At 40.8% G+C, this 117,264-nt stretch overlaps 8 protein-coding genes and 1 long non-coding RNA gene across 15 annotated transcripts; 4 read left to right on the forward strand and 5 right to left on the reverse strand.

Annotated features, from left to right (window-relative positions):
- Positions 1-9,825: 9,825 nt before the first annotated feature.
- Positions 9,826-13,046, forward strand: LOC146646978 (cannabinoid receptor type 1B-like). Its single transcript, XM_085391554.1, has 2 exons — positions 9,826-10,069; positions 10,598-13,046. Exon 2 carries the CDS (start codon positions 10,666-10,668, stop codon positions 12,094-12,096), a length of 1,431 nt encoding a protein of 476 aa, XP_085247680.1. The 5' UTR covers positions 9,826-10,069; positions 10,598-10,665; the 3' UTR covers positions 12,097-13,046.
- A 2,299-nt stretch (positions 13,047-15,345) lies between these two features.
- Positions 15,346-17,800, forward strand: LOC146646979 (akirin-2-like). Its single transcript, XM_085391320.1, has 6 exons — positions 15,346-15,534; positions 15,869-16,042; positions 16,456-16,599; positions 16,689-16,838; positions 16,962-17,033; positions 17,181-17,800. Exons 2-6 carry the CDS (start codon positions 15,871-15,873, stop codon positions 17,189-17,191), a joined length of 549 nt encoding a protein of 182 aa, XP_085247446.1. The 5' UTR covers positions 15,346-15,534; positions 15,869-15,870; the 3' UTR covers positions 17,192-17,800.
- Positions 17,801-18,587: 787 nt separating this feature from the next.
- Positions 18,588-26,580, reverse strand: orc3 (origin recognition complex, subunit 3). The gene is made up of 20 exons (XM_085391319.1): positions 26,180-26,580; positions 26,019-26,073; positions 25,829-25,926; positions 25,307-25,445; positions 25,050-25,154; positions 24,797-24,960; positions 24,562-24,701; positions 24,274-24,433; positions 23,702-23,815; positions 23,459-23,592; positions 23,207-23,270; positions 22,996-23,112; positions 21,172-21,251; positions 20,690-20,823; positions 20,095-20,186; positions 19,889-19,986; positions 19,663-19,804; positions 19,412-19,528; positions 19,091-19,170; positions 18,588-18,787 (listed from the first exon to the last, which is right to left on the reverse strand). Exons 1-20 carry the CDS (start codon positions 26,201-26,203, stop codon positions 18,682-18,684), a joined length of 2,163 nt encoding a protein of 720 aa, XP_085247445.1. The 5' UTR covers positions 26,204-26,580; the 3' UTR covers positions 18,588-18,681.
- A 327-nt stretch (positions 26,581-26,907) lies between these two features.
- Positions 26,908-41,287, reverse strand: znf292a (zinc finger protein 292a). The gene is made up of 8 exons (XM_085391306.1): positions 41,045-41,287; positions 39,161-39,315; positions 35,904-35,982; positions 35,443-35,578; positions 35,080-35,282; positions 34,627-34,763; positions 34,192-34,333; positions 26,908-34,086 (listed from the first exon to the last, which is right to left on the reverse strand). Exons 1-8 carry the CDS (start codon positions 41,192-41,194, stop codon positions 27,934-27,936), a joined length of 7,155 nt encoding a protein of 2,384 aa, XP_085247432.1. The 5' UTR covers positions 41,195-41,287; the 3' UTR covers positions 26,908-27,933.
- Positions 41,288-43,600: 2,313 nt separating this feature from the next.
- On the reverse strand, positions 43,601-44,917 carry cga (glycoprotein hormones, alpha polypeptide). Of its 2 annotated transcripts, none has more exons than XM_085390911.1 (4): positions 44,864-44,917; positions 44,525-44,636; positions 44,106-44,290; positions 43,601-43,688 (listed from the first exon to the last, which is right to left on the reverse strand). In XM_085390911.1, exons 1-4 carry the CDS (start codon positions 44,915-44,917, stop codon positions 43,614-43,616), a joined length of 426 nt encoding a protein of 141 aa, XP_085247037.1. In that variant the 3' UTR covers positions 43,601-43,613. The 2 variants fall into 2 exon arrangements, with proteins under 2 accessions (XP_085247037.1, XP_085247038.1); XM_085390912.1 differs by lacking the exon at positions 44,864-44,917 and adding an exon at positions 44,726-44,746.
- Positions 44,918-57,544: 12,627 nt separating this feature from the next.
- On the reverse strand, positions 57,545-58,009 carry LOC146646983 (uncharacterized). The gene is made up of 2 exons (XR_014908821.1): positions 57,795-58,009; positions 57,545-57,601 (listed from the first exon to the last, which is right to left on the reverse strand). It is a non-coding gene; the product is annotated as an uncharacterized LOC146646983 (long non-coding RNA).
- A 2,361-nt stretch (positions 58,010-60,370) lies between these two features.
- Positions 60,371-68,931, forward strand: LOC146646984 (heterogeneous nuclear ribonucleoprotein Q-like). 2 transcript variants are annotated; one of them, XM_085392249.1, is made up of 12 exons: positions 60,371-60,527; positions 62,311-62,467; positions 63,421-63,539; positions 63,806-63,913; positions 64,074-64,187; positions 64,469-64,645; positions 64,897-65,032; positions 65,416-65,621; positions 65,761-65,910; positions 66,013-66,134; positions 66,276-66,598; positions 67,060-68,931. In XM_085392249.1, the coding sequence occupies exons 2-12, from the start codon at positions 62,323-62,325 to the stop codon at positions 67,086-67,088; spliced, it is 1,629 nt and encodes a 542-aa protein (XP_085248375.1). In that variant the 5' UTR covers positions 60,371-60,527; positions 62,311-62,322; the 3' UTR covers positions 67,089-68,931. The 2 variants fall into 2 exon arrangements, with proteins under 2 accessions (XP_085248375.1, XP_085248376.1); XM_085392250.1 differs by lacking the exon at positions 62,311-62,467 and having other exon boundaries at positions 60,386-60,527.
- A 1,080-nt stretch (positions 68,932-70,011) lies between these two features.
- Positions 70,012-89,518, forward strand: LOC146646985 (sorting nexin-14-like). 4 transcript variants are annotated; one of them, XM_085392246.1, is made up of 31 exons: positions 70,012-70,571; positions 70,759-70,929; positions 71,035-71,155; positions 71,351-71,424; positions 71,798-71,876; positions 71,975-72,018; positions 72,104-72,191; positions 72,274-72,358; positions 72,437-72,593; positions 72,733-72,808; positions 73,027-73,071; positions 73,924-74,004; positions 74,230-74,344; positions 74,535-74,690; positions 74,810-74,934; positions 75,545-75,603; positions 76,030-76,056; positions 76,823-76,969; positions 77,657-77,789; positions 78,732-78,918; positions 79,052-79,135; positions 79,415-79,515; positions 81,134-81,245; positions 81,459-81,499; positions 81,651-81,770; positions 83,804-83,927; positions 85,560-85,724; positions 86,454-86,549; positions 86,678-86,769; positions 87,095-87,151; positions 88,286-89,518. In XM_085392246.1, the coding sequence occupies exons 2-31, from the start codon at positions 70,793-70,795 to the stop codon at positions 88,322-88,324; spliced, it is 2,967 nt and encodes a 988-aa protein (XP_085248372.1). In that variant the 5' UTR covers positions 70,012-70,571; positions 70,759-70,792; the 3' UTR covers positions 88,325-89,518. The 4 variants fall into 4 exon arrangements, with proteins under 4 accessions (XP_085248372.1, XP_085248371.1, XP_085248373.1 ...); XM_085392245.1 differs by having other exon boundaries at positions 70,013-70,571; positions 88,283-89,511; XM_085392247.1 differs by lacking the exon at positions 76,030-76,056 and having other exon boundaries at positions 70,014-70,571; positions 88,283-89,510.
- A 30-nt stretch (positions 89,519-89,548) lies between these two features.
- LOC146646986 (snake venom 5'-nucleotidase-like) lies at positions 89,549-107,980 on the reverse strand. Of its 2 annotated transcripts, none has more exons than XM_085392251.1 (9): positions 107,397-107,980; positions 106,994-107,213; positions 106,524-106,712; positions 106,146-106,343; positions 104,372-104,526; positions 94,875-94,983; positions 94,624-94,773; positions 93,798-93,940; positions 89,549-90,124 (listed from the first exon to the last, which is right to left on the reverse strand). In XM_085392251.1, exons 1-9 carry the CDS (start codon positions 107,772-107,774, stop codon positions 90,080-90,082), a joined length of 1,587 nt encoding a protein of 528 aa, XP_085248377.1. In that variant the 5' UTR covers positions 107,775-107,980; the 3' UTR covers positions 89,549-90,079. The 2 variants fall into 2 exon arrangements, with proteins under 2 accessions (XP_085248377.1, XP_085248378.1); XM_085392252.1 differs by having other exon boundaries at positions 93,740-93,940; positions 107,397-107,961.
- Between the last annotated feature and the right edge of the window lie 9,284 nt (positions 107,981-117,264).

Below are 117,264 nucleotides of genomic sequence, written 5' to 3' on the forward strand. Positions count from 1 at the left end.
CTGCGCCGCCCCGGGAGCTCACTGCGTCACGCCTCCTCTGCAGCTGGCCAAGGACCACACCCACGCCACACAAATTAAAAAAAATAAAAGAGACAAGAAAAAGAAAAATGTGAAGCTTTCAAATTCTGCCTTTCATCCAGCCCATACTCCCGCATATTTATCTTTTTTCAACACTGTGCCTGATTGGGTTGTATCTGTGTGCGTGCGTGTGTGGTTTCAGCACATACACATTTATTTATTACAAAGAAATATATCATTCTTGTTTGATCACGGCTGTGATCGTGTGGCTGACTGCACAGTCCTATCTCAGTCCAACCCCACGCACCAGAAAGCAGATGTATACCTCAGTGGCAGTATCCTTAAAAAAACAATAAAAAATTATTTCCATTGGCTCCAGCTGAAAATGAAGCCTATTTTACAGATTAAAGGATCATGCCTTTGATATTTTACGCAAATAAAAGAAGCAGATGGCTCAGAAGATGAAATGGAAAACAAATCGTTGCTAATATGTTTAAAGCACATGTACGATTTCACATAAATTCCATTTTCTAATGGCTGTGGTCAAGAACTGGCTTTGATAATGTAATATCAGGCTGTCTGCCTCAAGCTCCCAGAGCTCATACATCAAAGAAATAATTTCGACACCTTCTCTGATGCCAGAGACCTTCACACGCTGACTCTCTTACGCATTAACACATTAACAAACACTCTCACTCTTGGCAAAGCAAACTGAGATTTTCGTGGTGTAGTCAGGGGTAATGGTGACACCTCGTACTCAGCGTATCTGAAATGAAAATGATCAGGGAACGGAGCAGATAATATGTTGATTTCATTGTGGAAACAGGTGCCGCTGCGTGACACATCATCAATCAATCAGAACTTAACAATGATCTCCCAGCACTGCTGGTCATGACCTTTGACCTCAGCCACGAACCTGTATTTTTAGAATGATTTATGAGGGTCGAACCTGCGTTTAGCCAAAAATGGGTTAAACCAATGAGCCAAAACTGATATGATGTTTCTCCAATGAGACACATTGCTCAAATGACGAAAGGGCAAGCAAATGGGCGACGCTTTACATGTTTTTTATTATATTTATGCGACAAATTCAGTTAAAACCAGCATGAAAACAATAAATCCAACTAACTAGTGTCTGTTCATCCACAGTCTGATCCATATTCTGCTCCCTCATTGATTTATTCCTTTGTCATAATGAACATGGCTCTGTTATTTCATATTCAGTCCCAGATACACCAGTCAGCTTCCTTAAATCTCCAGCCCGGCTAATTGGACTGTTTACTCCAGCATCTGTCACCAGAAGCTACAGGGCTTATTTTTAGAAAATTATTTATCCTTCTTCAAACCTACATTGACAGATTTATCGGCGTGCTGAGTCCAAAGAAATAAGATACAAATAAAAAACACTGGCATATCATCGTTATATGTGTGCAAGCTTTACATGGTGAACGTGTGGTGTAAGCAGTGCGTATTTATGTCTAATATTAAGATTGTTGGCAAAAAATAAAAGCTTGGGGATGAGTTTGCACATCCAAGCCAACAAATGCAATAATCACAGCATGTGGGCAATTAATTTGCTTTTTTTTCCAGCTCTCAGTGCATAACACTCACAGAAACAAAGAATTTGCAGTATTTGAACATTTTTTTGTGAATTATTAAAGCAACAAGTCGCTGTGACCTTGGGTAAAGACCTTTTGAAGAACCCATAGTGTCTCATGAAATGACAAGCATGAATATGCCACTTTTATGTATCTTTCAGAATCTCCTGGAGATGGTTTAAAGCCACACGAGCTCCAAAGATGAGCCGCTGACTGAAATACTACAACATATTACACACGAGTGATACAATGAAAAGTGTGAGCTTGTCAAAATTCACAGAAAAATGTAAAGCCAGGCATGTAAGGTAATTTCATTAGTAATGCTGCAAATCAGTGTTGGGTGGAGATATGAACATTACTTTATATAGCACAAACTGTGTCCAGGACAGGACAGGAATTATTGCACTACACTGCTAACATCTCCTCTTTGCAAGCATCTGCACAGACCTTGTGCTAATACACACAGCTTTAACAATAGCGATGCTAAAGCTGTGTGTATCCCAACCCCTGCACAGCAGCCACAGCCTGACCTTCAGCATGTAACAAAGGCAGCGATGGGCAGCCAGGCTTGCAGCACTGCGGCTTGCATTTCTACCTGTACATGTGACTTCTTTGAATTCTCCTTTGGTTGAGTTTTCATACTTAAATACCAAAAGAAAGATGTATTTGTGTCTTCATCAGGTTAGGGACATGTTTCAGTGTGTGAGAGTGTATCCTAAGGTTTACATAGCTAACTGGTAAGCATGTGACAGTGCATTACAAAAGGAATACAACAAATCACTTGAAAACAAATCCCAAAATCTGGATCTGATTAAAGTCCCCAAGTAATAATGGAGCAAAACTTGGTTATCTGCAGTTTTTTTTTTTAAATGAATCGCTCTGGTTGCATCACTGCAGAGATACAAACGTTCATACCAAAGAATCGCCCTTGCACAGACAGCACAAACACACACACACACACACACACAATACAACATTGCTGCAGGCCAGGTGACCTTGAGTGGTTGTGGTGAAGCAGAGTCTCCATGGTGATGCACCTGAAAATCTCACAAAGGTACAGTGCAGCTTTTAAAATCTTTTCTGTCAGATAATTGTCTTTGACTAAACACAAAACAAATTTCCTGTGGTCCTCGGCTGGTATTACTCCTGAATTTAATAAGAAATGAATAGCTGCGGCAATGAATGAGGAAAAACAGGTATAAACGGAGAGCAAACCGAGCTGAATATTCATTATCAGAACTATAAACATGAAAAAGCCAAAAGGTGCTAAAATAGGAAAACTCATCAGTGATCATTTCCTTTCCTTCATGTACTGCTACTGACTCTATAATACACTGCTGTCGCAGTGTGATAACTCACAGATGATTCAAAGTTTGGTCCACATACGTGTAAGCCTGAAGTCAATTAGGCCACAAGCTGTGAAGTGTTATAAAAGTAGTCGGGGGTGGATGGGTGGGGGGGCTCGGGTGATGTGAAGGAATCATCTGTGTTTGGCTGGTGGCTGTCTGCCAGCACGGTTGTTTATTCTCTGTAGCGGTCGATCTATTTTACAGCCCAGATGGCTGTGATTGCTTTAGGAGAGAGACATATAAGCTACCTGACAAGGATTACAATGAAATCTGTCTTTATGCGCCATCGTTTTTCATAACGTGCTCCTCCACTTACATTTTGCTCATGCATTATTTGGTCAATATAATCTGTCAGATTTAATACATTTCCTTTTAGTGTTATAATAAATAAAACAGTTATAATAAACAGCAACCCAGCCGGGGATGACTGCATTTTCAAGTCCACACAGTCATCATTTATAAAGTGCTTAACAAACCTGAACATCACAGCTAACAGGTGGGTTTTCTCATTTCAGTGCAGCTAGCCAAACAATGAAGAACCACTTACTGCTTAAGAGACACAGAGTGGAAGTGGACAGCATATCCTTGGTTTCTCATTATTGCAGGCAGGGGCTGTACAAAAGTGACCCCCTTAGACTTGTGTATAGTTTTAGTCCCCCTGTTTTCCAGTGAGTTATCAGTGTTGCTAGTCTGTTAGCCTTATCAGCCAACCAACCAACCTGGTGACATCACATTCTGTACTGGCACAAGATGGCGCTGAACATGTTCTAACTTTAGCTTTAAGAGCTTATTTCTTATATTTAGCGTCACAGAGAGTGTTAAATCTATGTCTGTTTCTAAGAGCAGGGTAGTGAGGTAGTGTTTCATGTCCACTTTAAGTCTGGTATCAGCGGATCAGCAGCCGCAGACATACGTTTTCATGACATTGAGGCTACAGCTGTTGCGTTCTTACTATCAAGTCCTCCTGAACCTGAGAAATCATCAGGAGCATCTTACCTAGGATAAGGAGAAGAAGTAGTGGTCCAACGTAGTCTTTTTAAATGAAAGTAAGTTTTGCATTTTATTTGAAAATCAGGGTCCTGGACTCTGGAGGAAGGGCGGAGAGGCAGTAAATCCAAGGTGTTTGAAATCCAGTCTGAATTTTCCTCAGTCTGTGATGATTTGGGGTGCCATGTCATCTGCGGGTGTTGGTGGCAGTTGAGCCACTGTGTTTTTATCAAGTCCAAAGTCAACACAGTCGTCTAGAGGAGATTTTAGAGCACTTCATTCTTCCATCTGCTGACAAGCTCATATTGCCAGAATTGCTATCAAATGGTTTGCTGACCATGTTATTATTGTGCTTGACTGGTCAGCCCACTCTCCTGGTCTAATCTATGGAGTAAGAAACACTCCACTGAAGAATACAGACAAACTGTGACTAAGGTCACAATAAAAAAAACTCTGAGCTTCAATAACATCACAGCAGTGCCACAAACTCTCCTGTGGCTTGCTATACTGCCTATAGGACTGTGCTCGAGTGAAATATATTTATTGTCTCACAAATGATTGTACGTAAGAATCTCAAATTGCTTTCCAGACTCAGGTTCAAGGATACAAATGGAAACAAAGTAATAGAAAGTCAGTGTGAAGCTGAGGCTTGAATTCTCCTTTCGTTGAACATTTTGTTTTGATTTCACATGAAAATTACTTTTCACCAACTGTCAGTACTAATGCTTCATGTACAACTGATGTCACATGACTTTTTACTGCTTACTGCAAATGCATTTGTATTGATGGTGTGGTTTAGACTTGAAGGTTTCCATTTTTCCATACATATTCAAGCAGATGCACGAGCATGTTTTAATCCACATTTTAACCCTTTGTGCTGTAAACCAGCCTTGATGTCAAGACTGCAGTGTGGAATTTCAAAAAAGTTAAATAATCTCTTATATGGACTTGTTCCAGAAGTCCTGCCTCTCCCACAGCGCTGTCCAGGAACCAAATAAAAACAGATCCTGAACCAAATTTAAACTGCTTGTTCTTTAATGTCAGCTTATTCACTTGTGCTGTTGTCTTGTCTTTTGTGATGACGCTAAAAGCCATTACACAAAGTCTGTGTGTGATGAAAGAGCTCTTCCGGGATGTGAGAGCACTCTGAAATTGCTCGCTGGATGCGTTTGCCAGTAATGGGTGAATAAACGAGATGGAGTGAGCAGAATGAGAATAGATAAGTAGTGCGGTGGGTTAGAAATGTTTTCATGGAACAGCTGGAATCGAGCTCGCAGTGCGATTCCTTTAAGGACAACATATATTCCCTGAAGTGCTGCACTTAGTGCTAATTTATTGTTTATGTCTATACGCCTTATCATAATATTGCATTTTTCCAGCATTGGCAATACACGAAGTGCTTAAATCAGCTATACAGAATTCAGGTAGTTAACGTGGTATAAATTTAAAATAACATAAACATGTTATTTTATTTAGCAGCTTAAGGAACCATAAATTAGATCTAAAAATAAAGTGAAAATTGGACTCCATCCCACAAGCATGATGATTTCTAAAGCTGCTCTTTATCTGCTCAGTGACAAAAACGCAACTGCTTCCTAAACTTAACTTGTATTTGTGACTTGTGTTCGAAGCCCCCACACATCCACAAAATGAGCTTTAAATATCTTTTTTTTTCTCCCTGCACAAAATGACTCAAAAATCTGGATCAGAAATGGGGACTGGTGACGAGTTAAAAATAAAAATCCAATTTCACAACTCCTCTTCTTCTTGACAGAAAAGGGTCGTGTGATTGTAGGTAAACTGACTGCTGGTGTCATGGCAGTCAGGCCCATTTGTGTGGGGGTGTTTTTCGTCTTTGGGTGAAGCTCTGCAGCTGGGCCCATGGAAAATAAATGATTATCTGGCTTCGAATCACCCAGTTGCACTATGAGGATGCTCCAGATTAGGTTCTGTTATAGAGTTCAAAAGATTGTTGGGTGAGCGAGTCTCGCTCCAAAAACCTCTTTTGTTGCAGAAGAAGGACAATCTTGTATCGCTGTTGTTTTTCAAATCCATGAAGGATAACACCAAGAGCTTGACTGGGCTGTGAGTTGGAGCTTCGCACTGCTGACTGTGTAATTCATCTGTGCCTGTAGCATTCATTTGCATAGTGTTTGCGCAAGTGAGCATTCACTGAACCACCTGCTAAGTCTTCTGATTACCACTCTGCTCTGCAGAGATTAGAAAAAAAAAGGTCTTTACATGACTAAATGGTGCATGAAGGAGATTCTACCCACTGACCATACGCTGCTTGCCTCTCCACTGCACCAAAAAAACCCTCCCATCTCTGCAGTGGTATGTGATGCAGTGTTAACAGTGACTGACTTAAACTTCTTCAGATAAATGAAAGAAAATAATATCTCTAATTTTATGTATTTATTCTTTATTAAACACATGCATCACACGTCCTCTTATTTTTGTGTCCTGGTCTCTATCCAAGAAGAGGAAACTGACTCACAGAAGGCATAAACTCACAACTTTTGGAGACTTTCTGTTGTGCTGTGTTGTTCCCTGCGAGAGTGAGCTCGCAGACTTTGATCCTGCCTGTTTATTTCTCTGATATTACTTTCAGAGTGTGGAGCTGGCTGTTCAATCACAAGTCTTTGGGAAACTGATCAACAAGCACCTTTGATTTGCCTAATGAAGTCAGGTTGCTACGTGTAATTGCTTGATGAAGTGAATAATGAGGATGCGCCTGACGCTGAGCTGGAAAAACAAGTAAAGAACTCCTCGAGTCGATTTAGTAAACATTAAATTTGGGATTTTTTTTTTTACTTCTTCTGCCAGTTGAACTAATTTGATGTAAATTCAATTTATTTTGCAGCGCTGCGTCGACTATGGCATGAAGTGTCTCCAGCTGGGGAGGAACAGAGTATAGAAGTGGCAGATTAGGAAACAGTTAAGAACCGTTAGTGCTGAGCGGGTCTCTATTTATGCATCTTTTCCTGCTCCCCCGCCCTTCCTCCCTGCTTTCTCGTGCCTCCTCGCACGCTCCCATCGAAACAAACACATCAGAGACAGACAGCCTGCTTTGGAGACTCGTCTGCTAACATGCTGTGTGTGTAATCACTATATTTTCAGTCTCCAAATCCGTCTTGCTCTCTCTGATTTCACAAAAATGGGAACGAGTCTCTTGATGTGCAATAAATGAAACAAATCTTACTTCGCATGTTATTCTGCGTCTGTTTTGAGAGACTTTTGCTCGGCGTGGACTGAAAACAATGACTCCAAAATGTAGGCAACTGCTCAGATGACAATTGGCTGTAACTGGAGAAGGATCAATATTGGCTGAGGGGGGGGGTGCATTATGATGCTTTAACGCGGACTCCTTATAAAATCAATCGCTCTAAATCACTTTGCAATGTTCATCCACGAAGCCAGATGGATGTGACAATGGCAGCAGCCTTCCAGTGCAGAGGATTTAGAAAAAAATGAGCTTCTACAAGTTGATGATAGAGTCATAAAGAGGCCTTTTGTCTTCACAGACAAGTCTGTCTTTAAAATCCCGCCCTCGGTGACTGAAATAACCATGATAATTATTATGATTGATGTGTGTCGCAAGTGTCTGCCCACTGCTTTGGGAGTGGATTGACGCCACGTTAAAACTTTGTTCCAAACATGAACGAACAAGCAGTCTGAATGGAAGTCACAACTACAGATGAATTCCACAAACGCCATTTATTACTCGTTGATGTTTCGCTTACACTGTCTGTCTTGGATATACTGTCCCGCCGCGAGTGATCAGCGGCTGCTAGAATCTGAATCAATCTCAGCTTAGCAAGCGTTGAGCAATTACTTGGATGACTCCTCAGCCTCTTTTGTTCTGCCAAATCTGGAGGCACTGGCATCGCGCGCAGTGTCTTTTATTGTTCTCCCATAATGTTGAATCGCCAAATGTCATGTATTTTCCACAACAAGATACATGTAATTTGGGAGATGGCTCTACTGGGAGTGCATAGTGGAAATAATTGCGCAGCTGTGCAGGACAGGAAAAGGACTCCTAATGGTGTGAATGTGACTCCCGTCTACAGTAAATAAATAGATGAATAGTGTTCAGAATAGATTTAGTAGCTTGAACACTGCACTAAAAATACACATCATGGTCCATTTTTTTTAAATTAGCTTGAGATGATTGTAATCACAAGCCACCACAAAGAAAAAAATGTTCACATGAAAGTGAACGTCAGCATAAAAACTTCAGCTAAAACACAACAATGAGAGGGTCGTGAAACTACATTTCACACATATCAGCAACAAGTACATAAAGAAAAGCATTAAAGTTTAAAAAGAACCACAAATACTTCTACTGCAGGCCATAAATCCCATAAATGCCCTCACTTACACACCATTAAAATCACATGCAACACTGTAATTGATTTCCAATTGTAAGATGAGAAGAAGTGTTGTCTTCACAGCTTTCCTTTTCATAAGAAAAGGAGAGGGGAAATGCTCATGCTCATGGAGAAGAGAACTTCCTAGAATGTCCTCCGGACTTCTCTCTTGATGTATTTGACACATTTGCTTGGCTAAGAGACGTCAGAAAGCAACATATTGCGTCATGATCTAAAGAAACAGCCGAGAGATCCTCTGAAAAGGGTTGCAAAAAATTTATTTTATGAGCTTTTGGGACACATACTGGGAAAGCAGCGGTGAACCTTCCCAGGAGCAGTCTATCAAAAATACTCCAAAAGCGCATGAATGGCTCATCCAGGGGGTCACAAAAGAACCCAGAACAACATCTAAAGAACTGCAGTCCTCACTTGTCTCATGATTAAAGAGGCATCCATGAGGAAAAATCACTGCTGACCTAAAAGAACACAGAGGCCCATCTCACATTTTAGATTCTGGTTCAGGTTACTTTATTAATCCCCCAAAATGGCAAACTGTTTGCTGCTTAACCACACATGCTACTCACAAACTGACACAACCTACAGCTTTTAAACAAGAATCACAATCAGTGTTGCATGTCAAGGCACAGAATAACAAGAAATAAGTTCAAGGAAGAAAACAAAGTGAATACAGCCAAAGTAATGATGGTATGAAGTATCTGTTTGTTCTACACTGGGGTACAAGGTAACAGCTTGTGATGGCTTCGGGCTGCTTTGCTGCGTCGGGACCTGGACGACTTGCTGTATCGACTGAGCAATGAATTCTGCTCTCTACCAGAAAATCCTGAAGGAGAATATCCACCCATCATGTCCTGCCCCGAAACTCAAGAACACTTGGGGTTATGCAGCAGGACAATGATCCAAAACAAACCAACAAGTCTATCAATGAATGGAAAAGAAAAAGAGTCTGCCCTCCTCAAGTCTGGACTTTGATTTTGCCATTCATGCTCAAAATCCCTCCAATGTGACTGATTTAAAACAATCCTTAAAAGAACAGTGGGCAAAAATTTCTCCAGAGATGAGAAAAAGTTTTTTAGGTTCGGCGAACCCTTTTCTCTTAATAAATGACATCATCATTTAAGAACTGCGTCTTTTTGTTTGTAATATTTTATCTAATACTAAAATTTGATCTGAAACATGAAAAAGTGACAATAAAAGAGCTAAAACTGCGCATTTTTTTTAGTTGTTTTTGGTGTGTAGTTGAAATTCCTTGCTATGTGATGAAATAACTCAACAGTAACACAGCTGGGTTCCATCGCTGTGTAAATAACCAAGGTATTGGATGATGCTGGTCGTGGATGATGCGCTTCCCACTGCGCTCCAACACCTCAGATCACGTGACTAGCAGGCGCACAAAGCGCAGCCTTTATAACCGCCTGCTCCGGCAAACCCACACACCCCACCGGCTGCCTGCTTGGCTTTACTGTATGTTTGACACTAGCAGTATCCGAGGAGTCAGCTCGTGATTATTAAACCACCAAAGCAAGAACAACAACCAACAGATTTTTATTCTCGCTTCCAGTTTTTGGGTTAGGGTTAGGGTTAGGAGTGAAGTTGGTCAGGAGTGAAGGCAGAAACAGCAGACCGGTTTACTCCCAGTGTAACTGAATTGTTTTTATTTCTATTTTTTATTTATTTATTTTTGTCGCGTAATGGATCCGTGCTGGGTATTTGTAGCGAGAAAATCAAGGTAAGCGTTTTTCGCAGTTTTGTTTTTCTTTATTTGTTCTTGTGAGTGCTGCTGGTAGCTTCCATACTACTATCGCGCTCTCGCCTTTTGAAAAACTGTTAATAATTAATACCATCATTACCGACATTACAATGTAAATGATCCATCGGACAGATACAGTCGCTCTTCATCGTGTCCCTCCCTTGATGTCTAATTAGTCCAGTGATTGCTGCAAAATATCGTAATGCTTAATGACCTTCTTTAATTAATAAGAAATCCCTCTATGTCCTACATTCTTAATGCAGTGATTTCCCCCGAGGCTGCACAGGTTTGTCATCAACTGTTCAGTTTCCCACTATTGTCTGGGATGCATCTGTTGTGGAGTCAGCTGGTCGATACACAGAATAACTCCTAGTAACAAATTCATCTTCCACTATGTTAATCTTTAAATAAGAGCTGGCACTATCTCCTGTATTGAATATGTTTTAATGTGATGTAACAAGAGGTACTTTCTTGTGTTCTAATAAATAATTGCATTTTTCTTCATAGATGTGCTCTTCTACACTCCTAATACCTCACATACCTCTCCACTGAGCATCTCTACAGCCTCAAAAACCATGAAGCTGGCTTTGCACAGGATAGCAGGCACCACGGTGAGCACCTTAACAACAGGTGTCCAGTATTTCGGCTCCAATGATGCCATCTACGACGACCCCTCAGCAGACTTGAGGCTGATCAAGAATGGATTCCACTATGAGAAAACTCACTCTGCTCCCATCAGCAGCTCCTTTCCCGGGATTGTCTCTGGAAGCAAGGAGGTCATTTTCAGCGCCCTCTCTCCCATTTTTCCCACCAATGTCTCAGACTTGCTGCTGGGTAATGCTACCGCTGTGGAGAGTGGAGGAGCGCCACAGTGCGCTGAGAACTTAGCAGACAATATGGAGTGTTTTATGATCCTCACTCCCGGCCAGCAGCTCGCTGTTGCCATCTTGGCACTCACTCTGGGTACATTTACTGTGCTGGAGAACCTCGTGGTGCTGTGCGTGATCCTGCACTCCCAGACCCTTCGATCCCGCCCTTCATACCACTTCATTGGCAGCTTGGCTGTGGCTGATCTAATAGGAAGCATCATCTTTGTTTACAGCTTCTTGGACTTCCATGTCTTCCACCGAAAGGACAGCCCTAATATTTTCCTCTTCAAGCTGGCTGGGGTTATTGCCTCCTTCACTGCCTCTGTGGGCAGCTTGTTTCTCACTGCAATAGACCGCTACGTCTCCATCCACAGGCCTATGGCGTACAAGCGAATCATCACAAAGACTAAAGCTGTCATTGCATTCAGCATGATGTGGACCATCTCCATCATCATCTCACTGCTGCCGCTGCTGGGCTGGAACTGCAAGCGTCTCGGGTCAGTCTGCTCTGACATTTTCCCTCTAATTGACCAAAAGTACCTGATGTTTTGGATTGGGATGACGAGCATTTTGCTCTTATTCATCATCTACGCCTATATGTTCATCCTCTGGAAGTCTCATCACCACGCAGTCCGCATGCTAAGCCGCACCTCTCAGAGAAGCGTGATTGTCTACACCGCAGAGGGGGCTAAAGTGCAGACGGTAAGGCCTGACCAAGCCCGTATGGACCTCCGTCTGGCTAAAACCCTGGTCTTGATCCTGGTGGCCCTCATCATCTGCTGGGGTCCACTCCTAGCCATCATGGTTTACGACCTCTTTGGGAAGGTGAACGACTTCATCAAGACCATTTTTGCCTTTTGCAGCATGCTCTGCCTGCTCAACTCCACCGTGAACCCTGTGATCTACGCCATGAGGAGCAAGGACCTGCGCAGGGCCTTCCTCAACATTTGCCATATGTGCCGGGGAGCAACGCAGACTCTGGACAGCAGCGCTGAGAGTGACTGGAACATCAAGAGCGTGAGAGCCACAGCAGGCAGGGCGGGGATAGATGGAGGAAACTGTGCAAAGACTCGAATTAAAGTAGCCCAGGTTACAGTTTCTGGAGGGACTGACACTTCTGCTGCAGAGCCGGTCTAATAAAAGACGGTCCAATCTGCTCAAGACAACTGTGAAGTCAGGATAGTGTAGAATAGCCCCCATCCTCCTAGTGCACTCTTCTGTGACTGTGAAATGTGCCAAAATGACTGACAAACAGAACTGAAAGCAAGTTTTTGTTGTTGTTTTTTAATCTGTAATGTTATAAAACTGGATCCCTGTAGAGTGGAGTGTGATTAGTCTAATGAGGGCTGTACTTATTTCATTATGTTCTCATTTTTGCGAAAAATGAGTTGTCTGACTGACAATGGCAATTTTATGAAGAATAATTCAATAAATATTATAGGTGTAAGAAAAAAGGGCATTTCTCTCCATTGTTACAAAGCAAATGCTATGCTTTGTTATCTTTGCTGTTGTCTGATTTTTTTTTTACAGATTTAGCAGTAAAGACAAACTGCATTTGAAGATTTTCACATTACATTATACGGCAACATTGTGGCAGTCATGCAAGGTGAAAATGTGTCCATCCTCATACAAAATAGCAGTTTGGAATAACAGAACATTGCTGTAAGTAAAAGCATTTCATTAATAATTTTCAAGTGACTATTGATGATTTTGTAAGTCCATGATATTGTGAAGTTTGTCAGTACCTTATTTATTTATTTTGAAAAGCAAAGTGTTGAACTATGAATGGCCTTTTGATCAGATCAAAACTATAGCCTGTGGTGTTTTGGGAGTGTTGCTTAGCTGCTTTTTTTCACACCGGCTTACAAAAAAAAGAGCATCTTTTGTACAAATCTACACTGTCATATTCCTGTGAAGCATACTTTGTGCCACTGTGTCTCATTCCTGTGTGTAAATGGAAGAATGTGCTCGAAAATGTGAAATTTGTCTATTTTTATCATAACTTTGTCAACATGCCTGGTATCTTTTTCAATAAAATGGTGAAAATCAGCTTATCGGTACCTAAACTTACTGCGCACACACGCACAATACGGTTTTTTTTCTTTCCTTTTCAAAGTCAAAAATGTATGTCACTATCTGGGGTATTGGAGTGTCACATGTTCTACAAGTAAAGGTGAGTTTTGAGTGTGATTGGCCTTAAAGTAAGATATTTTACTTTTTCAGAAACAAGACAAAAGCTATTAATGTAAATATTTCAGAGTCATGAAAGTGTCATCTTTCCTTTCTTTAACCTTTCGCCTTGTGACCCCTTGGTACTTTTTAGGAGTTAGTAGAAGAATAAACTCCTATGTGTCTTTATGTGTAACACTGCCCTCATGTGGTGATAATTATCTTCACATTTGAACTATATTTGATGCTTTTTGACTGTTCTTCCTTTTAACATTCGTATTTATTTATCACTAGTTGAAATGTCCATTGATGTCAGTAACTTAAATTACTACTTTTTCAACTTTTGCTGTTTGACACCTAGTCAAATAAAAAATACTGATAGAAAAATGTCAGTTCAACTTAGACTTTTTCTAATTCCAAGTCGCCACATTCGTGATGCAATGCTGACAAGTTCCAGTTGTAAATAATGATATTTACAGCTCAGTTCATCAGAATTTGCTGACATCAACAGTTAAATTCTCACTAGTGGCAATCCCATATTACAGATGCAATTTGTAAATTTTAAAAAGTTGAGAAACAGCAACCAACAAATTCTTAAGTGCTGACGTTGCATAGTTTGTCCACCAGATGGTACTCTGCAACTTCCCTGTTGGGAACAAGTGTTTGGAACCTCACAAACACATGGTTGGTAATTCTGATTTTGTGTGTGTTTGAAAGAGTAAAAAAATAAGCTATGGAATATCAGATTTTTAGATCATCGGATAATGGTATCTGTCGCAATTACATATGGCAATAAAAAACAAATGCACATTAGTCAGACATTGTCAATCATTTAAGCAACACATATACACGTAATCACGTAATCTAAAAATTAGCTAATTAGGCAAACATGTCCCAAAATGATTTGCTGAGAAGTGTGAAATGCATTAGTTGATAGCTGAATTGGGAAATGACATTTCCACTACTGATAATCCCAAGTCAACATGCTGAAATCCAATTATAGATATCTGTATCAGCATTTTAAGAATGGAATTACTAATATCTGTTGCCTTTAGAGGCATGCTTAGAGCTGTACACATCAGCTGAGTGAAGCCATCTCTACACGCTGAAGAAGAAAGCTTTATGCGGAGCGCCACAAGGGCCAAAATGAATTGAAAAAAATTCAATAATAAGATCATTAAATAATCGTTTAGATGTGATTTTAATTGAAATTTCAAATAAATAATTGATTAAATAATTTAATGAAATGAACTTGTGTAATTAATTATTTATATGTTTGATTATTAATTCTTTCTCATTTTAATTTATTAATGACAAATGTAATTAATTATTTAATTATGTATTTCTTTAATTCATTTAGGCACTCATGTCCCCCTGTAATATCCTTCATGTTTTTATCCCATTTTTTTAAAAAGGGCCTTTTATTGCTTTGTAATAATACCTGCTGTATTTTATTCCTTTTTTAAGCTAAAAAAAATGTTCCATCCATTCTCTTCTGCTTGCGGGGGGCTGAAGCCTGTCCCACCTACCTCCGGGCAAGAGACAGGGTGCATGCTGAACAGATCACCAGTCTGTCGCAGGGCTAACACAGAGAGAATCAGACAGACACAGAGAGACTCATTCGTATTCACATTCACACTGATGGCCAATTTAGAATCACCAGCTAACCTAACCCCACTAACAGCAAGTCTTCGGACTGTGGGAGAAAGCCGGTGAGAACGCACGCAGACACGAGGAGAACATGAAAAACTCCACACGGAAATTAGTAATATGATGTTAGAAGGAATGTCCATCATCCTCGGGCAAAGTACAGAGGCTCTGTATGTAATGGTTTGACATTTTGCCTTCAGCGTTGTCACTAAAACAGCTGCAGGTTTCATAATAGGCTATAATAGCTGAGCCTCTGCATTGTTTTCATCAGTTACTCCAATATTTACTCCAATATTAAAACAAACGAGTGTATTAAGAGTAGAAATACAGGATGCGGAGAGAAAAGAATCACAACAAACTGTCAAATGTGAAGTTTATTCCTCAAAGCTAAAATTAAACCAATTATCAATTAAATTAAACGGGGTTTATGACCCATACTTTTTGACTTTTGATGCGCTGTCATGTTTTGTCATTGGTTTACGCGTCATGGTTCACTACATAATCCAGAATTCAACGCGTTTTGAGATTGTTGGGGTTTTTTTTTTTTTTTAGACGTGACGTCACTAACCAGAGAAGCCGACAGCGACAACATCGCATCAAAAACAGGCAGCTAAGTTGTGCTAGCTAGCCCCCCTATCTAACAGCAGACAGTTGGCCTGCAGCTGGCTGATCGTCACTTCAACTTTTGAGAAACAACTTTAACAACACGAGCTGGTGAGCGCGGTGCTGCAGGCCAACTTCCCCCCTCCCCAGAAGGTAACATAAAAACAGCTTTATACAAACGTTAACCAGGACACACGCTCACGCCAGCGGCAGCCACAGCTAACGTTAGCTTTGTTTTTTTTTTTTTATTATTGGCTAGCAGGAGTAGCTAACGCTAGTTCGCTAGCAGACATTTAAAGCCGGAGCTGCGCAGTATGCTCGTAGTTTTATCCATCGACAAAGGAAACGGATTTGAACCTAACAATTAGCTAGTTGTGTAAAAAATTAGGCTCGGTTAGCAGCTGTCCAAAATAGTTGATGTCATCTCCTCGTTATTGCCTTGTTTCGGTGTTTTTACGTGCAATCTCTCCCTTTTAACAAACTGAAGTCATGGCGTGTGGAGCCACTTTGAAGAGGACCATGGATTTCGATCCGCTCATGAGTCCTACATCCCCCAAAAGACGAAGATGCATCCCCGTGTCCCCGTCATCCTCATCCCCTAGGAAATATCTCAGCATGGAGCCTTCGCCATTCGGGGAGTCTTCATCAAGACTTAGTGCAGGTAATGCTGGCTAAGTTGGCCTGCTTGTTTACTATCTGGAGGGGGGCAACAACAACATGTTGAGTCACTCTGTGTCAAATAATGGATTGGATTTATATAGCGCTTTTCAAGGCACCCAAAGCGCTTTACAATGCTACTATTCATTCACTCTCACATTCACACACTGGTGGAGGCAAGCTACGGTTGTAGCCACAGCTGCCCTGGGGCAGACTGACAGAAGCGAGGCTGCCATATCGCGCCATCGGCCCCTCTGGCCAACACCAGTAGGCAAGTAGGGTAAAGTGTCTTGCCCAAGGACACAACGACCAGGACAGAGAGCCCGCTTCCCAACCCCCTGAGCCACGGTCGCCCCAAAGGTGAAAACATGACAGCTGTTACTAATGGACGCCCTGCTTGTCTGTTTACCCCACTAGAACAAATCCTCAACAGCATCAAACAGGAGTACAAACGCATTCAAAAGAGAAAGCATCTAGATGGAGGCTACCAACAGTCAGAGTGCTGCTATTCGCCAGAATCCCCATCCCAGTCGTCTACTATGAATGCTTCCAGCATGGCAGGTGGGCAAAGGCGCAAGGTTAAGCTCAAATAATCATAAAGCCCATTCTACAGTGCGGTTTTAAGGTTTGATTGTTATTTATTTATACAGGAACATCCTCTGGAGGCGTCTCTCCATCTAGAAAAGAACAGCCATTATTCACCCTCAGACAAGTTGGAATGATCTGCGAACGCCTGCTGAAAGAAAGGGAAGAGAAGGTTCGGGAGGAATACGAGGAGACCATGACTTCGAAGTTGGCCGGTTGGTACCCAATGCTAATGTGTTTAAAAAAACTGAACCAGCAAATGTTAGCCACATATTTTCCCCAACTAGCAAACAATAGTTGTGAAGTAAAATGTTTTAACTGGTTGACTTTGATTTCAGAACAATATGACACCTTTGTGAAGTTCACACATGATCAGTTAATGCGACGATTTGGGGAGCAACCTGCAAGCTGTGAGTTCCTTTTTATTTTTAATCCCACCTTATTTCCACATTCGATGTAAAGGACAAAGCCTCGGCTTTCACTTCGAACTCTACGATTTTAAATTTAAACTGGCACTTCTGGTTACTTTATTTATATTTCACCTCCCTTCTCTCCAGATGTTTCCTGAGTGTGGCACAGAATTTTTGCAAGACGGCCTTCCCACGCTGCAAGCTATCACGTGATATCTCGAGGAAGAGAAGCGAAAAAAAACTCATCATTGTAAGAGATTAAGTTTAGCTAGTTTAAAGGAAACTTTTCTTACTGTGCCATATATCCGTCTTTGGGCAAAGGTTTATATGAAGCTGTTGTCAGTTGTTACCACTCTGTTGTAAGCAACTAGGTGCTTCCTCATGTAAATGGACCCTATTTCTACCAGTGGCCTACGTTCCTCCAGCTGTACGTGCATCTACAGTTATCTCACTTTTGTATTGATTCCCAGCATTCCAGGCTTTGTCACTTGTTTCTGTTTTGTTACATGTAAATACAATAAAGCAGGCATTGAGTTTTACACAAGGTTGGCAGGTCGGTCTGAAAGAATGTGGAAGAAACGCAAGTTTAAACAGAAAGAGTATGTTTGCTGTTTGTTCACTGCTTTTTAAACTGAGCATAAAGTGGGCTAATTTGCTCCCACCCCCTCCCACCACCAGTGTTTTATTTATTGAGTTTTGTTCTGCTGGTATCACTTTGAAACCAATGTACTTATTAAAAACAATAAACATCTTTTAAGAGTTGAAAACTGGTTTGATGCGTCAAACTATATCAGGAATAGCTTAATAAATACAAGTAAACTTATGTGATCGAGTGCTGTGATAAACAGCATTGGGACTGCTGTCAATTTAGTGCTTAAATTACTCTCAAACTGTAAGTGAAAGATGGAATATGGAAGTGCCTTAAACCTGCAATCTTTCTCACGTCCAGTAAGGGGTGACTGCTTTGATTACAGTAGTAAGTTGGATTATATAGAACTGCATAGGAATAGCATCCCTCAGCTCACTCTATCTGTAAAACTATAATGCTGCTTTCAAGACTTTATTTAGTACATCATTTTCATTTGAATGAAAATGGTCCAGATCAGAGTTAAACATGAAGATAAAGGATGATTTTCAGGGCTAGCCTGCCTTCTCCACCGTGAGTTTTTTTTTTTTACCGCTGCTCGTTAGCAGGTGTTTGCAGACAAACAAAACCTCCACAGGCAACCGTAACTGTTTGAAAAGAAAAAAAAAATCACTTGGAGGTTTTTGGTACAACTTTACAAGACATTTCTCTCAGCGAGAGTCAGCAGCCTCTATGAACCACTGCCAACTAAATGGACAATGCATATTTTTCCCTAGCAACAAGCTGTTGTATCATGCCTGACATCATGGTCAAATTTCAAGTAATGTGTGAGAAACCTCAGTATATTATAATGTCTTAATTAGTTTGAGTTGTGCTTCAGTGTAACAGCATATTGGCCCAGGTGTACCAGTCATTGCAGAAAAGACCTACAGCACCTGACATCGGTCTATTATTTAAAGAAGCAGGTGTAATTTGCACGTCTTTTATTAGAGTGAAAAATACAAATCTGAAATTAATTTCTACAGATGTTAAAAAAAAAAATGTTTCTCATCACAATTGTGGTTAGCAGCCTCCCCAGGTGAGTCGAGCCACATGGTCGGTCTTCTGCTTGGTAGACTTGATGAAGCCCAGAAATTCGAGCTCTGATACAGCGCGGATGAAACGAGCGCTAAAGGACGAGTTAAGGAACAAAAAGTCTTTACTCAAGTTAAAAGTAAATGGCATATTTCAGCAGTCGTGTTTGTGTTCTTCAGCTCTTAACTTTCATTATAACTCCCCAAGTATTTGGGTTGCTTACAAAACTAGAATTACCTCAACTGTCTTATCCAATCATGACACTCAAACAAAGACATAACTGAGGAGTAGCTGCTTTACTGTTGTCTCATTACTCATTTTCACTCACTGAGCAAAACACAAACAGCAGCAGCACAAAATGATCTGTGAGAAATACTTTTTTTTCCTGGAAGGATACTGTTTGACTTCATCCACTTTCCCAAAATGTTCAGAATCCGGATCGTTACCCTCAGCAGCCAAAACCACGGTGGAGTACGCCTGAAAATAAATGTTTTCATTCATGTCACCGTCCGAGTCATTCTGGGCCAATAATTAATCCTCAGACTGATAATGTGACACGTGGGCCCCTCGGGATCAATAAAGCCTCTCTTACACTGAGAAAAACAAAAGCTTCCAGCTAAAGAAAGTTTATGAAGCAAAGTGGGAAGCTGTGGAAGTTTAACCTTGGTCCATTACAGGTAATGAGTTCACTATTAAATGTCTTAGTTTATAAACTCACTTCCAGCCAGTCGTAGAGGTTGATCAGCCTTCCGCACTCCAAGTGGAGCTTGTAAGCGATACAGATGTCGGGAGCAGCGTTGGACACCGTCCCATCCTCGCTCTTCAGGCTGTCGTTCTAAAAGAAAGTCGAAGTTGTCACGTGTTTTTAGAACGTCGCTGCACATTAGTGGTTGTACACCAAAAGAAGAACTTTCTTCACTTTCACTTCCTCCTGCTTATAAGGGAGGTAACAAGCTGAAGCAGGTGTACCTGAAGATAGTGGTAAGGATTGCTGAGCGCAGCCTGAATGGAGGTACGAGGTGTGGCATTGAGGTGGCGTCTCACTGTGGCAGATGAACTGTAGTAGCAGACCTCATAAAGAGGCTGTGACTCTGGGGGGGACAGATGGCTCCTGGGTGGAATAAAATCATTAGCTGCAGAGTGTTTGCAGTGATGCGAGTTGTATTTGGGGGAACCAGAGTCTCATTTGTCTTACTTTACTAAATTGTCGATAAACTCGAGCGCTTCGTTCCTGAGGTTTTCAAATGGACTCAGTCGCTTGGCTCTCCGAGACTCGTTCATCTCCAGCAGCGTCTGTGAAAACGATAGAGTTTAAGCAACAGCAAAACAGCAGTTTTAAAGAGGCGGAGAACCCCTCTGGAGAAACAAAAGACAAAAACTACAATTTAAGTGGTCAGTTACCTTCTGCAGCTGGAACAGATCTGTTTTCTTCCGAAGATTTTTTATTGGAGAGGCGATAGAGGCTTCCACAGTTGTAGTCATTTCAGTAGCAGCTGAAATACAAGATAAAAACTTGTACATTTGGAAAGAAGGGACTGGACTCATTTTCTTGCTCCTTTTATGGGGTCACCACAGTGGATCATGAGCCTAGCATCCTCCTCTGTCACACCAGCCCTCTGCTTGTCCGCCTTCACTGCATTCACGAACCTCCTTTTCTCAATACTTTTCCATCAACACTCAATTCCATCTGTAGTGCTCTTTCTTGGCATCCAGCCACACTGCTGCTCTGCTGATCATCACCTCTAACCCTAGCCTAGTTTCAAAAACTCTTTCCTCTAGCTTCACGGAATGACTCATCAAGTTTATCCCTCTGCTCATCACCCTTGTTATTGAAAGTTGCTACCAGTACATTTCTCCTCCATTCCTGAGGCTTCCTCTCAATCGCCGAGATTATGTTAAACAGTCTGGTTTAAAACTCCACCGCCTTCTCTGTTATACCATCTGCTAGCGATCTCTTCTTGAATCGAGATCACACAAAATCATATCTTCAACTTACTGTCCAGCTGCTTGAATCTGGCAAGTAGTTCCTCCAGCTGGACGAGAGCATTCTTCATCTTCTTTGACTTGCTGAGCTGCAGTATCTCCACACACTTCTGTAGCAAAGAAACCAACTCGCCTTTTGCCAGCATCCTAAAAGGAAAACACGTTAGCATCTCAAGTGGTTATTTTAGGGTCAAAGAGAAAAAAAACAAAACAAAAAAAAAGACATCCAACAAAGGCACAGCATTCGTTTGTTGTCTATGAATAGTAATTTGGCCACCAGGAGGCACAATAACCTTCTGATCAACCATGAATATGCTGCCATCTGGTGGTGAAATATTCCAATCTCATCTGCTCAAGTAGTTTTTTTAATTATTTACTGTCGATTAGTACAAATAATCCATCTTAAAATACTATGTGTGCCTAAAATTTAAGTCAGTTTTTAGCAGACTGTTCATGTTACCAACTTTTTACTATGTGCCAGCAAATCACGCTTACTTTACAAGCTTCATGGCTGACTGGTAGTCCTCATTCTCCCATACATTGTTCGCCAGACATATTAAATGGAGCTCCCTGATCTGTAATGCAAATTAATCCACTGTTATGTCATGGCAGATTAAACAGCAGTACTTTGGTAATAAAGAAGATATAGCTTAGACCTACAGGAGGTCAGAAATACAGTGGGGCAAAAAAGTATTTAGTCAGCCACCGATTGTGCAAGTTCCCCCACTTAAAATGATGACAGAGGTCAGTAATTTGCACCAGAGGTACACTTCAACTGTGAGAGACAGAATGTGAAAAAAAAAAATCCATGAATCCACATGGTAGGATTTGTAAAGAATTTATTCGTAAATTAGGGTGGAAAATAAGTATTTGGTCACCTCAAACATGGAAAATCTCTGGCTCTCACAGACCTGTAACGTCTTCTGTAAGAAGCTTTTCTGTCCCCCACTCGTTACCTGTATGAATGGCACCTGTTTGAACTCATCATCTGTATAAAAGACACCTGTCCACAGCCTCAAACAGTCAGACTCCAAACTCCGCCATGGCCAAGACCAAAGATCTTTCGAAGGACACCAGGAAAAGTATTGTAGACCTGCACCAGACTGGGAAGAGTGAATCTACAATAGGCAAGCAGCTTGGTGTGAAAAAATCAACTGTGGGAGCAATCATCAGAAAATGGAAGACATACAAGACCACTGATAATCTCCCTTGATCTGGGGCTCCACGCAAGATCTCATCCCGTGGGGTCAAAATGATCATGAGAACAGTGAGCAAAGATCCCAGAACCACACGGGGGGACCTGGTGAATGACCTGCAGAGAGCTGGGACCAAAGTAACAAAGGTCACCATCAGTAACACACTACAACGGCAGGGAATCAAATCCCGCAGTGCCAGACGTGTTCCGCTGCTGAAGCCAGTGCATGTCCAGGCCCGTCTGAAGTTTGCCAGAGAGCACATGGATGATACAGCAGAGGATTGGGAGAATGTCATGTGGTCAGATGAAACCAAAGTAGAACTTTTTGGTATAAACTCAACTCGTCGTGTTTGGAGGAAGAAGAATACTGAGTTGCATCCCAAGAACACCATACCTACTGTGAAGCATGGGGGTGGAAACATCATGCTATGGGGCTGTTTTTCTGCCAAGGGGACAGGACGACTGATCCGTGTTAAGGACAGAATAAATGGGGCCATGTATCGTGAGATTTTGAGCCAAAACCTCCTTCCATCAGTGAGAACTTTGAAGATGAAACGAGGCTGGGTCTTCCAATATGACAATGATCCAAAACACACCGCCCGGGCAACAAAGGAGTGGCTCCGTAAGAAGCATTTGAAGGTCCTGGAGTGGCCTAGCCAGTCTCCAGACCTCAACCCCATAGAAAATCTGTGGCGGGAGTTGAAAGTCCGTGTTGCTCGGCGACAGCCCCAAAACATCACTGCTCTCGAGAAGATCTGCATGGAGGAATGGGCCAAAATACCAGCTACTGTGTGTGCAAACCTGGTAAAGACCTATAGTAAACGTTTGACCTCTGTTATTGCCAACAAAGGTTATGTTACAAAGTATTGAGTTGTATTTTTGTTATTGACCAAATACTTATTTTCCACCCTGATTTACGAATAAATTCTTTACAAATCCTACCATGTGGATTCATGGATTTTTTTTTCACATTCTGTCTCTCACAGTTGAAGTGTACCTCTGGTGCAAATTACTGACCTCAGTCATCATTTTAAGTGGGGGAACTTGCACAATCGGTGGCTGACTAAATACTTTTTTGCCCCACTGTAGTGGGATGCTTAGGCATTAAAACTGTGAACTCTTGCCTGTTTTCCGAGAGGATATCGAGGTAACGATGAGGTCAGAGTGTGGAGACACCTCAGGATGGGATAATAGTTCTTGTGGTATTTGTGGAGATCCTTTATCAGTTGTTGACACACCTCCTAAAAACCGACCAAGCAGGTCTTGTTCAAAAACCTCAGACATTACAGGATCTGAAAACGTGCGCGTTCAGCATTTCAGATGATGAGAACGTACCTTTAAGTGAGAGTCATCGGTCATCAGATTGACCTGTTCCTGTGCTTCCTGCTTCTCTACATATCTAGCGAAACACACACATTAAAACAATTCAAAGTCTTGCTTTCACATTTGAAAAAAGGTAAACACAAATACACAAATTAATAACATGCCAAGTCACCTACCATCACTTTTTGCAGCTAAATAAGTGCTGCATTTGCATTTTTGACTCACACGGGTGGGATGATTGGAGAAAGAAACAAGTTTGAGTACCTTTTGAACGACGGCAGCTGTCTTATCCTGTCCAAGTTGGGTTTGCTGAGCTGTGTGACGTTGAACAGAGCCTTCTTTTTCTTGCAACACAGAACACTGAGAGGCTGAGAGTGAAAGTGCTCGAGCAGAGCCAGCTGCACAAAGACCAAACAGAAACTTTAAACTCACATATTTCTGTATTTGAATTACACAGAAAAGAGGAGGATGACAGACTTGAGGAGACTGTTAGAGGATGCTCCATACCTGCAGTCCCTTAATGAAGTTTCTCACTGAGAAATCATGGTAGAGGAAGACGCCGATGAGGACCTGCATCACTTTCCCGTTGAGTTTAAAAGCAATGTGTGATGTCAGGATCAACTGAAATAATAAAAGAAAGAACATTTAACTACTTTTATTTAATTTCTTTACATCCTCCAGGCCACTGATCATCTGCAGTTAGGGTTAGTGTGACAGCTATGGCTCGCTCAAAAACAAATGCATCCTTTTTGAGGCACTGAAATGGAAAACAGAAACTAATGTTATAAATGTAGGACAATTTATAATAAATGTACCATCTAATTCCTGGAAAACATGCCTCTAACCAGAGCCTGCTCGTCTGCAACCTGGTGGTGTCAGGAGGTTTAAAATGTAACTTACACTCAGGAAATCGCTTTCAAAAAGAAGATGTTAGATATGTTTAAGCATGCAACAGTCTTCAGATTGGAAAGCTAAATGTACACATGGACTCATAGATATCAGGAAGGTTTTCCCATCTGGAGGCTTGCACAGATCAGTGTTTTTATGTTTTTTTTATTCTTTGGTCAGGTTGAACTTACCTTGTCAATGACTGTAGCCAGGTGTTGCGTGCATGACAGCGACTGGAAGAGCTCGATACAGAGCAGGGAGGACACAGAGTGGGGAAGCATGTGCTGGATGGTACTGGGTGATGTAGCGATCCCAAAGATGAATGTCAGTGGAAGGCGGTCAATGTACTGACTGTGGAGCAGAGTTTGTTTAGCAGAGACTTGCCCAGCTTGCAAATCCAAAATGCATTAGCAATTATTTGTGTATTATGTGCAGCCGTAAAAATAAGAAAGCGATTCAACTCAAGAGTCTTCATTTACCTGCAGATGAGGATGAAGTCCTGAAGGACTCTTGGGTTAAAAGCCTCCAAATCTTTGAAAATGATTACAACAGGAGGCTGCTGCTGCTCATCTCTGACTTGGGAGCTACGTTTTTTCCCTGGAGTACCAGTGGCAGATTTCTGAAAAACACAAAAACAAAATAAAAACATATATGATACATATCACTTACAATCCAAGTCTCTGTATGCACGCCAACAGTGGTTTGTGCACCCACCTTTGTTCTTGCAGCGTACCAATCACAAAGTATCCCGAGAGAGCAGTGCACGCTCCTGTGGACCCGAGGGCTCGTCTCCACATTCTCCTCCTCATCTTCATCATCCACAACCACAACTGTATCCATCAACCGCTCGAGCACCTTCTTCATCAAATGCTTCAGTGCTAAAATCATAAACGAAACACATACCATTTAAAGCAAAGCCTATGAGGGGAACACAAAAGGATTTCTGACTGATGTCTTAACCCCTTACCTCCACACTCTTTGGCCTGCACAGAGGCCACGTGAGGGCTGACAGACTGCTTTAGCATGTCAGACAGACTCTGAAAGGTCATGTCGTGATCTGGGATGTTCACACCTAGAGTGGACATCAAAGGAAGTTGAGATTAGGTAGAGATGACAGTATGTAATGTAAATTGATTATTTCTACTAGATTATACATAGCTGTGAGAGCCACATATGTTTTTTTTAACTCAAACATCAGATATTACTGCCTTATAACCAACATACCGAGCATTAGAGCTGCTGTGGGGATTTCACTGGCCCTCATCTGTGATGCCCAGTCGCTGTTTTGACGTGTGGAGGAGCATTTCCTCGTAAAGTCCAGCAAACTGTCCAAGATTTTCCTGTTGAGTTCATCTTGTAAAACCTAAGAAGCAAAAAGTACATATGTATGTAAAATGTATTTGTATTATTGTATTGTATTATGTAGAAGAAGAAAAAAGGGGTCTGCTCAGTAAAAATCAAACTAACATGGCTAAATTAACGACTTAAAAAAAAAAATCACATTAATACAGTACTCCTGAAGCATCTCCTGTTTTTGTCACTATATATTCAAATTTAAAACACAATAAAAGCATGCTTGCATATACAACAACAAAGCCATGTATGGTATATTTTTAATGTATGCATGTATATGCTTGCATACATTACAAATTAGAGGCAATTAACTGTTTTCTCAGTTCAATCAACTATGAGCACATATTTTCTACAGTCTACTGTCTGGTCTTCCTGCTGAACATCTGTCCTCACCTCTGTGTCTGTTTTGATTTTGTCCCACAGTTCCTGACATAACCTGAATCGTGTTTCACTGCTCTCAGCATCCTCGCAGCCCTGAACGAAGTAACTCTCTGTGGCGAAAAATGACATCAGCAACTTAATACCACTAAATCCACCGACAGCTCGGGAAGACAAATGTTGTATAAACACTCGCGTATCTCACCCAGACTGAGCGTCTTCTTCTTTTTCTTAGCGCTGGGCTTGAAAACAAAGCAGCCCTAAAAACGTTGACAAATAGTCTCATTTCACATTGTATGACGACTGCCAGTAAATTAATAAGTTTTAATCAAATATGCATGAAGCGCAACATATATAAGACTTTACCTTTGACACGGATGAAGTAGCCATCTTTCGCTACACGGGTCCGCAGTGAACAGCCCGGCCTGTACCCTGAGCTGGAGGTTCTATGTGCATTTAAAATGACGGATGCCTGTAGCCTTGCTGGGTATCTACTTCCCGCCAAAGTTACGTATACGGAAAAGGTTGTGTTCAGCTGATAAACAGCTTCAAGCGTGAGTGCGTTCATACTTTTGTCAAGTTGTTTTAAGTTATCCAACCACAACCCATTTTTCTAAACTAACATAAAATACACCAGATAAATAATTTAAAAGAAGGAACGAAAGTTTTTTTTCCCGTTAGATCACTGCTGTGAACGCTTTCTAACATTGCTGATCTTGAACGTTCCCCAACAGCATCTCCGGTGTCCCGTTAGTCCTTCAGGTCCATTTTGCGTTACAGCTGGCAACTCTTAAAATAATGACGCAATAACCATCATAAAGCTCTATAAAAGCCATTAAAGTCTCAAATCAGTGCATATATACACCTACTTCTTCATATATATATATATATATATATATATATATATATATATATATATATATATATATATATATATATATATATATATATATATATATATATATATATATAGTTTTTCTTTAGCCGAGTTAATTCCCATTGTGTATTGTGTGGAGGAAATATGTTGCAATAAATTAAAGTTTTACATAACCTTAAGATAAAATATGTAAAAACAAGCCAAAAATGTATGCACAAAAAAAAGTGAACAGTATGTTTAATTGTAGAAATAAGCTCAATATATATTTTTGTTGATGTTAAAAGTACTTTTCCATGAACTATGGAGGCTTATTTCTGCAATTAAAAAAGGAGAAAAAAAGCAGGCTAAGTTAATTTTCATCGTATCGTTTCAAAATTTGGAGTTTCTGAGCAAGTTGGAATTTTGAAGTCCGAATGGGGGAAACACTGAGAGAAAGAAACAAGCTTCCATAATATGTTTAATATGTAAATGTGTTTTAATGCACTGATTTATTTATACTATTGGTATTTTTCATGTCAGTATGCCCAATTTAAGGTGTTTTAAACTGACATTAGATTGCTGGCATTCCCTTCATGGAAAAAGTTTTAAAAACTGTACATTTTCCAGGCTCCTTTGGGAAGCTTTCCGTCCACAAATATGAAAAGTTTCCACATCTATTCAGTTGCTAACAACAACCTTGTCCCACCATATTCCAAGTTTCCATAGCTCATTTAAAACCAAATCATGTGCATCATTTCACAGCTGGGATTGCGCGTAAACGAAGCTACTGTAAACTATATAAGTTAGAACAATAGAAAGTGTGCAGTCAGTACGTTATAAAAAGAACCAGTAACATTTTATTGAACACTTTGTGGAAGACATGTAAATATTACAGATAGGTCTACTAGTGTTGTAAAAGGATGAAATAAATACAAACAGAACTTGAAATCCCATAGGGATATATAAAAACAGTTTTCTTTAAAAGTCTCCATTTAGCAAAAGAAAAAAAAAACATCTTCAGTACTAAGCATAAATACAAACATGTTTCTAAAATCTATGCCCTATAGATTACCTGGTTATTATAACTAACATACATACTTAAAATCATCCGAGACGTTATTTCATTAGGTACAAAATAGGCCTTTTTTTCATTAAGTGTGACCATGACTGTTAACAGTTGGAAATTTGATGCATTAACAAACCATTCTGCAGCATAACTTCTCAAATCCTGAGTAAGACTGAGCTGAAAACAAAAAATATCGGGTTATGATCCGCTATAAATCCATTTTTTTATTATGACTATGGGCCGCATGTCTTGTAGCTGCTTTAGCAAAAGATCAGCGCCATCTGATAATGTTTTATCCATGACTATCTTAACATTACTCACTGATTGGAGATTGAGGGGGTTTCTGAAGTCTACAAGACTCTCACAACCTTTCAATTCATCAGCTGCTTTACTTTTGGTTGCAGATTTCTGTTTGTTAGTGTGTTGTCTTTTGGAAGGCAGTTCAGCACTAGATTTATCATTTAATTTGCGTTTGGAAGAGTTGGTCGACTCTGAGGTTTCCAAGAACTTAAGAAAGGAGTCCTCAAGTCCTAACGGCTTGAAAGACGCTGACATAACCCCATCATCACGTTGTTCTTGGGCTGCAGGGGTACCAGGATTTGAGTTCTCTCTTGAACTGTTAACAGTTGTGCGGTTCCTAAGGGTTTGTATCCTCTCCGGACAAGCTGGTGTGGGATGTGCAGGTTTTCTGGGACGGCCTCTTTTAATTCCTCCTTCTGTCCCAGTGGAAGCTTGAGATTCTGCACTATCGTCGTTGGACAGCTTGCTGTCCTCTTGGACTATTTTGTCTACCGATTCATCTATTTTCTGGTCACTGGGCTTTTCAACTTCTTCTGGCTCCATGTCCTCAGAAGATGAAGCTGACGTGCCCTCTGCTTTGTTTGCATCTTTGCATCTGGCGCGTGAGTATTTTTTGCAGAAAATGAACTGGCTCCTCTGATCTTCAATGTATCTCTCTGTGAGGCCATGTGTGGTGTAATGCTTAAATATATTTCTTTCAGCAGACTCCACTGCATCGCAACCTATGATCATGCATGGGTACTGCAGCGAGGACTTCTTGGTGCACATGGCAGATGCTTCTTCATGAGATTTTAGTGTAGGCTTTCCAAAACTAGTCCAGTGTTCAATGGACTTTCCATCTTTCTTTTTAGTGTTTTTCTTTTTCACTCTGAATTTACTTTCTACGTTCTCTTTCCCATTGCTAACCCCTGGGAAGAGCCCTACCGATTTAGTCCTTCTTCCATCACTTATTTTGGGGTCATAAACATAGTCGTGCTTTTTGATGAGGTGACGGAGCAGGTTTGACTTTGTAGTGTACACTCGGTCACATCCATCGTACTCGCACCGGAAAGTTGGATCAACCGAGCCGCTCTCAGAAATGGCAATTTCCTTGTGGTAATTCTTAATGTGCTCAATGTACTTTTCCACAGAGCTGAAGGGGAGAGCACACTCTGGCCGGTCACAGTTAAAAGTTCCTATGCTCATACTGGCCATCATGGCGGTGGCTTTGTCACGGGTGAACTTGTGTAGTAAGAGGTAATGTTGCACCAGCCGTGTGATTCCCATGAACACCCTTGAGCAATTTTTCACTTGACACCTGACTTCATTATCTTTTTCTATGGTCTGATCGCTCTCCTGTCCGGTGTTAACACTAGTCTTTTCAGCTTCAGTTTCACCTTCAGTTTTGTTAGGGGGCAGGGATGCCTGATGCATGGCCTTGTAATGGAGTATCAAATTGTGCTGGATGGTGAATGCTGCAGTGCATCCCTCATGAACACAGCGATAAGGTCTGTACGGACTGTAGGCATTGTCTGCGTCAAACATTTTGAGGCTTAACCTCTTCTGAAGTTTCTCCTTTTTCTCCTCCTTTGTTGGTGTGCTTTTGGAGCTGCTGGGTTTTTCTGGAGACGATGAAGGAGATGAAGGCGGAGACTTTAGCTGTTTCACTTTGCTCGGGCTCACGGCTAATTTTCCTTGTGGCATTTTTGCTTTGCCAACGGGACTGAGCTTCTCTTTCAAACTGGATTTCAGTGTCATTTCTGGACTGTTGTTAATAACAGCCACTTTAGGTTCCTCTGGAGCTTTTTCAGGAGCAGGTTGTGCCACTTCCTCAAATGGCCTGTCAGTCAAGTAGTTTTGAGGTGATGGTAGTCGTGTAACAGTCAATACCTCAGAGGTCACGCTTTGCTTTGACACGTCTTCTGGAGTGACCTGAGGAACGTCTAGATTGTTGTCAGCGTCTTGTTGAGGTGCAATTGCAACATCAAGTGGTTCCTGTTTTATAGCAGGAGTTACAGGTGCAGACTTTGCTATCTGGCCGCTACTGAAATCGGTGTTTGGACGTTTAATAACTGCATCAGCTTTGTTAAGTCTAAATGCACGTCTATTTCTAGCACTAATTCTAAGCTTCTGCATTTCTGCCTTTGACAAGCGATGGACTTTTTCATAGTGAATTCTCAACCCTGTCGTTCTTGTAAATGTTTTTGGACAGATCTGACAAGGATATGGTGACAGTTTGGATGGCGTTCTTTTTAGTTCATCTATCATCTCATTAGTATAATCGTGCATTTTACTCAAGTGTTTGAATAATGCTTCCTTTGTCATGAACGAGTACTCACAATCCTCCTGGTCACATTTGAAAGGTTTAGGTATCTTTTCAGTGGGCTTGTCGTCACTTTTACTCAGTGTTTTGTTCTTTTCAATAACAGGGGCTGGATCACAATGACTAACACTTTGCTCTGTGGACATTGCACTCCACATCTTCTGTTGAGCAGCCTCGATCAAATCCAACCTTTGAAAGGCATGTGACATTTCCATCAGGTGATCCTCCTGATAAGGTACATCAAGAGCTGGATTAGCCAAATCTACTGCCTTCTCTTGCTGGATTTCAGTGGAAACTGAGAAGGAGTTTGGATAGTCCATGATATTTGTATTCTGGGGCTCCTGTTTCAACACCACGGACGAGGTCAAAGTGGTCAAGCTACAAGATTCCTGTGAGAAGTCACCATTTGGCATGTTATATATTGCTCCATTAGTGTCAGGGACATGAGGATCATTGAGGAAATCAAGAAATGATGTTGGGAGATCAGCTGTCAGGTCGATTTCATCTAAAGGTCTGCACTGTGAGCGTTTAGACAGGTGACCACCAAGAGATTTGGTGCTTGTAAACTCTCTAAAACATCTCCTGCAGATGACCTTGCCATCCTTGATGATTGCGGGCCATTTGGTACGCTTGCTCAGCCTGCTGCGTTTTCCTTTCTGCACATCTGGGTCACTTGCCTTTTCATCTGAGGGGTTTGTCTCACAGTCGGCATTGGCACAGTCCTCATCGTAAGGGAAATCAGTGTGAATCACGTTGTGTGGGCTGAGCATGCCATCCACAGAGTTGTCTATCTGATCATAACCGTGAGGTGCCATACTCTCCGGTTCAGTTATTTCACTTGTAGATTTTATTGGCGCTGGAGCCTCTGGGGTTAAACATTTCATTGGAATATCAACTGATGAGCATTGAGTGAGACAAGAGTTTTCACTCTGAGCATATGGTGTGTGGTAGCTTCCGTCAGGGAGGCTGTCAATAGTTGAGATACTGTTTCCATTATCCAGCTGTCCTGTCATACTTGCACTGCTTTTTCTCACATCTACATTGTCTCCTGCACCCTCAGGATGCATGAGTCCATACTGATGTCCTCCGTTATGCATTTGGCCTCCATTGTCAAGCATCAGAGAACTGGACACATACTGAGACATTAAACTTGAATCTGAAGGAGCGTTTGACATAGTGGGAGCGTGCATAGCTGCTACTGAGTGATCTCTATCAGATGGGAGAGACGATGTGGCTTGATAGGGGTCTGCCTGCCAGTGAGGATAGTTGCGGGGTGGGTACTCGTTCATGTTAAAGGCATCTGGATAGCAGTTATTCATAGGAGGTGAAGACCAAGACTGAGACATGTCTGACTGCATCATTCCGCTGGAATTGTTTGGGCTTCCCCAGGATGAGTACACCGTGGGGTTTATCATTGGAGTGATAGGCACAGGCTCCATCGATCCAGGGTAACACTGGGCGGGAGAGCTTGAGCATCCCATTAGGTAATCCATCTGCTGCATCCCAGGTTTGTTGCATAGTATTCCTGGCTGGTTTGGAGGCTTGGCACCTGGGTTCTGAGGTTGACTTTGTGACGCTGGTCCACTGGGTGTCTTTTTTGCAGTAATTTTGGCCACTTTGTTATATTTTTTCGCCAATTTCCAATCTTCGAATATCTCAGGGTGTTGCTTCTTCACATGCCTAGACAAACTTTTGTTTGTACTGTATGCCCTTGTGCAATCATTAAATGGGCAGCAATGCAGGTTCTCTTCACTTCCAGCAGTAGCTGCAGGTGTGCTAGTAGGATATCCTTGAAGCGAAGAAGGAATTTCTGTCTTGATTTGAGCAGGAGAAATTATTTGTGGAGTTGCTTTCTGAAACTCATTGCCTGGTACATTATTAGTCCCACTGACAGTTACTTCCTGTTGACCTGGCAAAGGATCTGTATTACTTGGGACAGGATACACTGGAGGAACAGTACCTTGCACAGCCACATTTTGGTGGGCATGTGGAGCTTGTGGTGGTTGAGTGGCATCAACTGGTGCTGGAGTGGGATTGGTCAGTGGAGTGTAGCATTTCTCTGGTTCTTTTATCTCAGGATGTCCAATTGAATTCAGCATATTTTCGACTGAGTGTTTCACTTTCAGGGGACCGGGGGCTGGCGATGTGCATGGTGATGCACTGGCATCTGATGCTTCCTTCATATGTATATCTGTATTAATCCCTTCAAAGCATACAGCAGCAGAACATGTGTCTTGTTGGGTTGGGGTGCTCTCTTGTGGTGGTGGTGGCTGCACTTTTGCATCGGATGGGGGGAGCTGATTTGCGATGTTAAAACTGTTCGCTGCATCATTGTTGTGATTCTCTTGGTGGGACAAGAACTGAGACTGTGAGTAGAAGATTTTTCCACAGTTGTCCGTTTGGCAGGTGTAGGTAAGGTAATGCTGAGCCTCATGATCATACAGCAGGTAGGCCTCGCTGAAAACTTCGCCACAGTTAGGAAACATGCACTGGGCCTTAAATTCTGGGTGTATTTTTCTATGCATGAGGAGCTCCGAATTCGAATTAAAGCTGGCCTTGCAATTCAGCTGTATGCATATATATGGTCGGGTGCCACAGTGCATCTGCAGGTGATCATTGAGGTGTCTGACATTAACAAACTGCCTCCTGCAGTACTGGCAAACCACTTTCTGCTTTTGTATTTCTAAAAACCTCATGGCCTCTTCGTCGTTCTTGTGAGATCTGACATGAGCCATGAGGTTACGGAAAAACTTGAAAGCTTTAGTGCAGTTTTTCACAGGGCAGAAACAGTCTTGGCTTATCTGTGTGTCAGATGTAGTTTGTTCTATCTTAACAGGGGGTCCCAGCTGTTGTCCAATTTGAGATTCAATTTTAACAGGACTAGTGTTTGTCTTGGCAGCAACTTTTGAAATTTTTGATGGACTTTTAGGGGACTGAGGTGGTTTGGTTACTTTTCTTGCAGCTTTCATTGCAGCTAATCTCTCTTTGCAAGACTGCTTTACATGTGTTGCTACGTGTGGTTCTAAAATCTCCCTAGTTTCAAAACTGTCAGCGCATATTGGACAAAGATACATTCCGTCTTTGAAATGCTTCTGAGCGTGACGAACAATTCTGTGACCTAAGAACTCCTTGTCACACAAAACACAATACTGCATGTAAGCTCGCCAATTTCTGAATCGGGCAGACACAAAACCCTGCTCCCGCAGTTTTTTAGCCTCTCTATTTTTTTCTCTTTCATCTGTGATTTCATTGAGTTCATTTGTAGTGGTTAGCAGGAAATCCTCCAGGTCTTTGTATTCAGGGAGTTTGCCAAGTGCACTTTCCACCTCTTGTTCATCTGTGTCATTGAGTGTGTCAATAGAAGAGACAATAGCTGCCTCCTCGCCCATCAGTGCCAAGCAGTTGCGTTTCAATGTTTTCCAGTCCCAGAACTCCGGATCAAAAGGCCACTGTGTCTTCAAGGCCAGCAGTAACTCGCAGCGTAAAGAATTGGGCACTGGTAGACTCCCATCCTCCTCAGGTTTTTGGTCAGGTTCATTGTACAGTGATTCCACAGCATAATATGAGTCAACCGTAGGCTGGAGTAGGAACTCTGTGAGCTGGCATGCACGCTTAACTTCTAGATCAGTTGGCAAGAGGCAGGAAATAGTCTTGCAGATGGTAGACTTGCTATCTTTATGGTCACTGGAGGTCATTTTCAGAGCTTGAATGCACATTTCTACGCACACTGGAAGCCCCACCTCCCCAACCTATGAAAATAGAAAAACATAAAGGCCAACGATTTTATTTTAAAGCCTTATATGTCTATGTCTGTTCTTGCATTAACGGTAAACGCATAAGACTATTTTCCTTACCTCGTTTTGGATTACTTTGATGAGAAACAGAATGTGACAGACACTTCTGCAGAGAAGAGCCATCTCTTTGCTGCGGCTCAGAAAGGAATCAGCAGACGACTCTAATCGCATGAGCAGTTTACTCCAGAACAAAGTCAGTTCCCTGAAAAAGTTCACAAACGGAACTGTTCAAGGTTTTGAACTGAAAGAGTGCGTAAACTTTTACACAAATTAGGCTGTGTCTGCACTGATGGAACCAATATGTTGAATTTATACTTTGTAGCATCCTTCATTTATTCACATTTGGCCAATCTATAAGCTGCATCTATAATAATGATTAACGATAAAAAGAATTGCACTTACGATATAAAGCATGCATGTTTAGCCTACTGCTGTTCCATGACTGTGCAACTCTTTTGTTCTTTGCAAATGTCTGAAACATATAGCAACTCTTACCAGGCACAGTAAACATCTCCTTGGAGAAGCTGTCTTTTGAGAAAGGAAGTACACATGCAGAGAGCGCCTTTCTCATCTCCCTCAGACTCCAGGTTGCAGATCATTTCAAGGGCATCCTTACAGTCTATTGATGCAATCTATTAGAGAAAACAGATCAAATAAAAAATCAGTTCAAATGAAATCCAGTTGCAGTATCAGTCAATTTCAGATATCAGGAAACTTCTAAACAAACAAAGGGTCAATTTGATTGATTCAACTTCAGTACAGTTTAAGAAAGGCACAGTCCGTTTGTCCGTTTCAAAAAAGCATCTAACAACAAATGTGGTTTTAATAACAATACCATATTACGAGGGCTCTAAAACATTTAAGTGGCCACAAACCCTGCTGAAATATTATTTTTAATCAAGTAAAATAGTTTATTTTAAAATAATGTTTAAAATAATGTTTTCATACCTCTTCCATTAGCTGTTCCTGACTTTTTGTCATACAAATGCAAAGCAAATAGGTCTGTTTGAAGTTCCCTTTTCCTTCATATCCCGGATACTCTGAGCACATCTTTGCAAGGACAGCTGCTTTATTAATACTGTCCACTTTGATAAGATGTTTTATCCGCATGTTGAGAAGCGTGGGACCTTCGAGCTCAAGAAATTCATGGACTGAGGAGGAGAAAGAAGAAAGTTGAGAAACTGGTCATGAGAGAGAATTCAGTCAGAAAGTTTACTATTATACACAGCGAGAGTTATTTCCTAGAATTACAGCTGTAAAAGTCAGTGCGGTGCGTTGGCAAGCCTAGACGTACAAAAAAAGAAGACTAACCTTGCTCAGTTTGAGGAATTTGATTGGACAGGATGCTGCTTAATGTGGTGTTGGCCCAGACGCCGTCCTGCTGTGCCAGTACTGAGAGCAGGCAGAGCTGTGTGCTCCCACTTTCTTGCAAAAGGCCGTGTGCCAACTGTAACAGAAGACGCACAACTATGTAATGATTACATTGCTAAAACTTCAGTCAGTCGTGCTTTGAAATTTCATTTTTCATTTCACTCATGCCTGAAATATTTGCTATGGCGATGTTACGATAGTCAATTATTGAAGTGATATATGTATTCTTTACACATAATAAATCCTCAGTGCAGTATTTTACCACATATCATTTTACATATCCTTTAAGTAAGCTAAACCAAATGTTTTCTAATAACTAAGTAACTTCTCATTGCTTATCACTGAAATGATAAGAAAAAATGATAAGAAAAGTATCTACAAGTAGCTCTGCAGATACTGACCTTCATGGAGGACTGGAACTCCTCCCATAAGGCACCAGGGACATGCTGGGGCAATAAGAGCAGCAGCTCTGCACAGCTCCTGTGAATCCAACACAGCAATTTGTTAAAGCCAGATGTAGGTCAAAGATGTGCACACAATCCGTAAAATGGGGATAACCATACAAGAATAGCTTTTTGCAGGGTGTGAGTGTAAAGTCAGTTTGGCATTTTGCAAATATAAAGCTGAGGAACATTTTTAATTTTACTGCGCAGCTGCTTGTCCAAAGAAACATATTAATGCCATTCATACACTCATGTTGTTCATATTAACAAAATGTTGCAACTAAAGGAACAAAGGAGTTCCTGTGGTAGTTGTATTTAAACCTTGGAGTGCAAAGACGGTGACCAGATGAGAAGTAGCTCTGGAAAGAGCATATAAGATGGGTAGAGAGTGCATTGCTCTGCTTAACATCTAGAATATATATATCTGTGTGTGCACGCGTGGTGTTATTTTTGTTATTTTACTTCCCTACTGCATCATGCATGATACAAAATCAGCGACAGAATGCAAATTAATCTGGCTGATTTCTCCTCTCTCTTAACCTTTTAAAACTGGTCGGAGTAGGCACGCTCCGTTTTGCGTAACTATTTTTAAATCCCTGTAGAACTGGAACCACGTAAGCTAGCACGATAATTTTTTTTGCATATCAAACCGGAGGCGTTGTACTTACATCTTATGCCACCAGCTTGCCCTAGGTCATGGTTTCCTTCCACATATAGCTTTGCAAAAATTGCATAAAAAGCACTTGCAGCATCAAAAACATAATATTCCAGAAACACGCTTTGCCGATCCGATTACCTGTTCAAAACACTTCCTACATTGGAATAGACTCTCAGCACGAACTATCGCATGTCCACCATTACTTGCCCGAAACTGTAAGTGACGTCATTTTCATGGAAAATGTAGGGGTTTTTTTGTTTTTTGTTTTTTTTTACCTTCGGGGCTGTATAAGCCTATACTGGTGTTTTTAAAAGTTATGTTTGACTTTATGCTTTTCTGAATAGTTTCTGAGATGCTTAGAACTCAAATTGCACTGCTGGAAATAGGTTTTTTTTGATGCACATGCTGGTTTGTTTTTGCAAATTTGGATTATAATATTTATTTTTGCTGCAGTATATAGAAATTGGTGTATCTCAAAAATAAAACTATGAAGACACTCAAAATAAATTTCCTGTTGTTGGAAACTATTTTCTGGAACTTTTTTGTATTTACAGTTTTGAGGGATAAACCTCTGAAATTTCTCTAACTAGAAATATATGTAAAAAAAACCAAACATTTTTGTTGTAGTTTATTGCACTTTTTTGAAATTTATGTAGTTACTATGCACTTAATGCATACATATTATTACAATTTGGGCTATAATGGTTGTATTGATGTATAGCAACTTGAAATGCTCCCAAAAATGGCACTACAACATGTAAACGTGTAAAGATAAGCTCTGGCGGACTTGGTTCTATGGTAGGTCTTAAAGAGTTAAATTGCGGTACAATTTATATAAACTCATTTGACTCACGGGTGTATATATTGAGTTTTAAAACATTTGCTGCAGTTCATTTTTTTGTTTAGCTCCATATCATCAACTCAAACTATTTCTTTCATTATTAGAGACAGTAGTGAATTGCATTTTTGTAATGTCCTTTATGGGCATAATATATGGTCCAATTTTGATATATTTCCATTCTGATACCAGTGTTTGTTTTTATTTGCTAACATTTCAGTTATCTAGATGTTTCCTGCTGTCATACAGTATTATCCCATCTTATTTGAGATGCCACTTGTAAACACTGGTGTCTAGTCACTTTTGGGTTTGTTGGAAGGGTAATTGTGAAATCATTGTTGTTTAGAGAAACCAAAATGTATTATCTCTTATTGTGAGAGTAGTTGGAGATCACTTTAGGGTGAATTATATACTAATTCACTTAAAATAAGGTAGGACCAAGACAGATTCAGTGAATGCATGATAAAACATCAGTATATCCAACCATCCTGTGAATGGAATACTTTTTCTGCACCTTTCCACACAGGTAAAATGCATATCCCACAACTGCCTATTACCAATAATTAGGCACTGATCATTACTTGAGAAACATGACTAATCGGGTCACTGTCAAGTGAGTTAGTGGCCGCCCACTTTGTGGTCAAAAAGCATTTACAATTACAATAAAGGTGGTAATAGGCCTTTATAGTATACTGCTGAATGTCCTGATCCCTGTGCAAATTCATCAGTGCAGTTGAGTTTAGCTGTGAGCAAAATCGAGGTCTAAGTCACGATATGTCCTAACCTCAACCCTTTGCTGCTTGCCTGCAACAGCCATTGCAGGCCTATATCCCAAATAGCTATTGAGATGATGAAAATATAACACTAAATGTGATTCAGAATATCTTTTCTTTTATATTTATTATTTTACGTACTTTAATGGTATCATTACCACATCATAGAATATCTAAAAAGCTTCTGTGCTACTCATAGTAAGATGTGTTCACAACATAGACGACATAGGCATGGTTATTTTGCTGGCTTCAATCTATTTTTATGGTGTGGGACTTATATGCATCAGACTGTCAATAAAATCCTGTAAAGCTGTACTGTTAGGATTAAAAACTGGTGTATAGTTTGAAATCCAAACTTTAGACACAAGTTGAAAGGGAGGCTTTGTCTTGCTGCTTGATCATCGTAAATCGGTAGCGTGATTTCGACACATCGGTACGTCTGTTCACTCCAGAGGCATAATGATGTGTTCTGGATTATTCAAATACATCTTATGACTAAGAACTAATGTACATTCTTGGTGTTGATAACTATTGTCTCTGACTTCATTTTGCGTACACGTTGCATCCTCCTCTGTAAATCATCCCAAATCTGTGGCTCCCTGAGAGATCCCCTCCACTTCCACTCTGCATTACAGCCTCAAGGACTTTGTTTTCATAAGAGCACACCCTGCAAATAGCTAAGTGGCTCCTGTAGACTGTTTATAGAGTATTTGAAAACTTTTCATGTAAGTTTCCTCTGAGATTTGGGTGTGTTTTGTTTATTTTTACTGTCACATATTATTCCTCTTTCCAAATGCCCAAAGGGATTAAATTCTCTCTTAAAACAAACCAGTAGAACTAGAACTACTCATCACCACTTTAATCTTTGGACTTAATGCACTCTTGTGTTTATGTTATTAATATCTATCACACATTTGCACTGACACTGAATTCATTTTCTACTCACAGTGACAACTTTTCAAGTAGGAGTGGCACATTTTCACATTCGGAGGAGAGACAGGAGGCAGCCTTAGCAAAGCAGAGGATGGCCACGGTGTAAACCTCCAGCAAGGGCAGTGGATCTTCATCCGTTTTCCAACGACTGGCATGTTCCACCAAGACCTTAGAAAAGAAAACAAAGACTTCAGTTAAAATAGGGCACTGAATGACAACTTACAAGCTTCTGTGCACAAATAGTCAAAAAGTTGTGCGGAATATTATCTGTTTTAGGCTTCTCGACTTTCAAGATTTTCTGCTTTTCTACATTTTTATGTCAATCTGAAACTCTCGGGGTGATGGATATAATAACCACAGTAACAATTTTTAACTTCCTGCTTTTGTGACTCCTCTTCACTGAAAGACTATCTAATAAAGATGAAAAAGCCAGAGAAATGTGGCTTTACTGGTAAAGAAATATGTTGGGAACCCAGTAAGAACGTTGAGACAAAATTTGCTCATTCCTCTTTACGGGAACTGCTTTCAATGATGTAAAACTTGCTGCTATCAGTGTAAATTAAGCTACAGATTTCTGATTATCGCTTACATTTAAGAGACAGCTACCTTTAATAAGCCAAAAAGCCATGCCATCAGGACAATCAATATTAAATGTTATGTTTAATACCATGACATACTTATTACACATTTAAGTTAAGGAGTAGTATCCTAAGCCATTAAAAATAATCTAGTGTGTGCAAAAAAAAAAGTATTTTTTTTTATCCTTTTTTATACAAATTCAGCAAATCTAAAACCTAAATTTAATCCATAAAACTTTATTTCTTTAACACACTGCTCGCATAAAACCGCTTATCATGCTCAGTGAGTGTATTATCCCTGCAGCTACACGCTTTTAAATACATTCCTGCCCCGACTAAAAGTGCATTCAGTCCCAGACTCTCCCTTTTTTTCCCTCTCACATAACTTTTAAGTTGAATGAATTCTTCAGAGCCGGTTAGAGATGCACTGGGTCAAATTTAAAATCTCACACCAATTTGGTGCCATGAAAATAATCTACGTTGTGTCGCAGGAAAATGGAGAAATCGCATAATGTGCATCTATGTGGTCATGGCTAATTAATGAGACGGATACTGGAGTCGGTGACCACTAGAACACTTTCTCCTTCAAATCACTGCTCAGCCAGCTGCAGGCTAATCGGTTGCTTTTACAATGACATCAGTTGAACATCTCGTGCTGGCATAGATAAAAGCGTTGTAATAAACATATGCGCTGATGTGGTTAGCTGGATTAATTAGTGCAAAAGGCCCGGGCTAGCACACTGGGGGAAAAATCACTGCCCTTTCCGTACAAAAAAAAAAAAAAAAACAGCTTCACAAAAAGTAACCTAAATACACACCAAGCTAAAATCCCCACAAGCATGGGTGCAGTCTTGCAGCGCTTACACTGTGTTTTTTTATTACCTTTAACAAGTATAAATAGCGGTGCACATGAATGCAACCGCTCAGGAAAATCTCGCTAACACAGCTATCCGTTTTTGCACAGCATGACCACTGCACAGACAGGGGGACCCTGCATACCAGCTAGCAACATTCATTTGCTATTAGCTATCTGGCCTGGAAAATACGTGTAATTAATGCAGCGCGGGCACGCGATGGCGTGGCTTCTCGCCGCGTGGATGGTCAGACTTTGCAAATAAGTGCATGCCGCATACGAACATCACTGGTAAACCTGGGGAAAACACTGAGGAGGTTTTTTCCCCATCTTGAAATGCCAGGGAGCTAGCTAGGCTGCTAACCCCTTAGCTACATTGTTATAGCAAACGTAGACGCGCATCCTCGGCCAAGAAACCAGAGGGGCTGCAGGCAGCCCGGGATGAGCAGCAGGATAACGAGCTAACCTGGCAAAACTCCTGGCAGAAATGCAAGGAGGCTTCCAACGGGGGCTGAGAACTTTCTTTCAAAGCTGTGGTCAACGCTTGGAACCGCTCTCGGAGCTCCTCGATAGCTTTCCGTGTATCATATTCCTTCTCTGTCTCCCCCTCCGCCATCTTCACAACAATCACGACCGCGTACGCACAGATGTTACGCTGACAGACTTGCACACGCACGCGCACGCAGGGGGAGGGGAGCGTGTACTGTTATAAGCTCAACATAACCCCGATGTCAACAAAGCATCCACAACCTTACGCATAAAATCACACTGTGCACACGAGCTGTGGGTCACATATATGCTGACGCGGTAACCTCAGAGTGATTGATGTGGGTTACCATCAACACTGCATAGTAGGGTACAAGACATAAAAAGATACCGCAGGCAGGCTGTGACATCGAGGCGTGAACCAGCCATCTCCTAAAATAACACAAATCTGTGTGCAAAATGATTTTAGTCTACTCCCAGTGTCCCCACGCAAACCTTATGTATCTTCCAGGTATGAATCCTGAGAATGTGCCCCTGGGTCTGCTGCAGAAAAAGGCCTGATTCAGTGTCGCATGCTAAGAGTCACTCCAGCAGGCCAGATGTTAGAGGTAAATCAGATTAATACTCGAGGTACATCTGTGCAGCCCGAGGGAAAAAAGGATACCAGGGTATATTTCATAAATCTACAATTCATGCTACACCAAATGAGCATTTGAATTCAAATTGAACTCTTCTACCTGCACCCGTGCTCAGAGCAGCACATCAGAATAAACCTTTCTAACATTAACGAACAGACTCGGTGCTCTAGTTTGTTACCTGGACCAGCAGGAAACATGTTACTCAGTGGTTATCAAGCTGGAGCCAGTTCAGCCAACTAGGAGAGCAAGATGAAGAGAAGCTAAAGTGGATGCGTATGTTTTTTTTTCTTTTATAATAAATAAAGAAGAATGAGATTTCTGATGCTATTTGAGCAGATGATACACACCTTTATTTCTGGGAAATTCAGCATGAATTCTTTTTTTATTGGTGAAAAGGTGTTGGGTGTGGGATGAGGGGCTTTGAATGAGGGGCAAGCCAGAAAAGAAAAATACAAAAACCACTGATGTAACTGTAACATGTTACCCTAAGCAAAGAATGAAGTGTTTTTATTATGTTTGTGTTTTATCATAATGCCATAAAACATTTGAAAAAATATATCAGATAGGTTGATATGTTAGAAAACCCTTCACATTAAAGGTTTTTCATTTCTCTCAACAAACTGTTAGGTGTGGCTGTGTGCAGGCAGGAATAGGACCCAAGGTGCAGACTCCGGAGACAGACGTGAACTCAAAAAAAGGCTTTAATTTAATACTCAAAATATAACAAAACTAAAAAAAACTCAACACAAACTTAAACTAGAGAAATGACAGAACACACAGCTAAGAAAACGGTAGATCGCGACACAGACACAGAGAAACACTGGGCTTAAATACACAGAGGGAGCAATCAGGGAATGGGTAACAGGAGGGAAACACAGCTGGGGCAAATCAGGCCTAACGAGACAAGAGGAAGCAAAACCAGACACATTGAAAGTCCATGTCTGATGTTAAAGTAAAACAGGAAACACATAACACAGACTGAACAAAGACACAGACTCATATGCAGGCACTACAAAGGGAACAGAGACGTGGGAACAGGGCAGACACAAACACTGACTGAACACGGGGATATAGGAACTTAGGATACACATAGACGCGAACTAGACAAGGGGATGCAGGTGATAGGGGAGACAGAGCAACTAAAGAAGACAGAGACATAAGCCATAAGACAGAACTCAAAGAAACCAAAAACTAGGAAGTATAAATAATATCAAAAACTCAAAAACCCTGGGTCGACGACCCAGGCATCCTAACACAAACGTTAAAGTCGAAGTTACGGTACATCACCACCCATCCTAATAGCTCTCTTTAAATGAACGTTTAGTATTAAAAATGACATCTTTATTAGGTGTCTGAGCTCATCCAAGTGTCATCAAACTGAAGTGGTTAAATCATCACTCTAATGACTTCTATCTTTCCTACGCTGACTTAAAATTCAGCTATATTTCTATAATTTATTTGCCATTAAAGCACATTTTGGCTGTTAGTTCCTGAAAATGTTCTATTCTGTCGCCTTACTGACATTAGAGTGTCTCAGCCAGAAAGTCAGTTCTCACTTTTTAGTGAGGTGCAGTTTGTGTAAGAATGCACCTTTCTCCAAAGAAACACTCATGAAAACCTCCTTGTAACAAATCATTCTGCATGGATTTAAAAATAAGACTCATTCCTTAATCCAAGCTCTTGTTGCACATTTTAATCGTTTTTCAAATCCACAATTTTTCAAATACAAATAAGGCAAAAAAAAAAAAAAAAGTAGGTTAAAGAAACATCACAGCCACAGAATTACTGTGAAATATATTCTGGAAACACAAACACATGCATTTTAAAACAGAGTAAAGCGTGTGCATATTAAAAGAAACACAACATGTTTGCCAAGCCGAAGGATGCAGAGTGGTCCCCAGTCCCCATCTGTCATATCTTATGAAAGTAACAGGTGCTGCAATGGCAGTCTGTGTGGTTTCTCACCGAAATGCCAGCTATCAGGATCTGCAAAAGGAACAGATGATTAAGGAGGGGGGAAAAGGGTGAACATTAACACAAAAATGGCATAACACTAAACCGTTCTGTCATGGTATTTTGCTCTATAGTCTGTAGTAGTGTTTTAAACTGAAATAAAAACCATATGAGAAGCTTATGTGCATTTTTTTCCAATAATAATAATAATAATAATAACCCTTTAAAAGTTATATAAGATCCCCTAAAATAAAAAGAAATGAATAACGCAATCATTCACTCAGAAAAAGTGCTTACATGTAATACACATCCTAACTATTCGATAGCATCCAACTCCAAGATTTGTTTTGCTAAAATCTTACTGACACCAACATAAATTAGGCTAAAAAGTCACAAATTCATAGAAAAGTTAAATAGCTGCCTGACATTGTCATGTGTTTGTGCCTCTACCTCGTGGCTGTGCCTTGCGACGCAGCACGTCGCCTCTGAGGTGATGTTTTTTGGGATATTCATTGTCTTCATGGCTCTGAGAGGTGTCGGGTACGCTCTGGAGAAGCAGCAGCCCATGCACTGGTAAACCGGACGTTCCCTTGAGAAAAGATTGTTCTTTCTCAACGTGCATTCTTCACAGCCCACTAGAGAGGGTGGTTTAGAAAAGGGAACCATTGCTAAAAAACCCAAACTGCACGGTTTGCAATATTGTGCCAGCATTTGAACACTGAGATTAAAAACACAATCTCTGTGATAAGAAATTTAGAACAGAACATTGTGACTTTCATAAGACTCAGATCATTTACATTTAATTTCAAGTCCAATTATAAAACACTGGATGAACTTAAAATAGTATTTACATCATAAACAATTCTTACTGTTTGATAAGTCAATGTTGGGATAGGAATCAGCTATGTAAAGAAGAAAAGACAACAGCAGAAGGGACAGTCCAGGTGACTTCAGTGAGCCCATGGCGGTTGTAGCAATTATCTAAAAATATAGAAACAAATACAGAGAAAGTGGTAAATGCAAATAAAGAACTATAAAGTTAAAGCATAAGTATAGAGACAGAGTATTACCATGTTGAGAGAAAGTGTCCCCTTCACTGTGCCTCTGTACAGAACTTACTTGTAGTGAGAACTTCTAGTCTAATCCATCCCATTATATAGCCCACACATTTTCCTAGCAATTTCCTGGATTAAGTGAAGCTTACCAACCTTATCAATGATCTCTGTGACCCAGTGGAAACTCAAAACATACTTCATTATCATCCTTCCATTCTGACGACGGTGGTTACATTTAATCCCCGGATTTTTGTTACTAGGTAACTGAGGGGTGAGCAAAAAGGGGGGAATTAATTAGAGATTTATCTTAGGCATTTCGGTTTAGTGGACAAAGGTCATTTTTAAGGCTAATGTGCATAAAACTGTTTTCGTGACTTTTTAGAATTCTGAGGTGTGTAAAAAGGGCCGATGCTGAAATACACAATTTATTAAAGTGATGTCATCAAACTAAATGTTGCTGCCTTTTCTTAACCGCTCTCGGTTCCACGGGGACTAACACGAATAGATGCAAACGTCTAAGAACAGCAGCTGAGAACAACAAAAGACCTGCTCCGGTGGTCTCTGATTTACCTTTCTTTGAGCCACGATTTTGCTTTTACATTGAACGAGTCAATGGTTTTGTTTGCGGTGATAAAAAAAATCCACATGTGTGGATGTTTAACTGTAAAACAGGATGTTTTTCATTTTGCATCAAGTGCTCTCATTATGGGTACTTGTTTACTGCTAGAGTTTAAAGTCATTTGACTCACTAAATGTAACTCCAAAATACTAAGTCAAAAATGGTTGCACAAACAGTCATCACTAAGACCCGCGTCAGATGTTATCAGTCCATACAGTGGGTGTTATTAGCAGAAATCAGTCCTATTTTATGCCATTAATTTAATACTTTGGCACTAGTTAGAACTTATTCCATCTCTTCAAGTATGATCTCACATGAAAAATTCATACTGGATTCTGTATTACTGACAAGAAAGCATCTGGTTAGCTTATAACATTACATCAATACTGTATATACCTTTTTTTAGAGCATGTATAGAGCTGTTAAAAACTCGTTGTCCCCTCACACTCACAAGATCATCAAAGAAATGTTGACATTAGACAAAGACCATTCATTTACCCTAATACACGATATTATGTTTTAAAGACTGCATTTTGTATTTAGGTTATCTTTGACTAATATTCAGATTTGTAAAAATGTATCCGATGTTCAGAAACATGTAAGCGTGAGAAATATACAAAGAAAAAAAAAGAAAGCAGGAAATACTTTTTTCACAGCACTTTGACTCATTTTAACACTGTGGCTTTCTGTAAAAACTGAGATGTAAGATGTGAAATAGTTCAGTCGAGCATTTTTGTCTTCCTCTTTTCACCTTATGCTGTGTTAAACTAACTCCAATACATCTTATTTCACGGGCAGACATCAATTTTCATGTACATTTTCAGCACTTCTAAAAATAATGCATGTCTTCCTCTGTAAAACTCACTCACTTCCTATTGTGAACTTTTAAACAGGCATTACAGAAATAAACCTAAAAAGATTTCATCTGTTTCTCAGTAGAGAAACATTTTTTTTAAAAGAAAGGATTAGAATTAATTTAGATAAAAGAAGCTATGAATTAATGAGCTGGTGTTTGATGGTTGTTAGGGGGGATCCATGTCTCCACCTCTAACATCTAAAATGTCAAGGATGAATATGAATGTATTTTGGATTTTGGTTGTGTGTTTACATAAGAACCCATCCCTCGTGTCCTTGGTTGTGCTGGTGATAAATCCTTGGCTTAAGTGTAGAAGACAAGATGTTCAGTGGCCCGAAATGTTAAGAGATTATTTTTTTTGCCATATGCCAGATCAGTCGTTGTAGCATGAAATGTAACTGCGTTATAAATCTAACATTCATAATAAAGTAATTATGCTAAAAAGTATTTGACTGTATGCTGTTGCTTTGCATAGCTGGAAGGCAAATCCAATTTCAATCAAATCAAAATATAATGGCCACATTAGCGCTGCTATCTGAGAAGGCCTTTCATTGAAACTGTTAATTTTAACCATAAAAAAAGAATAATACTACATCTCTTTGACTGCTTTTATTCATTTATTTATTTATTTATTTATTACCCTTTCATGCTTTTTTCTGGGTTACTTACGTAACACCATATTTGGCTATTTGCAGCAGTGTCTAAAATAACTGCTTCAAATCATCACTGATGAGTGAGTTCGTGTAATGAAGCCGAGCTGAATAAGTATGTCAAAGGAAGTGGAGATGTTATGAGATGTTTACAGTAACTGACAGTTCAGAGGAGGGGTGCTGCATATTAAAGGGATTTAACTGAAAGTTCACTGAAAACAACAGTCAGTGATAGAAACACTCATCTTTCTCACTAATCTGTTTCACAGTCTTCTGCTTTTTATACTCAAGTATTATGTTACATTTCTGCAGATTCACTTGAAAGCCTCAAACTACTACCTTGTCCACAATCATCTCATTCCACTGTCAAAATGAGGACAAGGATCAAAAGTTGTAGTATACATAGTTACGTGCCATGAGAATACTCTTTAGTTGGTTAGATGTTGATGATGTAGAAGAAGCGGCTTTTCTCAACCATTGAAATAACTGTCATCATCACTTGTGTTTTTCAGGACATATGGTTTTTCAGGACTTTGTTGTTGTGAAACTGGCCAGTGCATTTCTTCTATGTAAATCATTTTTTCTTCTTCTTTTTTTTTTATCTCACATGTAAGCTATAAAGTACAAATTCAACACTTTGAATAAACTACAGTTATTATGTCTGCTTTGTTTGTCATGAAATAATAGGGGAATCGATTTGCCTATGAAACAACTTGTCAGTTAATTAAAAAAAAAATTGAAGAAGATGGATAAAAATGGCTGCCATTTCTATATATTTAATGCTAAATTTAACAAACAAAAACCCCTTGTTCAGAAGTCTGCTATAACATTGTTGTTTGATTTAAAATCTGCTGTGGTAGTGAAGAGAGGCAAAAGAACAACTGTTGATAAGGATGTAGAAGAGATACGATGTATTCTTAGTTACCAAGGTAACTGCAATATTTAGTGATAACAAATTTCTATTAAATCTTGAACTAACCAAGCAGACTGGAAAATGTGTTGTATAACATGAAGTAAAGCTGATTGGACACAGTGGTCGTAGCACAATCTTACATTTTCAATTCATTGGGTTAAGACTATTTACATCATTTAGCTTTTTCGAACGGGGATATTGACATCCTGGAAAAGATTACTCTGATTAGAATTGAAATGCTTTGTAACAGGATAGAAGTGATCACTCAAATCAAGTTTGGAATCATTTCTAGGGAACCTTTCCACTGTGGGGACAAGTGGATACAAACCATTACAGCAAAAATTTCCACCACAGCATAACAGAGCCACTAGATCCACTCAATAGTTCAAGTTTTTCCTTTATTTTATATATGAGAACATGAAAATGAGCTCCAGCATGCAAGAAATATCAGATCAAATATTATTTCTCATTCCTCGGACTCCAGAATCAACTTTCTGGGATTTCCTTACCTGGATGATTGAGCATCCATCAATAGCATCCAACACAGAAATGTGTTTCTGATCCCCTGTGAGTGAGAATGATGGGGGGCCAAAAAATTACATTCCTCTTTCTGTGTGCTGTTAATTGATGTTCGTAGGGGACTTTCAGTTACACTTTTAGGTACAAAGATCCCTTTTGATGCTATTGTGCATCTACTCAAGTCAGTCGGTTAGGGATGTGTTAGAACAGGAGATTCACAAAACTGCAAGGAACAGAAATTTTGCTGAGTTCCTCAGAAGGGAGATTAAAAGAGACACATGGCAGCATGAGAAATATCCCTAGTGCCTGTGTCTATTTGAATATGCCTGAGCATGTGTATTACTAAAAAAATATTAACAAATATAAACCACAACAATAACATAAAAACTATCACTACATCAATTACATATTAATTACTACTGATCAGAGTGCTTGGAGTCATTAAGATATTTATCTTTATAGAGAAATGTTATGTTGCTGTTATAGTTCGGCCTGTGGATCTGTGACCTATTCTGGTTGTACTCCACCTTTAAACTTTTGTCATAGGCAATAGTCTCCAGTTCTCCCATGACTGGTTTTTGGGTGGATGTTACAGCTCTGTGGTGCTGGCTTTAGACATCTACACATTTTTTAATGCCAAAATAAAAAAATTTTATAGCTCAAGGAGAAATTCAAGAGAAAAAGTTTTGTTTGTCTGACTTATTAATGAGCTCTTTGTGTGTGTAGCTCTTGAAACAACAGTTTTTGAATTATGCTTTAAACTACATTTGTGACCTGTTTTGGGCATTAGTAGTGAGCTTTTTACTATTCCACAAATTCAAAGTGGACATAAACCTAACCTGTTGACCAGGGGCGGAGCGTGGGGGTGGCTTACTGGGCTTAAGCCCGGGTTGTTTTGTCAGAAGCCCGGGGTCTTTTGGAGTGTAATTTTTTCATAGTTAGATGTCTGGCTGACAACTGTATAAAACAAAAAGTACACACAATATTCGAAGCACATAGTGCACACTGTGGGAATTTACGACTGTGCGTGAATCCCCCCTCATATTGGTATGATCCGAGCTCAGGCACTAAGCGACTGAGCGAGGGGGCGGGGCAGCTGCTGCCAGCAGTGAGTGCGCTGTTGGAGAAACGGAGCCAGCCATACTAAGGAGAGCTTAAGTTTGACCAGGTACCAAAGCAAATCATTCGTACCGTACAAATAATGTAAATATGACGGTGAATCACGAAAGATTGATATGAAACTGATCACTTGACCAATATTACGTTACTTGCTCTTCAAGTGAATCAACAAATGGCGAAATGAAAAGCCGAACAAATGCTATTTTTTTTAGAGAGTCTTAGCTTACGTGTGTTTATTTCATATTTTCAGTTCTTACCCTCCCCGACTAAATCGGTTTCAGTTATGTACTGAAACATAAGAATGGACATAAGGAGCTTCTTTCAAAGAAAAAACTATAAAATGTTATTTTATATATTATGCTTTGTATGTTGTTCAGTATATTTCTATGCAAAACAAGAGGGATTTCAGGACACAGCAGGATATTTACATTTGTAACCAGATATTTACACTTTAGGGAGAAAACATAAAACATTTTTACTGTACAACATCAATTTAGAGTAAACTTTTGTTTTAGATAAATATTGAAATATATTTTGAATTAGTTAAATGTCAGAATAAAGAGAGACAGAGCTGTCTATTTATTATCACTTTCATCAAATTTAGGAGTACATATACACTAAGTTTATTGTTAATTAATAAGAAAATTCCAGACGATTCCATTCTGAGCTGAAGAAGCTTCTGATAGGTTAGTAGAGTCCATGTGAGTAAATTGGTGGCACACCTGTGGATGCATATAAGGCAAAACACAGAGCCTGTTTCTGTGACATGGGAAAATCAAGAGATGTAGCATTCCAGCCGGACTTTATTCAGACGATGCACTCAATGATCATTACGGATGGACCATGGTGGGGTATTCCAACCCATTTATTCACAAATTGCCATAGACACATCGTAAGAGCTGTAATCATAACATAAAACAAATAAACATTCACTTGATATAACCACGTTTCTGTTATGCTAATCAATTCACAGAAAAGGCACAGGAGGTGCTAGCATCAGCCTGCTAGATCGCTCATAAACTTATTAACAATCAAGTAATACATTTACAAATTGTCCGAAATGTAAACAACAAGTACAACACACAAACATACCTGTTCGCCTTCCAGCTAGATGCTAATTTTAAGATGGATGGAAAACGATAACCTTCTCATTTAATCCTTTCTGCGGCAAGCAGTTGCGGTACGATCTTCCTTCCCGGAAGTTGCCCGTTACGAATTTCAAAATAAGAGTCTAATCTATATTATAAGGTATAATTCGTTCAGGGATTTAACTGTTTGAAAAATATCAAATAAACAAATAATCTGGGTCATTTACACTCCCACCAAATCATTAGTGTTCAAAAACATAACTCCATAAACATAGGAAGAAAGAACACAATGATTTCATAATACAAATAATGACCAAACAACAGAAGCATAGTATGCAAGGAATGGACTAGTCACCTTCCAACAATAAGACTAGTTTTTGAACTGGCCGTTCGAGCACTGACCGCTTAGTAAGACGTTCACCATTTTTGCCAAGTTTCCTGTCACCTAGACAGAGCTTCACTCTCCTAACCAGTCCATCTCTGTCCATTGTAGTCTCTACGACTCTTCCCAACCTCCATTCATTTCTGGGCAAGTCTTCATCCTTCATTATGACTATATCCCCGATCTGCAGGTTTCTCTTTGGGGTGTGCCAGCGTTGTCTAAAGGCAATGTTGGCTAAGTACTCTTTCTGCCAACGGCTCCAGAACTGCTCGGCCAAATATTGTACGTGGCGCCATCTCTTTCTCGCATACATATCTTCCCTTATGAACTTGCCGGGGGGAGGAAGGGCCATGGTAGACTTCAGGGTAAGTAAGTGGTTTGGTGTCAGTGGCTCAAGACTGTTGGGATCATGTAGGTTTTCAATAGTGAGAGGACGACTATTAACTATCGTCATTGCTTCATAGAAGAATGCTCGGAGGGAAGCATCAGGTAGGTTTCCAGGTGAGAGTCCAAGGGTCGCGTTGAGAACACTCCTGACTGTTCTAATTTGACGCTCCCACACTCCACCAACATGACTTGATCCAGGAGCATTTAGGATGAAGTCACACTGCTTCTTAGAAAGGAAGTTCGTCAGTTTATCACCATTTAATTCCGTGAGGGCTTCCTGCAGTTCATTCTTGGCTCCTAGGAAGTTACTGCCTTGGTCAGATTTGATCTGGCGTACGGCTCCACGTATAGCAATGAAGCAGCGCAGTCCAATTATGAATGAGTCTGTAGATAGATCCTCCAGCATTTCAATATGGATGGCTCTGGAGGAGAAGCAGGTGAAAAGGAGACCATATCGTTTTCGCACACTACGTCCTTGCTTGCTATAGAAGGGTCCAAAGCAATCCATTCCACAGTAGGTAAAGGGTGGAGATGGATTTACTCGCTCTGGAGGGAGATCGGCCATTTTCTGTTCTTCTGTCCGTCTCCGAAGCTTCCGACAAACTACACATCGGCGAAGATAGGATGCAACCGTCCTGCCAATTCCTGGTATCCAGTAACCTCTTGTCCTAATTGCACTGAGAGTCATTCCCTTGCCTTGATGTTTGACTTCTTCATGACAGTATGCTATGATCATCCTTGTAACATGATGTTCCTTTGGAATGATGGTAGGGTGTTTAACTGAGAGAGGAAGGTTTGAATCACGGAGTCGACCTCCCACCTTAATCACACCATTGTTGTCCAAGAAGGGGTTGAGGTGATGTAGCTTGTTATGAGGTGGCAGCTGACAACCTTTCTTCAGTAGCCGCACTTCCTCCGAATATGTTTGTCTCTGCAGATCTTTGATGATGAGGCGCTCGGCTTCTTCTCTTTCCTGCACTGTAGAGAGGCCGATTGACTTATCCTTGTTGATCCTTCGAAGAATGCGAGCCACTGCACAGATGGCGCGAGTCCAGGATGAGAACTTTGCCAGCCGATAAGTAAGAGAATCTTGTTCTACAGTTTCCGTGTTTAGAGTCCGTGTTTCCTTAACTTCTGGATCTCCGACTGACAGTTCCGGAGCCACCTCTTCTGAGAGGTCAACTCCCTTTTCCCATAGAAATGCAGGGCCGGTAAACCAGTCCGATGATATTAGCTCATGGACAAAACAACCTCTAGAAGCACGATCCGCAGGATTCTGGTCAGTAGGGACGTATCTCCATTGCCTTTGATTCGTGTAGAGATGTATCTTCTGGATACGGTTGGCTACGAATGTATGAAAACGTCGAGCCTCATTATTGATGTACCCTAGTACAACCTTGGAATCGGTCCAAAAATGCTCTTCAATGTCCGCATATCCAAGTTCTTCCTTCAAAACATTGCTGGTTTTCACAGAGATGACTGCAGCCGTCAACTCTAATCTTGGGATCGTGGTGACCTTTGTTGGGGCGACACGAGATTTGGCCATGACTAAAGCACAGTGGATGTCTCCTTCTTCATTGCTAAGCCTCAGATATGAACACTGTCCATAGCCAGTAGTGCTTGCGTCGGAGAAGTGATGTAACTCACGTTTAATAACCCTTCCGAAATCTGCCGGGGCATAACTTCGGGGTATATTTATCCTCTCCAAGTTGTTGAGGTCGTTTTTCCATTTCTCCCACCGTGGACGAAGTTCGTTGGTTAGAGGGTCGTCCCAACCTGTTCCATGGCAGCACATCTGCTGCAGCACTTCCTTTCCAATGAGCAAAAAGGGGGCTATGAGACCCAAGGGATCGTACAGGGATGCAACAATGGACAATATGCCTCGACGTGTTGCAGGCTGTTCCTTAAGGTTGGTGATGATCTTCAGGCAGTCTGATTCGACGTGCCATTGGATACCCAACGCTCTCTCTGAAGGTAAGTTATCAAAGGCAAGGTTGAGGTCTTTAATGTCTGATGCACGTTCAGTTGCTGGTATGCTTACCAGGACAGCTTTGTCATTGGACACAAACTTGTGGAGCCTAAGACCACCCAGGGCACAAAGTTTTCTGGCTTCTTCTGCTAACTTGATAGCCTTCTCTGAGCTGTCTGTACTTGTGACTCCATCGTCGACATAGAAATTTCTCAGAATGAACTGAGAGCCTAATGGGTACCGGTCTTTATTTTCTGTAGCCAAATGCTTCAATCCGTAGTTTGCACAGCCAGGCGATGAGGCTGCGCCAAAGATATGCACCCTCATACGGTATTCTTGGGGCTGTGCACCGAGATCTCCTTTCTTCCACCAAAGGAAGCGCAGGTAATCCTGGTCTGACTTCTTCACATGAAATTGGTGAAACATTTTCTCTATGTCGCACATCAATGCAGTGGAGTGCAACCGGAAGCGAAGAAGTACACCGTTGAGATTGTTCATCAGGTCAGGACCAGTGAGCAGATGATCATTCAAACTGGTTCCCTTGTACTTGGCAGAGCAGTCGAACACCACGCGCAGTTTGCCTGGCTTCTTGTCGTGGAATACACCGTGATGAGGTATGTACCATTTTTCGCCCTCTTTCCCATCATCGTGGACTTCCTCTGCATCACCCCTTTCTATGACCTCCTCCATGAACTTGATATACTGTTCTTTGTACCCTTCATCCTTTAACAGCTTCCTCTTTAGATGGCTCAGACGTATGACTGCAAGCTGTTTGTTGTCAGGTAAGGTAGGTCTCTCCTTAAAGGGCAACGGCATCTCGTAGTGACCTAGACTGTTCTTTTCGATGTGGTTCTTGAGTTTGTCCAGGAACAGGATGTCCTCCTGAGACACTGGTTTGCCGTCTTCCTTAGCATCCTTAAAGTCAGACTCTAGAATGCGAATGGCATCTGCCGGAGTGACTGGTGGGAGCTCCCTGACTGCAACTCGGAAGCACTGTCCCGCCGTACTTGAGGTGTCGGGGCATGTCAACGTACCACCAACTATGCTCCATCCTAAGTCGGTACGAATTGCATAAGGCTCATCGTCTCCTCCCGTTATGACGTCTCTTGGTGCCATTGCTCGTGCGCAGTTATAGCCTATCAATAAACCAACCTCACAGTCCTGTAGAGGTGGAATCTCTTCTATGACCTTGGAGAGATGATTCCACCTTTTAGCTGTCTCGCATGTTGGGATATGGGCTCTGTTTACTGGTATGCAATCCTTGGTATAAGCAGGAGGAAGGTCGATGAGGAGGGAAGAGCGATAACCCCGAACACAAAGCCCTGAGACTCTTTGGCTCTTTACGATCACGTCGCGTCCAATCATCGTAGTTAACTTCAGCTTAACTGGACAGGAATCTGCCTTTAATACATCACTCAGTTCCTGGTCAACAAACGTCGTGTCGCTTTGCGTGTCCAGCAAGGCGTAAACCAGTTTCTCAGTTCCTGTATCCTTTTTTGACACCCACACAGGCACAATCATTGATGTGTTAGTTGGCTGTCCGGTAATCACTGACATTGAAGTTGCAGCAGCCTCCGTTTGGCCGGCATTGCTCAGGATAGTGGTTTCCTGTGGCAGAACTCTTTCCTTCTTTAAATAGTTGTCATCGTGTAAACAAGTGGGATGTTTACCCTTGCACGTGTTGCATGAGTGTCGATGTCGACAGTCTTTTGCACTATGTCCAGGTTTGGTGCAGCCATAGCAGAGCTTATGTTCTCTGACAAAATCTCGACGCTCCTCCAGAGTTTTAGCAATAAACTTGGGACATCCATGTAGTCTGTGTTGATTATTTTGACAGAAGGCACAAGGAGACCTTTCCTTTCCTTTAACTGGCTTGAGCCTCTCGGTGTCAGCCTCAGTCTGTGTGTTTAGAACGCTTGCCTTGTTCCTCTTAGGGTCTCTGCTGCCTTGTTTTGCAGTGCTCGACTCAGAGCTGCGGAGGGCATAAGCTGAGGTGATTGGATTACAAGCAATCTCTGCCTCTGTCGCCATAAATGCGGCGAAGTCCTTAAAACTGGGGAATTCCTTATTGCCCTTTAAGGCTTCAGTAACCTTCCTGTTCCAGTGAGATGCTATCCACTCTGGTAGTTTAAGGATTAGCTTCTTATTCTCTTCACAGTCTTTCAGTATTTCGAGGCTCTTCACATGTGTCATTGCATCTTGGCAAGCGTTTAAGAAATCTGAGAAGTCTCTTAATCCTTCTGCATCTCTTGGTTGGATCTTTGGCCAATCTGTGAGCTTATCTCTGAAGGCTTTCTGTATAATAAAGGTTTGGCCATATCTGTTATCCAGTTTGTTCCACGCATCCTTATAAGCGTCGCTGTCATTCCTATAGAAAGTTCCTTCTAATGTTTTACGAGCTGGGCCGCCTACATACTTCCTCAAGTAATAAAGTTTGTCTGCTAGGGAGATGGCCTTTTTGTCAATAAGTGACATGAATGAAGTTTTCCACTCGATGAACTGAATGGGGTCCCCACTAAATACAGACGGCTCTGGAACTGGAAGTCTATTTAGAGCCATACTGTCTTGTAGGGCTTGGGCAAGGGATGACACGTTTAGGTCGGGTGGCGATGCTGTGACGGTGGGAGTTGGAGGGTTGATAGCAGGGGGAACATGATGGTTTCCCACTGAACTATTAGAGGAATGGAGACTGCCTTCCTGCGAGGCTACCTGGCTGTAGACTTGCAGTTTGGCCCGAGCGGCCCTCAAATTCTTTTCTGCTTGGAGGCGTTCAAGTCTGCGCTTTTCTACTTCCATTTTTCTGTGCTGTTCCTCTATCTTCTCCATTTGTCTCTCTTCTTCCAGCAACCCTTCAAATTCGACTTCCTTAGCAGCTAGCTCTGCTGCTGCATCCGCCTGTTTGAGTGTTAGAGTAGTGCCTTTGTGACTACGGATTGACTTTGTCACTCTAGATGCAGTGGATCCATAGATGGAGCGTGCGTAGCTGTTCTTAAGCAGCTCCCTGAGACGGCAATGTACTTGTTCTGCATCATAATCACCATCGAGATCTGACATTCTCTCGTAGGTAACTTTCATAATTTCGGCTGTAACTGCCTCACAACTGTCAACGTGACGTCTTAATTCTGGAGAAGGTGTAATGTGACTTCGTATTTCAAGGTAAGTGTTTAACACAGTTTCTTTCTCTTTCTCCAAAGAATCCATCAAAGATGCCAGCTCGCCTTTACTAATGTCTGACTTGAGCTGCTCTCTTGACTCTCGGGCTCGAATCTTCCATCTTTCGTACGTTGAGATGAACTTTCTTTCCCTTTTTCTTGCTTCCTCCTGTTGCATTTCGAGCGCCTTTGGAGTTGGGAATTTTGTTCGAGTGGAACGTCGGAGGCCTTCCTTAAGCTCACCTTGTAAGTTGTTCAACGTTTCTTCTCTGCGTTGAATTTCCTTCTCCAAAAGTTCTATTTCCGTAGTTTCTGATGTGTCTTCAAGAGACGCTTTAAGCCCTTTGATTTTATTCTGCAGGTCGACTATCTGATGCTCTAGTTCTGTTTGTGAGGAGGGAGTCTCCATTTCCTTCGTGTTTATGTTATTTACTTATCTAATTTGCAGGCTTTAGTTAATGAGCTGCTTGTGGTTACTATAACTTACAGGCTGCATTAACAGAAGGGAGGAGAATCTTTGCACTTTAAACCAAGTTGAAATAGAAGCGGATAACCAACACAACATTGAGAAGAAATGTATAAAATAATGAATGCAACCTGCTAGCTGTTGCAAACTGATGTGGTAAAGTAAACCTCTTATGCTAAACACAGATCAATACACCATTACTATTGTACAGTTACAAATTGAACTAAATGCCCCTCTTTCACCCCCTTTTGAGTCAGTAGAAAGAATGATAAATATACAGTAGTGGTGGTAAATACCAATAAACAAAATTACTTCACTTGTTATTACTTCATGTCCGTCGTGTCTTAATGCAGCAGATGTCCACAGTAGTTGACGACCTTCTCTCTCCCTTTAACCACCACTGATGAGAATGAATGTCCTTTCCTTGTCGATTAGAATGAAATGTTCCATACCTTTTCTGACCGTCACATCAAACCATTAAGCCAGCTGCATGATGATTATAAAGTCTCTGTCTAGAAGACCCATAGAATGGCACTGAGTTGCTCCGTGAAATGTCTTGTCAATCCCAGACGAATAGCAACACAGCTCCGTGACTCGTCCTCGTGGTTCCGTGGTGCAGGATGGCAGCAGGATGATGCGGGGGATCAGCTCTTACTGTAGCATTCCAGCCGGACTTTATTCAGACGATGCACTCAATGATCATTACGGATGGACCATGGTGGGGTATTCCAACCCATTTATTCACAAATTGCCATAGACACATCGTAAGAGCTGTAATCATAACATAAAACAAATAAACATTCACTTGATATAACCACGTTTCTGTTATGCTAATCAATTCACAGAAAAGGCACAGGAGGTGCTAGCATCAGCCTGCTAGATCGCTCATAAACTTATTAACAATCAAGTAATACATTTACAAATTGTCCGAAATGTAAACAACAAGTACAACACACAAACATACCTGTTCGCCTTCCAGCTAGATGCTAATTTTAAGATGGATGGAAAACGATAACCTTCTCATTTAATCCTTTCTGCGGCAAGCAGTTGCGGTACGATCTTCCTTCCCGGAAGTTGCCCGTTACGAATTTCAAAATAAGAGTCTAATCTATATTATAAGGTATAATTCGTTCAGGGATTTAACTGTTTGAAAAATATCAAATAAACAAATAATCTGGGTCATTTACAAGAGATGTCAACCAAAACACCAGGAAAAGAACTGTGGAGCTCCATAAGTGTGGCTCAGTTTGAATACAATTTGGTGCCATTTACAATTAAGAAATACAGACAGTTTCTCTCTTTACTCTTAAAGTTAACAAATATGTTTTTTATATTTATCAATCTAAAAAAATAAACATTTAGTCTGATTTGATGTTACAATTAAAAAAGTGTTTGTGTTTTGATCTGAAGAGTAAATATCTGGTTTCAACTGTATATTTGATGATTGTCAGCACAAAGAGGGAGAGAGAGGAACAGAGAGGGAGAGAGAGAATGAGGACAGAACAGAGATGAACAAGAGCGGGTGAGACACACATGTTAGTCAAATGGTTGTTTACCAAAAGTATCACCGTAGGTCCTCATGTATCTCGTACCTAGTGTTTCTTTTTAGGTTTGTTATTTTTCAAATTCTATATTTATTAAGTTATGCAGGCTTGTTTGCACAACAAGGCTGAATAATTATATAAACTTTTCTCAATCTAAATAGTGGACTTTGGTAGAATTAAAAAATAAGTGTAGTGCAGGTCTATGATGATTTTTAGTGCTACTATCATCTAGTTCTGATTGTGGTTCTGTCTTGGTTAAGTCCTCAGTAGTCCTGATTTTGAACTGTTGCAGTCCTGTTTTAATTCCGGATCAGTTCTGGGTCTGGTTGAATTGGGGTTTAGTCCCTGTGTCTTGATACAGGCCCGACTTTGTTCTGCCTTGCTGCTTAATTAAAAAACTAGTTTAAGGTGTCCTGCACATGTGATATATATTTTTCCCTATATGAAGTCATTCTTTTTTGAACAAAACTCAAAACAGAGCCAATTAATCTTTCAGTCATTTCTAACCCCCCCCCCCCCCCCCCAAAAAAAAAAAAAAAAAAAAAAATCCCACATGCATACTACCCTTTAGGGCTAAGCCCCGGGTGTTTCAAATGTCTGGCTCCGCCTCTGCTGTTGACTTCTCTGGGGTACATCGATTGCAGTATGCGAAATAAAAACTGCGCATATTGCAAAAATGCTAAGGTAGCCTATCTATAGGTTTTTAGGACTGTATCCCCTCTCTTGTCCCTGCGGGCGGTCTGTATCCTTCAACCTCGGGTCCTACCGGAGGCCTGGGAGCTTGAGGGTCTTGCGCAGTATCTTTGCCGTTCCTGAGACTGCGCTTTTCTGAACAGAGATGTGCTTAGTAATTATCGGCGGTATGTTTTTTTTTTGTGTGTCTTGCTTTGTCTTAATTGCCTACAACTGTGTCTGATTCCCTGAGGTGTTTCCCCAAGGTGTACTGAACAGATAGTCCAAGACTTTGTTATATTATCCGTGTAAGTTCTCATGGATTTTGAGTTCTGCGCTTTTTTCCAATGTGGACTTTGCCTTGACTTACAATCCAATAAACACATTTTTGGGCTTAATTTCTGTATTTGGGTCCTTCACTTCACAACCCATGACAGAAAATGCTTTTTTTTTGTGCAGCCACAAACTTTTATTTCTTCAACCTTGAAGTGTTCCAGCCTCATAAACGCTCTGTGCGTCAGCAATTACTTAAGTTATATTAAAGCTCAACACTGAAATAAATGCCTTTCGGATCATAATGGTAAATTGTTAGCAGAATCCCAAATTTATAAGTAAAACAGTGCCGAACTTGATTTTTCTGCAACACCAATGCACGCAAGAGTAGTGCTTTATTAGTAAAGGCTTTAGTACGAGTTTATATAGGCTATCAACTTTGATCTGTGACTTTTCCTCTTTTTACATAGTCGTTTGTCACTTTTATGCGCATTACTGCTCAGTAAATATTACGATGCAACTTTGCATGGATAAAGAAGAGTGCAGCCTCATAACTCACAGTTTTGTTTTGTTTTTTTGCAACATATAGTCATATTGTTTCGGTATATATACATTGGATCTCAACTAGCCTACACAGTCTCTTTATTGTGTTTACGAAATGGGCAAGTGCTATATCTACGAGAAGACTGACACAGTGTGGTGAAAAGTGGGACATACTTACCAGATTTCACCGTCATTTTACACTCATTATTAATGCTATTATCACTGGGTTGACAGTACATTATTAGTTAAGTAGTCTAAAAACAACACATATGTTTAATTTGTGTAATTCCTTGTTTCGTGATTTACTTTCGTGTTTAAATTTGATGTCTGTTTGTGCCACCCTTTTGTTTTTTTGTTCACTTGCACCATCAATAAACGATTCCGACGCGGTGAAACGACTGCTCTTTTGGAGTTATGACGGATGCTGCAGATGACCTGCTGCTCTACTGTAAAATGCATACAAGGCAAGCCCGTGCAGGGATGTCCAAGAAACCCCATCGACGAGACAAAACTCGAGGCGTGAACGTGGCAGCCATTTTACATCATCAAGAGTGAATGACTGAAGCCGGACCAGTGCCGGGAGTTTTACACTTTTCTCTCTTTTTCAGTATCACATTTATCTTCCTAAATAATCAGCACCATACACGTTGGTGTGCCAGCGGCAGGTAGGGCGAATGCTTGTAATTGATAACGTTATTGTTGCTTAATTGAGTGCTAAAAAAGTGTGAATCGTGCGGTGCTGTTTCAAACAATGTGGAAACTGGTGGTGGTTGGGAACGAGTTCTCCAGACCGGCTTTTTGAAAATGGACTCTTCCTATGTGGCGGCACGTTGACAGACCACGCATTTAGCAGGCTAATCCTCTAGCTTCCAAGGCCACGTTGGATCTAATTGTATTTAAAAAGCTATGCTTTGTCAATTGGCTAAGTCCTCATCGACAAATGACGTTGTAACAATGGCCTCACTGAAATTCCGTTCGAATTAGCATGCTAGCATAGGCTAACCCATTTTGACAGATCACGAAAATGACATGCTCATTGTCATTGTATGCTAACAGCACTTAGCTGGCAAAGGCCGGTTATATTGGTAAGAAGTGGCGATCATCCCTTAGTACTTTACTAACACATGTGTGTATTGCATACTTAAAGAATAACTATAGCTGTGTTCATAGTAAATGCACACAAGCGCCTCATGTTATTGTCCCGATTAATGCCCCTAGCTTGATTGCTGAAACATTAGCCATGCAAACTAGCCCGCTCGCTAGTTAGCTTCAACGTGTGCGAGTCGGTCCCTCCCCGCTAAACCTAACCCAAACCTAACATTATGGTAGAAGTTTGAGGGGAGACTGCGGGGGTAATTCATTTCCATAAAACCGATAACGTGAATAGGTTAAAAATTTAAGATCCATTTGTAAATGGGTTTCACTCGTGCATTTGGCGTAGTAGAAAGGTTTTTGCCACGGAGAAAGCACGTGCCTACCGATACGAGATTGATTAGCAGTCAGTATAGCACATCGACTGGACAATATGAGCTTCTGTTAATGTTAGGCCAAAACATAAGATTGCCGTCCACGTTTTCGCTGAGTCTGCCGTTGCCGGATAGACATTGTGACCAGTGAGCAGGTAGATTGCTGCTGTTAGTACCCCAAAATCTATCCACACAAAGGAATGAGAGGCAGTGTTTGGGTTGGTCATTAACACGATTATTGGAGTGTTTGTGTTCAGTGTAACAATAGTTGAAGGTATAAACAAAATGCTAAAGTATGCATAGTTGTTCATTGGTCAGTCACCGGAAACCGGGGTTCACTCTCTCTGATGGAACACGTGTATCAGCTATCTGTCCTGTGCTGAAGTCAGTAGTGAGAAGGTAAGCTAACATGTAATTTAGAGACCGTAGCAGGCAGGAGAAGACTGAGATTCGGGCGTTAGCGCGTAAACTTGGCTCCGTTTGCTCAACTTTTTTTTTTTTTTTTTTAGCTCAGAACAAACCAGAATGAAAATACTGCCACATGGCCACGAACCTCGTAGTTAAACCTTTTCCCCTTCTTTTTTTTATTATACATATGTAATATGCAGCTGAGGTGAATTCTTTGGTGAAGTCTTTGGTATGTGCTTGTCCTGAACCCAATGTATTGCACACAGTGTCACACTGCCTATATCAGGCTTTTGAGCTTCTAGTTCAAGCTGAGTGCTAAGTCAAGATAGTGAAAAGTCTCCAGACTGGGAAGGAGCACATGACCATGATAATTGGTTCGGCACATGTCAGCATCTCCTTTGTTAAAATTGGGTTTTATTAGTATGAAAGTTGCACTCCAGCAAACATTACAATTGGTGAAGTGATTTTTCCCCCAAATGATTTTCCTGACAAGTCTGAGACTTCACACTCTTTTGAGCACATCACAATTGTTGCCCTTGACCCAGGATTAATTTGGCTCATTGCATTTACACAGATTTCTGGAGACATGGCCACAGAACATATTAATGGAAATGGTCCAGAAGAACCAATGGACACCTCTGCAGTTACCCATTCTGAGCACTTCCAGACTTTATTAGAAGCTGGTTTACCACAGAAAGTTGCTGAAAAACTAGATGAAATTTACCTAGCAGGTAAGGCACCATGAATACTCTTGCATATTCAGTATGCAAATTTTTATGTTTAGCAATTTCTTGCATGTATTGTCATTTTATCACATTTTTGAAAGGGGGAATTGGGATCCCGAAGCAACTTTTTGTGGTTTCCTACCAAAATGGGTACTGCAGTGCTACAGAATTTTAAATTACACATTACCAGAGTGTGTAAATGATTGCAGCATTTGCATTCCCAACATGGTTGCATGAACACTGGTGTCAGGGCGAATGAATTCTCTCCCTCTCTCTCTCTGGGAGTCTTTTGATGAGCCTATTCAGTATTGCTATTAATTTCTGTGAGGTTTCTCTGCATCCCATAAAATTATAGCAGAGCAGTGACTAAATGGGACACTAGCTACAGCTTAAATAACTGTTGATTTTTAGTAGAAGATCAAATGGGGATGAACTGTAATGACAAATTTTTGGGGGGGGGGGGTCATTTTAGGACTTGTTTGGTTGGCCACATCTAGAAAAAGTACTGGTCTGGCCTTTTCAGCCAGATGGAACTGAGGCAGAAACAATGGCAGCAGCTGTCTGGTATATGGCTGCCTGGGACAGGTGACGGCCTCTCCATAAAGGAGAATGTAGACTGGCTCATTAGAAACTCCCAGCCACAGTATAGAGGGGCATGAGCATATCGAGTTGCACTGTCACATCTGTTGTGATTAGTTCTGCAAAAATTTGCTGGTTGAGGAGTAAAGTACAGCCCGACTACTGAATACGGCTCTATTAGATTATGCTCGTCCCACTCCTCACTCCAAATTGTACAAGTCATTATTCATTCATTATATTGGTTTCACAAAATAATCCCCGTTTAAATACTTCATTTAGGTCCTTGCACTTTTGTCAATTATGTATCATTTTTGTAATTTTTTTCCCCCCTTATTAGTAGCTCACTATTTGTGTGTGTGTGTGTGTCGTTCAACCTGCAGGTTTGGTGTCACACAGTGATTTAGATGATCGAGCGATTGAGGCTCTGAAAGAATTCAACGAGGAAGGTGCTCTCCAAGTCCTTTTGCAATTCAAGGACAGCGACCTCTCACATGTTCAGGTATGCATGCGGTGCTGCTGCTGGTGCTATTTACATAATTTTGAATACCTCAATGCAAAGCCACAATCAGAGTGCTAGTGTAATGAAATAACAGTATTATGTTGAAATGTGCAACTACACTATAGGTCTTAATTGTCATTAAGCTTCCTGTTCCTTCTGCCTGCTCATATATATTGAAGGGTAAATTTCATATATTAATATTTGACAGTGAAATTGATAATTTTTTTAGTTACTGTTTGATCCCATTTAAATTGTTTGTCTTTCAGAACAAAAGTGCCTTTCTTTGTGGCGTGATGAAGACGTACAGACAGAGAGAGAAACAAGGGACCAAAGTGTCAGACACCAACAAAGGACCAGATGAAGCCAAAATCAAAGTGAGAACTGATGGTTCATTTAAAAATCACTCTAAAACTGATTTCATGCTTCGTTCGACACTATTGAATAATGAATGTTTTTTGGGCCCAAAAAATGCAATAATTCTGTCTCTGCTCCACCTCTTTTTCTTTTTTCCCTTATTTTTTTTTTAATTGTTAGGCTTTGCTGGAGAGGACTGGCTACACACTTGATGTGACAACAGGACAGAGGAAGTACGGTGGTCCCCCACCAGAGTCTGCCCATTCAGGGGCACAACCCACCATTGGTACCGAGGTATGAAACAATCACTTATCCCTTTATTTAGCCATTTAATATGCTGCACCTTTATATGTTAGTGTGTTCTGAGATTAATTGTATGAGGTGCAGTAATTTATTTTATGGTGTCCAAATGATGAAACTATTCACTGCTGTAGTAACTTTGGTTACACTGATAGTTTACCGCTAAGACCTGACTGGATACCATTTACCACAATGTTAGTACCCTTTGTACCACGCATCTTAAATGAGTACTTTGATCTCACGCGCTACACCTCCTTTTCCTGTCAACCTGGCAGATTTTTGTAGGAAAAATCCCCAGAGATCTTTTTGAGGATGAACTGGTTCCACTGTTTGAGAAAGCTGGGCCCATATGGGACTTGCGCCTGATGATGGATCCCCTAAGTGGCCTGAACAGAGGCTATGCCTTTGTCACTTTCTGCACTAAAGAAGCTGCACAGCAGGCTGTCAAATTGGTAGGTCTACTGTAATACTCTAATTATGACCAGAAAATGAGTTATTCTATGGCTTTGTTTTAACAAAGGGGACTTTTCAAATGAAGAATAAAGGAATATATTTATGCAGCATGCATGTGCCTCATGTTTGTCAATGGCGACTAATTATCTTAAAGCATCACCACCAGTTGCAATAAGCTCTCCTAACTAGACTTGACTGTCTCCTTTTATTTATATATTTTTTCCTCTTATACTCCTGCGTCTTTTTGCAGTGCAACAACAATGAAATTCGACCAGGAAAACACATTGGAGTGTGCATCTCTGTGGCCAATAATAGACTGTTTGTTGGCTCCATCCCCAAGAGTAAAACGAAAGAGCAGATTGTTGAAGAATTTGCGAAAGTAACAGGTGAGTCAAACTGTTTTTTAACCTTTCCCATCCATTAACCATCTTGGAATGGGTTTCGCTTTGCTTGTATATTTGATTGGATACACCTTGCACATTTGCAGGTGTAGCTTGTCCAGTAGGTATTTTTAAAACTTTTTTTTTTGGTCCAAATGATGATCTTATGACTGTACTTGAGTGATTCACATTACTCTGATGGTTTACCGCTAAGATCTGACTGGACACAAACTGCAGAAAACGTCGTTTTTCAAATTTTATTTCTCTAATTTTGATCATTTCATGTTTTGAATCAAGCATTTATGGCTTTAGGTTTATGCTTTCCATAGAACATTTGACTTAACTGCTTCTTTGTCTACACTTCTCTCTCCTGTTTCTTCTCTCTACAGAGGGTCTAAATGATGTCATATTGTACCACCAGCCAGATGACAAGAAAAAGAATCGAGGTTTTTGCTTCCTTGAGTATGAAGATCACAAGACGGCAGCTCAGGCCCGGCGCCGACTAATGAGTGGCAAGGTCAAAGTTTGGGGAAATTTGGTCACAGTGGAGTGGGCTGATCCCATTGAGGACCCAGACCCAGAGGTCATGGCCAAGGTAAGGCACAGGACGAAAAGTCCTCAGCAATGTAACCTTGAGTGTATTTGCACGCACAACCTCTTTCGACTTGTGCATTTGTTTGGATTTGCACTGCATTTCTGCATGGGGAATAAACAAAACATGCTTCTCTACCCAGGTCAAGGTGCTGTTTGTGAGAAACTTGGCGAGCACTGTTACAGAGGAGATACTTGAAAAGACCTTTAGCCAACACGGCAAGCTGGAGCGAGTGAAGAAGTTGAAAGACTACGCCTTCATACACTTTGAGGAACGAGAAAGTGCTGTGAAGGTATGAGGGGAAACTGTCTCAGAATCAGACTGTTTGTACTTAACCCGTTGGGATTTTTGTGTATGAATGGTATTTCACTATTGTCTCGATTTCACGTCATAGGCTTTGACTGATCTTAATGGCAAAGACCTCGAAGGAGAGCACATTGAAATTGTCTTTGCCAAGCCACCTGACCAGAAGAGGAAAGAGCGTAAAGCCCAGAGACAAGCCGCTAAAACACAAATGTAAGCAAGAACTTTGTAATTGCAACTAGGTTTGTGTTGTGTGTAATTAATCCAACAACCTTTTTAGCCAAAACTGTCAAATTTAAAATTATGTTATATGGCATGATGGCTTCCTGATGAGAACTCTGTATCCCCTCTCAGGTATGATGATTACTATTATTACGGTCCCCCCCACATGCCACCACCAACAAGAGGCAGAGGACGAGGCGGTAGAGGAGGTTATTCTTATCCGCCTGATTATTATGGATATGAAGACTATTACGATTACTATGGATATAATTACCACAACTACCGGGGCGGCTACGATGACCCGTACTATGGCTATGAGGACTTCCAAGCATCTGGGAGAGGAAGAGGAGCAAGAGGAGTCCGTGGTGGTGCCAATCAGACCAGGGGCCGTGGTGCTATCACCCCAAGGGGTCGAGTGGGCTTCTCCCAACGAGGAGGCCTTGGAACAATCAGAGGTTAATGACTTTTTCCTGTGTGACCACCCACCCCACCTCCACATTTTTACTTTGTGCTTTTTATTTTCAAATTTAAAAATACATTTAAGCTCGGTTTGCTGTAAGCAAGTATTCTGACATTGGGTCAGAAATTAAAGCACAAAGTTAAGAGCAGTGGCGTGAATGAAACGACTGATGGATAGAAAATGAAAGCAGCTATAGTTGTGAAAAGTTAAGGGCGATTATCTTCAAATGAACTTGGCCATATTCTAAGGCTCCAGTTTTCTGGTGGGATCTTTGAGTCAGCTTGTTTGCCAGCAGAGAGGGTCATTCATAGCATTTTTAAGGCCAGCTGATGCCCACATAAGTGGCAAGACCACTGGTGTGAATGTCGGATGTCTGCTCTAATTGTCTGATTTATGGCAAATGTGTGCAACATTGGTTTCCTGTGCTAATTTCATCTTTCTTTCTTATTGGTCCAGCAGGGAAACGGGGCCGAGGGCGGTCCTGACCTGTCACAGTGGATACTGACTTGATATGTGGGGTTACACCGTAAGCTGCAATGGATGTCGAAACAACAAGCATGAGAAAAAGGTCCAATGATATTCCAGCCTTACAGAAGAAGCATCTCCCCTCCTCTATATTTTAACTCACTTTAGCCCTTTTCAGACATGGGTTAATGCATAACTATAATCTCTTTAGTGGTGTCATTCTGCCAATCAGACATGGGTCACTTTTACATTAATATTCATCATGGCATCATTCAGATATGCCTACGATAATGCATGCAAAAGAATTGTTACTTTATGGCAACAAATTCTGTCAGCATCAACTCAAAATGTAACCACGTTTTTGAACGCTTGCGCTCTCTGCGCTGTTAAGGTTTTCCATGCAGAGTAGGAGATGCATCTCTTATGGATCGTGAAGAAATGTCTTAATATTTGGAAACCAAACAGATAAGAGGGCATAGGGCAAGTTTTGCTCTTGAACACTTTCTTTTGTGAGCCGAGCAGTTTAGAGCAGGGGTGCCCAATCCCGGTCCTCGAGAGCTACCGTCATGCAGCTTTTAGATGCATCCTTGTTCCCACACACCCGAATCAAATGAATGGCTTGTTATCAGGACTTTGCCAAACACGATGGCATGCTGAAGAGGTAATCAAACTATTTGATTCAGCTGTGTTGGAGTAGGGATGCATCTAAAAGCTGCAGGATAGTAGCTCTCGAGGACTGGGATTGGGCATCCCTGGTTTAGAGCGTCAACATGAACTGTCTATCTTGGGTGTGCCCATCCGTTAATGTTACTGTGTACAGTTCAACCTTATGCTGTGTTTAAAGACTTGTTACTAGGTCCAACCTAGTAAGCTTACCAATGCAACTTTCATGGAAAAGTGACCTGGGTGCTCATGCAAATGAAGCCACCATGTTCAGATTATTGGAGAGTAGTGCATGTCTGAAAAGGGCTCATTTTTTGTTTTTGTTTTGAAGCTGCCACCTTATAAAATGACTGGAGGAGTCTGAATACTTGCCACAGCCTCTTTACTGAGTCCCTGTTCCTAGACGGGGACCTATGAATTGCCCTTACAATCTACCCCTTCCCTGTCCCTGAACATGCCATTTTAATTTTTTTTTTTAAATTAATGACGAAATTGCACTTTTTAAGTTCTTAGGTTTGAAGTGGCTCAAAGGAGCTTGATGCTATTGTATATTTTTGTGCTAATCGGAATTTTTATTGTCGGAATATCCATGTTAATCTTAATTGTTTGATCTGGATGTTTGAAAGAGAACATTTGCAGGGTTTTAGGGTGTACCCACCTGGCATGGATAAGTCAGGCATTCCAGGAAAGTGGTTCTTTTCAGAACTTGTCTTTAAAGGGTTGGTTGACTACCTCAGTACAGAGGACTAAACTACCCGGCCTGTACTGTAAATAGGGAAACTATATCGATGAAAGCAGGGCTTGTTTTCATACAAAATATGCACAAGAGCTGCAGCGCAAAAACGATGTACTTAATGTAATATAGTCATTTTAGCTGCAGCTCTGCAGACTGCAAACAGTCACACCGGGCATGCAAAACAATCTCATATGATGAGTCTGAACAAGCCCTGCTTTTATCTTATTTTGAACTGAATTAGCTGCCTTGCTTATTCAGAGTATGTAGTTACTGGTTGTATAGTTTTTCGGAAAATGTTACTTTTGTAAAGGCTTCAAGATCACGGGCATCCAACTGCCTTTGATTAAAAAAAAAAACAATAAAAAAAACAAAACAAAAATAAAGCCCTGCAGTGTCCCTTTTGTGCCACTGTATTCTTCCAGTGGGTTTGTTTTTATATCAATACAACACATTTTCAGACAGCATCGGAATAATGTAAGAGCCTAATCCAATCCTTCCTCTTATAAGATCGTGTTAATCTCGAATGATCCCTCCCCAGTACAGCAACTATGTAGAAGATCTCTGGAGTTAATCTTATTGGATGACTGACTTGCCATATTGCCCAGCCAGTGAGCATGTGTGCCTAACATTAGCTGCTATGATTTGGTGAGGGATCATGGTCTCACAGTGGTAGAAGGGATACTGCAGTGAACGATTTCTACTTCCAGGTATAGCATAAAGGAAACTGCTCTTCAATCCCAGTTTTCTATACAGTTAACTCCCTCAGTAAAATCATAACAACCACCTTTTGAGAAAAAAAAATGTTAGCAGTTTTAAACTATTGTTGGTGGCCAACAACGTTTTTTGCATTCCTGCAAATAAATTGTTTTATACTGTAAAATGGAGGTGAGTGTAACTTATTTTTGTAATAAAGTTTTTGATTTTTATCTGTGTCTTACTCTTTTGATTAAAACAAAAGCCTTCATGAGGTGCAAGGACTTTATTAACTGGAGGCAGTCGATCATTTTGGATTTTGGTATTTTAAATTTCATGTAAAAAGATTTGCATTAAAGTTTCATGTTAAAATGCAAGATTTCGAATAAATATTTTCCTAAACGGGTTGACGAGCGCAGTGGGGGTGTGTAATAGACAAGATCTAATATGCTACAGTTTATGTATCTTTTTTCATCTTTATATATATATATGTATGTTTTGTGTGTGTATAATAGTGTATATGATTTATAAGGCTTATATTATTAGATTCATAGGACAGGCATACATGCACAGTATTGGTGCCTTTGAATAAATTAAACAGTATTTATTGCATTGAGTCGTCAAATGTAACAATACTGCGTTAGTATAGTTACTATTACAGTAATCTACAGCCTGATGTTAAAAGCTCTAAACGCCTTTGTGTCAGTTAACTGAAAGTAGGTCATCGCGAGTGATGGAGCTACTGTAGGAGGGCTATTTGCCGGTTAACCCAATTTAAGTCCACGTTAAAAAACGCAATTTCCCATGTTCCCTTGTGCAGTTTCTTCGATCAAAGTACGACTGTAAGCTGTTTACCACGCACACAAATCAATGGTGCTTCGCTTCGAGTCCGTTAAATGTGACAATAATATAAATAATGGCCGCTCCAGTGAGCACTACTCCGCTCCGGGACTCGTCTCCTTGATCCGGGCACCTTGGCGTGGGTTTCATTTCAAGGGGAATATGTGGGGGACACGTCCGTTACCTCAGAGCTAAACTACAGGAGCCAGTAGCAGCTACTGCTGCTGGGAGCGCAGCGGAGGTGACATCACACGTCTCCAGCGCTGACAACCGAGGCACCAACCACCGCCGCTGCTGCTGCTCCTCAATGGACAGCTATGCCCGTGACAGGACCGCGGCCATTAACCAAAACGGCAACCTATCAGAGTTTTAGGACGGTCCACGCACGAATGATGCTGTGTAACTGCCACTAATCCTGCTGTGGCTCACAGCTGTGCGCGGCTCTGCTCTCTGCGCTCATCCTGCACACAGGCAACCTGCTTATGTATTTATTTTGTTTTTGCAAATTCATTATGGTGTCGCGCCTGAACTACAGTGAAAAATGGCCCATATCGTCCGCCGTACACTTACAGTAAGTGCTTGAGTCGATATGTTAAAATCAGTGCAACCTGATACGTATGTTAAGCGGAATAGATAGATTTAAAAAAAATAAAATAAAATACTGTGACTTTGAGTAAGGAGCTCTTGCTTCCTGCTACACGCCCTTATTTATTTGTAGCCTGCAGCCACTTCGTAATGCGACCTTTATTTATTTACAGTAATATGCAGTAGGCTGGATGCTGACAGACAAAGATGGGATGCATCCGGGCTTATCTGCAGAAATTAAGACGCAGGGTAAAGGTGGACCGGCTCAGAGAGCTTGGTCGACAATATCCAGTGTTCTGCTTCCTTCTGCTGGTCCTGCTTCTCTCCACTGTGCTTTTGAACAGGTAACTAGTTCACTCTACATAGGCAAACCTGCAGCCCACTCAATTTCACTTCATAGCTTACCATGTTTTTATTCATTTATACCTCACACCTCCTTTTTACTACAGATATATTCACATTATAATGGTGTTTTGGTCGTTCCTGGCTGGAGTCGTCACTTTCTACTGCTCCCTGGGGCCTGAGTCTCTGCTGCCTAACATCTTAGTCTCCATTAAACCAAGAATCAAGGTCTGTTAGAATTTAACTGAACAAATTAGGAGGATACAGCCTCCACACTCTGAGTGCCACAACTGATAGAAATATATGTAATGTCTATCACTTGTTGGAAGCATGCCATTGCTTACTTATACATTGATGATGATGAATAAAAAGGCACAAAAGCAGCAGCAGTTCATAATCTTTGCTGTTGACTTTATCTTGTAGTCGTACCAGCAGGAGCTGTTTCCGCTGGGCCACAGCTGTGCTGTTTGTGGAAAAATCAAGTGCAAAAGGCACAGGTGAGTGACGTGGTTATGCTGTTGTGCAACGGTCGTAGACTGGACAGAAGCTGACTTGTGTTTTATTGAAACCTTATAACTATTTCAGCAGCAGTTATATATTTAGCATAATAAATGCTTAATGCCTGATGTAGTTTACAGAGTATCTGTGACCAAGTCCATATCACTGTGTTACTACGTATGCTATACATATATATATATATAAAACCTCATTACTGGGTTGACAACAATAAGTTACCTACTTATTAGGTCATGGGAGATTTAGCAATGCCATCTAGTGGCCAGACTGGATTCTTCTGTCTTCCTCTGCTGATGATACTGAATTTTTTCTATTTCATTCCTTTTTAAAAAAAAATTTCGTTCATATTTATAGACCGACTCTGTTACTGGAAAACTATCAGCCATGGCTTGACCTGAAAATTCCTTCTAAAGTGGATGCCTCACTCTCAGAGGTAATAGACATATTTGTTACACACGTCATTATTCTTAAATAAACATTAAATTAATCTATCAAATTATGGCACAATAAAATCTATTGTTTTTATTTTAGATTCTAGAGCTTGTTCTGGAAAATTTTGTATATCCTTGGTATAGGTAAGAGTTTCTTGTATCCTTCCTCCGAAGTTCAAACTGTGTTGTGTCCTGTGAAGTGAGGGGACAGATTTCTTTTTCCTTTCAGAGACATCACAGACGACGAGGCGTTTGTCGACGAGCTGAGAGTGACCTTGCGTTTCTTTGCAGCCGTGCTGGTTCGTCGGACTCAGAAGGTGAAACTTAGACTCTATAAAGACAAAAAACTTTTTAAACTGGTCTTCATCATTTTTAAATAAACTTGTCTCTCTCTCTTAGGTGGATGTGGCATCTCTCATCACAAAAAAGCTCCTTAAAGTTTCCATGAAGCACATTGAAATTATTAGCAAAGCAAGGCAGAAGGGTATGGCAGATATAATCACACAGAGCAGTTTGTTTTTTATTTCTTTTATCATAAAAATGTTTTTTGGTTTCTTTTCAGTAAAAAACATAGAGTATCTTCAACAAGCTGCCCTGGAGGAATATGGTCCTGATCTCCACGTGGCTCTTCGCAGTCGCAGAGATGAACTTCTCTACCTCAGGAAGCTGACTGAGATACTGTTCCCTTACATCCTGCCGCCCAAGGCCACAGACTGCAGGTAACTGACTGCTCTGGAAGTAAAGCCCATGCACTGCAACCATAAATTTACCCAATTAAGTCACAACAGGAATGCACAGCATGATTCTTTATTGCTTCATTCTCTTACTTCCTGCTTCTGTATCTCGTCATTCTCTCAGATTTCTTACACTCCTGATAAGAGAGGTTTTGGCTGGTTCTGTCTTCCTTCCTTCGATGGACTACTTGGCTGATCCTGTGAGTGTAGAATAGAAATCCAAAGCTGTTTTTTCCCTTGAACGTGTCTTTGTCTTTGCCAGTCTAACAGGATATTTCTTTTATAGTCCTTTAACCAGTGCTAATGTGCAGTATTATGAGAATGCAAATAAAAGACAAATCAAAACATTACTTACAGCGCTACACTTGAGTTTGAAACTTACTGACTGCTTTTTTGTGTGGTTTTTTTTTAAATTCAGGACACAGCGAATCATTTAATTTTGATATTCATTGACAACTCACCTGTAAGTATATACTGGACTGTAACTGGCTGTCATTTACACTCACCAGTCACTCTGTTTGGTTCACCTTTCTAGTAACAAGTCAGGTCGATCTTTTGCTTTCTGAACTCAAATTTTTGTGGCATAAAGCAGGTTTGTTGGCTGGGTTATTAAAGATGGACATGGTCAGCAGCAGTACTCAGTGTGTGTCAAGAAAATATCCCCACACCATTACACCAGCACCACCTGTCTGAGTTATTGGTATAAGACAGGATGCATCCATGCTTTCATGCTCTTTACATTAAATTCTGACCCTTCCCTTTAAGTGTCGCAGCAGAAATTCAGACTCAGACCAGATAATGTCTTTTGAATCTCCTGTTGTCCAATTTTGGTGAATCTTTGTGTGGTCCTCTGTTGCTGTAGCCCATCTGATTCAGTGTTCAACATGTTGTGCATTCAGAGATGCTGTTTTGGATACCCTGGTTATAATGAGTGGTTATTTGAGTTACTGTCGCCCTCCTATCCTGTCTGCTCAAAGCAGCCAGAAGTCTGGCCACTGTCTTCTGACCTGTGACGTCCACAAGGCATTTTCATGTAGAGAACTGCTGCTCATGGGATATTTTCTCTTTTTCAGACCATTTTCTTGAGATGGATGTGTGGAGTAAATCCCAGTAGATCAGCAGTTTCTGAAATACTCAGCCCAGCCTGTATTAGCACTAGCAACCATGCCACATAGAAATCCACTTAAATCTCCTTTCTTCTCCGTTCTGATTCTTCTTCCGAACTGGCATAGGCATGCCTAACAGAATGAAGGGTGAGTGTATCTTCTGTGAATTTTAAACGTGTATTTAATTTTTCCCGACTTGTTCACTCCAGCCTGAAGAAGCCACAGAGCCCACTTCAACACTGGTTCCTTTCCTACAAAAGTACTCTGATACTCGCAGCAAAAAGCCCTCAGTAAGTGTTTGCTTTCATCTAGGAGAGTGAAGTAATTCATTAAAAACCTACAAAAATTCAACTGCAAGCCGTCTTTGAAACAAAAGCCATCTGGCATTAAGCAAAAACCTAGTGACAATGTGTAGCTGTTATATGGGACAGCGTAAGCCTAATAGAAGCAGGAGGAATATAGCAGGCAATGCTTTATAGAGTATATTAATCCATTTTTTCCTGCCTTTGTATCAGGTGCTAAAGCTGGAGTTGAAGGAAATTCGAGAACAGCAAGACCTTCTCTTTCGCTTTATGAACTTCCTAAAGCAAGAAGGCGCTGTCCATGTCCTCCAATTCTGTCTCGCAGTTGGCAAGTATTCAGTTTTTTCTCTAAATTGTTAGTAGTTGTTAATCGTTGTTGTTACCTTAATTACTCAGTTCTGTCAGTCAACAGCTTTTCATCACCCCATCTGAAATTATCAGGAAAAATTACCACTCATGGGTGGCAGAGTTAACCTATCACTGTGACGTATTGATGTCTGACTCTCTTAACTTCTCAGAGGAGTTCAACGACAGGATTCTGTGCCCTGAGCTGTTGGATTCAGAGAAGATGATGCTCCATAAGGAAGTGAAGAAGATCTACGAGACCTATTGCTTGGACGAGAGTGTTGACAAAATCCGCTTTGACCCCTTTATAGTGGAAGAAATACGCAACAGTATGTGACAGGAGTCATTATTGAAGTTAAAGTGTCTTAAACATCCTAGGTGTGCCTTAATGAGTATGCATGCTGTGTAGTATGCTAACTCGCTTGTGTGTTTTTGTTGAACGTCCTAGTTGCTGAGGGTCCTTATGGGGAGGTGGTGAAACTGCAGACCATGAGGTGCTTGTTTGAAGCCTACGAGCACGTCCTCTCTCTTCTGGAGAATGTTTTCACCCCCATGTTCTGCCACAGCGATGAGGTTAGCGCCCACACCTCAATAGAAACCACTAAGCCTATTGTCACCCAGCTTGATTTCCAGATTTAAGCATTTTCCTGTCTAAATTATGGGTCTTTAAGTTGAGACTGAATGATCATTCCTTAAATTTAGTATTTTTATTGTCTCAGATGTACCAAAACTATATCTGTAAAATGCTTAAACTCAAACTCAACTGGAATTTGTTGACTCAGACCCATTTTTCCATCCCCCCAGCTACCAACCGCTATCGGCCCTGTCATCAATATCAGACGCGCAACCGGCCAATGAGCCGGCGCTGGCATTATGCCAAACTGCCAAGCTGAATTTCACCCCTCAGAAGCAATTTCATTGAATTCAGCTGGGTGGACCAGAGCTCAGCCATTGTTCAGAGCAGGCCATAGCCCTGTGTGAATAGTGTCTGGATAACAATGCGAGGTTATTTTCTACTTAGTTGCCACCCCTGTTCTTGCTCCCAAATAAACTGGGCATCAGTGGTTATTATTGTTTAGGCATTAAGAGGTCAATAGATATGGCATGTTCCTTGAGTTTAGCTTGCATACTGTACCAGATTTTCCATATGTGTTGTTTGATTCCCGTGACCTTTTTTCCACAGTACTTTCGGCAGCTTCTCAGAGGGGCCGAGTCCCCTGCCAGAAATTCCAAAATGAGCAGGTAGGTTTCACTTTATGTTTGTGTGTAACAGCATAAAAGTTTAGCATAATGATGCACAGGTGGACTTTCAGAAAATATAGAAACAGAAAACAGCGCAAACACAAATTCACTGTTAACTAAGATTTTAGACACACAGTAAATTTCTGTGTTTTCTTCCACGTCCAGTTTTCCTGGTTTCCCTATTAAACGTACATAAATCCCTGTCCCTGGATATGCTATGAGCCAGCTGCGTCACACATAAACATAACTGTAACCAAGCTGTATAGAAGCAACCCATTTTCTTGTAATGCAAGTTATATTAGACCACTGCAGTATAGCTGTAACTGAGCTGAAGCCATGGATCGACTGTCATGTTTTCTATCGCGGGGTGTGGTGTGTACGTGGCCACGCGGCCCAGCCACTAACTCCTTGTGCATATTGTTCCAGAAATAGCGTCAGTTTGGATGACATTCGGTGAGTACAAGTCGTCAGTGTGCTGATCAGAACAGTGGCTGGCTGAGTAGTGCTGCACGCAAGATTCCAAAAGACACTTCATACTTAAGATTAAAGATGTGCTGCCTTTTTTTTTTTTAACAGAATCACTGTGCCCTGCCTGGGCCCGAGCCGTCAAGGAGGGCTTCAGTTTCATAAGCACTAGCTGATACTGCGATAATGATATATAATCTTTTAGCACTCATCTCATTTCACCCCTAAATACATGTTTTATTTGGTGAGTGTGCTGTAGCTGCAAAAAGAGAGAACACTGAGTAAACTGACCTTTATGAGCTAATCATAGCATGTGTCACCAGTAAGCCTATGAGCAGATAAAGCTAATAAAAGCATTATATCCAAAATGAGAGAATTAAAATGAAGGAAAACTCATTTTCTGTTTCATTTCCAACACCTGAAAGCAAACTTGTTATAAAGGCAGTTTCCAAAGCAGCATAAATTACGCCACTCAAAATGATAGCTGGGATAGCATATAATTGCTTTCGCAGCCCACAATCACATGTGACCAGTTTCGAGGCTAACCTTCCTCCATACCTGCGATTAAGAAACCTTCTCCACCTCTGCCCGTTTGTCTGCCCATTACGCCCATCTGTGTATTTCCACCATCGTGCCTGTGTCTGTGACCGTATGTCCACTCTGATTCTGTGACCACCATACTGCCTGCCCTGGTATGATCCACGATCCGCTCCCTCCTCTTGCCCGTGGGGATGTGACCCTGTTCTGCTTATAGCTCCTGGGACTGGAGCCCCGAGTCCCCGTCCTCACTGTTCACCGCCTCTGGCAGCTCTTCACCTGCATCTTGTAACTCCCTCCATGCCCAGTCCACGTTCACAAACTTCCCATATGGCTCGCTATCCCACCGCCACTCATCACCCAAGTAAGTCAGGGTCCATCTGTCTGTCACAGGTCGCTCAGTGTGATGTCATGCTATCCAGTTTCACACCCATGTGACCCCAGTCCCAGCCGGACGCCTGCATGGTGGGGTCTATGCACGGGATCCTGTTTTAATTTGTCGTTTTGTTTCCTCCAGTCTTGTTTTTGACACCGCAGCCACTTTTTCTGTGCTCGGCTTCTTGTGTAGTAGGCGTATCTCTGTGCGTCATGTGGTGATTTTTATTTTACGTGAGCAAACCGGCACTCACACAGAGCAACTGTGATGTTGTGTGCTTTTTATCGGTTGTCAGGTAACTGATCATCATCAGCATTTTTTACACCCTGAAAATATCCCCTCCAAGCTTCACATCTGTTCATCACTGCTCAGTGCTTTGTTGTGTGTGTGTGTGTGTGTGTGTGTGTGTGTGTGTGTGTGTTTTTTGTGGCTCTGCAGCGCTTTACCAATAACGCAGGCATTTTATTGTGTTGATTATTGTTGACTGTGAAGTTAAACGTTCTCATTGGTTTGGCTAGATTAGCTTTTACCTCCCATGATACAGATACAGTAAGCTGCTTCTTCTTCCCTACAGTCCCTGCTCTGTCACCTCTCTGAAGCTGCATGCGCTTTGCTGAAGCCAAGCGCATCTCCTCCTTTGCTCCGTGTTTAATAGCCTCCTTGTTTGAACTGCAGGAGTACGTCTAAGAGGGGCGAGTCCTTTGGGATTAGCCGCATTGGCAGTAAGATCAAAGGAGTGTTCAAGAGCACAACGATGGAAGGAGCCATGCTGCCATCCTATGGGCTGGTAGAGGGGGAGGATGATATGGTAAGGCACATCTAAAAGTGTCCTAAACATTCATTATAAGATGATGATAGTGTATAAAATAATGCTCACGTGGTGATAGTTGCTTTTTAGGGTTAAACTGCATGTCAAATTTAAAGCAGCGTGTCAAATTTATTAGAAGTAACTGCAAACAGAGTCTTCAAGTCATATTGAGGGTCTCCTGAAGTGATTCCCACATGGGGGCGCTGGTGAGTAAAGAAAACAAAGCCACAGAGTCTATTAATTCTACCTTATGGGCAAATCTTCAAGGTTTTCAGTGCAATTTGCAGACTCTGCCGAGTTTGACAAAGCTTGTTTTTTGCTGATCTCTTCAGGCATAATAAAATATCTGTCTATTTTTCCAATATTTAAATCCAACGTTTGGGTTCTGGCGTTTTCTGAGGTGGAGTCCATGAATTTGCCTGTTTTACAGTAGATAGTGTTGATTTTAAAGAGCAAGAGTTTCCCTGTGAAACCACAAAGATGACCTGCGAAAATGACTAAATATCCACCTTAAATGAAAGAAATTTAAAAAAAAGAGTGTCAGATGAATGAAAATCCGCTAGTTTAAGAGCTTTTGTAAATTTATATTGATGTGACTTCAAACACAGTCTGTTACAGCACTTTACTGTCTTCACTCTGTTAATTCCTTGTTCGGCATTTATTGTAAAGGGATATCCTGTGTATACGTTGCACTTCCCTTACTTGTGGTCAGGTCTCAGTCACCTTTTTTTTGTTTAGTTGTCCCTGATCTTCGCATTTGCTGTTCAATTTAATAGTAATTTTGATAGGAGTAGATTATATGGTTAAGGTCAAAAAAAAAACATACACAAAGTCAGGCCTCTACCTTTGTGTGTTTTGCAGCATAAAAGTGGTCGTGTTGTTCATCTATCGTGTACTCTGCAAAGCCTTGACCTCAACCACTCTCACTTCCTTCTATTCAAGGTGGAGGAAGCCATGATGGTGCTGGAAGATGACCCCCCTATGGAGGCGGCCTCCACCCCGAGCACCCCGCGAAACCTCTCAGCCTGGAACATCACAATCCCGTACATTGATTTCTACGATGACGACGTAAAGAGGGAGCGCATTCCAGTGTTTTGTATTGATGTAGAGCGCAATGACCGGAAGGCAGGTGAGGCTGTGCGGACCTTCATTAAAGCGTACTTGTAAATAATCTGTAATACTATTAGGTAACCATTAACTAGTGTGACGAGCTGTTTTGGTTTGGGGTCATTAATTAAACCTTGTTGTTTTACTCTCTGCAGTCGGACATGAGACTGAGCACTGGTCTGTGTACAGGAGATATTTGGAGTTCTATGTCCTAGAGTCAAAGCTCACCGAGTTTCATGGTAGGTTTTCTACATAATGCTAATTTAGAGCACCTGTGCACTGCTCTGTTTTTCATTCAAGGCCATCAGGAAGGAATTTTCCCATGAAAATGACGTCGTCGACTCCACAGAAAAATCCCAGATTATTACTTCCAAGTAAACTTACATTTTAGAAGCGAAGAACATTGAATGGGCCTGTTGCCTTATTTGGGGACTTGGAAACTACACGGCTGTTATGTTCCAGTTAAAGAGAGACACATTTTTAACACTTGTCTTTGTGAAATCTTACACCATTTGCAGGCTCATTTCCAGATGCGCAGCTGCCCTCAAAGAGAATAATTGGTCCCAAGAATTACGAATTTCTGACATCGAAGAGGGAGGAATTTCAGGAATATCTTCAGGTAGATATCTGCGCTTCTCTTGGCCTTTTCTTCTGAATTGCACTAGGCACGATACTCAGTCATGTGAAAAAGAAAGTTTTCAAAGGACTCCATGAAGTGCTGTGAAACATTGAGTACAGCCTTACTGCTTCCATAGAAATTATGATGCTAATAATAGTCCAATCAAATGCACTTGATGAAAGGATCATGCAAGTGTGACCATCTCTGATGTTGAAATGCAAATGCTTTTTTAATGAGGTAGCATTTAGATAGGTGTAATATATACTGTACCTAGGCAATATAACAGGTTTTGATCAGCTACAATAATCACTTTTAAAAGTTTCATGCTTTAAGTAATTACTGTGTAGCTACACTTTTAACATTTTGCTATATAATTTCTTTATATAATCGTACTATGATGATTGTAGTGTATGTATATATTTATGTCTACATGTACCCAACCCTAATAATCATAAACATAATATACAAAAATGTGCATCCTATTGTTAATTTTAATAGCAAAACCTGACATTTAGCACTATGCATTTAGTTTATGCATTTTCTGCAAAATATATATTGGAACCTGATGACTTTCTAGTATTAATTAAAAGAATATTCTCCTAATATAAGATGTTTGGAGTAAATATAGTAAAATTGATGAATATAACCTGGGGGCATCAAGTGTAATTTTAAAACGAACCTCAAATAAATAAAAAAAAAATACAGAAAATGTTTACTTCAACTTATTGCTGCTAGAGGTGATTCTAAAAGTTGCTGAATCATGGTTTGTAGTGTGAAAACGTCTTCAAATAACTAAATAATAAAAACTAAGAAAATGACTTTGAGGGGAGGCGGTTGGTGAGAAGGTTACGAACAAATTAGCTTGAAATACGTACGCACACACACACACATTGTTGAAAGGTTTTTGGGTGTAGTTTTCTGTGCGTATGCGTTTATCAAGAATACTTCAAATTAGGTTTCAGAAAAAAAGAAACATTTAAAGTCATCTTAATCAGTCTTAGTCAGTGGTTGAGTCACTTCTTGTAAAGAGAGAAAAATATCTTTGTCGTTGCTTCATTTGGTGATTCTAAGAGCAGCTTTTCAAAAACACAGAGGAAAAAACTGAATAAAACACAATTCAGTCTCTGCAGTTGCTGCCAAGGTCCTTAAACACTTCAAGGAATAAAATTTGAGTCTTAACTGTTGAACATTTATAGAGAAAAATGACAAAACTCGGCAAGGAAAGATTTTTAAATGGTCCCCACCTGGAGGACCATCAGTACAGAATCACAAGAGACAACACAAAAAGCAGTAAAAGTGTTCACTGTGATGGATTACTTACCTTGAAATAAGTTTTTTCAAGGCACACCAAGAGGCTGCTTTGAAAGCTTGGGAATTAATTTAAAAAGTTGCAATGTTCTGTGGAAAGTAGTAAGCACTAATCCAAACTTGGTTGGGAGGCTTTATAAGAAGAAAAACCCACATAAAGCCCTTGAAAATCCACAGTCTGCTTTGTTCTAAAAACGAGTAAAGCACTTGTATCTGCTTACATTTGATCATACACAATAAATCTGCAGTCCTGTGATTGATTTTCAGCTACAGAACAAATGTGTGTTTTCATTATCTGTTTACTTTGCAGAAACTCCTGCAGCACCCAGAGCTGAGCAACAGCCAGCTACTGGCCGACTTCCTGTCTCCTCATAGCATGGAGTCTCAGTTCCTGGACAAGATGTTACCTGACGTGAACCTCGGTACAGTATGAGGCACATTCTCTCTGACCTGGCTGCAGAGAATGTGACAGACGCTTTGTTTAAACAAATGTGCAAAATAGATGATGTTTAAACAGCCTGTGGAAATGTTTGATCAGGCTGACCTTGGGTTGGATGAGAAGAGATGTGTCTGGAAAAGAGGCACAACGTGACAGAAGCATACATCACTGAGATAAGGTTTTTTATTTTTCACAGGTAAAATCATTAAGTCGGTCCCCAGCAAACTGATAAAAGAGGTGAGAAATGCATTTATTCTGGGACACAATATGTAGGATGTGCTTTGTGTCTCATCTTTCACAATACAGATGTTTTTAAATGTCAGCTTTGTGTTTTTGAAACCATAACTACCCAATATACATTTTGCACGTGTGCTTTTTTTTATGGCAGAAAGGGCAGCACCTGGAACCTTTCATCCAGTCCTTCTTCAATTCCTGTGAATCTCCCAAACCCAAACCCAGCCGACCTGAGCTCACTATCCTGAGTCCCACCTCAGAGAATGACAAAAAGGTTGGCAAGTGAGGCTTTATAGCTTTTTGACTGTCTGCATTGTTTAAAAGAGTAGCCTGAGGAGAATCCTGAGTACTGGTAGAGTCCTCCCTAAGGCTCAGTTGCAATTAATTGTTCCTGTTACAACTGTCTGATCAAAAGTCCACAAGGCAGCTGAGCTTTACAGATATACAGTGGGGAAATAATTAGATTATTAGAGCCTCTGCTGAATTGGTGAGTTTGCTCACTTACAAAGAAACAAATCAGTCTCTAATTATTACGGTAATTTCTTTTTAATGGAGCGAGACAGAAAATTGATCAAAAATCCAGAAAAAAACATAGTGCATAACAGTTATGAACTGATTTGCATGTCGTTGAGTGGAGAAAGTATTTGATCCCCTACAACCTAAACAGAATTTTGCCTCCCAGAGATTGGCTGCCTGCTCTTGTGGCACACAGATTAAAATCAATTGTCGAGACTTCTGATCTCAACTTATGTATATAAAGCACAAATGCCAACCGAATGGATTTCCATCACAATGGGCAAGACATAAAAAGGCTGTCAAAGGATGTCAAGGACAAGATTGTCAACTTGCATAAGGCTGAAATGAGCTACAAGACCATCAGCAGGAAGCTTGGTGGAAGGAAGTGGCAACTGCCGGTGCGATTGTTCAGAATAAAAATAAAAAGACCATCAATCACCCTCGGTCTGGAGCTCCATGAAAGATCTTGCCTCATGATGTGAGGATCATGAGAGTGGTGGTAGATCAGTCCCAACCTACATGGGAGGAGCTTGTTAATGAAGGCAGTAGGGACCACAGTCAACAAAAACAACATTGGTAGCACACTACGCCGTAATGGATTGAAATCTTGTAGTTCTTGCAAGGTCCCCCCACTCAAGAAGTTACAAGCCTGTCTTAAGTTTCCAGTGAACATTAAAATGATTCAGAAGAGTGTCGGGAGAAAGTGCTGTTGGAAGATAAAACCAAAATCAAGCTCTTTGGCATCAACTGTGTTTGGAGGAAGAGAAATGCTGAGTATGACCTAAAGCCTCCACCATATTTCCCACAGTCAAGCATGGAGTGTAAACATTATACTTTGGGGCTGTTTTCCTGCTAAGGGTACAGGATGTCTTCACCGCACTGAGAGTCCAATGAACATGGCCACGCTTGGACAAGAACCTGCTTCCCGCAACCTGAACACTGAAGATGGGTCGTCGTCATCTTCTAGCAACACAGTGACCCAAGACATACCAGCAAGGCGCCAAAAGAGCAGCTAAAGAAAGAAGCACATTAGGGTCATGGAGTGGCTTAGCTGGTCTGTAGACTTTAGTCTTATAGAAAATCCATAGAGGGAGCTGAAGCTTTGAGTTGCCAAGCAGCAGCCAATAAAAGTGAAGGATTTAGAATTTCTGTAAAGATGAGTGGGCCAAAGTCCCTCCTGAGATGTGTGCAAACCTGGTGCCAACTACAAGCAACTTCTTACCCCTGTAGCAAATTTACAAATTGAGCAGGGGATTAAATAATCCCCTAAATAAAGTTTTTAAAGCAAAGACAGTGATTTTTATCGACTATTGATGGAACTGTTTATGCTGATATTTTGTTTCCTCTAGTGTTTATTAGATTCCTCTGTCTTGAATTAAAAGGAAGTTTAATGGGATTAAAATCAGCCAATGGTGATTCTAGTATTACAGACACAATAGAATAAAACATCAGCACATGCGCTATTTTTGCAACAAATTTTGTGAAGTAGCACTTCACAAAATTTAAATGAGGTCTGACATTGCCAAGAAAGGCCTCGGGCATTTAATCTGAGAACTTGCCAGTGGCTGAACTGATGAGATCATAACAGCTTTTTGCAAGTGGTGCTTAAACAAACACGTCCACTTAACTTAACATAAAATCTGAATATATTCCTAAAAGAATAGGGACGTTACATATTTACTTTGCCAGAGTTTTGTGAGTCACTCATAACTGGAAATGCTCTCAGATAGAGACAGTGGGTGTTTGAAAGAGCTTCAGTCTTAAAATCTGACGCAAGTGTCTCACCCCCAGCTCTTCAATGACCTCTTCAAAAACAATGCCAACCGATCAGAGATGACAGAGAAGAGACACAATCAGAACTACTTCATGGAAATGATCACCATTGAAGGGGTCTATGACTACTTGATGTATGTTGGTAAGTAGAGGTTTGGGGTTTTTTTTGCAGTCTGTTCTGCAGACACAATTTATGATGTTTCCTTTCCATGCTTAAACATAGGATGTGGATAGATTTGTACCGGGTTGAAATGTTATTGGAAAGTGTTTCAGAAAGGACTTGTTTTGCGAGGTAAAATACTAAAGTGAAATACTCCACATGTGCCATTTGTGGATCTGCTGTGAAACCACTTCTGGGTTGTGCCACAGCAGAGATACCCTCTCTCGGCGTCTCCCTGAAGGCACAGGGACATTTCCAAACCAGCTGAGAGACACAATATCCACCTCAACTACTTCCATTTGATGCAGAGAAGCAGCGTCTCTACTCTGACTCCCTCTTGAATGACTGAGCTCCTCTTCTTATCTCTCCTCGCTTCCTTCAGAGGAAGCCCATTTCCACCGCTTGTCTTATTCTTTCATCCGTCTTGGTCTGTGTAGCTGACAGACGCTAGAACCATGAAACATATGGCTGAAAGTGCATGCTGCTAAAAAAGAAATATTAGGTCAAATAATTGAAAAATGTCCACAGTGTTAAGTTTACACCAAATGAGAAACCATAAGGTCGGCAAATAGGGGATGAGGAAAGAGAGATTGTAAAACACACAGTTTACACTGATAGGGCATAACGATGACCACTGACAGGTGACGTCAATTACAGTGAGTGAACATTTTGTCCTGGAAGTCGATGTGTTAGAAGCAGGAAAAATGGGCAAGCGTAAGGATTTGAGAAAGTTTGACAAGGGCCAGAATGTGATGGCTAGACAGCTGGGTCGGAGCATCTCCAAAACTGCAGCTCGTGGTGTGTTCCTGGTCTGAATCGCTCAATACTCATCAAAAGCAGTGAAGGAAGGAACAGTAGTGAGTCAGCAACAGGGTCATGGCTCATTGGCCCATTGATGGGGAGCAAAGATGAACTACTGTAGCTGGAATTGCAGAAACAGTTACTGCTGGTTGTGATAGAAATGTGTAAGAACACGCAGAGTATTGCAGTTTGTTGTGTATGCATCTGCATAGCTGCAGACCAGTCAGGGAGCCCATGCTGACCCCTGTACAGTGCTGAAAGTGCCAACAATGGGCATGTGAGGATCAGAACTGGACCATGGAGTAAGAAGAAGACGGCGTGGTCTGACGAATTACATTTTCTGTCACATCACGTGTATGTGTGAAGCTTCTCTGGGGAACACCGGACACCAGGATGCACTATGGCAAGAAGGCAAGTATAAACTCGCAGAAGCAGTGTGGTGCTTTGGGCAGTGTTCTGCTGAGAGACCTTGGGTCCTGCCATTGCTGTGGATATTACTTTGACATGTGTGGAAACTGTATTCCCTGACGGCTGTGAAAAATGTATAGTATAGAAGTTTGAGGTGATGAATTGGCCTCTAAATTCCCCAGATGTAAGTCCAGTTGAGCATCTGTGGGATGTGCTCCAGTCCATGGAGGCTTCACCTCGCAGCTTATAGGACTTGTTGGTACGAGCGTCTATGCTTTGATTGTTTAAGTGCTGCGAGCAACACAATATCAGACAGATGGTCATAATGCTGTACCTGACTGGTGTATATTAAAAAGATAGGTCATGTAGGTGATCAGTGCTCTCTCTCTTCTTCTTGATTTTTAGGCAGAGTCGTCTTTCGTGTCCCTGATTGGTTGCACCACCTGCTAATGGGTGGCAGGATCCTGTTCAAGAACACACTGGAGGCCTACACAGATTATTATCTTCAGTACAAACTCAACCAAGTGGTCCAGGAGCACCGGCTAGTCTCGCTCATCACCCTGCTTAGAGGTACACGGCCAAGGAACCGAAGAGAGTCTGCGTGTTTGTGAGAATCTCGAACTTTAAACAAACAAACTAAGTGAGGTTGATAGGTTTGTAGCTTAAACCTATTCGCTGGAACGTTGAAGACAATGTAATTACACAGCAAAGCAAGACACGAGTAGGCAAAGTTCTTCATGTTTCTCGTGCACGGGAGAGAACCGGACAAACGCCGTTCCTTCGCTTGACCCCAGTTGCTCTCGTCCGCTCTCCCGTAACACTGCTCTTTTATTGAGGTTACATGAATATACATAGGTTCATTAACATATGACGTCTACATACAAAGAGTACCTTGCCTGTGCGTTGTGTGTGTGTGTGTGTGTGTGTGTGTGGGGGGGGGGGGGGGGGTCAGAGTGTGACCCCATAGATGACTTCCCTAAACCGGCTGGTCTGGAAGTCCAGCAGTTCATCTAAACAAAAGGCACGTAGACTAAAACAGATATAGATACGTTTATCCTGCCATAAAACAATAAGAGCAGGTATGCCCTCTCCCATGCTCCCAGAATGTGGGTGTGAATGCCAGAACACTCTGGAATGCACAAAAAGCCTTTGCAGACTATTAAGGATCACACATCCTATCACTACACAATCGATTATACACCTCTAAGCATATATGGTTAAATATTTCTAAGCATAAATGACAATAAACAATACAATCTAACAGAGGTGAAATCATGCAGTGAATCTTTGCCCTCATAGACTCAGTTTTCTGTGAAAGCAGCCCGCCTCGCCCCGCCCAAGACAAGCAGAGGAGAGCAAAGAAGACGTTCGAGGAGATGATGAGCTATATTCCAGGTATTTATTTAGTTCTTCCAAGTCGCCTTTTGTAATTTATGGACCACTTGTAGTCGGCATCTAAACCTACAAGACAAGTGGTGAGTTTTAAATTGCCGCCTGGGGGCTTGTCCTTGATTTATCTTCAGACTTTCTGGGGAAATGTATCGGAGAAGAGGCCAAGTATGAAGGAGTGCGTCTCCTCTTTGATGGACTACAGCAGCCAGTGCTCAACAAACAGGTACAAGGACAGACACGCGCAAACAGCGAGGACACACTCGGTGCTTTCTCAGAATGTTTGCACTTCGCTGATAGGAAACGTGATAGGACATGAAAAAAAAGCTGTGCTAGTATATGACAGATGGGTATATGAATGAAATTGACTTGGGGTACCTCTGAATGTAACATTCGCACCTTATAATAGGTACGCAATGTAACATGCAGTTTGCTGAAACACAGTTTCCTCTGCCGTTCTGCATATTGGTTGTGTTTCCATCTTTATTTAAACACGACTGACCTTAATGCTTCTCATCTTGTTCCTACCTTTTTTGCTTTGCCTTCCTCAGCTGACATATGTGCTGCTGGACATCGTCATTCAGGAACTTTTTCCAGAGCTAAACAAGGTAAACACATATTAATTTTTGTTCACCCACCCATCTATAGGCTCTTATCCTCCGCAGAATGGAGAGTGAATATATCCTGACACCCAAAAAACCCCAAATACCAAAAAATGAACAGAAAAATGAAAAAACATGCAGTCAATAACTATCAGCAATATCATTGTTAATCATTGCATAAGTGAATGAATGAGACTGCATGATGATGTTCAATGTTAAATGAATACAAGATTAAATAACTGCATTTTTAGTGGAGAAATACACACATATCACTCGTTAATAAGTATGCCAAAGTCCTTTACCTGGATAGTCGTACAGTAATGCTTCTGCAATTGGAGTGAAGATTCGCACCAAAATCTCAAAAATTATGAGCATAATTCTGATGTTGAATTTGTTTTACCCCTATCCCCATATCTGGATTTATTTCTGTTCTTCTGCTTTTGAATATATATATCTATCAAATGGTTTAATTGGATGCATTTAGGTTAGAGCAGAGGTTAGAGGGCAACAAAAGGCTTGAAACGTAAGAGGTACTAGAAAGGAACAGCTGGAGGAAAATTTAGCAACTAATGAGGTTATTTGGCAAGACCATTGGGCATAAAAAGAGCATTTAGAAGACGGAATTTCACCAGTCTGCAAAACATTGCCCCTACAAATTGTTGAATAATATCAGAATCATGTTCCTCAATATAAAACTTTGAAGGGTTTAAATATCTCATCATCTACAGTACATAATATCATCAACAGATCAGGGAATTGGGAAAAATCTCTGTGTGCAAGGGACAATGCTGAAAATCAATATAGTATCTTTGGACCCTCAGGTGGCAATGCTTTAAAAACAGGAAAGAATCTGTCATGCAAATCACAGCATGTGCTCAGGAACACTTCCAGAAATCACATGTTATCAGGCAAAGAAGAAGCCATAATAAACACTTTATGTTTTTTAAATTGTTCTTCTATATTTAATTAGGTGTGCTTTATGTGACTGCATTCCATTTTTATTCTTCCCAGTGTCCCAACTTTATGGAAATGTGATTGTACACAATCAAAGCTTTTTCACATTTTCTTTAAATCAAACACCAAACCACAGCAACACACATCTGCTTCTGAGTTAACCCTGCATTCTTGTGTTCTCAGCAGGTGCAGAAGGAGACGTCTGTGATGGCTCCATGGATGTAAAATAAACATGAGCCAACATGCTTGGAATGCTCGAGCTCATCTGACACTAGACTAAATCCAACGCATAGACCTTCATAACTGACATGTACAGTAACTGTATCTGGATACCTGCTCCCACAACAGGAGGAAAGGCAGATGGTTTCCCCTGGTGCATCTGTCATTAATTTGTAAAATAAATACATACATGAAGTATATACTAAATAAAAAGTCAGAATTTAACTGACAATTTCTTCTTTGTATTATTATTAGCAGTAGAAGCTAACAGTAAAAGACAGTGATTTAACAGTTTTGTCAGGTGTGGTGGAGGTGGAGAGGACACAAATGACCAAGGCAGGGAAATAAACAGCAAAAGGAAAGCCTTTATTGGGCTAAGGAAAAATCCATAGTACACAAAATCCAAAACCTACACTTGAGGGAAACCAGAAGTATGAATAATGAGCAGCAGACCAACAGATAGGGGATAAGCAGGCACCGGGGTGGGTAGATAATCACAAAGGACAGACAGGAGGACTAGGGAGACAAGACTTGTGGAAAGGAATATAAGGAGGGAAGGCAAAGGCACTGTCAGCTGCATTTTCCAAGTGGTCCAAACAGTGGATTTAAATTGGCACAGTTTTTAGATGGGATACCCATCATGATGTAACCCAACTCATTTATCTGGGCTTAAGAAGAACACTAGGAATGCACTAACCTGAGGCTGGGTTTATGTCTAATCAGTCAGTTTGAATATGGCATTTGATTGAGAGAAATGTAAAATATTACAAGCTTAATAGCTGACTGCTAATAAAGGAGTTATCATAGCAAGCAAATACATATCACTATACTAATATTTCATTAAAGAGCACAATCATTTGCCCACTAAAGTTAAGTTTATGTTGGAATGACTACAAGATGAACAGAATGCACAATGAATAATAGATTTTCTTTTGGTATTTTCAATGTGTAAAAATAAAAGTAGGAAAAAAATCCTTAGAATTTTAAAAGCACTTTTGTAAATATGAATTTTAGATGTACTGACAAATTCATGAACTCAGTGCAGATGAATCTTTCAGCTTTGCATATATGCAGATCAAACAGGTCCTCATGACAACAAATCACTGGCTTGTTTACAAGTCCTCACAGTTTCTACACATTAATGCATTCATGTTTGTAACCCGATGAAAACATCATTCTTTTTAAAGATGACGTGCATTCTGCCTGACCACAGTTTTTCAGGCATTTGAATAATGGTAATTAAAGAAAATCATTTGGAATAGTTGTTGCTTTGTGTGCTTTTTACTATCCACTGTTATTTTGTAAAATAATCTCATTCAGAAAATTGACCAAGCTTCATACACTCCCTCGTCTTTCAATCAGTAAGCTCTATCATTCAATATAACTTTGCTTTTTATATTTAGGTTGTTTCTTTTGGTACATTTGTGTGTCGGTTTGAGTAAACAAGACTGTCGCTCATGCTTTTTTGGGGGGTTGCTGAATCGTTGTGGGTTATAATAAGTTTCAACCTGGATGCTGGCTACCCCGAGGCTGAACCTGTAATCCTGTTGTCTTCTAGTTAGCTTTGAGGGCAGCGAGCTGAAAAGACAGTTAACCAAGTCCTGGAGCTTTTCAATTTATCACAGTTTACCAGAGTGTAAAAAGCCAATCAAAGTGTCACAGACAGACACAGACTCAGCAGCAACAAGCCAATACTGTATGAAGCAATGACAGCAGAGTTCCTGAAAGTGATGCGGCCTTCTACTGCAGGGAACACGCGCTTCATGTCAGAGATGTACTTGGAAAAAACGGTAATGTCCAAGTCACCTGCAAGAAAAGGCAAATTTTTTTTTTAAAAAAATCTCAAAGTGGCATTAAATGAATCAATATTACATCATTAAAATACATAAATAACATCTTCATGATGCTCGATTCTCGATTTCAAGAGTGATTTTTGTAAAATTTAAAGAAAACTGCAGAAACATATTTAAACGATTTAAACATCCCTGCTGGAGAGAATCCCAAGAGTAAAGATCGAGAACTAAAGAGTTTACAGGTACAGCAGGCTTTGATTTGTTGTTCATTTCTGTCTCTGAATAATGGGTGGGAAAAAAAGTTAAAAAACAAAACAAAAAAAATCCAACCTCTGTGTGAAAGTTTGCCACAGTTAATATGAGTTCTTCAACCATCCTCAAAAACAATGGATTTCTATGTCCCTCAGCAGATCATCAGCTTTTCAGGCTTAGAATCATAAGTGTTAATACAAAGCGCTACGGCAAAACTGTCCAATGGTTGTTTCAGCATTTCGATAAACTGTGCCAGAGTGCCAAAAACCCTTAAAGCAATGCTGGAAATGAAAATGTCACAAGCCACATCCTGCTATTCTTTTCTTCTTTAGTGCGGCCTTGAGGATAACAAAAACTTTTCCACTATACCACTACAGAGATATTTTACTGCAACGTGTGTTGTCAAGTTTAAAAACAACTGCAGGACTTTGAGTCACAGAATAAACTCTTGAGAGCAGATGTTATATGGCTGCGTTTCCATGTGTGGTCCATATGTTGTTTTTCCCCATTTCCATGCGTTTCACAGACAAGTGCGCCACAGTTAATTCTCAGTGTCCGCTCGTAAAATGTTTCTCACTTTAGGCATTATCAGATGAATTCATCCATTTTAACATGGACAGGATGTTAGAATTTCACTTTAGACAATCCAGTTAATTCATGAAAAGCACTGTCTAGCTCCTTCCTGTGATGTTTTATTTAAAAAAACATTAATGGTCATGACTCAGGTTGCATTCCACCAGGGAGAAAAAAAGCAAGGGACAAATGACTATGAAACATTAAAGTTTGCAAACCTTTATAACAGTCTGCCAAGTCTTGGAGTGATTGCTAAATGAGCTCTTTTGTTCCAGAGGTGGGACCAAGTCATTGTTTTGCAAGTCTCAAGTAAGTCTCAAGTCTTTATCCTCAAGTCTCAAGTCAAGTCTCAAGTAATGTCAGGCAAGTCAGAGTCGAGTCTCAAGTCACTGGTGTAAAAGTCCGAGTCAAGTCACAAGTCTGAAACTTTGAATTTCAAGTCCTTTCGAGTCTTTAAAAAAAAAATAATGAAAAAATAATGTTGCAGTTATGCTAAATGTAAATATTAGACCATGTAATTTTAAAATCTGTGTTTTTCTCAACACATGACAAAATAGTGAACTTAGAAAATATACACAAATTGTGAAATTGCACCTCTTTAAAATGCAGCTCAATTAAACCTAGCTCCAAGAATAATTTTCACCGACAGTTCTGAGATAAGCTGCATGTTATTCTTGGATGCGGTTGTAGGACCGGCTTTAAAATCGCATGACAAAAATATCATACACATTAAAAAAACTGCATCACCAACGTAGCCTGGACAACATTTGCTAGTTAGATGAAGTCAGCTATCTCATCGTAGCATATTTATATGCATATTTATAATCATACGGTTCTTGGAGTGAGTGCATACACTCATGAAGTTTAGTAACTTCAGGTCACTGCAACAAGCCCAGGTACAGCTTACCGCCGGATGGGTGCAGGACCTTGAAATGCACCGTGTAGAAAGTAAAGACCATCGTATGTATCATAAGTTTACCAGTCTCACAAATTGTCGTCATAAATACACATTCCTTAACCGTTTATTAATAGGACCTTTGAGCTCAACGGTAATTAATTAGTAGTGGAAATAATTTCTGGTAGCATCACAGAAATGTAGCAGTGACAATAATATTGTATGCTGTAATCGTACTGGGCAATTAGTGATACAAAACAACTGTTTTATCCTGTGAATAAAAGTATATGTTTTTGTCAATGTACCATAATAACAGAAGCGAAACACAATATTGTGTCAGGACAATTCACTATTTATGCACAATAAATAAAGGAGCATAGCGCGACAATTTCTGTTCAGCGCCAGACTTGCTTGTAACCTATATCACTAATTATGTTATGAAAATGACGTATTAACTACTAAAAAACACTGACCTTCGTGTAAATGCTTGGAGCAGACTAACCTGTGAGCTGGAGGGTTCTGGGACGTTATATTTGATCTTTGAATGGCTGCGATCCAGGCCATCCGTCGCGTCTTTGTTACTTCGGAAACATGGCTTGAACAATTTCTCTTCAACGACGTAATCCGATAACAACCGATCTCTTTACCCGTCGGCTTCCCGTGGCTGTCATGCGACCGGCTATTGCAGTTAATAATACAACAGCTTCTTGACATTTTTGTGTTTCTTTTTATCGCTGTATAACTGATTTTAATTGAAAGCCTGCGTGCGCTAGTACCGCTTGCCACGAGTTCCCAGAATCCTTTGCGGTTCTACCCGTGAATGACGTCACATTTTCAATCTCTATATAATATGCATGTTAAATTTTATATTTGGGGTAAAATATCAAGTCTTTTCAAGTAAACCGGTTCAAGTCCAATTCAAGTCCCAAGTCATTGGTGTAAAAGTCCAAGTCAAGTCACAAGTCTTAGAACATTTTTTCAAGTCAAGTCTAAAGTCATAAAATTAATGACTCGAGTCCAAGTCATGTGACTCGAGTCCACACCTCTGTTTTGTTCTATTTATATATTTAGATTATATGTATTTCTAAAGGGAGTGTGAGTATGGAGTGGACCACAGCAGCAGAAACACCTTCAAAGAAGAAGTCTAAACTTGGATGCTTCAAACACACAAGTATTCAGTCTGGCAGCGAAGAGGATATAAAAAATCAGTACCCAAATTTAGTATCACAAGTGATAGTCTCAAAACAAATGTGATGCACAAATATGCACAAATAATCATTATTCGTGCATCAGTTTTAAACTCAATTGCAATCTTTGCTTCCCACAGTTACACAAAAGTGATATTTAAAATGCACGCTCCTCCAATGCAGAGTGCGGTTATGTCAATTGCGTGGAAATACCATTATCTGCAGTTTGATGGATGCACAAAGGCGAGGGAAAAACAACAGAACAGTTGCTAACGTGACTTTTCCAACATCGAACATTAAAGCGAGCCCATAGGGCGTGTAAGCGTATCCATCCAGCTCACAAAGGTGCACTGAAACTTAACACGTTTGCATTCGATTTGCCAAAGACGTGTATCCGGTAACCAAGATAAGTAACGAAGGTTTCGTGACAAAAAGATGTAATTCATTTTCCAAAATAGAAAAACTTGTGCTTTATGCAAAACAAGGAAAGGGGAACTGTAGAGGGATCTCACAGCTGCCAGGTACTTTGCTACGAGTTGATTATGATGTTAGGGATGTTAGTGTGAGGTTGACCTTTGACCTTTTGAATTGAAAATGTCATTTTTTAATGAGGTCAGTGTGATTTTTGACTAAGAGGATGCTGGTGCTGGATGCAGTAAAGGTCCTTTTAAGTGCCTGAGGTAAACTGCTTATAAATTTAGAACAAGAGTCTGCCACCCACCTGAATTATGTTTCAGTAACTCCCTCTTAATCATTGTAAAGTTATCGCCTCCACCCACCATGTATGAAGGCATGACCACGGTGTATGTCTTCTGTGGGTCTAATGGTTCATACTTGGGCACGCGGCACTCTGTGCAGAGCAATGACAGCGATGCTACACGCTGGTTCACTGGCTTGGAGAGGTCGTACTTCACATGAATGCCTGGAAATTTAAGGGAAAAATGGCATAGTGTTTACATTTATATAAAGAGACTAGTGTGTCCTTGTGGCATGCGATGCAATGACAAACTCGACCACATTCTTCACACGTTTCACTCTCTTTTTTACCACTTGTTGTTCTCTACAACTCTCGGCTGCAGCTTTCCAGCCACACGTACAAAACAACAACAACAACAACAACAACAACAACAACGTCAGGACCCAGTTCATTCTTCTTTCATGCAGGGGAGGCGTGATGAGCTGACTGAGCTCAGCCTCACCCCGCAGCCGCACCACGAACCACGCCCCACCACAGTCCTGTTTACTTAGAATTAGTAAAACACAAATTAAAATACTTTTGGGAGAACATCAACAGCATTTTATGTTTAGTGTAAGGCTGGAGACAGTGGGTTGTCTACTAAGATGAGACAACAAACACTACCTCAACTACCTCATAAAGCCACTGATTATTGTTTTCACACTGCACTAAATACACATGTGCATTACGGTTACTTTAGGAACTGATTCATATAACATGCTATTTAATGTCCTGTTACAAAACTAGGCACACCTGCAGCTGAGCAATGCTTTCAGTGCAACTTTTGTAAGCACATGTTAGATATGTATTTCTAACCCTTTGTTATAAAAGATTATTAAACTATTCTGTGTTAGCAGAGGAGCACAGACCTGAGACCTGAAGAAATTCTCCAGTCTTTCTTCCATATCTGTGAACAGAGTGTTCAAATGCCTTTTTTATTGTTGAGCCTTTTATTTGGACCAAGTCACAGGTTCCTCCAAATGGTAACACGGTGAGGATCTCCTCCATTGTTATGGAGCCTAAAAGGACAACATATAAAGGTAAATAACAGCAGATTACAAAACACTTCAAGGTGAATTAAGAACTCGGCAATTCTGCACAAAGGAAAAAAAAAATCTACCATTTCTGTAGCGTTCGTCTATCGCTGTCCGTATGCCCCCACTATTCAGCATACACAAGCTTACATGATTCCACTGCTCCCCAGTTGAATGCCTCATATTGTGATACACCTGTAAATGCAAAAGAGACGTATTATATGACAGAGAAATTCTCTTTGCTTCTGGCTGTTTGTCGTCACCTTTTATCATCATAAATATCTGTTATGATCAATCACCTTCCTTAAAAATCACGCAGTCCTTTTATTACCACTTGTCAGGGGTAGACATTTGTTCAAACACAAGTAAGAGAAATGAGACAACTGCAGACCGACTCAGAGTGTAATTAGAAAACGTGCGCACGGGTGAATGCCTCTGAGAAGACACACACACCGAGCACAGGCTCGCTGCTTTATTTATAAGGCAAAAATGGGTTACATAGTACTTCCTCTTTTTAACAGTCAGGGAAGAGGTTAAACATGAAATCAGCTTATCTGATCTTTCACACACTGGGATTAAAAATACAGTAGTATATCATGCTTTATCTGACATCACAGACATTATAGGAAAGAATGCATCATTATATCATGCTGTCAAAACATCTCAAACATTTCAGACACTTAAGTAAGGAATGCATTATGTTCTCTTTAACAATAAACTTGATTAGGTAGTTCTTCAACAATAGGCTTGGTTATGTGAAAATATATGAACACACTAAATATAAGGCACACTTGGTTAGAATATAAGGCCTACTTGATTATATTGTATTATAGAGATTTGGTTGTAGTGTATAATGTAGAAAATCTCTTAACATTTCCCTCCTGTTGTTAATATATTTCACATGTTTAATATCAATGCATAGTCACTTGTTAAATCACATTTTCAACTTGCATATCATTCAGTGAAGTATCTAAACATCAGCTCTGTTAAGATTAAGATTATCATAGACATTTTCTTCTCTGGTCTCTCTATTTAGCATATCATACTGGCGAAAGGGATCCTCCATATCTCTCTGGATCAAAACAAAATTTCCTAAAGTACGATTAAGCATACTCATCACCATGCGTCTCAGACAAGGGATAATACAAGCAGCAAAAATGCAAAATAGGAACATCACAGTACATAGGGCCAACAGGCCTTTAATCAGCAAAGATTTCCAGGAGCCGCTCAGCAACCAGTCCCACCAGCCATGCTCATCGGTTACGTAGTCCTGTTGCTGAGCGTCTCTTAGTTGTCTCAAAACATTCAAAGCATTTGTCATGTTTAATGAGTGTATGTTGTCAGGTATGTAAGTACAACATGTCTTGTTGAACAGTACACAAAGACCTCCTTTCTCTGCAAGAATAAGGTCCAAAGCTACTCGGTGTTGCATGACAGTGATGCGGATTGCATCAATTTCTTCATTCTGTGATTTGTCAATGCGGGTGGAAGCGTTCAAAAACAGTCCAAAGCGATAGTCTAAAGTCTCAATTCGTAGTGCGTGTTTTCCTACTCCGGTCCAGGGAAACAGAGAGTGCATTACCTTGTCGGCGGTGCTCCAGAGTTTGAATTCCTCTGGCACGTCTGTTCCAAGGATTGAATCATGAGGCTTGATTTCTATATGACGCCTAACTCTGGTCTTGTTGTACACAGATATCTTAAAAGTGTGATCTGAAATGAAGATAGGTGCACAGCATCCTGACCAGTTGGGTGGCAACATAAAGTACGCACGCTGTCCGCACAGCCATGCCATACCTTGTACCCAATAGGTGCCATTTACCTGTTGATTTAGGTTGACTGTCCCATACCCTACTCCTCCATAGGTTGTGTTGCAGTTGTCGGTATGGCCCAGAGGGTGGCGTCCTTGCACTGACGATTGGTAGAAGCACAAAGGATGCCATGTCTCTGTATGGGTCATAAAAACAGGGAAAGGGACAGAAGCATTTCTGTTTTTTACTGTCATATCTACCCAGAATTTGTCGTCACAGATTCCATCCTTCTTCAGGCCTTTTGCACCTGGGAGTGAAGCTTTCTTGCCAATTGTAAAGTATTGTCTTCCAATGCTGGCGAAACTTGCTGCACATTCACTTTGCACGTGACTGTCCATTTTGCGACCATATATGGTGGGGTAGACTGAAGTTGAAGGCATGTGAGAACAGACATAACATTCTTTTTCATCTATGGTGTTGTGTAGGTATCGGTACCAGGCATTGTTCATCCAAGGGTGAATGTGATCTTGGGTCATCTCAGTTAGATGGGAGTTGTCATGGGTCCACCTCTTGAGACGGGGAATAGTTGGTGTTATTCTGCGGGCTCCTCCAGGTATCAGCCAGAGGAGCATCACCCCTAAGATGAAACCGGCCACCAGACAGATCAGGCGGCACATGAACCGTTTCCGTTGAAAGTGACAAGCACTTAAGCATAGCAGCTTGGGGGCTGGTGGCTCTTCTTCTCCTAGATTCATCATGCTGGCTCTCTGCATTCTAGGCGTCCCTGGTGTTGTCATTGGTTCCTCTCTTTGGTGGGATGGGTCACTCTTTATTATGTGTTTGTTCTTCAGGGCGACCAGGCACACCTGAGCTCCAAGTGAGGAGACCACTGGCGAGAAGGTAAAGGGCGGGGTATACCCAATCAGCCCTTTCCTTCACCAGGGGATCACTTGAGAGTCGGGGGAACCGGCGTCTTATTGTGGTGCAAACACTTTCTTCACGTGAGTTTGATGGATCCACGAAGGTCTTTCAGCGATTTTACAAGCTGTTGGTGTAGTAAGCAGCACTTGAAACGGACCCTCCCACTTCGGAGAACTCCAGTTTTTCCGCTGGAGGACTTTAATCAGAATCCAATCACCGGGGTTCAACCTGCAAGAGACTGGAGATAGATCACTCGGCAGTTGATTGTTTAAAATCACTTCTTTATTTTCAAACAGTTTTGTCATCCATTCTGCCATTGTTGTTTCTGCAATAGATTTATTAATTGGCTCGCTCGTTATGGGAAGAGGGAAGTGTCTGCCATGTACAACTTCAAATGGCGTTAGACCACCTGCTCCTTGAGTTATTCTCATCCATAACTTTACTAAGCTTAGACATTCAGGCCATGGTTTTTTTGTTTCTTCCATACATTTCCTCAATCTTTGTTTAATTGTGCCGTTAGTTCTCTCGACTAATCCTGCACTTTGTGGATGATAAGAACAATGATGTTTTATGCTGAAGCCTAGAGCTTCAGAAACTTTACTTATCACTTCATTTACAAAATGTGTGCCATTGTCTGATCTTATCAGAGACGGAATGCCATATGTTGGAATGAAATGGTTGCACAAACATTTTGCTACTGAGATTGCATCTGCTTTTTTCACTGGGTATATTTCTGGCCATTTGGAAAATACATCTATTATCACAAGTGCATACTTGGAGGATTGAGATTCATTTAGTTCTATAAAATCCATGTGGATAGTATGGAATGGGTGTGGTGGTTTAGGGAACCGGCCTCGCTTTGGTCGTAAATTACCTTGAGCATTGTGTTTTTGGCAAATCATGCATGTTCTAATAAACTCTTTTGCTGAACTTTCAAAATTTTTTGTATAGAACTGTTTATTGAGTATAGAAACCATTCCACCCGTTGACACATGCGTTCTGCCGTGTGTCACTAATGCAGCAGTTTTATGCAAATTTTTTGGAAGGACTGGTTTGCCATTACACATCATGAGATTATCTTTTAATTCTGCTCCATCTTTCAACCAAGATTTTTGTTCACTCAGTGATGCTGTCTTCTGCGCATCTGCTAGTATTCCTAATGGTATTAAATCTATGGTTTCTGTTGTTAAAACATCAATGTGTTTTTCTGCAGCTGCTTTGGCTGCTTTGTCAGCAAAGTTATTTCCTCTTGTTATTTCTGTGTCATCCTTTTGATGAGCTGCACATTTGCATAGTGCTAATTCTTTTGGCAACGTTATTACTTCTAACAGCTTTTTTAGAAGGTTTGCATGTTGAACTGGGTTGCCTGAGGACGTTGTCATTCCTCTGTTATGCCATATTTTTGCAAAATGATGAACTGCTGAATAGACATATTGGCTGTCTGTGTGTATATTGACACTTTGACCTTTGTACAATGTACATGCTCTGATGACTGCGGTCAATTCTGCGCTTTGAGCAGAGTTTGAGGAACTGAGAGCTTTTGCCTCCACCACTGTATCAACAGTTGTGACCGCGTAACCCACACAATTTCTACCGTAAATATCTTTTGACGCTGAGCCGTCTACAAAAACATTACTGAAACTGCTCTGGGGGGAACTGTGTATATCATTGCGAGGCTTTGTGTCTTCCTCTAATTTTTTAATGCAACAATGTTGTTCTCCATCCAGAGGGGTCGGCAAAAGTGTGCTTGGGTTTAGCTGGCCACACTTCTCTATTGTGATATGTGATTGCGAAAGTAAAATCCCCACATAAGAAAGTTGTCTGGCATGTGTGAGGAAAGAGAGATTTGCTTGGAGTAAAATAGAGGTCACAGCATGTGGGACTTTAATGATCAACTTGTGTCCCAAAACAATGTCTGCACATTTTTTAACTGCCTCTGCTGCTGCTGCGCACGCCTGAACACAGGTAGGTAATCCAGCAGCTACAGAGTCAAGTTTGCATGAGTAGAAAGCTAATGGGCGTTGTTTTTCTCCAAAAGCTTGAGTTAACACTGCTTTCATGTACCCTCCTGCACCATCAACATGAAGAACAAACTGTCTTTCATAGTCAGGTAAAGCTAAGACGGTACATGTCTGCAATGCTATTTTTAAATCAACAAAAGCTTTTTCTGCTTCTGGGGTCCATTGTATTTTGTCTTTTAGTGCTAGGTCTTTGCCATAAATGAGGTCCTGTAGTGGCTGGGCCAGCAGTGCATACTCTGGGATCCAGCATCTACAGAAATTGCACAGACCTAGATAACTCATCATTTGTTGTTTAGTAATTGGCTTTGGAGCATTTTGTACAGCTACTTTTCTGCTGTCTAACAGCTGTCTGCCTCGTCCTGTTAGTTTGTGGCCAAGGTATGTCACTTCCTGGCTCCACAACTGCAATTTATGCTGTGATACCTTATGGCCTTGCTCTGCGAGATGTTGCAAAACTGTCAGTGTGTTTGTTTTGCACTCATCCTGTGTATGGCCTGTAATCAATATATCATCTACATACAGCAAGAATTGCCCTGGAGCAGGGAGGGAGCAAGATGACATTGATTTTCTCAAAGCCTCTGCATAAAGAGTGGGGCTATTCTGGAATCCCTGAGGCAACCTTGTATAAGTATACTTTTGATTGTTAAAGGTGAATCCGAATAGCTTCTGTGAGTCAGGGTGTAGGGGCACAGAGAAGAAAGCATTGGACAAGTCTATTACAGAGAACCACTGTTCTTTCGGTGTTACCTGATTTAAAATTGTGTGTGGATTTGCAACCACCGGAGGTATTTGCTCTGTTACCTCGTTTATTGCTCTTAGATCATGAACTAGGCGATATTTTCCTGTATTAGCCTTTTTTATTGGAAAAATTGGGGTATTACACGTGGCTTCATTAGTTTTCACGAGAATACCTGCTTTTTGCATATCTGCTATGACTGGCCCAATTCCTTCTCTCGCCTCTGCACTCAAAGGATATTGTGGTTTCACAGGCCTATATGTGGTTGTAGCTTTCACCACTACTGGATCTGCTTCTTTTATTAGGCCTACATCTGTGGGTCCTTGAGACCATAATGTTTGTGGTAGCTTTTCTAGTTCAGGATGTGTTTCAACTGTTAACACTTGTCATTCGTCTTGCTCTGTTGTGGCTAAATGTGTAGCCGGTGTGGCTGTCACCGGCCAACACAGCGTGAGTCTCATGCACCCTGTTCTACGGCCTTTTTGCCAGCCTTCACACTCTGTTTTGTCATATCTGTCCATTTCTACATTTCTCAGCACTGTGCCTAACTCAGACCAAGGCGTTTGGTCGTTGCATGCAACAGATACATGAGGGTTCAACATTTTATTTATGCGTTGCACTGCATCTGTCTGTAACACTGAGCATACTGCGTTGCCACTCTGTGTTACATACAGGTGTTGTAGGACTAATTTTTGTGGTCCTAGTCTGTGCACTTGCTGATCATAAATTTTGTCTGGGCCTGGGACATGTTTATACCACAGGGTGTTGTGGTATGCTGCTGGGTCCTGCCTCTGTGAGTGTTCAGGTAAGTACACATTAGCCTTGGCTTCCAGAGGTTCAAGTTTTGGTAAATCTAAAGTCCAGTAATAATTTGGCTCACCTGAACCTTCACAAACAAAAATGTCTTCAGTTTGGTTCTGACTTTCAGAGAGTAGGAGTCTGGCTTGCATGCCACTTTCTTCAGGGATAACTCCTATTTTTAATTTTGTTAAAGCATCTCTTCCTAACAAATTTAGTGGACAAGATGGGTCATAGATGCACTGGTTTCTGCAGCCACGACCACTTTCTCTATGTGACATAAAGAGGGGAACGGTTAGCTGTTGCAATGTCACATGTCCTGTGGCTGATTTCACAATTAAAGTGTCTTTTGAGAAAGTTACATTTGGGACTTCTACTGTTAAGACAGATCTACACGCTCCTGTGTCACAAAGGAATTTTACTGGGACACCATTCACGTGTACTATAACTGTTGGCTTTGCTTCTGATCCCAGCAGTAGTTGTTCAATATTGTAAACTTCCCCTTCACTTGTTTCACTTCCTTCCTCTCGTGCTAGTCATTCATCACGGCGTCTGCGCCTGTCATCATCACTTTCTTGTTCCTGGCTTACACTTCTACAGTCTCGAGCAAAGTGCCCGTATTTACCACAGTTATAACATTGTATATCTCTTTTGTCTCTTCTTTGTCCTACTTTCTGCTTTCCCTTACGTGGCTTAAAACCTGCTGTGTGTTTTTGTTGTCCTGAGAAAGCTATGAAGCCTGTCTCTGGGTCAATCATGAAAACTCCTTCTGTTTTTTCTTTCTGTTTATACACTTTAACTGCATGCTCAGCATATTGCAGGGCGTCAGGCAGAGTGCCTGTGTTTTGTGTCACCCAGTGTTTGTCTACGTGTGTTTTTATTTTGGGCATTAGGCCATTCAGGAAGGCATTTTTTAATTGTTGTTGAAAAGCAGACTGTGGATTTGGATCGTGATCCAGTCCTGAATTTTGCCCGAAAACAGGACGTAAGCGATCCAGATAGTCTGATGCTGTCTCTCCTTCCTTTTGTTTGCACTCTCCTATTTTTCCATAATCTGGCCTTGGGGCTAAATTGACTTCTATTCTGCCGTACAAGTCATTTGTTTCTTGAACTAACTGAGGAGTGTCTGGTCCTAGGACGTCGCCGTTTTGGTCGTTTCCTGTGTAGGCTCCTCGGACTCTAGGAAAACGTAAACCTAATAAATCTTGAAGAACTTGGAGCATCTCATGACCATTCAAACCCCAACCTCTACGAATCAGTTCTACTGCATGTCGCCACTGTTGAAAACCTTCATTAAGGGGTGGGACATCTTTTAGCACATTCTCTCTGTCCTTATGGGACCAGGGTCTGAATGCGTATATCAGAGGTTCTCCATCTATTGGTATGATTCCTTGGCCGTCTACAGGCCCACTGGGTTGCCCATACCTAGGATTTGATAAGGCAACCATTGGAAACTGACCTACAGTTCCTTCTTTTTTGTAGTGATTATGTTTAGTCATAAGATTAAGCTGATGTTTTGCCTCAGCATAGGGATCTGGAGCAAAAGGGTTGTGAGGAGAGATCACAGGAAGCGGTGACGCAGGAGTTGGTGCAGCTGCTGCTGCTGCTGCTGCTGTGTGTGTGGGCTGAGAGGAAGGTGCATAAGGAGGGGGGTTTTTTTCCTCTCCAGCAGCTTTCTGTTTATCTTTATTTTCTTGTTTTTGGGCACGTTTAGCACTGCGTTTATCATTTTCTGCCTCCCATGCTTTGAAAAGTCGCCATTCAGCTACACGTTTTGCTTTTTTCTTTTGACTTTTTTCCTCAAATAGTTCTTTTTGCAAAGCAGCTTTTAAAGCAGTTATTGACTCTTGATTGCATTTGCCTTGCCAGGCTGGACAATAAATTTTATGTGGATTTCTCCACCTATTTGCACTGACTCTTCCTGCATTTTGACAGTTTCTTTCAAGCTTTTCTTCATCTGCTGTTAATTTTACTTTAGTTTTAGTATTACCCATTTTGAACTAATTACGTCAGAACTGTGACACCTTCTTTGGCATGCAAAAGTGAGAATGGGTTTTCAATAACAGCCTTCTACTCACTTGCTATTCGAGTGAGCGGTTATTGATTTTACGTGATGACGCACAACCCTTTTTCCACTTTAACCAATACGTGAGTGTACACAGGAAAACAGTTTGAGAAGTGGTTCGACCGCTTATTGGGTCGTAAAAACAACTCACTCCTCTATTTCAACACAAACAAAGCGCGTTTTTATAATTTTTATTGAGATTTTCCATAGGCCTATTTCATGTAACCTTCAACCTGTTCCGTTGCAGCCACTCCTAGAGTGACCGGAACTCGTTCCGTTACAGCTGCTACCCAGAGCAACCAGAACTTTTAATAGCGATTTCTAGATTATCGCTCTTGCCTGTTGTCTCTTTAAGTCCCTCTCTGGACTATGAGATCTGTCGGCGCTCACCAGGCTTACACTATTTTAAAGGAAAATCTCAATATCAACGTATTGTTACGCTTGATGGAATGCAGTGTTTCATATTCACCTTACTGTGGCGCTGCGTTTTTGGATCCGGTGCTCATCGGGTCCTGCAGCCGTGAAGGCCTGTGTAAGACGCTGACCGGAGGTCGAATTCACGCTCCCGGATTTTCTTTTGCTGTGCACAGACTCTTTTCCAGCGCAGGCGTCACGACGTCAGGATCCGATGAAGACCGCTGTGGAAAACTAGACGTTAAAAATAACAGTCAGTTATCCGGCTAGCGAAGGACCAATTAAATGTCAGGGGTAGACATTTGTTCAAACACAAGTAAGAGAAATGAGACAACTGCAGACCGACTCAGAGTGTAATTAGAAAACGTGCGCACGGGTGAATGCCTCTGAGAAGACACACACACCGAGCACAGGCTCGCTGCTTTATTTATAAGGCAAAAATGGGTTACATAGTACTTCCTCTTTTTAACAGTCAGGGAAGAGGTTAAACATGAAATCAGCTTATCTGATCTTTCACACACTGGGATTAAAAATACAGTAGTATATCATGCTTTATCTGACATCACAGACATTATAGGAAAGAATGCATCATTATATCATGCTGTCAAAACATCTCAAACATTTCAGACACTTAAGTAAGGAATGCATTATGTTCTCTTTAACAATAAACTTGATTAGGTAGTTCTTCAACAATAGGCTTGGTTATGTGAAAATATATGAACACACTAAATATAAGGCACACTTGGTTAGAATATAAGGCCTACTTGATTATATTGTATTATAGAGATTTGGTTGTAGTGTATAATGTAGAAAATCTCTTAACACCACTAATTCACACTTAACTCATGTTAACTAAGTGAAAAATGCCTGTAACTTTTACCATGGCATCACAGATTAGGTTTCCCAGGTTACACTCCCGAAATCGGCACTCTTCAAATGACCCGTTGAGGTAGACTAAGGTTTGGCCCACATACTTAGTCGAGTATTGAGCCAAGTCTGTTTTCCACTTATTAACATCAGCAAGGATCTCCGCATCTGAAACAAAACAAAACAAAGAAGAAGAAAAAAAACACAGATCGTGACTGTTGGAGAAAAAAAATCTAGATTATTGGATTTTGAGTAAATCCCTGAGAGCAAATAGATAATCCTGGAGCTCTAATGAAGAATTTACACAAATATGGTAACATTGCATTTGTAAAGCAAGGAACAACTCCACTTTTTCAATATGAGATTGCAAATCATAGTTACAATGTCATATTGAATGACATATTGCTGCTGTAGCCATCTGCTTCAAGGTTCAACATGTCCTGCAGATCTTGGTTGTAACAAGTGGTGATTGTTACTGTTTCTGTCTCTGTAAGCCTGGCTGTACGGGAAAGGAAGCTTAGGTGGGAAAATCCCAATACATCAGCATTTTCTATAATAGTCAGCCGAGTCCATGTGCCAACCAACCCACATTCAACGTCACTTAAATCACATTTCTTTTTCACTCTGGTGCTCACTTAGAACTTCAGCAGGTCATCTTAACCATGTCTACATGTCAAAATGCACAGATTTGCATTTCTTTTTAAGTGACCTTTCTCACTGTCTCTCTTCCCCTGTTTTTCTTCTCCTTCATCTTTCTTTCTCCCTTTCCTATCCCCTAGGTATGTCTGTCCTGTTTGTAACAGCTGAAAATAAAATAAAATAAATAATAACAACAAAAGTCGATCAAATGGACCAATACGGCAAGTCATGATCCACTTGGTAAAGTAAATCCATTGGGTATCTTTGTTGGCCTTCAAACATCAATTCTGACGGCTGAAGAACCAAACAGGACAGACAAAAAAACAAAACAAAAGCAAAACAAGTCATTGGATGATTAGATATTTGTGTTAGTGAGCAGTTGTACCCAAGAAAGTGGCTGCAACATATATTCATAGATTATATAAGATATAAGGTGCTAACTAGTTTAATTTAATGAGTATAATACACTTCATTAAACAACAAGAAGTATCTTTCAAAAAGGTAAGTAATGTTAAAGTTCTTATTTGTGTGAGCACATGTAAACTTTTACTAGAAAATGGATGTGATGGGAGAGCCTGAGTCCTGTGTTGTGTTTTTGTTATTCTTTTCATACTGAGACAAATGAGCTAAAGCAGTTTTTACCTCTATGTACCACTGGATGTTCAACTGTCAGCAAAGGAATTTAACACTGAAGATTTGTTGATATTGTGATGAGTCTTGGACAATGCAATTTTGCCCCACTTTGCTGTAAGTATGTGCAAACATTTTCCACCACTCAAGGATGGGTGTGTGCATCAAAATCCAGTAATAACAAGTTACCTGGTAATGTAAACAAATATGAGATAAGAAATGATCACTAAAGTTCATGTTCTGCGTCAGGAGCAGGAATGCTTACTAAAGAGCTTACCCAGCTTTTAAAAAAGTTTTCTCTCTCTTTCAGAGTAATTTAGTCTCATTGCCGCTTCTGATTATATCCAATTTCTTTTGTGTTCACAGAGATAAAACTTTTGCCTCATTTCCCAAATCCTTAATACACTTCCAGGAACACTGAGAAATTTTAACATGATAAAATCTTATTTGGTTCAGTGAATGGTTTCGACTTTTCAAACAGTAACATGTGTACAGTGTAATCTGATATTTTAGTCTACCTTGAGGTATGCTGCTGTCCATTAGGATGGGATTTCCAACGGCTTTGATGACATTGCCAGCATCATCAAAAGTCACTTTTAAGTGTCCAAGATATTTCCCAAAGGCGTAAGCCTGGACCACTGGCACGTCTCTTCCATGGTTGGATTTTACTATAAAAGGATATGGGCCAGCTGGCACTTCGGAAGATGGGGGCGTTCCTGCAGAGAAAGAAAATGTTGTGGTTTGTAGCCTAAGTGGTTCTTTCTTTCTGTTATAGTGAGGTTAGAAGCATGCCATTCCTTTAAATTGGTTTGTTGCATGTGTGAAATGCAGTTTTTGTGTCTGGAGACAGCTGGATAAACACTATAATAAATAACAATAGAACAGGATAGAGATACCTGTGTAGAGGAACGTGTTGGTATGCCCTCCAACAACAACATCCACCCCTCTCACGCGTCTCGCTATGTCTTGATCCACAACAAAACCAGAGTGTCCCAGGGCAATGATTTTATTATAGCCCAGACTTTCCAGCTTATTTACTTGAGCTTGAAGTGACTCCACCTCATCTTTGAACTTGAGATGTTTGCCTAACACGCACAGGAAATAGGGGACGGATGGGTGCAAGCAAGCAGTGCACATTTCAAAACACTGGTGAATAAAACGTCTAAATACTGGATAACAATTTGAAAGTTGTTATTACAAGGCAAGACATCTGGTAATGTAGCTGAAAACACCAACAATCAGCGACGCTTTATAAAGAAAGAGAGTTTTATTTGAGTGATATTATCCTGATTGTGATCCAGCTTCATCCACGAACTGGAAAAACAAAGCATGGGCATTGGGCGGGACATCATTGGAACAGATTTACCTGGCCTGGATAAGAATGGCGTCTCTGCTGAGGTATAGCCAACCACAGCTACTTTCTCTGAGCCCACACTGATAACTTTGTAGGGACTGTAGTATTTATGAAGCTCTGCCAGGGTTTGGTCGGGTTTAATATTTGCACTGACCACAGAGAAATTTATATTCTGGAGAAAGGGTTGAATGAGACCCTCCACTCCATTGTCAAACTCGTGATTTCCAAAAGCCTATGTGAAAAAAAAAAGAACTTCAACTACTTTATTAACTCATTAAATATAATGATTTACTAAAATTTAAAAATGAACACATAATTGACTTTTTAAAGAAACTTATCTTCGAAAAATACAAACTTGAACCACTTTAACACACAAAAAGTTTCCAAACAACATAGAAATTAAAAGAATACTTGCCATAACATCATAACCAAGTTTGTTCATAAAGTGTGCGGCTTCAGCGCCATTATAGTAGTTGAACCAGACAGTCCCTTGGAATTGGTCTCCAGCATCCAGAAACACCACGTTCGTCTCTTTTTTTCTGATCTCGGTCACTTTCGTGAACCTCCTGGCCACACCAGCGAAGCAGGGACGCTCTGCTCGACACTTTCCCGAGTCCTTGCCGGTCTCCTCGATTCGTGCATGGTTGTCATTGGTGTGGAGTATTGTCAGCTCGAAGGTCGACGCTCCGCTCCAGCAGTTTAAAACGAGGCAGAGCGAGGTCAAGAGAGCGCGCAAACCCATGATGTCTCCGTGCGTAAAAACCGCATTTGTGACCAAGAATGTATAGCACATTGAAGGAGGCGTCGGCTTAGTACAGAGGGAGGAAAAAGTCCAGGAAATTCCGACATAGAAAATTAGTGAGAGAAAGCGTTCTGTAAGTTTTATAAACTGTCGTTTTGTCTTTTGTCGTTTTATTAGACTTGAGTACTGATTAGCAGAACACAACAGCTTAGAAAGTTTGCAGTGTGTGTGTGTCTGTCCAGGTGAAACAATGTCAAGTTATCAACTTTTAAATCTATATTATCTTGTTTTTTTAACATTATCCTTGACTGGGTCAGGCTGTCACATACAGCATCTATGCAAAGACACAAGCTGCATGCTGTCATTCCAGTACACACAAGAGTAATGTTGTACATGTACAACATTACTCTTGTGTTCTGTAGTACTGACTTCAGTATGTTTTTTATCCTGTACTTTTGTACATCACATAACACAACATGACATAACTAACCACACTCTATTGTTTAAAGTGTTTTCCAGCAGTGAATGACTTCTTACATTATGCAAACTGCAAACTGTATATTCTGACCATTGAATGTCGCTCAACATGTGTCCTATATTTAAGTTTCTCATTGTACTCCAGTCCAGCCTTCAGATCATACAAAGCAGTGAAAGAAATCAGATTTCTTACATGCCCTTCACCCACCAGCTCCCCTTAGTGGACAAATAAGGACAAAAACATTTAAAAGTGATGAGTTAGAACGAACGAGCACCGTGACTCTATCTATCTATCTATCTATCTATCTATCTATCTATCTATCTATCTATCTATCTATCTATCTATCTATCTATCTATCTATCTATCTATCTATCTATCTATCTATCTATCTATCTATCTATCTATCGCTGATAACATTTTTTTGTAATTATCATTTATTTTTTAATGACGAGCAAACTTTCAGGATCTGGAGCTCAGAGTGGGCAAATACTCTTTGATGAAAGTGAGTCTTCACTGGAAATGAGCAGAGAAGTGTTTTGTTCATGCAGTCTCATGCACATTGTTCCTGAAATGTGTAGCTCCAGTTCACATATCCTGCATTTCTAGCACGTTTCTCCAAGCCTTGATTTTTAGATACTGCTGATAAGCTGATGCAATTTTAGCCATGCTTGTTCCAAACATGAACCCTGTGTCTGTCCTGCTCAATAACCTCTCGTTTTAACACTCCCCGAGGCTTCACCCGCACCAGCACTGATGTGTGCTATTAGCACTTGTCTGCCCACAGAGGATTAGGCTGCTCACCTCTTCATGCTGTCACCCCACGTCTCTTTCACCACACAAGCCTCACACATAGAGCGTGTAAGCAAACATACACACTCAAAATCAGACAGCCTATACCTCCAGGAGGCAGTAAATCCAGTAAATCTCACCTCACATACTTACATTATAAGGTCTTATTCTTCTCCACATATCTCTGAGCGGCATGCCCTTAAAAATGTTTGCAGTCTGTCTCCCAAGCTAGCCCTCCTTTCATTTTAAAATGAGGCCATCTGTGACACTGTAGTGGCATGAAAGAGAACGATGTGCATTGTGCATACTATTCTGCATCTTACTGCAGAATCTTTACCACTTCTAAATGCATCTTACCTTTCCTGCTAAAAGTATGGACTGGTTCCAGCTTTTAAAAGGGCTGATAAAACCAGTTACTGGTCAAAGTGAATTCCCTATCTAGACATTCAGTTTTTAAATGGATTTGTCTGCTTCCACTTCAGCTAAAATGAGTCTGACCACAGTAACACCAGCCTTAGCAGTCAACAGTTATCATCACCACTTAGCTCTTTTCCTGTCATATTTTCCTCCAAGGGAATAAAAAAAGTGATTTACACAGTGTATTTAGAGCTGACGTTCTTTCCTCTTTTGCCTCAGTCGCATGCTGAAATGCTTCACTTCAGCGACCTACAGAATCTGCACAGCGAGGGTCTCCTAAAAAATGGGACACATCCCTCTAAAAAGTGGCACAATCCCCTACATGGTGGCGATCACGCCTTCATATGATCATCGGATTTGGAAAGTTTGAGCTTAGCGAACCTCCAGTTGTAAATAGTACCTCTCCCAATACATTTTTAGATGGAGACCTTCGAGAGCCGATTGGCAGAGCAGAAGGCACCATATCCCATCAGACCCGACTGGAGCACGCTGCAGTGGGACGCACTCTGCCGCTCAACATGTGTCCTATATTTGAGTTTCTCATTGTACTCCAGTCCAGCCTTCAGATCATACAAAGCAGTGAAAGAAGTCATCAGATTTCACTCTTGCACACATCATTTTATTATATTATTATTTCTGCAATATTTAATTGTTTTTTCTCTAATTTATGATGCAGACTCAATCCATAAGATCATATTGTGCTGTATATATAGATGCTTTCTTTTTCCTTTGCCATGCTCTTTGGAGTAGTAGAAACTCTAATGTGATTCCAATATAACAAATAAATCTGTTACATAATCTCTAAGAATAAGAAAAATAAGTATTTTTTGTTTGTACAAATGTATAAAAATATGCATTTTATGATGAACTATCTTATGGAAATAGATTTCAGGTTACTTCAGTATTATTCATGTAGCACTTCGGTGCATATCAGGTCTTAATACAATAGCTCTTCTTTGTATGAGCTATGTATATTTACTTCAGCAGTTGGGGATTATTTAAGGCTCCAGTTTCCAAACGTGGCTGACCTAGCTGCTCAGCTTGGTCACTTCTCTTGTGTCTCATGTCATAAACACTTGGATAAGAAGGAGCAGTTCCCCGCAGCAGTAATTTTGGGTAGGTGGAGAGGGAGGGTTGACACTCACGACAACAAGGGATCTGCCCTGGTTCGGGTTTGCCCCATTTGGCCTCGGCTGCTACAGCTGTCATTAATCACGAATAAAAAGAATTGACCACAATAACTAAACGGTTGCCTCAAAAAGTGCTCTTGATGGACTTGATGGAGAAAGTGCAACTATGTAAGAGTGAAATTAAGTGTCTTTAGCAGGTCGACAGAACAGCCTGCTCTCAATTACTTTTGTAGCATTTCAATTAAAGCTGCACTAATCTGTGTTTTCCTCCCCAACCATTCAGAGCAGTTTAGTCTTTCACACCATTGTTTTGCATTTCTGGGTGTATGTGTTGGATCACTCATTTCTGAAAGGAAATGAGGAAGGAAGCTGTTTTCAGTGAGAACAAAACAAACCCAAAAAGTACCTACCAACTAGAAAATGTTAGTTTGATAAAGTTGGTGACTTGAGATGACTTTTTTTTTTTAAATAGCTGATTCCATACTCCCATAATTTCATTGTACATGTACAATGACAATAAAAAAGCTATTCTCTCTTAAATGTACTAGTCAGCAGGAGGTTGATTTTTAAACTGGCTAGTCAGGATGTATCACCGTTCAATCAGTTAAACTGAGGTAAACCCATGAAAAAAAAAACTTCTCTCATATATTGTTTCAAAAAATTTATTATGTGAGGCCTTTAGAATACTTACGCAATGCTAAAGCAGAAAATCTGGCTTAAAAAATACCCATGTATGTGTGGATGGAGCCACAGTCACCAGCCGAAAGTCAAAAACTGTGTTGCTGGCTTTCTCTGTCTCTCTCTGTGCAAGGTCATCTTTCTAAGAGAAACATTCAGCTGTAAAGGTGTTTGTGTGACTGCAAGTTCATTGCAAGCAGCACTTTACTGAATGAACATAATAAACTTGGGTATGACACCAGGTTTGATGAATGTAGACGATGATACAATCTACCGAGTCCCTGCACAGCTTTAATTCTTTCATTATTTGTATCCATGTTGCATCTCCTTGACACAGTCATGAAGGACATCACACAGACTACACTCCTGCTGCAATAACTCAACTAGATTTTCTTTTAAATCTCTGTTGGTATAGACATTTTGTGTCACACATTTAACCACCAGCTAATTTCATTTGGGTTTTTGTCTGTTAAGGATGGCTGAGGAATAAAAAGCTTTTAAACAGTTCAACAGTCAAACTCTCTTTTATTCCCCTTTTTCTTAACAGCTGGAGTTTTGTTCAGCATAGTTACAGTGAATATTAGTTGGTCAAACTAAAGGCAAACTCAAGCTAAGGTAAAGAGTTAAACTGGAGAAAAATAACTAAATAAATAACTAGGTTTCTCCATCTTAAAGATAAACAGCCATGGAAACAATTCTGCAGCCCCGCTCCAGCAGGGCTCCTGGCATCACAGCCTCAGTGGGCTTCACCACCATGACCTAAAGGATGTAGTCAGTATCCTGGCCCACTCCAGGAAATAACAATTAAGTAAATATTTGGCTATCTGTCCAGGGAGTACTTCACCTTTTGCCCAACAACAGCTGGGATAAGCTCTAGCCCTCTGGATTGGATAAGTGGAAGAAAATGTTTCTCATTTAAAAGACAATTTCAGTCTTTTGTTGTGTCTCCCTCCCCTCACCTGCAATTGGTTGTGGCAGATGGCCCCGCCCCTTCCTGAGTCTGGTTCTGCTGGAGGTTTCTTCCTGTTAAAAGGGAGTTTTTCCTTCCTGCTCTTGCCAAGTGCCTACTTTTAGGTGATAATTTGATTGTTAGGGTTTTTCTGCATTATTGTATGATGTTTACCTCACAATATAACACACCTTAAGGCAACTACGATCTATGATGGGATCTGTCACTATATAGATAAAACTGAAGTGAAATTGAATTAAATTGCAATAGGTTAACAGTGGGGAAACAAATGTTGGTATATTAAGAGAATGTACCCACTCTCTAACTGCTTAAAATCAACACATCCTTGAAAAATCTGATAAAACTCCCCCTCCTTCATACCACAATAGGCACGTCAGTCAATATAACAGAAACAGAGCTTGGCCCTGACTTATCGGAGAAATAAGAGAGCGGAACCGGCTGTTCAAACCCCCCCTAAGCTGACCGCTGGAATTGAAGCGATGGGACGAGGCGCGGCCTCCCACACCGAACGCAGCATGGTTAACACCTTGGAGACGCTTACAGCTGCCGTGAAGACTCAAACTAACACCATTGAGCGTATGATGGGATACATCAGAGAGGGGCCTGCTCACAATAACACCCTTGAGCGAAAGTTGGATAACATCGCAGAACGGCTCACTGCAGCTGTGGGGTCTCAGAACCAAAAGAATGACAACACCACGGAACAGAAGCTTGATACCATCATGGGGAGGCTCGCAGCGCTCCAACGGGAAATCGAGGCCCCAGTGTCAGAGTGCTAAATTCGCTGCTCGCATAAAGGAGAAATCAACAATATTCTACATTTGGACACCACGGCGCCAGCTGCTCAGGCCCAAGGCTGGAGCCCACCAAAACAACTCCCTGATAACGACTGTGTGATGACTATTCTTGCCATCCCATGAAGGACACCTGGATCGGCTGGAGGACTGTTTACTTAGCCTGATACAGCGAAGGACACTGTCTCAGCTGAACTATGGACACGCACACACACACATTTACACTGATAAGCACGCACTCATCCCCCTCCCTTCCAAACGCCTTCGATGCTTGTTCCTGCGGGGGAAGGCAGCGGGTCTGCGTGCCGCGCTGAAATGGTAGCATGGTGCAGGACGACTGCTGTGTTCCTTCGAATCACCCCCCACCCCCCTATCCATCCCCTGTGGCTTGTCATGTGCTCTGATGTTGTGATGTGGACATTAATGTGCTCTCTGTGCAGAGGAGTTTTTTTTGTTTCCTGTTCTCATGCTGTCCTCCCATAGGTTGCCCAGCGTGTGAAGAGGTCTCTTTTTTTTCCTCTTGTACTTTTCCCAGTGTTGTGTAATTTTTTCAGTGTTATTCTCCCAACGCTGCCGATCTCCGACTGTATTCCCTTGTGTTGTCTTGTTGTTGTGTGTGTAAGTCGGGGGGGGGGGGGGGGGGGGTCCTATTCCTCTGTGGGGCAACCTGCATATGGCCAATAAAGCATTCATTCATTCATTCATTCATTCTGGATAAGAGGAGCCCTGAACCCGCATTCTATCTAAAGGCCATCAGATGGATAGCAATGATTACAAACTGGCAACATTTCAAGCTATATTCCTGTTATTGTTGGCTGTGGGACACACTGTGTGACACAGCAGCAGTTATTTCCTGAATTTCTGAAAAAGTTGGAAGTTTGTTCCAGGTTAAACTGGGTAACTTTAAGCCTATCCACAATTTTGGAGCCATTACCAAAGATATTGGCTTGGTTCTTTGATGTGTTTGTTCTCCACACTGGTCTGGACCAACCTACAATGGCACAGTGTGCACCCTGGTTTGGTTATACCTCTAAGCCTCCTAATGATTTTTGATTCTGCCCATTTCTCCTGGTTCCTGCTCATTCCATCAGGTTTGTTTCCCTGCTTTGATTGATTTCCTGCCCAGAAAACTCTACCTTTTTGAACTCTCACTCCTCTCAGTATCTCTGTCTATATATATATTTAAGAAAAGTAGAACTTACAGTATACCACATGCATGTTCTATAATGATCAGCTTTAACGCACAGTGGATACTTTATCAACTGACTAAAAATAGGACTTTCAGTTCCATTGTGAGCTTATAGGTGGCTTTCTGATGTGCTGTGCTACCATGCGTTTAGAGATGAGAGGAGATAACACAAACAGAGTCATAGAAATCCCCCCATGCTGCTACTGCTGCTGCAGTCAAAGTGGGCCACAGGGAGGCTTTTAACACAGAAAAATCAACCAGGAAACAAACAATACACCGCTTTATGATTCTGGTAACATTGTTCAAATACAAGGTTTGAGTGCACCTGCTTATTTAATAGAGCATTTCCAAGTGTCCTTACATAAATCTCACAGTCAGAGCTTGCAGTCTCACCAGAGGGTTGATCCAACCTCACCTCAGCTGGTGGTAACATAGTTCTCCACATTTTTGGGTAAAAGTGAGTATGTGAAAAACACAAAAAAGCAAAAACGAGACTGCATGTTTTGTGTAAACAGTGACAACACTGGCTGGGTTGTGTCCAGTTCCTGTGCATTAGCAGTGCCAGTCAGTCATGGTCAGTGAAGGGGTACAATCATGAACTCACAGGAGGGTCTGTTTTGGACTGAGTGCTGCCTGAGATTACTCTTTACAGAGCTCAAACACAGAGGAATGCCTGCTGCTTGTCAGTGCTTGTACTGTAGGGGAATTCAAGTGTTAGACACCAGAAATCACAACGCTGTTGCAAATTAAATAAAGGCTTTCTCTAACAGATGCAGTCAGCTCTCCCTGAATAAAAAAAAAAATGAACACTAAAAGCAATTATCAGGATCACAATAATGCAAATTGCGAATTTGGTTTGAAAAGGTGTCAGAGGTGTGTTTGCATGCCTTAGGAGTAAAAAAAAAACAGCGATAGGTAATGTTCAGTCTCCCCAGAACTAAACTCACATTGCTACAAGCTCATTAAGATTTTATTACAACAACAAAAAATAAATAATTATTTTTTTTCCCCGTCATACATCAGTTGTTAAAATTCCTGTAAATTCAGACAAATACACACTTTATCTCCACCTCATGACACCGTCACGGTATATGAAACTCTAAATGTAGCTCAGGTGTCTGACACAAATGCTTTTGCTCGTTCTTGACCCTTTTTTATGACATTGAAAAGATTATTTTTTATTTACATTTTTGCACACCTTCAAGGATGGTGGAAAACTTCTTGTTTTGGTATTTTTCAGGACACTCAATGTATTTGCATTGATTACTCAAGCTTAAAAAAATTTGTGTTTACCCCTGTAGAAATAGTTTATTCTGATGGGAGGTAAATCTGCATATTTAACAAGGTTAATGGCTAGTGATTTATTGCTTGCGCCGCATTAGCATTTGCATTTACTGCTTAATGCTGTAACTAGGTAACGCAGCCACTAAGTGGAGATGCTTTTTGTTTTGTTCTCTCAGCTTGCTACACGTGTGGTGCAGTGGAACAACCTACTGACCTATGAGCGCTGGTGCAAAAATACATTTTGTGAGTTTAAATACACACACAACGGCAAAACTAGAATGTTATACAGTCATCTCATATACATGATCTGTTGTGTCTCAGCAAGAACATCTTTGATTCAAGCCCCAGGCAGAGCCAGGCTTGCACTACATGCATGTTATGACGTTGGCCAAAGACTTTAGACTTGTTTTTGCTCATGTCTTAAACGGTCAGCTCTTTCCTTCCTAACTGCTTTAATTCTTCATCAGATACATTCTTCAAGGTGTTGGAAACATTCCTAAGAGATTTTGCTCTTTTGGTTTTCTGCTGTTGTAATCCACCCACTTCAGAGACTGACATGACGAGTGTTCAGAGATGCCATTAAGCATACCTTATTGTATGGAGTGGGTATTTAAGTCACTGTTAACTTCCTATCAGCTTGAAGCAGTCTGACCAGTCTCCTCTGACCTCAGGCATTAACAAACCATTTCCTCCAGAGAACTGCTGCCCACTAGACATTTTTTCTTTTTTGGACCATTCTCTGTAAACCTTAGGGCAGACTGTGTGGGAAAATCCCAGTAGATCAGCTAGACTGGCACAAATAATCATGCCGCACCTAATCATTTAGTCGCTTAATCAGTTAACTCACTGCCCTTTCCTATTCTATTGCTCAGCTTGAACTTCAGCAGGTCGTCTCATTTCTCCATGCCTAAATGTACTGAGATGCTGCCACGTGATTGGTTAGATATTTGTGTTATCTTGCAGCTGAACTTTTTATTTTATAAAGTGACTGATGAGTCACTTTCTAGGCAATCATACAATCTTAGTAAGCAGAAATGAAAATTTTAGCACATGAAATACCTCCTTATTATATTAAATAAATAAGTACTTAAATATTGTTTAGAGGTTTAATTGCTAAACTTAATTCACATAAAAATGCCACTTTAATATCTGAGACATGATCAGTTGTGTTACGTCGTCTATGAGTTTTAGGGAAAAGTAGTAAAAAGAAAATGCCACAAGCTTTATTTGCACTACAATATTGGCCCAGAACTTCTCCTAACAAAACCACCTGAGAACTGCAGACGAAGGTGGTCTAATGTGAATCGGAAACCCAGCCAGCAGAACTTAAGTCAATTTCAATTAAAAGTTTCTGATGAGGAAAATGTATAATAGTGTAGAAGGGTGAATGTGACATCAGTTTGAGATGAGAAAGGAATATATAACAGCAGAGTCATTGCTTTGAGTTATTGTAGTTTCTCAGTTTGGAAACTTAACAGTGCTCTTGTGTGTGTGTGTGTGTGTGTGTGTGTGTGTGTGTGTGTGTGTGTGTGTGTGTGTGTGTGTGTGTGTGTGTGTGTGTGTGTGTGTGTGTGTGTGTTAAAGTACAGTTTATGTATTTCCAGACCTGACTGAAAAGCTCTGATATGATGCTCTAAATGAGAGCATGAAGTTCACAGCCTCACATGCAGCAGTGACTCTGTGCCAATATCAATGACAGCTACTTTCACACATCAGAAGTGTCAAAAGAGGAAGTGCTTAATGTGTGTGAACTCTTCACCCTTCATCTTGCATCCATGAATTGAAAATTAGCATCGCCACAATGTGAAAAAT

Source organism: Rhamphochromis longiceps, linkage group LG19 (assembly GCF_057381845.1).
Source record: "Rhamphochromis longiceps isolate RC_006_pf linkage group LG19, R_longiceps_female_GT1.1, whole genome shotgun sequence".
In the NCBI taxonomy this organism is placed as follows: Eukaryota; Metazoa; Chordata; class Actinopteri; order Cichliformes; family Cichlidae; genus Rhamphochromis; species Rhamphochromis longiceps.

Bases quoted from the DNA above. Each gene is read 5' to 3' on its own strand.
- znf292a (XM_085391306.1), bottom strand. From the start codon at position 41,194: ATGGCGGAGGGGGAGACAGAGAAGGAATATGATACACGGAAAGCTATC. The intron at 39,316-41,044 runs GTTAGCTCGTTA...TTCTTTTCTAAG, and splicing joins TCTGCCAGGAGTTTTGCCAG to GTCTTGGTGGAACATGCCAG. The intron at 35,283-35,442 runs GTTAGTCTTCTT...TCTCCTCCTCAG, and splicing joins AATTCCTCAAACTGAGCAAG to TCCATGAATTTCTTGAGCTC.
- LOC146646984 (XM_085392249.1), top strand. From the start codon at position 62,323: ATGGCCACAGAACATATTAATGGAAATGGTCCAGAAGAACCAATGGAC. The intron at 62,468-63,420 runs GTAAGGCACCAT...TTCAACCTGCAG, and splicing joins AGATGAAATTTACCTAGCAG to GTTTGGTGTCACACAGTGAT. The intron at 64,646-64,896 runs GTAGGTCTACTG...GTCTTTTTGCAG, and splicing joins CACAGCAGGCTGTCAAATTG to TGCAACAACAATGAAATTCG.
- LOC146646985 (XM_085392245.1), top strand. From the start codon at position 70,793: ATGGGATGCATCCGGGCTTATCTGCAGAAATTAAGACGCAGGGTAAAG. The intron at 71,156-71,350 runs GTCTGTTAGAAT...TTTATCTTGTAG, and splicing joins CCATTAAACCAAGAATCAAG to TCGTACCAGCAGGAGCTGTT. The intron at 72,594-72,732 runs GTAACTGACTGC...TCATTCTCTCAG, and splicing joins CCCAAGGCCACAGACTGCAG to ATTTCTTACACTCCTGATAA.
- LOC146646979 (XM_085391320.1), top strand. From the start codon at position 15,871: ATGGCGTGTGGAGCCACTTTGAAGAGGACCATGGATTTCGATCCGCTC. The intron at 16,043-16,455 runs GTAATGCTGGCT...TTACCCCACTAG, and splicing joins TTCATCAAGACTTAGTGCAG to AACAAATCCTCAACAGCATC. The intron at 16,600-16,688 runs GTGGGCAAAGGC...TTATTTATACAG, and splicing joins GAATGCTTCCAGCATGGCAG to GAACATCCTCTGGAGGCGTC.
- orc3 (XM_085391319.1), bottom strand. From the start codon at position 26,203: ATGGCTACTTCATCCGTGTCAAAG. The intron at 23,816-24,273 runs GTAAGTTCAACC...TTATTATTTCAG, and splicing joins TGGCTACAGTCATTGACAAG to TTGATCCTGACATCACACAT. The intron at 19,529-19,662 runs GTACACCTGCTT...ACTTTCTTTTAG, and splicing joins ATCCTTACCACTATCTTCAG to AACGACAGCCTGAAGAGCGA.
- cga (XM_085390911.1), bottom strand. From the start codon at position 44,917: ATGATAATGAAGTATGTTTTGAGTTTCCACTGGGTCACAGAGATCATT. The intron at 44,291-44,524 runs GTAAGAATTGTT...CACCCTCTCTAG, and splicing joins CAACATTGACTTATCAAACA to TGGGCTGTGAAGAATGCACG. The intron at 43,689-44,105 runs GTAGAGGCACAA...TTCCTTTTGCAG, and splicing joins TCGCAAGGCACAGCCACGAG to ATCCTGATAGCTGGCATTTC.
- LOC146646978 (XM_085391554.1), top strand. From the start codon at position 10,666: ATGAAGCTGGCTTTGCACAGGATAGCAGGCACCACGGTGAGCACCTTA.
- LOC146646986 (XM_085392252.1), bottom strand. From the start codon at position 107,774: ATGTGCTATACATTCTTGGTCACAAATGCGGTTTTTACGCACGGAGAC. The intron at 93,941-94,623 runs GTCTGTGCTCCT...TTAAATTTCCAG, and splicing joins AGAATTTCTTCAGGTCTCAG to GCATTCATGTGAAGTACGAC. The intron at 90,125-93,739 runs GTGGGTGGCAGA...CTTTTCTTGCAG, and splicing joins GTTACTGAAACATAATTCAG to GTGACTTGGACATTACCGTT.